Source organism: Colias eurytheme, chromosome 19 (assembly GCF_061535395.1).
Source record: "Colias eurytheme isolate Ceu_HAF_F1 chromosome 19, ilColEury1 Martin Lab GWU primary, whole genome shotgun sequence".
Lineage (NCBI taxonomy): Eukaryota > Metazoa > Arthropoda > Insecta > Lepidoptera > Pieridae > Colias > Colias eurytheme.
This window is the reverse complement of record NC_142998.1, coordinates 2685335-2829513: the sequence shown is the minus strand read 5'-3', so window position 1 is coordinate 2829513 and position 144179 is coordinate 2685335. Positions and strand designations below refer to the sequence as shown.

At 32.5% G+C, this 144179-nt stretch overlaps 4 protein-coding genes and 3 non-coding genes across 7 annotated transcripts; 5 read left to right on the top strand and 2 right to left on the bottom strand.

The window, feature by feature from the left end:
* Positions 1-28235: 28235 nt before the first annotated feature.
* LOC149900041 (uncharacterized) lies at positions 28236-29642 on the top strand. The gene has a single exon (XM_090113106.1). The coding sequence runs from the start codon at positions 28332-28334 to the stop codon at positions 29475-29477; it is 1146 nt and encodes a 381-aa protein (XP_089969232.1). The 5' UTR covers positions 28236-28331; the 3' UTR covers positions 29478-29642.
* Positions 29643-37291: 7649 nt separating this feature from the next.
* Positions 37292-38481, top strand: LOC149900040 (uncharacterized). The gene has a single exon (XM_090113160.1). It carries the CDS (start codon positions 37334-37336, stop codon positions 38207-38209), a length of 876 nt encoding a protein of 291 aa, XP_089969286.1. The 5' UTR covers positions 37292-37333; the 3' UTR covers positions 38210-38481.
* A 10051-nt stretch (positions 38482-48532) lies between these two features.
* On the bottom strand, positions 48533-48608 carry TRNAS-GGA (transfer RNA serine (anticodon GGA)). The gene has a single exon. It is a non-coding gene; the product is annotated as a tRNA-Ser (tRNA).
* A 973-nt stretch (positions 48609-49581) lies between these two features.
* Positions 49582-49657, top strand: TRNAS-GGA (transfer RNA serine (anticodon GGA)). Its single transcript has one exon. It is a non-coding gene; the product is annotated as a tRNA-Ser (tRNA).
* A 236-nt stretch (positions 49658-49893) lies between these two features.
* TRNAS-GGA (transfer RNA serine (anticodon GGA)) lies at positions 49894-49969 on the top strand. Its single transcript has one exon. It is a non-coding gene; the product is annotated as a tRNA-Ser (tRNA).
* A 2031-nt stretch (positions 49970-52000) lies between these two features.
* Positions 52001-119469, top strand: DIP-gamma (Dpr-interacting protein gamma). The gene is made up of 10 exons (XM_090113104.1): positions 52001-52098; positions 56439-56636; positions 79266-79390; positions 83303-83510; positions 100545-100718; positions 107164-107292; positions 111639-111777; positions 114720-114868; positions 118457-118510; positions 118862-119469. Exons 2-10 carry the CDS (start codon positions 56564-56566, stop codon positions 118957-118959), a joined length of 1149 nt encoding a protein of 382 aa, XP_089969230.1. The 5' UTR covers positions 52001-52098; positions 56439-56563; the 3' UTR covers positions 118960-119469.
* On the bottom strand, positions 94558-96088 carry LOC149900036 (uncharacterized). The gene has a single exon (XM_090113316.1). The coding sequence runs from the start codon at positions 95945-95947 to the stop codon at positions 94571-94573; it is 1377 nt and encodes a 458-aa protein (XP_089969442.1). The 5' UTR covers positions 95948-96088; the 3' UTR covers positions 94558-94570.
* Positions 119470-144179: the final 24710 nt, after the last annotated feature.

Genomic DNA, 144179 nt, shown 5'->3' with positions numbered 1-144179 from the left:
GTATTTATTTAAAAATTATATATACCTATGTATGTTTATCAGTCACCTGGTTTCCATAACACTATCTTAGTATGGAATCAGATCGTGCCGTGTGTGAAAATTGTCCTGAAATATTTATTTAAATAAATTGATTTATTTAAATATTTATGATGTTTGTAAAGTGTCTATAATATTAATATCTTCCATCAGTTGACACTTGGAATGGTGTTATATTTTTTAAGTTTAAGTTAAATTCAATATGGTACCTTAGAAAGCAAGATTTCATTATGTTTTTCAGTAATGAACTTTTTAACTTCTTTTTATTTAGTTTGCTGCTGCTGCTTTCTTAGTGTAACAGTTGTTAATGATATAGCTTAGTATGAAATTAAACTCAAGATTTGTTATTTGCTAGTATTAAAAAAACTTATTGGTTTAGCCGCTAGTTTAAAATTAAGTAAGAATTATTATATTTTAAAAGCAGAAGTTAGAACTATATTATGGTATTTACTTTGACATATCTAATTTAATATAAAATAGGTATTAATAAGTAGTTAGATGAATTATTGATATACCTACCTGAAAATTTTAAATACGTTCAATGTTCTTCCGATAGTCCATACAGAAAGAGATGAAAGGGCATCATCTTTAAAGGATATGTACCAGAGTACTGTTTTTAAATAATTATTTTTACGGATATGAAATTGTAGCGGTTTCAATATATTTTGAAATATAAACAATAAAAATTGGTCTTGATATGCGACCAAATTAAATATTACATGATGCTTTTCTCGTGGGAAATCAAGGTCGGGCGAAAAATCTGATGTTTTACGTTTTTTTTTTTATTGAAAAGTTTTTATTTTAATTAATTAATATTTTCCGAATCTGGTAAAACATGTCGCGACGGAATTGTGTTGAAAAAATGTGGTGAAAAAAAAAGACGGGTTGCACTCCGGGAGTGCCGGCAGAAGTGAAAACTTGATTATTAACGTTCAGCATGTTTGATATTTTGGAATGGTATCCGTCTTACGCATGGAATATAAGGGCTTTAAAAAAAAAAAAAAAAACATCCGTCTTACGCTTTTTCGATTCGATCAGGCCACGTGTCCTGACGCGAGTTTAAGATTTTATACCCAACGCCGCTAAAGAAGTTTTCACTTCAATATTTTGCTTTTTTGGGCTTCAATCTAATTTTTCAAGTTATCTCCGTCAATCGGTTCTATGTCTTATGGGGCTAACCTTTACCTAAGCAAAATAAAAATGTGTGCATGTACTAGTGTACACACGTAAGAAGTGAAACTTCTTTATGACCTTATTTTTCAAAAAATAATTTACTATACGCAACTTTACAGAAATACGTCGAATCACGCGTGGTAGGGATAAGAAAAAGATGGCGCGTAACGGAAAAATGTCACGCGTAACGAAAAAATGTTACACGTGAACAGAATAATAATAGATAATAATTTTAATTATTATGAATAACCTGCTATGTATTAAATCACTACACATGCAAAACATCACAATCATCATTCCCCCAGATTTCTAGCTCCACATGAAATACTATTAGGTATTTCTTGTGTATTATTTCTCATTGCAGACCAACAGTTTCCGAACGATAATATCTTGTAAATACAATTGCTACGGATCACGGCACGGTCATGAGAGTATTGATTTCCCTCTGATATTCAACTCCAATTTGTATGCACTAGACACAGTAATATTCAATTATCAATGTATTTTAGAGCACAATCCACGAACGTGAAACGTGCCCGAAAAATGTGAGAATTTGAATTCACTTAATTATACGCATTCGTTATTTGATGCAGTTGTAACGGTTTTCGAACATTCGCGATTGTTCTAGAACGTTTGTGTTTGAAAATGTTCATTATAGTTTGAATAAAAGTTAATGTAACGTCATAATGATAAAGGTGTATTATTTTTTAATTCATAAAGTTAATTAGTCTATTTAAACATTAAGTATAGTGTTCATTTTACTCTGAATCTAACAGTTAACAAAAAAACATTAAATGGCTCCTAACTCCCCTTTTAAACATGTTTAAAGACGAAATAATCTTAAAACCAATATCATTTAAAAATAAATGTTTCAAATACACAGAGGCATCAATTTGATACACAATTCGTCAAAGTTTATAAACAAGAATGTTGATGCCTTTCAAGCTTTGGCTTTGGGAATATGGCAACAGGCAGAATAATGTGTTAGATGCATGCGAATATGCTGCTGTTTCTAGTTATTCTATGAAAGCTTGTGGAATACTGTTCTTAATCAAACGATGCACAGAAGTGGAATACACTATTCACTTATTTAATATGCTATTCACAGTTTCTTACAATTTTTACAAGAGAAGTAAACAGAAAAAAGAAAGACGTATTTATAGAACCTAAACTCAACATATTAAGTATTTTAGATATAATATTTGCATTGACATCAGCTAATCCACATAAATTGCCAAGATGTAATGATATAGTAGAAGAAATGGTGTAAATTAATCGTCATAAATTTCATTACATAGTGACTTTGTTGGAATAGCCTTATAGAAAATATTATAATGATGAAGATTAACTTAGTTACAGCTCTACCTAAAAAGCTCTTACTAAAAAACTAACCCAATCTAACTTCCAATTAACACACATTACCCTTGCAATGGGTAACATTGTAACATTGGGAATTATCAAAGATCATCTATAGACAAAACATAGGTGCGGTTGTTTCACTTGTAATCGATAGAGACACACGGTCAAAGTGCGGTGTTGGTCGGTCAGAGCGAGTAATTACCGTGGCTTAGTGACCGCAGTGCAGGCTATAGTCGGTTAATGCTAATTTACTGATTTCATTAGATGATGTTATTCAAAGGATTTGGTTTTTTAAGATCTAGGTTTTTTTGTTTGTGGCAAATCGGACCATATCTTTAACTTTAAAGAATAGAAGTTACTTATTTTTTTTTCGAAAATTAGATCGTATTATAATGTGCTTTTACTTTTAACAAATGTTTACTATATTCCTCTTATTAGTAACCCATTGGCAAAAAAGTCTGGCATTAAATTTACCTTCTTAATAGTTATTCAAAGAAGCGTCCAGTATTGAAACTAGAAAACCAATGAAAATAATGCATATTTTATGAGTTCAAAATCATTTAAGTCTGATAAAATACCATTTAGTCTACATCCGTTATATACCTATTTGAGCAATGAAATTGGGGCTCAGAATTAAGCTGCCGATTTATGAGGTGGCCATTTGCAATCGTTCGGTTAAAATCAAAGACTGGATAAGTGGCTTAGCGTGATTGTAGTGTGATGTGTGAAATACAATTGATGTGCTTTAGAGGAATGTAACAATGATGTTTTAGGTATCTTATAATTTATAATGTTACTAGCTTTCCACCCGCAGCTTCGCCCGCGCAGTCAAAGAAAAACCTGCATAGTTCCCGTTCCCGTGGGATTTACGGGATAAAACCTATCCTATTTTCAGGGGTAAAAAGTATCCTATGTCCTTTCTCGGCTATCAAAATATCTCTATACCAAATTTCATACAAATTGGTTCAGTAGTTAAGGCGTGATTGAGTAACAGACAGACAGACAGAGTTACTTTCGCATTTATAATATTAATAGTATGGATAAAAGGGTTGTAATGTTGTTGTGTTATGTATAAAACATTTAAATCATGTTACTTATCATGCCATAATCATTTATATATTCTTTAAAATCGTTGAAAGACGAATGAAAGCTCGACTTGAGATGCATATAATATAATACCTATATTAGATGTAAACAATTGCAGAATGTAATAGGTAGATATTTACTTAGTATGGTGACAATGCAGGTCAATCATTTTTATGTAAACATACATTATTTAAGTAGTTACAAATTAGCATGTTTCATTAAATGACACATAATATTAGTTGGATGTTGAGAGCTCTATAAAACCAATAACCACGTATGCACTCAACATCGCAATTTATGAAACATTTCATCAATATAACAAGATTAATTACAGTGAAACCTGGCTAAGTGAGACATCAAGGGACCTGCAATGTCGTTTCACTTATAGAGGTATTCCACTTACCCAGTGTCTCACATATACAGATATAAATAAAATATATCTGTCTCATTTACAGAGGGTTCCATTAATAGGGGTGAGAATACAGGTTATTTCAGTTATACAGGTGCGATCATTAAAAAAAAACATCTAAAACTGAAGGTAATTGAAGCTCAAAATTTGTATTTATGTACTTGGAATTACGTGTGGAATTTGTGGGTAGAATAAGAATGAGTAAACAGACAATGCTATCTCAGTTACAGAGGTTTATGCATATAAAATTTACTCGCTGTCTCAGTTATAGAGGTAACTATGATGATAAATCGAAAGAACAAATCCCAGATATAGAGGTTTACCTGGTCCCACTAACAGAGGTAATTCAGTGCCAAAGTGTTGGGACCTCAGCATGAGTTTCAGTTATGGAGGTTTCTCACTTATCCAGGTCCCACTTAACCAAGTTTCACTGTATAATCTAATTGTAAACAAAAGTGCTTAACAATAACCGAATATTCTAAATTTTTCATCGTATTACCTAAACCCACAGTGTCAGCCGATTGGATATCTCAAAGCTGACATAAAAATTACGAGGGCAAACCCCGTGGCCTGTTATTAAATTTTATCATTTCACCAAAATATCTTTGTTAAACAGACCGTAAGAGAAGCGTTTCGTACTTTTTCATCTGGAATTTATTAGTGGGAGCGGGAACGAAAAATAACAGAAATAACTAAATTTTTAAACGTTTTCTGAGAGACGGTGACTTGAAGCTTGTGCATTTATCTGTTTGGTTCTTATCTGTTTAAATATCAATATATTTAATAGTATATTTTGTAAGGTGAGACTCTATGTAATTGATAGTTGATTGATCTTAAATCTATGCTTGTTTAAATATTTTGTATGGACCAAGTTATAGAAAAAGGTCAAATGTAATTCTTTTCTGCCTGATATCACCCTGGAAAAAAAATGTACAATTGTGGGATTTAGTAAATACAACATAGTCACTATAATATATAAATAATTTGAAGCTGCTTGTTTTTATTATAAAATTATAAACAAACAAAAGGCCAATTAAGATGTCCTTTTAATTGAGTTCACAACAAAGGGTAAAGTTTAGAAGTCGTGGAACATAAATTTTCTTTTACCTTGTATTAAAAATTAGTAGAAACAAGTCTGAAAAAATACAATTATCTAAGTACTAATAAAGTAAGGAATAAACCATTTATTTGTAACTGTTAAACTATGGAAGGTAACCGTTTTTTGTAAAAGATTTAGAGACACGTCCTGTATCCACGTGGTAATTTAACACTCAAAGCCAAAGGATTTACTGAAAAAATAAAGCTGAAAACACGCTTCGTTTCGCCGTATAAACTTTACCGATGTTGTGACATGTTAGGAAAAAGGTGAAGTCTTTTCTTTATACTGCTTGAATAAAGAGAGCTAATGGTGTAAGTTGGTCAGCACTAAACAAAAAATAGACCTATGTCACTTATTAAGTACTAGAAGAAATACTTTTCAACACATTTTATTTATATAGTTATGAGTAAGAGAGCACACAGTTGAAAACTGTTGGACATTAAAAAGGAAACTCAGTATCTGCCAAAGTTCAATAAAATTTTTTACTTTATCTTCCATTTCCCTTTATTCCTAGTACCATATTACATAAATCGAGTTATTATCTGGTCTAATTCCTAACCTAAATCCAGTAATGATCGTATGGAAGGTTATACCTAAACTAAAACCCACGCTAAAGGCTAACCAATTCACCACAACAATTTCCATCAAATGAACAAACCCTTTGAACTAGAGCCGTGATCGATAATCAGCTGTCGTCACCAGATCTTCTATCAATCATTCGTTTTTGTCACCCTTGTGTCTGACGCGTCTTACAGCATCTATAAGTAATATCTATTATGGGCCCTCTTCACAATAGGCAGCGTTGGGCGAGTAGAGACAATCGCGATAGTGTATAGGACTTAAATTGTAACAGCCGTCATTGTAGATGTTTATTCATAATCGCCGTGATGGCGGCCAAACATTCACGATCATTGTTGGGCCAACAGTGCCCATTGTAAAGAGGACCCATATATGTAGGTAATATCTATTAAGTTTATTTTGGTATCGAGAGGGATCTTATCTACTAATAACTCATAAGGAGAGATCGGGATATGATTTTCCTGGTTTATTTAATTATTTATTACCTATTACTACATAGTATAAAACAAAGTCACTTTCTCTGTCCCTGTGTCCCTATGTATGCTTAAATCTTTAAAACTTCGCAACGGATTTTGATGCGGTTTTTTAATAAGTAGAGTGATTCAAGAGGAAGGTTTTAGTATATAATTTATTATGTTTTAGACAAAGCGGGCGAAGCCGCGGGCGGAAAGCTAGCAGGGAATATAACGAAACTTTTATCAGTCTTTTAATAATAATGGGCGTAGGGATGTGACGACCCCATCGCCCACGGTTGGAATATCTATTGTCTACGTGACAATAGATATTCCACCCGTGCAATCAGTCAACCCGCAGGACACCTTGTGGCGGGGTGTCGGGGAGTAGCGACCCCGCGGGAACCGAGTGCTCCCGGGGGAGGCCCCTGTCTTCATCTCCGGCTTGCCTTCACCGGCCGGTCGGAGTGAAGCCTGACGAGGACAGGACCCCCACCTCTGGCTTGCCTTAACCGGCCGGCCAGAGTGGAGTCGCGAGAGCTTTTAGCTCGAAGGGTGGATGCGAAGCGTAAGTGGCGAGTGGGCACGTGATGCTGGACCCTCAGGGAGCGCGTGATCGTAGTTTAAAGTCCAGGGACGCCTCTCCACCCTTAGCTGCTCACAATATGTTGCCCCCTTGTCGCACTATTGCAGCGACTTATTTCGGGGGCCCATACAGTGAGAGGGCGAGTCACCACCTGCCAACAATTTTTTGCTATATCTTAGTAGAAAGGCAGGTGCCATAGTCTTCCATAGTCCTTAATTCCGGTCCATTAACATCCCATTCCATAGCCCAGTTTATTTTATTCCCTTATCTTGCTATAGTCCTACATCGGCCGCGGACTGCCTAGGGCTGTATCTCTATAGTGCAGTCATGGGCAGGCTGCGGCTGGTGTCCCACAACACATTAAAATTCTCGACAGGGCCTCTGCGTGTTGGATCCGTGTCCCCACGTAAGCCTTCCAAAGATCCGGGTACCGTCCTTCTGGTGGTACCCGAGTATTATGGAACAGAGAAACATAATAATAATAATTTATTTATTGATAAGACATCATAGGTCCATTTGTTAGTAATTTCTTAATTACTATGTTAGTACATTACATTAATTATTTATTTAAATATTATCATTTTACAATTTACCATTTATATAATGTCATTTTATTTTTATTGATATAGGATGTGTGTACTTGCTCGCAATGGTGCAAGTACACACAATCATATCTGTCTGCGATCATTTTTAGAGCAGTGTTGGTACTGCCCCGCACCCGGCGCACCAGAGATGTACATCTCTTCCGTATTATACTATAAAAGCAATCTACCCGAGCTTCAGCAAACATCCCTGATGCGCTACAGTGGCGAGGCAGCCCCATCAGTGCTCTGAATGCGTTGTTATATTGAATACGCAGAGCATTGTATGCCCGACGACCATAGTTATACCAGAGGCTGCACGTGTAGAAATTAGAGCAATATGCTCTGAATAGTGTTAATTTCACTTCAGTGGAACAACGAGCAAACCTCCTGGCCACCATGTTCGCACGGACCGACAACGCTCTACGCTCCCTCTCTATGTCAGCATTATCCTTCAAGTCGGATGTCAGTATATGGCCAAGATATTTATATTCATTGACTCTTTTTAAAACAAGCCCATTCAGGGTGATTGGAGGCATTGACCGGGGTGATTTCCGGCCTGCCTCGAAAACCATAACCTCACTTTTACATGCGTTATAGAGCAAGCCATGACCATCGGCATACCTTTCACATATAGTAATCAACTTACGGAGCCCACATGCTGACGCGCTCAATAAGACCATATCATCTGCATAGCTAATATTATTGACACAAGTGTCATCAATATGACACCCAATATGAGTGTTGCTAAGTTCAACAATAAGTGCATTAATGTACAAGTTAAAGAGTGTTGGAGAAGTCAACCCTCCTTGTCTTACCCCACATTCAAGTTTAAATGTGTCCGAATGAACACCAGCCCAACGAACTGTATTGGCCTGGTTACCATACCAAAACTGTAGAATCCTGATCAATTCAGGAGACACGTGGTAATCTCTAAGCTTCCTCCATAAGACCTCATATGACACCCGGTCAAATGCCTTGGACAGGTCCAGAAAGCAGGCATAGATTGGGGTTTGCTTTGATGTATAGTACCTGATGACATGTTTTAAGCACAGGACAGCATTTTCAGTGCCTAGTCCGGCTCGAAAACCGAACTGGTTATCATGTAGATTTATAGAGGTTTTTAAAAGCGGTTCAAGCATCCCATCAAAGACCTTGGCAATCACCGTAGCCAGTGAAATGGGTCGGTAATTGCCCTTGTCTGTGAGATCGCCGGTTTTATTTTTTACAATTGGTACAACTACTGTCTTCATCATGTCATAAGGCAGGTAAGAATGACTGATACATAAATTGAACAGTAAAGCAAGTACACGCGACATGTGGGGTCCAGCATAGCGCAGATGCTCGATGCTGAGACCATCATGACCAGGTGATTTCCCTCGAGTTACGCAGTTTATTCTATTTTGAATATCTTTATCAGTGAACCGAATAGTAATATCATCGGAGGTCTCAGCGTCCGGCACCTCTTCACATGAAGCCACTTGCAAAGGTTTTACAGAAAAATGACATTTAAAGATATGGGCAATTTCATGTGGATCACTACAACCTTCAATAGAAGCAGGAAGGCTTGGCTTTGCACTTAACTTATTTGTTGCCTTCCAAAAAAACTTAATAACCTTTTTGTTGAGGGTTTTATTGAAAAGAAAGATTTGAAAAATAAAATGTATAAATCGAGCCATAGTACTTTCGGAAAGGTAATATTTGTCTCATAGAGTAACTGGAACTAGCATCTAACCGCCAACGATGCATGAATTCTAAAAATTCGGTTAAATTTTTTCTCCTTGCTTATTTTTCCAAGCTCGCAAGCCACTCACTAGCTAAATAACGGAGTTAACTGCATCCAACTGCAAAAAACAACACCTAGTTATTCCCGTACATTTTGTAAGTTTAGCCAATATTTACCTTAATAACGTAACAAACCCTATGTCCCATTTAAAGGACGGCCAGTTTTCTAGAAAACCGACCCCAAATTAAAGTTAAACCCTTTAATTTTACGAGCTCAAACAGAAGCATAGTAAAGTTTCACCGGAGGCAAGCTAATGGCACATTATTTTACAAGAATTAACAGCCGGCCAGGTGAGAGACATCTTTATACCTGATTTTAAATTAGATTGAAATTTAAGTTCGCAGACTTTGAGAAGGCAAGATTTTTAATGGAGTAAGAAAGGTTGTGTTTATTGGAGTTTGAGTAGTTTCCGCAGGACATGCGCTTACTATAAAATATGTGCAAAAATATATGCTTCTCAGTTTTTTAGATGAATAATTATAGGTGTATAATAAAATATGCAGTTCTAAACAGCGGGAACCTTTAGGCTAACCTTAGGGCTAGTGCTCAAGGCAGCAAGTTTTTTAAGGACGACAAAAAACGTACTTATAGGATCTGATTTTAAGTTGCAGGTAATATTTATGTTTATTTCCATTTTTATCTGCATTAATTAAAACTGAATTGTAAAGTGCTCATCCTGGTCATAAACTCTACCAAATATAGAATACGTAAACCTCTGATATATTCACATTCCCGACTATTCCCACTAATGACGTCACTAGCCAGGTCCTTTAAAATTCTAAACGCGAAGTGGATACCGCAATAATGAAACCGGGCGTTATGACCGCGGAAAATTACATAATTTATGCGAATAATTAAAAAGTTATAGCTTACTGTTCATCTGCCAGCTTTATGTGCACTTCGCGGGGAATATGGTAAATAAAACATCTAGTGCTTTCATAAAGAGCTTATAGTCAAAGAATTTTATCTGCATCTTCGTATTAAACATGGTCGGTTTAATAAAACTGCTTTCTGGATATATGTCTTCCTTTATCTGTGGAGGTGATGTAATACTGTTGGCTCGCTCAGGTTTTCTTTATTGGAATTGTTATGGTATAATTTTAAGACATATTGGAATCTAAAAAGGAGATAATACTTGTATAAAACGTAAAATATAATTCAAATGGGTCTATGAAATAGCGGCAAAAAATAATCTCTCAATTTATTTTGATTTGAAAGAATTATTTTATGTCGTGCGTATATTTTCTTACAGGTTGACTTCAATTAAAATACAGTTTGCTGGTTACAGTCTCATGAAACTATGTACAGTATCAATACTAATTCTAAGTTGTATAACTTGTAACTTGTAAGTTGTATAACTTAGAATTAGTAAAATAGGATGATAGACAACCTCTCTATACAGAGGTTGTCTATCATCCTATTTTAATAATATTTAATGTAACGTCTGTACCATTTGCTAGTCAAATTATTTACTTTTACGCCAATAAACATTGTATACAAGTTCTAGATAATATCATCCGAGTAACATTTTAAAAAGTCAACGCGAATATTGTTTAAAATCTAAAATATTTTCCTTGACGTAAATAAACGCAAGGCTCTGACGGCGTGGAAATTTAATTATTCTCCAGCAAGGGCTGCTTTCTAATAAATGTTTAGGGAAAGTGTTTGCTTTGAAAAGTGATCAACATTGGGGGCATTACTTGTTTTATAAAGTGTACAAGTTATTGTACTTTTGTAGAGGCAATTATAAAAGCGAAGAAATAGCTGTCTGGGTGGGAGTGGTGTTTCAATTCAGCTTTCCTGATTAATTTTCTTTACAGGTACGACTTTGCTCTGATGCGTGTAGCTGGAGGATTTTAGGCTGTGAATTTCAGTGAAACCTAAGAAGAAGATCTCTAGAAGAACGACAACCATTAGTTTTCTTTAAAATGAAATAAATAATTAAACTTTGTGTGCTGTTTTATATTGCTATACCTATACACTGACTGTAATATCTTCACAGATAGTGAATGACTTGGGCTATTCAGCTTTTCACTACTGTGACCACTAACCACTTTATCTAAAGCATACTGTAATAAAAAAACATAGATGCACATTATTTGTGGAACACACAATAATAAATACGCATTACATATTAAAGACATATTATAGTTGTATTTATCTATTATAGGTGTACACAACATTCGCATTGCACATACAGTACGCAACTGCTATTAAAACACCACTAAAACAACATAAAAATATTGCTGCTGCTTTGGCACTAACGTAATATAATGGAAAGCGACCCAAGACACGTAAACAATAGAACGACTGCACCTCATTTCGAATTTCTTAACCCGTTTACACATAATCCAGAGTAAAATTCAGTGCAAAACAGTTGCACCGAAGTATGCGAGGAACGTGCCCCCGAAGAACAAAATAAATAGGGGTGGAACACAAACGAAACAACGTTGCAATGAATGATTTGTCTCGGAATATAAGGCTGTTTACACACGGTAGTGCAATTAGTTCTGTTTGTAATCCTCTTCAAGTGTACAGTTTTGATCAATGCTTTGCTATACTGTGGTGTGTTGCGCTACTGTGGTACATAGCCTTGGAATTGCTAGTTTAATTATGTTCAAGGTGTTTATGAAAGTGGTATTGAAATTTTTTATTCTAGTACATCGTTGTTAAAGTCCGTTTTTGAATGGATCCTTGTACAGTATTTGTTTTTTTTAATTATTGAAATGTGATGAAACATTGGTTTTCTTGCCAAAAGTCACTGTCGTCTTTTTGTTTTTTTATTCTGTGGTTTTCTTTTGATAATTTTTTAAGAAAAGATTAATTTATAAACAACCTTATCCATATTCAAAGCAACCGATAACGAGTTTACAGTAAACATAATTTTCAGTTCTAAAAATATCTAAATTCTACAGAATTTAATGTTCCACAACAGACAATTCTAAGTAAAATCCTACCATACTTTTTTCCACGTACAATTTTAAAACAATGCATCCTTAAAACTATTTAAAACAAGCATATCTCAATTCTCTTGAAAACGCGCAAATACAAACATCACGTAGTTAGTCATAATAAAATTTTATTAATCAGAGGTTTTATATTCGTCTCTGAAACACGTCTTGGTTCCCGGGAGATTTAATTCTCTTTCGCCCGGGGCAAGGAAAAAGCTGAAAAATATAAGAAGCTTATTCGCAGCAACGTTGGATTAGATTAAATTAAAAAACGAACGGAATATTCCTGCTAACTATTTGCATTTAACTGGCTTTCTATCGGTAACCAACAGATGTAGATGCGTCCGTGTTTTATCCACTTTATTTGGTGTGTGAAGAGGGAATTTGTAAGTTTGTTTGTGTACGAATAAAAGTAAAAAAAAAAAAATAAACTCTCATGTGTTTGATTTTCCGACTGTTTTACATTGAGAAATTAATGCGTTTTCGCATCGCTAGGTACATAGTATAAAACAAAGTCGCTTTCTCTGTCCCTATGTAGGTATGCTTAAAACTACGCAACGGGTTTTGATGCAGATTTTTTAATAGATAGAGTGTTTCAAGAAGAAGGTTTTAGTATATAAATTATTAGGTTTTAGACAAAGTGGGGCTTGCCGCGGGCGGAAAGCTAGTTAATGATAACATGAAATCGTCAGTATTTTCGTTGGAGGTATGATAACAAAAGATCTTTAATATTTCTCTGCTTTGCTATGTGATGTTCAGTAAGCGTGATATAGTATCGTTTCCGAATCCCTGGTTCTGTGGTTAGTTTAGGTTTGCATATTAATAATATACCTATATATGGACATGTACATTATATCGATGACGTCATACGTTCAATCCCAATGACGTCATACGTGCAATTGTAGACCTTTAGTTTTAGATTAAGTAAGCATGTAAAATTCAAATTCAATTTATTTTCAGACTAGCTGCTCCGCACGGTTTCACCCCCGTGGCTCCACCCCTGTTGGTCGTAGCGTGATGATATATAACTTATAACCTTCCTCGATAAATGGGATATCTAACACCGAAAGAACTATTCAAATCGGACCAGTAGGTCCCGAGATTAGCGCGTTCAAACAAACAAACTCTTCAGCTTTATAATATTAGTATAGTATAGATTATCAACACGACCACTCCTCAAAGAAATAAAATGTTCAGAGGAAAGATACAATGGATTAAACGCCTGAACCTATACATAATCCTACACACCTAGTAATAGTTTTATCTTCTCAATATAAATTATACCGACATTTCTATAAACCATCCGTATGTGTTCTCGTATAATAAAAACATGGCAATACTGAGACAGCTTTTCAATATTGTGGTCCCATTATTCAAGCAGAGCGGCGTCACATTGCGACATTATTTACTCCGTTTAAACACGACATAAAACACTGTATTTCTTTACAATGAAAATATTTTCGAATGTCATTAACACATGAAAAGCGTGTTAAGCTGAAAATAATGTAAATATATCAAACGCGCTCGAAACAATGTGTTTTAATTGAATTCGTAATACGTTTTTTGTAAGGAGACAGATGTTTGGTGTTTTGTAAATGTAACACATGTATGTTCGTAAATAAAATGAAAATGAATTACTGTGTATTTTTAGATTGACTTTAACTATAACCTTCAAAATCCAATTTTAAGCAGTAATCTCTGATTATAAACTAAGTTTGCAATTTTTTTATATGGAACACTTAAGCTACATGCTTTTTAGGAATCGTCCTATATAGTATATAACTATACCTACCCATTATTTTGTTAACGCATATGTATGAACCTACCCTTTAACCATTCATAAAAGCCACCCAGTTTGATATTTAGTTTTATAGCTAATCCATACTTAATATTATAAATGCGAAAGTAACTCTGTCTGTCTGTCTGTTACTCAATCACGCCTAAACTACTGAACCAATTTTCATGAAATTTGGTATGGAGATATTTTGATACCCGAGAAAGGACATAGGCTACTTTTTATCTCGGGAAAATGACGCAATCCCGGAAATCCCACGGGAACGGGAACTATGCGGGTTTTTCTTTAACTGCGCGGGCGAAGCCGCGGGCGGAAACCTAGTGCTTTATAAATACAGAAACCAATTCTCAAATTCTACCATTTTTATTGTATTACGAGTATCACCCATCGCACAACGATTTCGTCCACAAACAAAAACGAAATGTAGTGTAGCGAAAAGCTTAACATTTACAGAACTACAATGCCGCAGATATTGTAAATCAAGTGATACGGATTGACGATAACATTTCACAGCTGTGTATATGAACTAAACGCGACTGCGGTATTTCGACTATAAATTTTATTGTCCATCGCTGTAGCTATTCTCATAATTTAATGCCTCTCCAAAAGGACGATGTATGGCGCGTGATTAGGTTGGATATAGTGGTTTTTGTAATTCTTTACTGTTTTACGGACTGTGTTTGTATGCAGAATTTTTATGATGATGCTGTGGCTTTCGTTTAATCGTTTTAGCAAAATGCAGTACAAAAAGTTGGTAATAAATAATAGTTTCTCCATTTTCATTCACAGTGGCACAAGTCTTCTAGCAGATCAAGTTTTGCTGGCCAAATGCGCTGATGTTTCATGTCGTCGAACTTTGTGATGAACCGTATGTCTTACTAAAAACATAACATACATGGTAAAATAGCTGTAAAACTTAAAAAAAAATTATTAAATTCAATCTTTGTCAAGCTCTACCTTCACTACAATATAAAACTTGTTGATTATAGTACAATATAGATAAGTCTAAAATCTGCCCGTCCATCGTCATCATATGCCACTGATTTAATATGTCTTGCATTTTGCTAAGGTATGATCATAATATTGTGTTTAAAATTAAATTTTTTTCAAGACACAATAACTATTACACGGTATCCAAATGCCTTAGTATGTATAAGGTACATTTTATCACTTCACACACTACAATACAGTTCAATACGCACAAAAATTTACACACACACAAAATCTTTATTCCTCTACGTTTTCCAATAAATTAAACACAAAATCATTCGCCATTAAAACAAGATTGATTGGTACAAAGGTAAAAACAATAACACTAAACAGGGCCCTCGGGAAATCAGCGGTCGACGACAAATCTTTTGTAGCCCAATACCTTCCAATAAATATATTTCATTGCTTATGCTTTGATACTAAATAATGTAATTCGATGATATTGGTCCTTTGGATGTAGAATGATATTTAATTAGTGAGTACATAGATATAGATTGAACATTTATTTTGACCAACACTTATAATTGATAGGAAATATAAGTAATACATAGAAAAAGACTTTAACTGATTTTAAACGCGATTTATTTTTTAATTTCTAAATGTATAATACTCTCATAAAATCAAACAAGAAAATACTATATGAATAACACAAACATATTTCTTTTTGATTTTTTGAGTATTTTTTCGTACTCAGTATATGCAGAACTATAAGTATCTTAGAGCTTATTAGAACCATAGTGTGACCCTGTATAATCAATATAGAAAATATGGAAATATTAATTATAATATGGAGAAAGAAGAAAGTAACTTAATTATGCATATTATTTCATTCAATTAAATTATGTTTTTATATTAGTATAATAAATACCAATAGGTACTGTGTTATTTATTATCCTATCCTACTAATATTATAAATGCGAAAGTTTGTGAGGATGTGTGTGTGTGTTTGTTACTCTTTCACGCAAATACTACTGAACCGATTACAATGAAATTTAGCTCACATTTAGAGGGTAACTTGGATTAACACATTTGGTTTTATCCCGGAAATCCCACGAGAACGGGAACTATGCGGGTTATCCTTTGAAAACGCGGGCGAAGCCGCGGGCGGAAATCTAGTGTTCTCTGAAATACCAAGCTCCTCCAATATAGTAACATTAATTAATTGGAAATTTATAAAATGTTCTTATTATAAAGGAGAGCAAACTTATAGTTTTTATTTACAACGTTAATTATTAAAAGTTATGAAATGAAACCATGTGAAAGATTATGGGTCAACTATAATTAATTTATCTTGACCTTTTCAATAGATTTTATTAATTAAAACTATACTTCATTATTTATTGTAATAGATCTTTACAAAATGTTACGAAGCGTCGTGTAAATGACAAGAAAGCGAACATTAAACGATTTGAACGGAACATTTTGCCTTTTGACATTTTAATGCTTTGTTCTTGTATTTTGTGATAATTGGAAATTATCGTCTTGCGAATATCTCATAGAGTAGACTATTTGACCATCTGACTTTTGTTCATTAAATTATATTATTAAAACTATCCATATAAGATTTTTAATTCTGTGATCGAAAAATATGCCTACAACTAAGCAGTTATATAGAGTAAATACACGATATGTTAAATCTTAATTAAACAATGAACAATACAATTAAAAACTCAATTAAATACTATCATTAAACACAATATTAGGCATCAATTAGGTTAGGTAAAAGTTTAAACGTAACGCCAAAGATTATTCAGTATTAAATAGGCGAAGAACAATATTGACCTAAAACAATTATTATCAATATAAAGATACCTAACTAGTTCTTCTAAATTTTAGATAATATTCCGAGACATTTCACAGTCTCCAAAACCAAGCTAACAGAACTCATTGTAATTGCTAATTTACAAACTTTTCGATCTATGAAATTATAAGCCAGAATAACTTTAATGGAATATTTCATTTTCAAAGTCATATTTATTTAAATTTAACTGTTTAATTTGGTCCTTTAGGAAAATATCATAGAAGTAGTAATAACAAGTTTATGGCTATTTTTAGTATTTTTATTAATATAGATAATTTTGTTATAAGTATGTTATTTGTTGCAATATACTCCATATTAGTTGGGTGTATAGTGTATACTGTTGAAATTCATGGTTCAATAATGTATGGAATAATAATTATTACGAGAATATTAAAAAGAGTATATACTTATAAATAGCAGAGTAAACCCAAGCATTACTATAGTAAAAACTCAAAAAAACAAAAAAACTATGGATAAGCGACTTTCTACCAGTGTTTAAGTAAACCTCAGTTTTACATACCAAGAAATAAGAGAGCATTGACAGAAGTCCCCTTAAAAAGGGTTCATCCGAACATTGAAAAATATACCTTAAGCTCAAGAATTAGAGTTGAAAGTGCTAGTATAAGAGATGTTTTGAAAATACCGTTTCAGCCTGGCTTTGTAAGTTACTCCGGAATCAGCCTGAAACAAAACTCATGTAAATTTTAATGCAATTTACCTTTGCCTGATGTGCGTGCACTGAGAGTGTGGTCTTTAGATGTTTATTTTACTACGGATTATTAATTGTAGTTTTATTTCAGAACAAATACTATTTTTGTGCGTTAGGTATATATCTACTGTTTCCTTTATGAATAAATTTTATTTTGTGACTTATATACCAGATACATTTAATTATAATATTATATACTACTACATACATATACTACATAGATAGACAATTCTTTATTGAACACACACAATTAACATTTACATATAGAGGACAAACAGAGACAAGTATCTATGTACGCAAGCAGCCTTATCACTAGGTAGCGATCTCTTCCAGACTACCATTAATATTTACTAATGTAATAGACATTATATTTAGAAATTACAACCTTTTTAACGGTTTTTAAACATGATTTATTACTTAAATTACTTCTACCCGTGGTCGAGTCCATCAAGATGAATAATGTAATGAGTCTAGCGCCTTAATCGGTTACTTAAACTTTAATTTCCAAATGATACTCTTATTTAAGACTAATGAAAATTGTAATTACTTTACTTTAGATACAAATTTGAAGGAACTTTATTCAATTGGATAGAATCCTCTTTAAGTGTTAGTGAATATATTAGTTTAAGAAAAACGTTTTATTGATAAATTTATTTCTTTTTTGTTAAACGGAAAAATGGCGACTGACAATAATAAGTATTCCATATAGAATTGTAAATTGTTTCAATAAAAATTCAATGGAAATTGTAAACAAAACAGCCCTTCGCGGAATTCCAGATTAATATTTTATTTTATATAATTCTGTAGAGCAACAATTTCTTAGTAAATGTTTTTACTGCAACAAATTTATTTATACAAAGAATAAATAGAAAAATATTAAAACGAATAACCAAGCCCGTTATGATCCTGTCTTGAACAGTTTGATATTTATCAGCTTAGATAATATTAAAAGCTTTTTTTGGAGACCTATAAATAAGAGCACTATTACATTAACAAAAAAATGTGTGCGTGTACTAGTGTACACACGTAAGAAGTGAAACTTCTTTATGACCTTATTTTTAAAAAAATAATTTACTATATGCAACTTTACAGAAATACGTCGAATCACGCGTGGTAGGGATAAGAAAAAGATGGCGCGTAACGGAAAAATGTCACGCGTAACGAAAAAATGTTACACTAAATTTTTTTCCAACCCCGATAAAGAAGTTACTTCAAAAACTTACTTTCAAGTCTGGACTTCAGATATCGAAACGTCTTTATCCAAAATTACGTGTTGTGTGTACGTAGGAATGTAATATCAATTGTTTTTTGTTAATTATATAATAATCTTACCATATTTAATATAATCAACAAACAAAATACATAACACGCCATGCAAAGCATTTACATCTGTTTAACCATACCTATCATATCATTTATATTTCAAAATCTAAAAACACACAAAAAAGTACAAAAAATGTCTCATCTCCCAACACACAGTAGTTATACGGCAATTTTTGGATCCTTCAATCTCTCTGTATCGGATTTCCCGAACCCTCCTAAATCGCGAGAATGTATCGGTCCTTCATCAGCACTCCTAGGAAATCCGTTGGTAAGCTTTTTGGATACCTTTCACCTTAGCAAAGTGCACGCTTCTAGAAGAGATAAAATAACTCCTTTTTGTGTTGGTAAACGTGCGTAATACGTGTTTTGAGTTGGCATTTAAAAATTGATGTAATAAGTAAATTTATTCTTGGAAACGTTGATTTATAATTAATTAATTAATTGTGTACTCTTATTAATAATTATATGTGTACTATTCTATTTACCGGGAAGTTAAAAACAGTATACATTATACATCATATTATACAATTATGGACCTAATGTTCTTCCAGTCAATTTTGTGAAATTACACAGTGCAAAACATAGCAACTATCATAATATTATCAAAATAGGAAACGCATTCTCACATTCCATTTTATTTTAAATCTGTTCATGTTTTCAAAACTTATTGGGGAAGTAATCTCAATTAATTGTAGTAGTAACTCAATATGAACTGAAAACATTTCCTTCTAAATGAAATGTAGTTTCATCATGAAATAATTCCCACATTATTCCTTTCTATTATTGTATCACGTACTAAGCATAAATCTATACTAATGTTATAAAGCTTAAGAGTTTGTTTGTTTGTTTGAACGTGCTAATCTCGGGAACTACTGATTCCGATTTGAAAAATTATTTCGGTGTTAGATAGTCCATTTATCAAGGAAGTCTTATATATCATCTCGCTAAGACCAACAGGAGCGGAGAACTACGGGTGAAACCGCGGAGCACATCTGGAATAGATATAAAACAAAATAGCCTACTTACCACACTATCACAAAGCGTGAAATAGCTTAATCTTTTCCTTAACGCACTCTATTAGAACATAGTTAACAAACCGCCGCGCTCTTTCCGCGGTCAGCCTAATTGATTCCAAATACATCACGGATTTGGACTAATTTCGACTAATTCCGCTTTAAAGGTATTTTTGGATTAACAGCCCAATTTGTAAATACGAAGCGATTTTAGGAATTAACCAGATCGATTTGTCCGTGCTACGGATTAACGGGATCGAATGTTAAAGTAATAATGAATAATTATTTAATACATAATATAAATAAATAAATAAATATTTCGGGACAATTTTCACACACGGCATGATCTGATCCCATGCTAAGCTTTCGCTTGTGTTATGGAAACCAGATGGCTGATAAACATACATATATAATTTTAAATAAATACTTATATAGATAATTAACACCCAGACACAGAGCAAACATCTATGTTCATCACACAAATATTTGCCCAGGGTGGGAATCGAACCCACGACCAGTGGCTTGGAAGGTAGGGTCACTACCAACCAAGCCAACCGGTCAGTCAAAAATTAAAAATATTATAAAGTAAAATCAAATAGAACCTTAACAATTGCGATTGATTCAGAAAATTATTGTGCATAAAATATATGTAACAGCTTACCTAGGTAACCACCTAACATAGTATTCATAAACAATATCCTAAAGAAAATACATTAAAAATTTCCAAAATTAGGAACACAAACTCTTGTTCTTTAATTACGAAACTTCGAAAAAAACAGCAAATAATGTTTCATTAAAAACTTAGTGACTAAAAATGTCGGCCCATCTAATTCGGACGCTCAAACAAACTACCTAATTACGTGCTAAAATTAATTAATTGCACCGTTTAGCCCCAACAGTGTTTAATGTGAAAGGTTTTCTAGGTTAAGGCTAAATATACGAGAATTCCGCATTAATTATAACAAGATTGAGTGCTAAATTATGTAGTGAAAAAAATGGTTTGCTTTGAAATTCATTTGAAAGGATACGTTTAAATTGATGCTAATTATAGTCATCAGTAGCACATTCTATTTAAAACTGGAAGGCATAGAATGAATTAATATAATATTATACACCTAGCTTGCTAGTAATATCTATTATATTTTGATATTTGAGAGAAAAGTCTACGTGAACAAGGCTTATGGACTTTAGGTCAAGGTGACGTTAGGACTTTGGACGTTAGGTTCCAAAAAAAATGTATAAATAATAGACTGTATTAGGATATATCCTACCAAAATAGATGAACTATGCACCAAAAATAGATACTCAGGTACTATAATAACATACATAGTAATATGACAAATCTTTATATTTTTTTAAATAAAGAGCTGTTATACACCCTAAGTATACACAAAATATGTGTAAGTATTTCTGTTTTCTGTAATATCTGTTATGAGTAGGTATGTTGAAATAGAGATGTTTCTTCAGGTAAGGAAGTCCTTATAAAAATCAGAGCAAAGCCAGGTCAACTAGCTGGTAAGGCTATTAATTAAAAGGGATTTCCTGAGAACGGATTCCGCAAACGTGCAGTATTAATGCGATAGTCACTTAGGAGTTAAATGCGATCTAACTAACGTTTAACTTTTAGCTCTTCGAGTCAAAGGCACGTGGTCTTTTTATCTAATTCTTGATATAATCGTTTCTTTGAGATGGTTTATATGTCTGTATTTAATTTTTTTCATAATATTATGTGTAAGACCTAGATTATTTTTTATTGGGTTGTTACTTTTTTCTACTGGAAACTGACTAATGACGAATATAATTTACTTTTATTAAAAAATCATTATCGTTGATTATAAAAAGACTACGTGGTCTACGATCTAAGGTCTACGTGGCGTAGCACCACCGTAGCTTCCAAATGTATTACAAATTTCAGTGCTTATGTTTAACCGAATTTGTTAGAGACATGTGCAAAAGAACACTTGCAACAATATTACATACTATAGAATAAAAAAGCAGAAATAAACGGTAATACCCAAAAGTCCACACCCAAAACGAAAAAGTCGGTAATACCCAAAAACCATCACCAACAATTAAACAAGTTAAAAAGCAGAACCGCCGGGACATAAACGAACGGAGAAACTGTAAAAAATATCTGTTTTTAGTACAAGACTTAGTAATTTATCTCTGTTGCCTTTTTGTTTGTTCACATTTTTAATTAGTTTTGTTTTTCTCCGCGGGCCGTGAGATTTAGAAACGGAATTATTTTTTTATTTATATTGTGTATGCTCACTTGAATATGCAAATGATAGAAAATGGGCGTAAATGTGATCTGACGTTATTCATTTTGCCGCGCTTTTTGCGAGATTGATGAGTTTAATGAAATTTAATTAGAGTAAATTATACGGATAATTATATTTGTTATGATGATATGGAAATTTAAACAAGTATGTCATGACACATATTTTCGGGTATGTATAATTTATTATGTACTAGCTTCCGCCCGCGGCTTCGCCTGCGTAGTTTTTGATAAACGGTAACCTATGTTGTTTCTCAGGGTCTAAAGATTGTCTGTGCCAAATTTCATCAAAATCGGTTGAGAGGAGTAAGTGGGAAAGCGTAACAGACAGACAGACAGACAGACAGAGTTACTTTCGCATTTATCTTAATATATATAAATCTCGTGTTACAATGTTTGTCTTAAATGGACTCCTAAACCACTTAACCGATTATAATAAAATTCGCACACCATGTGCAGTTCGATCCAACTTGAGAGATAGGATAGTTTAAACATGTAGGTACCACGGGCGAAGCCGGGGCGGACCACTAGTAATATTATATGTAGTGATAATATTATATCAAAGAAAAGAACCAGACACAAGACACTATCCGTAACGTTACAGTCATTTGAATATTTTAATTAAAGCCAGAGCTAGATCAACTTTCGAGATGAAGTGAGGAAAAGTCATCAAGTTTCTGCTAGTGGAATGAAATAAAAAAACAACAATTCTGTATTATTGTAGCGCAGTTCTTTGCGATTAATGAGTGCCGCCTGAACAAATATTCGCTTTGGATGCAAAGTCTAAGCCAGACTGCCATACATTACATACATAAATCTTTTGAAGTGAAACTATTTAGGTGCGTTGAGAGTAAAATTGCAAGGTCGCGTCATGGCAATACCGTCACGTCATGGAGTAAGGCGACGATTTTGGTATCTTTTAATCTTGCCAAAAGTTTCACTTCTGACACGTGTGCTAGGCACACACGCTTTTTTATGTTTATAAGTTTTAAGCTTTACATAAATATTTCCTTTACTATCATTGGATAGTTAGGAAGATAAAAAATACTGAATTGCATTTGAAAATTTTTAGCAACCTTGTTTATGATAAATAATATTATAGAGATTAGAAATACTTTTATTTCTAAATTTGTTTTATTCACCATATCAAAAAGATCTGAGTTTTTTCTCTCGGTTGTGAAGGGTTATTATAGAAATAAAAACCTAATTTATTTCGAACATCATTTATTCATACACCACTTAACAGCAAGCGTAGTCACGGTCAATTGATAGATTTTTTCTGTATTATATTAATCGATGAAATCGATTTTCACACATTATGACTAACAAAATATAATATTTAACTACTGGATAATGCACATAATATAAATTCATCCACAGAATGATATTTTCGTTGCCAACCAATCACTATACCTACTATACCTATACAGTGACCCAGATTCTATTATTAAACAACAAACTACTCCAACCTCAATAGGTATCTGTAAAATTCTAGATACAATCCACTAAGGGCCGATTTTTCAATGCTTGGATAAAACTTATTCGTTCAATAATGTATAAAACTACCATTTTAAAAACGTATTCTAATTGCCCGTATTTGACAGTTTACGTGACATTTTAATATGATCGTGTAATACTTGATTGGACGGATAAGTTTTATCCAAGCATTGAAAAATCGGCCCTAAGATTTCTAAATATAAACTTCACGTTGAACTAAAAATAAGTTTCACTACTATAAGGTTTCGGTTTTCTTAAAGTTATAAATGAGAGGGAAATAGGTTTAATGTAATGCTATTTCTTATCTTAATTACTGCTGAAATATTTAATTATTTCAACAAAAATCTAGAGAAACAATGAACTGTAAGACATTATCTATGTTATCTTATATAATAACTAGCTTCCGCCCGTGGCTTCGCCCGCGTGGTGTTTTGATAAAAAGTAGCCTATGTTCTTTCTCAGGGTCTAAAGATTGTCTGTGCCAAATTTCATCGAAATCGGTTGAGAGGTTTAAGCGCGTCACACACGGTGAAGATACTATAATATTTCATCTTAAGATACTGATAGAAGACCCGAAATTTTGTGGGTCATTTGTAACAGGATGGCGGTTCTACAGGGGTATTAATACGCAATGACTACAAGAAAAATGATGGTCAGAACGCTGATACCGGATACCTTAAGATACTGTAATATAAAATATATCAGTATCTTAAGATAAAATATTATAGTATCTTCACCGTGTGTGACGCGCTTTAAGCGCGAAAGCGTAACAGACAGACAGGCAGAGTTACTTTCGCATTTATAATATTAGTAGGGATAAGATACGAACATACTGTATACTGAATATACATAGATACTTACTTATTTGTTAATTAAAAATATTAATAGTAATAATGCAATGTTATCGTCGACAAGCAGTTAGACAGTATCTTGAAATTCTGCAGTATTATTTTAAAAACGATACAACTATTAACAAATATACTAAAACAACAAGGCCCTACAAGGTCTTAGAAGTCAACATTAATAGTTCCCAGCCATTTCAACATTAGAAATGGAGCACAAAATCCGTCAGGAATCCAGTCTCCCCAAGGCGAGTGCTAGAAAATTATATATTAAATATAATATATAATATAATACTATATTATAAAGGCGAAAGTTTGTAAGGATGTATGGATGTTTGTTACTCTTTCACGTAAAAACTACTGAACCGATTACAATGAAATTTAGCACACATATAGAGGGTAACTTGGATTAACACATAGGATAGTTTTTATCCCGGAAATCCCACGGGAACGGGAACTATGCGGGTTTTCCTTTGCAAACGCGGGCGAAGCCGCGGGCGGAAATCTAGTTAAATTATAGTTTGGAATTCCCAGTTTCGCATTTTCCATATTGGAATGTCCACTAAATATCTTTCGTCGTTGATCCCCGAATATTTAGTTGGGATGCATTAAATTGCTGAATTGGCCAAATAGTTAACTATTTTGCATACTCTGTGCTATTGAAAGTTCTACCAATGTAGAAATATTATGACAGAATGTTCGCGAATGTTCTGGGTTTTTGCTGCTTTTAAATTGGTACTGGGTAATTAAAGGGTTGTAATAGATTAGGGTTAATTTTTTATCCTGTTATTGATATCATGTTCTTTTCAATGTAAACTATTATAATAATTATAGTGATATATTAAAGAATAACCCACCTAGATTACTCTTAATCTTTTCCTAAATAATATTATAAATGCACAGCACATGTGTTTGTGAGGATGGATGTATATGTGTGTGTGTATGTTTGTTACTCTTTCACGCAAATACTACTGAACTGATTACAATGAAACTTAGCACACATATAGAGGATAACTTGGATTAACACATAGGATAGGTTTTATCCCGGAAATCTCACGGGAACGCGAACTATGCGGGATTTTCTTTTAGAACGCGGGCGAAGCCACGGCCGGAAAGCTAGTATGTACATATTTTATAATTATATATCAGTCATAGTTATATTAGTAGGTAAATAATGACTTCAAATATAATATGCTAATGAATATTCGTTTGGTTGATTAGTTATTTATTTGTGTTAAAGATCAAAGACGAAGTAACTTGTGGATATGTTTATTTTAAATAAGTAAATTAATGGGCTACGGAAGCATCAGATTATAAACTATTGATTTAATTAATTAATTTTCTTATATCTACACTAATATTATAAAGAGGAAAACTTTGTTTGTTTGTTTGTTTGTTTGTTTGTTTGTTTGATTGTAATGAATAGGCTCATAAACTACTGGACCGATTTTAAAAATTCTTTCACCATTCGAAAGCTACATTATCCACGAGTAACATAGGCTAGGTTTTATCCCGGAAATCCCACGGGAACGGGAACTATGCGGGTTTTTCTTTGAAAACGCGGGCGAAGCCGCAGGCGGAAAGCTAGTAGTTTATAGATTTAAACATTACAGCAAAGATAAATATAAATTTAGTCTAATTATATTTTACTAATTTTCGCACACTTACATAATATCTACGAAAACTTTGATTATAATTATTTAGAACACAGTATATTTTATTACACATAAACAAGTAGTTTGACTTTCGTTCCAAATCAAAATTGTATCAAAATTGTAACGTAAAATTTAGAATTTTCAAAAACTGCTATGACATCATAAAGTCGAGATAACCCCCTTTCTGTGTCTGCAATATCATATAATGGTGCGTAATTTAGATTTTATTAAAATTTACGAACCGTGTTCCCATATCTTTTTATGGTTATGCTAATTCATTAAGACGCCATGTTTAAATTATATAACATCTTCCTTAATTATCATTGGAAATATATTTTAATGAAGGAATTAGTTTAATTATTAGTAACTCTTTGAATATGTGATTGTTATTATCTGCATATTTTATTATTTATTTATATTTAAAGGTAACTTATTTAGACTAGTCAGTCTAAATCCGCATATTGTAATAACAAAAAAAATGCAAACAAATAAAAATGGAATACATTGTCACCCTTCAGTTAGTGTTAATTTACAATGAAATCGCCCACTAAATATAGGTACCCTTATATAGCTGTAATCCAACTAAACAAAAAGTAGTATACTTTAAGAATCATTAATGAAATGTATTCAAACTTCTGCGTGATATGTAATTTCCTAATCATCTTTTTTCCTGCATTCAAAGCATGACGTCACGGCTACGTGCGAAATGACATTAGTCCGACGGTCAAACATTATACGTATGGGCGTATTCAGAAAGAAAGCTTGAAACTTATAAGCGCTTATCGGCGCTTGTCATGTTCATATATTTTCCTGTCATTTTCCTGTCAGTGCTGGTAACCCGCGCAGGAAAATATATGAACATGACAAGCGCCGATAAGCGCTTATAAGTTTCAAGCTTTCTTTCTGAATACGCCCTAACAATCGCAGCCTTATCTGGGAGGACCATATCTCACGTCAGTGCAACCGCCGCGAAGCATTTGTCACTACTCCTTTTTACGTTTCTAAACGACGTATAGTGTGAGAGCTACCGATAAGAATACTTTTTGTTATAATATTTATTTTATGAAAAAAAAATGAACACTCTTCTGCCAAGCCACGTAGATTAAGCTATTTCACGCAGTTATTACTTCGCGAGGCTGCTCGCTCTGTGTGGACCCGCATATTGGACATGCAAATGATTACGTCGAACTACAGCTTCCTAGAGCGCAGTGAACTGGTGGCAAAATCCACTGTTTTGTGCCGCTTTCAATGCCCGGTACTGAAACATTAAACTTATATTACGATACAATAATACTTCAATTTAGAATTCCATTCATGTACCAATTAAAACATTTTATTTAATACACAGCAATCTATGGAACAATACAAAATCTCGTAATATAACTTAAATTGAAATAATAGTCACTAGCTCTTAGACTGACACTACCGGAGTTGGTAGGTTTTTTGCCCTTTACGTAATGATTGGGGATTTAGGTAATATAGTTTCGGTTGTGAACGAAAACTTTCCTTATGGACGCATTTTTTACAATATCATGCAATTTATCTTCCTATATTAAAATAGGGTGATATATTATGTCGTGGATTTAAATGAGTTTATAGCGATTGATGAGTATTATTATGAAATATCATATGTATGCTAAATTGTAAAATAAATTGTATAAAATAAAATGTGTGTAGGTATTTATGGTATGGGTCGAGTATTTTGAACAGTTTTCAGCGTCGGTTATATGAAATTACATGGTAGTGTTATCCAAATTTAAAAAGCTCTGCTTCAATATCTATCCAATACTTTAAACATTAAAAGGGACTATACTCATCAACACTCATTATGGATAATGCACCTAAAGACCTATTTTACTTAAAAAAAATCCTTAAAAACATATGAGGTATCGAAACAAGCTTTTAGCTTTCCCAATAAAATGAAACTCACATACCAAGCTATGAATGCAGCAGATCGCACGATCATAAGAGGTTAATTAATAATATTTGCTACATCGTATTGAATAGATCTGTACTTTTCCTGCGGAAATTATTTTATAGTTACATCAGATTCATTAGATTATTTTAATGGAGTGAAGTGCATTTGAAAGTAAGGATAAAGGCTAACGTATAGGGAGAGAGGAAGGTTATTAAAAATTAAGTATGATTTCGCCAGGTTAACTAGTTCACATGAATTTGTACCGATAGGTAACTAATTCATCATACTTCATAACAGAACTCATACTTCAGAGTCTAGTGCAATGCGCGCTCCAAAGCGGACGCATTGCGCTGTGCAGAATATGCATAATAAATAATTAATATTTTTTATTATCGAAGTTTTCGCTCGTAACAATGAGCGCTACGCTTGTGCCTAATGAAGTCCTGGCATTCCTGCAGTATCAGCTGGATGTCATGGATGAAGTTAGCATAGAACAAATTTGCACGAGCAATTTTACGGAGGAAGAGATCCGTGACGCCAAATCACTTCTCTTTTCGGCATTGAATATGGCCGACAGGATGCCGTCTCGCAGGAGGGACGAGAAGGGAGAGAGAAGTCTACGGGACATCATCAAGGTGTTCAAGGAGACCGATCCGGACGACGTGCCGACTTTCGTGGCGAAGGATTTGCGTAAGCTGCCTCCCGTCACATTCGACCACGTCGACGTCACCCGCCTTCTTAAGGATATCACTTCTTTAAGGACGGCCCTAAAGGAGATGGAGTTCAAATTTGGAGCTTCCCAATCCAACATCAACGAGCTGCGTAATGAGGTCGTCGCCCTGCGCGATTCAATTTCATTATGTAGGTCAACGGAGGTTTCAAATGTGAACACACGTCGTGGAGCGCAACGTGAGACTTTTGAGTCAGCGAATTTGACGACGCCGCCGGCCGTCGACCGCGTCACGCCGCGCCCCGCCCGACCCGCGCCTCCCCCGGAGAGCCCGCCACGTGTAGCCAACCCGACACCGGCTGGCTACGCGGCCGCTGCCGCCAAGCCTCCCGTAAAGCGGCAAGATATCACCCGAGATGGAGATCCCGTTAAGCACAGGGACTCCCCGCGCCGTGCGGCACCCTTGTCGAGCGCGAATAGTCATCCACTCGATGAGGAAGGCTTTACAAAGGTAGAGAAAAGGAAGAAGAAAAAGAAGCCCTCCTCCAACAAGTGCGGTACCGCCCCGACCGGTAACAACCACCTGCTGCGGCCCGCCATACCGACGACGCAGCTGTACGTGTCCCGCCTGCACCACTCTACCCAAGCTTCTGATGTAGTGGAGTATGTGCGGGTGAAGACCAAGTTTATCGTGAGGGTCCAGCGCCTGGAGCCGCGCAACAATTTGAATTTTAATTCATTTGTTGTGCGTGTACCGAGCGAGCAGCTGTCGACCTTCATGAGCGAGGAGTTCTGGCCCCGTGGTGTTGTGTTCCGGCGGTTTCGCGGGCGGCTTCGCAACACCCAGCCAAAGCCCGTTCAGCGCAATATGACACCGCCAGTGCCGTGAATTGTGTATAGTGTAGTGCTTAATATATTCTTAGTTTTGTATTAATTTAGTTTAGTTTTAAATTATTATATGTATGTTAGTCTGTAAGGTATTTATAATATGGGTCTGTACAATTTATTGTCTGTTACCTGAAATAAATAAATAAATTAAAAAATAAATAAATTAAATTAAATTAAATTAAATAACATATTCTACGTAGTAATTTTATAAAAATGAACTACATCTGCCTACAATCAAACTTAAAACCAAATATTTAAAACTTTCATGTTTACCTACACGTACAGTCTAGATATACACATACTAGTTGTAATATACAAAATGTAACTACATATTTTTTCGAATATACACAGCTCTGCTTCAATATCTTTCCAATATTTTAACTTTTAACATGAAAAGGGACTAACTTTTAACATTATGGATAATGCACCTAAAGACCTATTTTACTAAAAAAACCCTTAAAAACATATGAGGTATCGAAACAAGCTTTCCCAATAAAATGAAACTCATATACCAAGCTTTGATAGCTTGGTATATGAGTTTTGAGCAGCAGATCGCACGATCACACTTCACTCAATATATCTATTTGAAGAGCATGGTGGTGAAACATTATAAAGAACTTGGACTTGAACTTTTTATAAAGAATTGAATCAAAATGTGGAAACCTAAACAAGATTATTTAACCAATCCAAAGTACTATTGCCTTTAATACTTTAGTCTAAGACAATCGAGCGGTTAATCAAAACACTTGTAAATGAACAGAACTTAGCAGAGATAATTAACATCTATCCGCCGAGTCAGCTCTAAAGCACTTATAAAACGTTATTAAATTACTTTAGATGATACTTTTTCTGAGTGCTTTTTGACTTTTCTATTCGAAAGCTTTAAACTAACTAATAACCAGTAGGGAAACTTCATACAACACGTTCGATATGGTTCACTCACACAAGCAAACGTGTTTACTAGAATCGTAAGGGTATTCTTATATCTGTCAATTGGCATAATACCCTTACGATTCTCGTAAACACGCTTGCTTGTGTGAGTGAGCCATTTCGAGCGTGTAGTATTAAGTTTCCCTACTGGTTGTATCTGTATATCGTGCTAATCATTTGAATAATAATTTAGTGAAGATAAAAGGATGGAGACGTTAGGTACCAGATGTCGAATTTGCACAGTTATTATAAGTTATAAATCGCTCTAGAAATTCGTGGACTGGTCCTCGTTTCGCTTCGTTAAACATATCTAGTATAAGCTTATCTTTCGTTATAACAAAGATAATATCATACAATAGTACAATAGTAACATATTATATAATTATTTAAACACAGAACGTATTAAATTTCAATAAATTGTGTGTACGTATTCTGTTTAGACTTTAGGCATAAAAACTTCGTCTTGTCTCTTCCAACCTGTCTACCTTATTTATGAATCGTATAATCGTATATTCTCTTCTATAAAAACACACAAAAATATTTTACATTTGTGATGATCGATTAATTACAATTAAATGTTATGTTACTCCATACATTGTCTAGTGTAAAGTGTTGTACCAGTCTATCAAATTGAACTTTATTTCTGTAACCAGTCTTTATGACAAAAACTAACGCAAACTAAACAAGAAAGTGTACTTTTAGCGTAAGTCTTACTTTGGCGTCATAGACAGCACAGCTGAGAGCACTTTTTATAACTCTGGATGAAGGTACAAATAAACACTCGAACTAATAATAAGTTTTGGAGTTATAAATAAAATATTTCTTGTATATTTAATGTACTCGTAATGGAAAAATACAGTAAGAAATAGCAGTATATTTTTATTCTTATAGTCTTATTATGGTATGCAAATTTAATTATTTATTGTTATATTCTAATTGTATATGCTACAGTCAAAACCCTGAACCAGTCAATATCCTTATTGACGGTTATTAAGGTTATTGACTAAGGGCGTCGGTTAATATCCTTATTGACTGATTTTATCTCACCGTTATTGACCGACACCCTTAGTCAATAAGGTTATTGACTAAGGGTGTCGGTCAATAACCTTATTAACTGATTTTGTCAGATAAAATCAGTCAAAAAGGATATTGACTGGTTCAGGGTTTTGACTGTAACATATACATATACATGGTACATAATAATTAATAATTAAAAACATCGTAAAAGCAGCCTATACAATCTATTATATCTATAAAAAGCATTTGAATGCTATAAAACTAAATATGAAAGCCTTTTTTATCTCCAACTTTCTGCAATCGATGAATTCCTTACGTTTGAGAGATGTTAAGAAAAAATTCACTGTAACATTTAAGATACCTATAACCGCTTATCAAAATCAATATTACTCCCAATACTAACGTATAACGGGGAAAATTAACGCTACAGTTTCAAAAGCCATCGCCTGAGAAATGAAGATATTATGTAGTATTTATGTAATCTGTTGAATGAACCGGTTTCGTATGAGTCTTCGTCTGAGTCAACATCTCTGTGTACGCAGCCGGTATGATTATAGAGGATTTGTGTTTTTATATAGCATTTTTTGTAGTTGAAAGTAGTAGTGGAGTAGTAATTGATAGAGTTTTTAGTAGTTGATATTCTTCTTTTGGTAGATATCTTTTTTGGTAGAAATTTTTTTGGATTATACTTAAAGAAGTTTAGTGGTTCTTTAGATAATTGCATATTTTTAGCTTGGTTTAAAATGTTTGTGTAACTTAAAAATGTATTGTAGAATGTATTGTAAACGATTAGCGATTTTCTTGAAAAATACATGCTTTAAGCTTGGTTAATCTCTTACGGTGCATTCACATTAAACGAACATAGAGCTAAAGCTAAGGCAGTAGCAAGAGCATTATTTCGTGATCTTCTAGTGTAAACTTTAAAGTTTAACTCGTATTCAGTGTTGTTCAGTATTAGAACATTGCATAGCATCTTTTAGAACGCGAACAACGAACTTTGTTTACACAAAAATAATTTGACAAAGAGGGGGAATGAGTATTGAGTATTCGCTTATTTGATGTGAATGCATCGTTAAAAGATTTTTTATGTAATGTCTGATAAATTTATTATAGGCAAAATAAATTCTCGTGTCAGTGTTTGTTAGCAAATTACTCGAAACGACATGACCGATTTCTTAAAACAATATAGATCGTAAACTACTGAATGATAGAATGAACTCTGCTGAGCAAACTACTTATATTATAATAACCAATAAATAGTTGTTGACGCATCTGAATAATATATTATGCTGAGTAATAGACAATTAGGAAACCGCACTGAGAATGGAATTAGGTTCTGTAATAACCCACAATATTAATGTGTATACATTGTCGAATTATAAATGTGTAATGGCGGTCTGTGCTGATTTATGTGTACTCGTATAAGCTGTGATATTTAGTGGATGTTAAATGTTTATGTGGTTTGTGCCTTTCAAATAGTTTTTGAAGTGACTTAGGCGCGTTGAGAGTAAAATTTTGTGTCATCGCAATACCATCACATCATGGAGTAAGGCGACGATTTTGGTATCTTTGTATCTTGCCAAAGAAGTTTCACTTCTGACACTCTTTTTTTATTGAATATAGCGTATAAAATATTCAATTGACTCAAATGAAGAACATTATTTTTTACGGATTTTATATCAAAAAGTGAAAGTAGAGCTAAAACAAAAAAATAGAGCAAAAATGATTCTTTATTTGTCAATCCTTTAGTCAAAATATTTTAAATCCTTAGTTCAATGTTCAAAAGACTAAGTTCTAAGATTTATATTTATAATTCTAAAATTATAGCTAGTTACTAAATAAACCGTGGTAATTAATTAACCAAATGCAACCAGAAAAAAACCAAATGATTTAGAAGAACGGGGCTGGCCTCTAAAAATAATATCATTTAAAATTCCGGTCTCGTTCTGTGGGCCAGACACGTTTTGCATTTTATTATTTAAACTGATTGAAATATATTTTAAATGAATTTTGCCGTCTACATTTAGTTTTTTCAATTATTATAATATTTACAACCAAATGCCAAAAAGCAGAATTACCTTTTAATTGAATATTAATAGTTTGATCGTTAATTACGTTTTTAAAGAAAATATCTTATCAAAAATAAGAAGAAAGTCCCTCGATGATAATCTGAAAGTAATAATAATATATTAAAACCCAGTTTTATGTTCACATTGTAAACAAAATACAAATGCATAATTAAGAGCGCCTTTTTATCGAAAGTGCTGTCTTTGGAGATGGTAATAATATTTTATTTGTAAATTTAAGAAACATTTTCTAAGTAATTTGAATTATAGTAAGTTAGCTGATGCCCGTGACTTCGCTATATGAAGACAAACACACTTTTGTCTAGTAGGAAGGATTAGGTAAGGATAGTATAGCAAGGAAAGTAAGGATTACAACAAATCAAGTTTAGTTTATCATTTACAGGCATTTTTTTATATTACATGCATACATATTATGTACAAAAGCATTACTCTCCTTCTTTACAGTCGGATCAAAAGAGTTGTCCATCGAAAAGTAATCAGCATTAAAGGGCCAGTCGTGTTTACATTATCAATAAAATATATTTACAGACGACACGACAAATCAGCTGTGACGTATCTACTGATTTCCCAGCGGATTTCTTCGATTGAAATTTGATGTTTGCTTAAAACTTTAGGGCCCTATTTGATGGTCACCCATATGCATTGCTTTGATGGATACATTTTTCACGTGTTTGAAATAATTGTTTTATTGAGTTGTTTAATAAAATGTTTTGTATTTGTCACGATATTTACTTTATTTATTTCCTGTCTCAATAGGAAAAATTAATGTAGTCTGTAATAGAAGAGAAATGAGATATCTAGTATATGTATCCACCTACTATTGCTATAAATGCGAGTTAGTAGTTTTTAACGTAAAATCCAATAAAAATGAAATTTGTACAGATATAGACTAGGTTTACAACGTAAAGCCACTGGATAAAGCTAGTATAAATACAAACAACTTTTTTCCCACCATTGATTAAACTTCATAGGGAAAAATACTATTTCCAAGTGATATTTGTAAAGCATTGGGAACGAATAATAAACTGAATAAATAAAAAGAAATGTCCCAGTAAGTAATCTTCAATCGAGAACTGACATGCTTGTATTTTCTATATAAAAGAAAATATATTATTTCTATAAATATTACTATGGCTCGGTCGAACGATGTTGTAAATAAGAAAAGGTATAAAAGATACAATTTATTACGAATATTGTTATTTTGTATTGAAAGTTCATGAGAGAAATAATGGATCCTATGATACGCATCTCATAAGTACCATGACACATACAAACGCACTTTGATTTAGTTTTAACACTGATTGCCGATTGGACATGCTTAAGTTATATTTTATATTTTCATCAAAAAGAAGAAGCAATATTAAACATATTGCTTCTTCTTTTTGATGAAATACAAAATGTTATAGCAAATTACTGTAAGAAATAAGTACATAAATATTAATAGAATGTTGTAGAGTTTAGTTTTAGATAAATAAATATAAATAAATATTTCAGGACAACTTTCACACACGGCACAATCCGATCCCATACTAAGCTTTCGCTTGTATTATGGAAACCAGATGGCTGATAAACATACATATACAATTCCTAAATAAATACTTATATAGATAATCAACACCCAGACACATAGCAAACATCTATGTTTATAACACAAACATTTGCCCCGGGTGGGAATCGAACCCACGACCTCTGGCTTGGAAGGCAGGGCCACTACCAACCAAGCCAACCGGTCAGTCACTATATTAGATTAAATCTATTTATAATTAAACTAAAATTTCCACAAACACCGGTAAAATATCGTTTCCGGACAAAGTTTGATGTTACTTATCATAATAATTGATAACGATTGTTTCTATTTCTAACCGTGAATAAATAATGTATTCATAGTTATTTGTACTATTTATATCAATTTTATGAATTACTAGCGGTCCGCCCCGGCTTCGCCCGTGGTACATATTTACGTTTTCTCTACATAAAAACCATCCTCGTACTTCAAGCAATATAATAAAAAAAGAATTATCGGAATCGGTTCAGCCGTTCTCGAGTTATGCGCTTACCAACACATTTAGCGATTCATTTTTATATATAAGAAGACTAGCGGTCCGCCCCGGCTTCGCCCGTGGTACATGTTTACGTTTTCTCTACATAAAAACCATCCTCGTATTTCAAGGAATATAATAAAAAAAGAATTTTTGAAATCGGTTCAGCCGTTCTCGAGTTATGCGCTTACCAACACATTTTGCGATTCATTTTTATATATAAGACTAGCGGTCCGCCCCGGCTTCGCCCGTGGTACATATTTACGTTTTCTCTACATAAAAACCATCCTCGTACTTCAAGGAATATAATAAAAAAAGAATTATCGAAATCGGTTCAGCCGTTCTCGAGTTATGCGCTTACCAACACATTTTGCGATTCATTTTTATATATAAGATTTATATGAATGTTAAAATTTATAAGACATAAATAATGACTTATAGTTGCACTAGCTTTCCACTCGAAGCTTCGTCCGCTTATTCTACATAAAAAATTCATACTAAAACCTTGCTTCGTCGAGAACCAATGTCTTTGTAGAACTAGGTAGATAATATAGGGACACACAGACAACAGCAAATTACTTTATTTTATAGTATGTAGTAATGGCTACCATATAATATTTACTTTTCATTTATAAAATAAATATTAATTTCGATACTTATAATTTCGGCAGAAGGAAATCAAGGCTTCCGTTGCAACATTTACAACACTACCCAAGATATAGATCAGTTATAAGAACCAAGGCTGTTCTCAAAGGCTATTATAACAGTACGTGTACATCCCTGTATATTACCAAGGAGGCCAAGACAAATGCATTCGTGTCGCTCGTTCGATGTAAGCAATGAGTTCTGCTAGATAAGGTACGGCACAGCCATTGCAAGTGTGCGACAGCTCGTTTTGTTACCCAAGATGGATGGGATGGAATTTTAAACACGCTTTTTAGCTGCGTCATTATTTGATTGTTGGTGTGTTGATTGAACGATCGTGGTAGGTAAATCTATATCTATAAATCGTTAAATATGTTGATAATCGCAAAACTTGGGAACGGCTGAACTGATTTTGTTAATTATTTTTAATAATATTAAAGTACTAGGATGTTTCATATGGAAAGAAAACTTAAACATGTATCACGGGCGAAGCCGGGGCCGACCGCTAGTAAACGTTAAAATTGTGGAGTTTGACGAAATAATAATGATTAGAGTAATAAAAGAGCTTAGGTATCATTGTTATTTAGATTTTACTCAATTGGTTTTTTCAGTTTTCGAATTCTGTTGAGAAGATTAAACATAATATTCAGGTAAGATAAACGATCCTTTCTTAGTATTCTCTTCTAGTAATTACTATCAGTTATCAGTTACTTCCTTGTTTGTATTTGCATTGGAGTTTCCTTCTAATGATTGGTTTAGTCCTGCTTTGATGTTGATATTGCATCATTTAAAAGTGGATATTATATCTACGTATTGTCAGTAAGCAATTATATTTGTTTTAGATTTAAACCTAGATCAAATAATGTCAAGCTGTTCTATAACAACATACAAATAATTAATACAACAATGACCAACATAATATCTTATATTGTTATCTATTTCCTCGATAAGAAATCCTTGTCCAGTCACAAAATGAAAGTAAACCTTCTTATCATTAAAATATGACGCAATTTCAAATGACGGCTTATCGATAAAAACCTATCAGTAGTCGATAAAGCTATGAAGCTATGTGAAGATAAAACATAGCACTGTATCTTTATACTTGTTGAATTGAACGCGTTTTATTTGTAACTGCAAAAATGACGAATCGATATTATTTCGAGAGAACAAAAGCATGGATGCTAAACAACAAAATAATCGTATTCCTAAGTTTGTTGTCCTTTTGTCTCTTCGTCTCAACCCTCGCGATGGCTGGACAAAGAAATCGGTTGAATAATGAGTTGAGTGATTTAAGAAATAGTTTAACAACAGTAAAACCTGCGCCTGATGAAAATGATAATGGCGCGGGTGGTGGTGACAATGGTGGAGATGGTGGTAATGATACTGGAAATGGTGATAATGCTGGAGGCGGTGGTACTGATACCGGAAATGGTGACAATGCTGGAGGCGAGGGTACAGATACCGGAAATGGTGACAATGCTGGAGGCGATGGCACTGATACCGGAAACGGTGACAATGCTGGAGGTGGTGGTATTGATACCGGAAACGGTGACAATGCTGGAGGCGATGATACTGATACCGGAAACGGTGACAATGCTGGAGGCGAGGGTACAGATACCGGAAATGGTGACAATGCTGGAGGCGGTGGTACTGATACCGGAAATGGAGACAATGGCAGTGACGCTGGGGCCGACGGAGGAAATAACAACAATGGCACAGACAATGGGAATAGTGCGGGTGAATCAAATGCCAATAACAATGTAGAAAATAAAAATGGTAATGCACTCAACATAGATGGTGAAAACAAGGAAACTGTTGATAGTCCTGTCGCTAATTTTAACGCAGCTATAGCAGAAGAATTGAATAATGAAGATGATGAAATTAGTGCTGTAGGTGCGAGTAATAGAGATTATGAAAACGATCTCAGTGCACAGTCTCGTATGACTGACAGTTTTGAAGAAAATTTTAGAGGGTTTGATAGTGTTTTGTTAGAGAAGTTAGGTATTGGATCATAAATTCAGTTAATTTTATTTATAGACTTAGAAAATTGTGCTTAAGATAAATTCGGATTGAAAAATCCGTTTGTGTGTTGATATTCAATATCAGTTTTAAAATTCTTTAAATATTATATACTTATTATATTTGGACCATAGTTTTCGTGTTTGTTTTGTAGAATTATCAAACAAGATTGTCAACAGGATTACAAATAACTTTTGATAAAGATTGTGTTCTAAATAAGTTTTTATATTTTTTACGTTTTATCTTATCCAAGAATAATTTGCATCGTGGCATTATATTTCAATAACTAAATACTATTTTTCTCTTGTCAAAATTCGTGCAGTAGAATTCCTTTTTAAATTACTTTATAATATTTTACAGTAAAAAACTTAATAATATTTTACAGTTAATTTTATTAAAGTCCATTTCTTTCATTGAACCTATTTCTATTTGTTGTGCAACGTCCAGTTTTTATCTAGGATTATCAAGTGCCTACGTCAAGTATTGAAACTATATATTTTATATAAATATATTATGTATTATTAATAAATTTGTAAGTATTACGTGATGTTACGATGATTATCTTCAGTACGAGTTTGTTTTTTATAGGGAAAACCCTCAAAATTTGCGTAAATTACTTTTTTATGTTGTCAGTTATGATTAAATCAATACTTTTATCGATACTGTTATCAGATAATATTAAAAGTGTCTGCCATCGACGTAGGTATAATTAAATTATAATAAATGTTTACTTTATAAATATTGTATATTCAATTGTTCTGCCTTACTCTTTCATTTAGGGGTATGAAAAATAGATGCTGGCCGTTTCTTAAAAATACCCGATATGCACAGAAAATTTCATGAGAAACGGTCCAGCCGCTTTGGAGGAGTATGGTAACTAGCATTGTGACACGGGAATTTTATATATTAGATTTGCGGATCATGTGGATAATATTATCGTATCGACCGTAGCTTCAGGGCCCGTAGACAAAGTAACAATTAAAAAACGATAACGAAGTTAGAAAAGGAAAAATGTATGGGATTGACATTAGATAGACCACGTGATCTAACGCGGCGTATGTCAATCCTATACCTACATTTTTGCCTTTTCTAACTTCGTTATCGTTTTTTAATTGTTACTTTGTCTAAGGCCCCAGGTCGGTGAAACATCCACTGTCCTCCAGATTTATAAGTTACAAGTAACCTTGAATATATAAGATTCGGGTAAAAAATAAACAATACTAAATTTATAAAAATCTTTATCTTTAATAATACCTATAATATGACGTCGTTGCCTATAATATACAATATTTTGAATTTATTATTCGTCACCCCACGATTTCATAATAGGCAGCAACGATAGAAAAATAATAGATAAACAACACTTGTAAGAAAAAGATAATCTTATCGACTGGTTTTTAAACCGAACTTCCCGGATATTCATAATTATAATTTATTATTTGATTTATTTTGTGTTTCCAATATTACTCAAATATTGAGGAATATTTTCCTGTTATAACTTCTTGTTCTTTTTTAATAATTTTCTTTTTCCAAAAGTTTTACATAAACATTAAACAATGTATAGAAATACAATTGATACTGTTTCATTATCATCAAATTTTCCATGTTGACAAATACTACAACTATCTACATATTTTTACTGTATCTATTCCCATTAACCAGTTAATCTTTTCTCAATTTCTCAAACAATACTCAACGCACTTTATTGATAAACATAAAATGATATTGTTTCAATAAGCAAAGCAGAATCGTATTATCCGTTCAGTTAACGAAGAACGCCCCCTAGCGGAAGCTATTGCATTAGAATTTAAATTGAACTCTTTATAAACATTTATAATTTGCATTAAGATACGCGTGGGTATTGCAACCCCTTTATTCAATGTTAAAATTCCGGCTTTAAGTATAAAGTTGGGAAAAGTTTTCTGCTTCAGTATTTTTAAGATTATAATCGTAGGACTCAAAAACTACTATTATAATATCTATACTATACTAGCACAAGAGTAGGCATTTTACGAGTTATAATTTACTATCAACCTACGGGCAAAAGCAATGATTTCTATAGCTTATGAGCTCTTCTACAGCAGTGCTAAGTTTTATCCAAATCGGTTTGATTATGAGATTTTTGCGGGAAAGTGTAACAAAGATCGAACCATACAAAGCTCTACACTAACATTAAAAGTTAAATCATATAATATATATTAGTGTGTATAATATATATTACCAGTTAAAGCGATCTCTGATTTCACATATTTTGTAATTTTAACTGACAGATAAACTATAATCACAGATATTAATATAATATTACACTAGTAATATAACAATAACAGAATATATCTTGAAGTTTTGGCTGGTTATGTCTCCTATAAAGTTTTAGTTGGTAAGAATTTCAGGCAATTAGAAACGGCTAAAACTTCTGAATATCTATCCCCTACGTATTTTATACACCACGGAGGCCAATTTACTTCTCTTCTATGAGACATAAACAAATTTATTTATTATCCTCGCCCGAGACTTCGTCATTGAATTATAGTTGTGTTTTATTTATTTTGTTTCCCTTCGAATTCAAATTTGACAAAATACAACAAACCTCCGTGTTAGTAAAAGAACCTTTTTTTGCTAGCGAGGAGGAAATCGTCTAAAAATACCCCATCTTTTGAGGGAATAGCAGAGCATTTGGCCAAACAGAGCGGTAAAATATCCTTAGCAATTAAATTTGGCGCTTGTAGACAGTGCTTGTGTACAGTATAGTATAATCGTAAGTGTAGACTTAGATACTTTTATCAAAATTCTGACTTAAAATATATGCTCATGCTGAAAATTATGCAAAACGCATACTTTAGAAAACATCATTATATTATAACATGGAAAAATCTTCCTTATAAATGTGAATTATCAAGATCCAATCAACTTTATCAAGCTTATCTTAAACTAGAGCGATACAATTTTTCCCCAACGCAGCCTTAACCAGTAGCGCGTCTTCTAATACGTTATAAATATTCATAGTCATAAGTAGCTTGCCTATTGAACGTTTAGAGTTAGCCAATATAAGTTGATCCGTTGGGAAGCCCACAAAACATCCTATTAGATCCAAATTAGCAAGACACCGCGGGGCGGGGAGGACAATCCTATACTGGTCGTCTACATATTACCCCGGGAATGGATTCCGATACACATTATAGGATATTTCAATACCGTATTTATATTTCCTTTGGGAACGACACGGTATTAAATCTCGGGCTGTGAGATTGTTTTGAGGGCGCCAACGTTTCCGCGCCTGTCAACAATTCCGTTGTAATCGTAAATATTTTATTTGGTTTGCACAACAGTAATATTTGATATGGATGTATTGGATTCGAGATTCGTCGCAGTTGCGCCTGAAAAATACCGTCATCGTATAAACATGGATTTCTATCTAAATATGAATAGGAAATGTACGTTGAAATATGAATTTGTTTTTATGATACTGAAATACGTTAACAATAAACTGTTTTCGCGAATTCGATAGAATTAAGTTATATTGGAAATTAATTCAAGCATGAATAGTTGTTATTTTGTTTGTATTTTGGGAATAGAACAACGTTAAATTTTTATCTATTTTCATCGTTTATTATTTATTTGTGTACATACCTACTAGCATAATATTTTACTTATAACCCCAAAGTTTCCTAAAGAAAATTCGTATTTTAAGCCAAAAATATCTGGGTTACGAAAAACTCACTTGCTCTCATTGATACCAATTTCGTAAGATCCTTATAAGTTTCTATAACAACATCGTGATCTCATTTTGGGTGCAAACGATATTACACTTTGCTCAGAAATTCTCATTATCCCTTATTAACTCATTCTACAGAAGACTTCAAGAAAACCGATTACATAATAACTACAGAGGCGTTTATATTATATAGAACCTATGTAAGGAAGTAAAAGATTTATATGAATATCTTTATTCTGTGGTTTCTCTCACGCACACGCAGTACATTAATAAAAATTATCGTGTTCTCTAATTTACAGTTTTATCCATCTCTGTACCGAAATTCATACATATCTGATTGGCTGTTAAAAATACGGCCACAAATTCTTACAAACTATCGTATTTTTATATTACTACCCAAGTGCTACAACTTTATCCCGCGGCTCCACCCTCGTTATACCTATTCAAATAAATAGTAACTCATGTACTAATAAATCTCTAAACCAAAATATTCCATTACAAGAAACATCCTCAAAAACTTTCGAATTAATAATAGTAGGTAGTAGGATAGGAAAATAGGACAGAAGATGATCACTAATAGCGAAAAGTAAAAAAGAAACTGCACCAGACTCCCAACCTCAGTGGGTAATGGAAAAAGTATGAAAGCACTGGATGAGGATAAAGCAAACAAAAATAAGGAACACTTAATTTGCCTTGCAAGTTTGCGCTATTTTAACGCGTAGCAAACGAAGGATTTTTTATAGGGGCAATTTTTCAATCTTTGGTTAAAACTTACCTTCAATTAAGTATCAGGTACACAATCACATCAAAAATAATTCATCTTGGTGTCTATCAGTGTCTAAATATATCTAAAGGATAATCTATAATATATCTAAAGGATAATTAAAATTTGGGCGATTTTCATGGAAGTTTTATTCTTTGCCATGATTCTCTTATAGATTTTCAACCTTTTTGGACCCGCCAGCTTTTACTTGTATTACCATAACATACATAAGTATGAGGTTCATAACATTACAGAAATGAGAAATGAATTAATTGATCAGGTATAAAATCTTCTCAATATAACATCAAGCTGGTAATGACCTGACTATAATGATAGCAGGAATGTAGTAGGCTTACCTAGGAGAGTACGGTTAATTTTCTTTAAGAATACCTCCACGTCCACGTCACATACCTTTAAAGGATATGTACATAAAGAGGTCCCCTGCGTCTATTTCACATCATTTAAAGTCCAGGAGAGGAAATCTCCAGTTTCTCTTGCAATTACATTATATTCGCTTACCGTATGCCATTTACCAACCGGCCTGGCTTACAAAGGCTTGTGGGAAAGCGAAATACATGTAACGAAAGCTCCTATGAAACTTGTTTTGACATAATAGCTGGAACTTCGGCAGTTAGCGCGCCTAGACATTTAGGAACGGTCCAAGTAACGAACTGATTCGATTCATTTTATAAAGGGAAATTAGTGTCGCAACTCTGAAGTTGATTTAAAATAAAATTAAAGGTACTTATCGAATTCAATTATAAGAAGAAACTTTACTTGTGAAATAAATTACATCTATATATTTTTCGTATTTATAGGCTTACTATGAAGCGACCATTTATTGTATTACGCTATTAAACCTATTCGATAAATGCTGGCGCAGTATTGACAGTGCTCTACAGAGCTATTTTCCAAATACTTACTATAAATAGTAAATAGCAAAAACCTACATACAGATACACACAGTGGTAGTCAACTCTGAATCATGCCAAGTCAACATCCCACTCAGAGCGAGCATGCTCATTAACATTGCGAAGCTGTTGCGTTATTTATAAGGCAGTCACAAAAACGCTATTCGCTCATAACTTACAGTAATAAATTTGGCCGTACCTGGCCACGTTTGGTGGATATAACGGGTTCTCCCCACTTAGAGTATGGTCTCGTCCTAATGACCAAAGTTCTGCCAACTTTACATATGCGTAATTACCCTTACATTTATGAGACAATATTGTTATGTGATGAACGTGACCGTTGTTCTTGTTTATCGGTTTTCATTGAGTATGTTGAATCACTAACAGTTTATTAAAAAAATGTTTTGTAAAATAATTAAAACGACATCAGTATACAATATTTGCTACAGAGGTTTCATACTAAAGATAATATTATGTTAAAAATAGTAAATTCAAAACCAATCTAAATGCACCATGTAAGATTAATGAGTTGTATTAATAGTTTTAATCTTTTTGTCTTTAATATTTATATTCGATCTATTTATAGATAGATAGATAAACAGTTTATTCCAAGAAAAATATTAGGTATTTAGAAACTGTAATAAACACACATATAGCAAGTCATCTTGATAAATATTAGTATGCTATGTGTGTGTGGATTAAACAAAATTAAATCTATAGAATATTACAATAACAAAATTATATTACAATAAAAAATAACAATTTTTAACAAACCTCTCTATCCTCGCAAAAATCGTTGTAATTATTCCTTGCAAAACACATAACTATCACATTTTTACATTCTATTTTATTTAAATTGCGAGGTAACGCGTTTGTGATAGTGCTCTGAAGATCAAGCAATTTCCTGAGCTTCCTGTTTTATATTCATATTACACTTAAAATATTATATTTTGAGCACCTGCAGTCTGCACACTAAAAATATTACGCAACACGTAGTTTTACATTAAAAATGCTAGCTTACCTATAGCTTTGTTTTTCAAACTTAATAAGAATTAAAATTAAGAGATCTTGGCTCTATATTCTACTCTAAACTTTTAAAATACCTTTTTTTACAAAGAGGCACTGAGACACAAAACTCGCAATTTAACTACTAATTTTTGTCTCCACCATCTACCATCTTGTATCATAGAAGGTTACCATTAACAGGCTTGCAATGATGAATGAAGATAACTTAAGAGGGTGACCCAAGACGGCCGAAGTGTCGTCCACAAATCAAACCGACCGCAGGACACTGGTCCAATCCCGTCATCTATTTTGCTGACCCTCCTATAGCTATTGAGAATCTCGATATGTCTTAGGAAGGAATACAGGTACTACAGGTAATGTAATGTAATATAAATGGTGAAGTTACTCTTTGGAACAATAAAGACGGTGTTAGTGTAATAATTATTACTCGTTATTTAATTATTGACCAACGTTTGAGCAAAGAGTCCCGTCATCTTATTTTTGACACGAGGGTCTCCAAATTAAATCAAAAGTATAGCTTACCTCCAATCGAAAAAAATATTTCTTATTAGCCATACTAATATTATAAATGCGAAAGTAATTCTGTCTGTCTGTCTGTTACTCAATCACGCCTAAACTACTGAACCAATTTGCATGAAATTTGGTATGGAGATATTTTGATACCCGAGAAAGGACATAGGCTACCTTTTATTGCGAAATATGTACCACGGGCGAAGCCGGGGCGGACCTCTAGTAATATTATAAAGCTGAAGAGATTGTTTGTTTGTTTGTTTGAAAGCGCTATAATAACAGGTCGGATTTGAAAAATTCATATAGGCTAGGTATTATCATCTTAACAAGACCAACATGATCGGAGAATTAATGCCGTTAAAAATACCGGTAAAACCGCCGGGCACAGCTAGTTGCACTATAAATGATCAATTTATAATATGATTTAATATATAACTCTGTTATTGTTTTGAAATAACAAACACATTTCAATTTTGCTTAGCCACAAACGTCTATATATAGAAAAATTGAATGCCGACATTCAATATGTTTATCCACTAATACATATAATATGAAAACCGTTTACGGCAACGAGTTAGTGATTGATAGTGTTATTGTTGACAGAAATTAAATGTATTACGATAAAATGGACGATATTTGTAACCGATCGCTCTACGGAAAAATTTCTATAATATTTTATGACCGATGCTAAGGCTCGTCTCGACAATAGGGTTTATACATCACTCGTGGTTTAATATTATTGATAGCGGTCTTTCTTGAGAATGAAAGAAATCTCTAGGAAAAATATTTAATTACAAAAAATGTTTTAAGGAAGTAATCTTAAAGATAAGCTAAGTTTACATGAGTTTATATAAGGTTTTGTGGCTTCAATAGATTTTAGAAGAGCTTTATGGATTGTCAAAAGCTCTCCAAGTTTTAAAGTTTAATATGGTAAACGAATAATGAAGAAACATACATATATCTTTTATATTCTGACGTTGTTGATGAATCATTACATAAACGTAAATAATTACCTAATATATCTAACTGAAAAATACGTAAAAACTTCAGCACAAAATTAATCAATTGATATACAAAAAATATTCAACACTTCGAAGTTAGAAAACACAAATTACGCTTTCAATATTTCACTCAACCAAGACATTGGAAGCAATACTTTCACTCATATAACTCATCGAACATTCTCGAAATTTCTATACAAAATATTCAAACTTATCCTGTTTATTATTCATAGTGTTGTTAAGTGATACTAATAAATTATAAGCTTCGTTTATGACTGTTTGTTCAAGTATCCCATTATATTCCCCTCTTTCCATTTATAATGTCAAACAAAAGTGATGAAATTCCCCTTATAAAATAATTAATCTCGAACGTCTATATCGTGGGCACATAAAAAATTCATTATTTTGTGCCGCTTTTATTGGCGACGATATAGCCGTAATTTCATAACAGTTATGTTGTTCAAACCCTATGTACTATACCTATATATATAACGTAGATTGTATTTTGCAGGGTTCCTTGGGTTTATGCATTGTTCTTCTGTAGACGACGTGACATGATGTTCTCTAAAAATAAATGCAGTTTTACATAGTATATTTTTCATCATCATCATCATCAGCCCATATACTTTCCCACTGCAGGTAAAGCATATACTCCCATAGGCGTCTCTTATTGTGGTATATATTAGTAGCATGTAGTATCTACATATTTATACTGTTTCTATATTTTGATGATATTGCATTATAAACTACTAGCTTTCCGCCCGTGGCTTCGCTCGCTTTGTCTAAAACATAATAAATTATATACTAAAACCTTCCTCTTGAATCACTTTATCTATTAAAAAAAACCGCATCAAAATCCGTTGCGTAGTTTTAAAGATTCAAGCATACATAGGGACATAGAAAGCGACTTTGTTTTATACTATGTAGCGATGATTTGTATAGTTTTCGAGTTATTTTCGTAGCTAGTTGTTTTACAATTGAGAAAATAAGTTAATTGGGTTGTTTTTGTTTTCTAATAGTTGATTCTTAAAACAATTAAACAGCTCATATAATAAATTTCTCGGCTATTAACGATTTCTAAGAAACCAAAGTCACATAAATTGTTTTCCCCGAATTCATTTGCGTGTTAACATTACAATATAAATATTATTATGAAATATATTATATATGTTGCAAATATAATTATTTTACCTTCGAAAGTTTTACTCGTATTTGAGCTAATTAAAAAGAAATATAGAAAAGACTGAATATAAAAATTAAATGGTCCTTATTTTAATGTGTAATTTTAAATGGAAATTTATAGGTGCAATTATATTACTTACATACATTTATTTTTGTAAAAAAATAAACAAATTCGGTGTACTAAAATTTTATATGAAAATGTTGTATAAAAAATCTACAGCAATTACGCAATTTTCTTTTAAAAAAATCAATTGTTTAACAAGTTAACACAAGATACAATCATACTAATACATACAAACAGACAATACATTAATGACTCACATTAATTTATTCTTATACGAACCATTAAATTTATAATAGCGTTAATTCTGTTCTTTTATAGCGTTGTTTGCGAAACTAATTGACAACAGTAATAAAATGTACGCACGGTATCATGAAACCATGTTCGTAATGAATAAATTTCCATTTAAAATCAGACTTTTAAAAGCCTATGTGAAATATGAATTTCATTAGTATTGCTTTATTACTTAACTCGTGGATTTTAAAATTGGCTAGTTGTTTTATTGAATTGTACACAAGGGAGTGGTATTCCGTATTTTATTGACTGACCGGTTGGCTTGGTTGGTTGGTAGTGCCCTGCCTTCCAAGCCAGAGGTCGTGGGTTCGATTCCCACCCGGGTCAAATACTTGTGTGATGAACATAGATGTTTGTTCTGTGTCTGGGTGTTAATTATCTTTGTAAGTATGTATTTAAAATTATATATGTATGTTTATCAGCCATCTGGTTTCCATAACACAAGCGAAAGCTTAGTATGGAATCAGATAATGCTGTGTGTGAAATTTGTCCTGAAATATTTATTATTATTATTGAAAATAATAATATAAATTAGTTAGTTTGATGAAGACTAGGTGGGTAGACTGTAACAATATCTGGGGCCGTATTAGTATCGCATATTACATGGCTGGTGATCAAAATATGAATTTGCCAATCAGTTCAATTCAAGGCGTAAACTGTCTGGAAATAAGAGGTCATAATAAGGACCCTGCGCTCCCATTTAAATGTCCTTTCAGGTTTTCCATTTTAATAACATCAAAAGCAAGATGATGTTATGATATTAAACTAATATTTGTATGCAAGAATAAACAGACATGCGTTTTAGTTATATTTTTATAATGACTCTAGATATAAATTTATAAAGAATAGAAAAAATTCGATCACGAGGCGGGACTCGAACCCGCATCCTTCGCGCCATTCCGGGGCGGATGCCTTACCAACTCAGCCACTCGTGACCCGCCAGAGCAATCGAATTTATTCTATTCTTTCAGTTTTTTTATGTGTCTGAAGGGACACACCGCGCGCCATCTATTGAGATGATTAACAACCATTTCAACCAATATGAAGCACTTTTCAGTGAATACAATATTGTAACGATGGAACACGACCTTTATTGTTGAAATTATATTTTTGGTTTTATGGCATTCAAATGCTTTATAAATATAAATTTATAAAGAATAGAAAAAATTCGATCACGAGGCGGGACTCGAACCCGCATCCTTCGCGCCATTCCGGGGCGGATGCCTTACCAACTCAGCCACTCGTGACCCGCCAGAGCAATCGAATTTATTCTATTCTTTCAGTTTTTTTATGTGTCTGAAGGGACACACCGCGCGCCATCTATTGAGATGATTAACAACCATTTCAACCAATATGAAGCACTTTTCAGTGAATACAATATTGTAACGATGGAACACGACCTTTATTGTTGAAATTATATTTTTGGTTTTATGGCATTCAAATGCTTTATAAATATAAATTTATAAAGAATAGAAAAAATTCAATCACGAGGCGGGACTCGAACCCGCATCCTTCGCGCCATTCCGGGGCGGATGCCTTACCAACTCAGCCACTCGTGACCCGCCAGAGCAATCGAATTTATTCTATTCTTTCAGTTTTTTTATGTGTCTGAAGGGACACACCGCGCGCCATCTATTGAGATGATTAACAACCATTTCAACCAATATGAAGCACTTTTCAGTGAATACAATATTGTAACGATGGAACACGCCATTTGAATGCCATAAAACCAAAAATATAATTTCAACAATAAAGGTCGTGTTCCATCGTTACAATATTGTATTCACTGAAAAGTGCTTCATATTGGTTGAAATGGTTGTTAATCATCTCAATAGATGGCGCGCGGTGTGTCCCTTCAGACACATAAAAAAACTGAAAGAATAGAATAAATTCGATTGCTCTGGCGGGTCACGAGTGGCTGAGTTGGTAAGGCATCCGCCCCGGAATGGCGCGAAGGATGCGGGTTCGAGTCCCGCCTCGTGATCGAATTTTTTCTATTCTTTATAAATTTATATTTATAAAGCATTTGAATGCCATAAAACCAAAAATATAATTTCAACAATAAAGGTCGTGTTCCATCGTTACAATATTGTATTCACTGAAAAGTGCTTCATATTGGTTGAAATGGTTGTTAATCATCTCAATAGATGGCGCGCGGTGTGTCCCTTCAGACACATAAAAAAACTGAAAGAATAGAATAAATTCGATTGCTCTGGCGGGTCACGAGTGGCTGAGTTGGTAAGGCATCCGCCCCGGAATGGCGCGAAGGATGCGGGTTCGAGTCCCGCCTCGTGATCGAATTTTTTCTATTCTTTATAAATTTATATTTATAAAGCATTTGAATGCCATAAAACCAAAAATATAATGACTCTAGATAGAATTACAACAAGATATTTCAATTTTATACATAACTATTTTATTGAATCATTATATGTTTGTTTATGACATAGGTTATTTCTAAAAGCTATTGAACTATTGCAAATTATTATTAGTACCTCGTAATAAATATAATAAATTAATGCATTTCCAAAGCCAAACTATACGAAACATGAATTTTATTCTTGTTTATTTTTACCACTATTGATATAAACATGACGAGCATCTTCCAAAGAGTCAAGTCACGGGTCTATGTATGTTCTATTAACACCATGTAAGGGCATCGATACAAAAACGTTGTATGGGATAACGATTATATTGTATATACATTAAACCGATTTCTTAAGAAACTTCTGTGGTTTCGTGTGATCGGAAGCCTTAAAATTGATGACGCTTAGCGGTGGAGGTGAACCTTTTTATAAGCGACTAGCTGCTCCGCGCGGTTTCACCCCCGTGGCTCTACTCCTGTTGGCCGTAGCGTGATGATATATAGCCTATAGCCTTCCTCGATAAATGAGCTATCTAACACCGAAAGAATTTTTCAAATCGGACCAGTAGTTCCCGAGATTAGCGCATTCAAACAAAAAAACAAACAAACTCTTCAGCTTTATAATATTAAGTATAGATTAATTAGTACCTTGAGATGTTTAGAAGTTGAATTAAATTTGATATTTATTTCAAGAGAATTTATAATTGTTAAGGATTTATAACACGTTCTGTTCTATATTTAATTAGAAAATTTTAATGTAGTTAAAAAAAAAGAAATATGTATGTATATGTATATAATATAATAAATATGCAATCAGGACCCTGTTTTAATTGCTTTGTAGACATTATATGTTTCTTTAATAATTATATATACATTGGTTTTATTATAATTGCAATGAATCTGGTATATGAATGAAGATCTTACTTCTTATTTGAGCATTTTTAAATTATGTATATTAGAGTTACAAATTCAGAAACGGTTCAGCAGAAAAAAAAAAATAAGCAAGGTATAGTCAAAGCTATATCCGTAAATATTACTTATACAAATTGATTATAACATGAATCTTACCGTTTTCATTATATCACTTACCTTCATAAAAAAAACAGTCATAAAAAATTGAAACACGTCATTAAAATGTTTGCAAGCCCTTCATAAGAGTAATAAGCGGCGGGAAAACACTTAGGTCGCCGTCGGCTTCTTCACAAGTAATCTTTTTATAACGTGTCATAACTTAAGAGGCTTAACTTAAATATACGAATTTTCTTTAACACCCCAAGTATTAACTTATAAACAAGGTCAAAACTATGATAAGCTTATAAGTATTGAAATTATGTAAAAACTTAGTAATATGCTGTAGTTAATGTTAACTCGGCATAAATTACTTTAATTTGGATAAAATATGAGAATACTTTTAATTTATAGAGCATATATTTAAATAATATCGTTCAATTATAGTCAGATGTGTGAAATATTATTCTTATACTAGTCTTTGTTCACATACGTGTATTATTTCACTACCTATTGGTGTACCTTCATAAATAAAATAAATAAAAAATAAATTAACTTTACAATACCATTATCTTACTGTATAATTTGTGAGAAAAATGAAACTGACGTAAGCAAGAATATTTTATCTCGATAAAGATCTCAACACTCAGCGTTCTCAAAAATTTGAAATGCAAAACTTCTTTCACGCTCAGACTCGAATAGGACATAATCACAAAACCTACAAGCTCTTAGAAAAATGTAAAAAATAACCATAGTCCTTTGACCATTACAAAATGTGACTTACAAAGGCTCCTTTCTTAAACAAACCACAGTGAGGAGCGACACTCGAATTCATGAAAAAGGCGCAGGGTTTAAGCGTTTGAGTACAAACCTTTTCATGCAACGCTTCGTAGCATAGTCGCTACTCGCTACGTAGCTGTGTGCTATGGTACGCTCAGTGTGCTACGAGTCGGGCTACGAGGCGGACGTGACGCGCTACGGTGTCGTAGACGTTTCGATGTTTGTGATTGAAAGATTAATTGTGAGTGTATAAAGGATTAACGATTGAACTGGTATACGGTTAGAATAATTACTATTTGCGTTTTATCCTACATTTCTTTTATGTTTGTGCAGATAAGTGTAATTGAAAGCATTTTTTATTTCCGTGATTTACATATTAAAGGGATTGTATTTCGGTTTTAATACAAAGGCTACACTTGAAATAATAAATATAAAATTATACAGATAACAGTGTACACAATTTACATCTTCATTGCATAACAAAAAGAAATATTCGTTAACAAATTCACAAAGACTACATACACTATACAAAAAAAAAAACATTTATTCTATGGTCCCTGAATACATAATCGTAAATAATTTTCTTAATTCCACTACAAGTTACACAAAGTTTATAATTACAATTTTGTTACATGTAAATTGACACGTGTAAACCCTTGCCTTTGTTTGTAATTAAATAACGTTGTAATTGTTTGACTAATTTTGTTTTCGAGTAAATTATTATTTGATTGGTTCAATCAAGATGTTTCGTAACAATAATATTAGAGTTTACAATGAGTCCTTCAGCAAAGAGGTTCGATCTAATTGTTTGCGATCAATTTGTCTGTGTTTCTAACAAAGGTTGGAGTTGAAACGATTCTTGTTTAAGACATATTTGATTGAATTCTGATCTTACTATTGTTCGTCAATTAAATAAATCACTTCTCAATTCTGTAGAGTCAATGTAGAGTAATATAATAATTAAAATTGATTTCTTGTCAAACGTTAAATATAATAATATAATTATTATTACTTATGAATATTTGAAACTAGACGTCATTTCTAAATAAGAAAATGATGATTAACATATATACAACTATTTATAAGAAAAAAAGACTGTTTAACGATGAAAAATTTAATCTCGTTGAACTCAATTTAAATTTATGACACTATTAAGTAAATAAATTTTAAGTTACCAATATAAATAAAACCAAAACATCTAGATATCGTGCATAATTATGTTTTTAATCTATTTCTCTCCCTTTTTTGAACAGCCCTTGACTACATTCTAGCTCTCAGGGGATATGTAAATGAGTATCAAGATTCTATTCTACGTTCATATTTCATGTAAGATGTTAAATTTTGTCAAAAATATAAGATGAGAAACAGTTTAAGATAAGACGAATATTATTTAGTAAAATAATCTGATCAGTGCAGATTACTTTAATTTTTGTTCGATCTTAAGAAGATTCTACGAGTAGGTAACTACTTTATAGTGATAGTTTATTTTAAAAAGATTTTTGCTGTTTTTTAAGATTTTAAATGCATCTAAAAATTGTCTATTTTCATAGTAGATACAACTTTTACTTAGGTAGGTACTTCAATTCAATAGTATTGAGTGAAATATTCATATATATTTAGCAAAATTACATTATGATTAATTAAAAACATCCCATTCACCATTTCTCACTGTATTCATCATTGCTCTTTTGAATGTAATAATAATCTTGTATTGTGTTTTAATTACATATACTAGTTTACATACACATAGGATAGTAATAAAACACAATAACTCGTAATAGAAAGCTTTCAAAGTTGAAATTTGACTGCATTTATAAACGGCCTTGTAACTCAATTTGATAATTGTGCACAGAGGTCAATGATCTGTACTTTACATTTTTATTTTTAGACTTCAATTGTCCGTATTTAAGCAAAAAGGAACCACCCAGCAAAAACGCACTTCTGAGATATCAAAGGATTTACAAAAACATTTGCAGCTCTGTCAGATGAAGTAAAATTAAAATTTATTTTATTTAAATTCATTGATAAATTACTTATTTAAGTATGTGTATATAAATTTGCACTGAATATTCTTAAACTTTCTAGATAATTAAGAAAATGTGCATGTGGTTCCTTTTAACATTTATCAATTGATAGGTTTTCTCTTATACAAAAAGGAACCACATCCCAGGGATTTAATGATATAAATGAAACTATGTATTTATAATATCGTAATTAAAGCTTTAATTAATAAAATATATAAAATAATACTTATATAGGACGTTTATTCGACGTTATCATCAAATTGGATTTCGAAATCCACCGTGTCTAGTCCATCTATGTGGTCTTCTATTGCATCATCACTAATGAGACCGTTATAAAAACTGTGCATCTTGTGGAATGAGATGTAATATGGACTGAATATCGCTAGAAGGTGAAGAAAGCTTCTCCAGAGGCAGCGACGTATAAGGTTCTTCGTTATCTTCTGTAATAAAAAGAAAAAAGCTTTAAATCAAAACAATAAAGCCGCGTGGCTTTTATACGTAGGTAGGTATATGGCGACAGCAAAATATTATTAGTTCTTATAAAGCCGTGTCTATGAATATGTTGTATGTACATGCGCCATGTACAAAAAACTGGCTAAGTGCGAGTCGGACTCGCGCAACGAAGAGTTCCGTACCATTATCTATAAAAACGGCAAAAAAATCACGGCTTATTGTATGGGAGCTTCTTAAATATTTATTAAGCTATTGCATTTGCTATTGCGTTTTTTAGTATTTGTTGTTACAGCGGCATCAGAAATACATCATATGAAATTTCGACTGTCTAACTGTCACGGTTCATGAGACACAGGGATAGACAGACGGACAGCGGAGTCTTAATAATAGGGTCTCGTTTTACCCTTTGGGTACGGAACCTTAAAAATCATACGCAACAGTGGCAAGCCTAGCAAAAAATTAAATAAACTTGTTAAGATTTTGAATTTCGCAGGCTAGGGCCTTGTTCCGGTCAAAACAGTAGCCGCGCGAGTTTTAAAATCAAACAAATAATTATATGCGCTGAATGATGTGGCTGAATGTACTGTACTGAATCTGAATCTAAACTTATTTTACCAAAATAGTAGGTAGGTACCTAGATCATCGACAGTTATTTATAAAACAGGGTTTAGACTTTAGTAGTTTCATCTCACAATGACAGATGAATCGTAACAAAATGACTCTTAATTCGACTCGCCGCGCCTTCGTGAACAACGACATTGTCGTTAAAATACGTAAATCCACAGAGGATTCCTCTTGTACTTACTTAATGAACTATCTTCTTAAAATCACACCACAATCGGGAATGAATCAAAAGTGGATAAAGCGTACCTGCATCTCAGATTCAATAAGTAGGTACTTAAATGCATTAAATAAAACTACTTACCCGTTGTATCTTCATTATTATCTTTGGTGTTCGTCTCCAATGCTTTTCTTACCCATTGCTTGCTTATTTATTTATTACTAAACATTTTCATATTTAATTTTAAAGGTAATTAACAAAAACAATAGAACTTACTTCGCGGAGGAAAAAAACACCGTCACGTATTCGAACTACTTCGCTGAATGTCACCTATATTGACAGATGTTCGACGTTTTACTTAAAAAATTGGAGTTTTGCACTTAAATAATGAAATACGTTGTTTAAAGATGAGAAGCATTGTAACAAGTCAAGGCATTTGGTTCCATATAGCGATGATGGGTTTCAGAATGTTTTACAATATTTATTTATGCATAATAGAACCGAATGCTTGTGGTTTTATTTTGCAATAAAAAATTACAATTAAATTATGTATTTATTTTACGCATAACCATACCACAGAAACCTGGTTCCATTTTGTGTATTAAAAATAATTGTTATTAATAGAAATATGTGTAATGTATAATGGTACCAAGTAGGTGTGGATCTGTTTTGTGTTAAATGACATGATAGTAATATCGTTTATTTGTTTGAACAAAGCAGTCCCGTGGTGCTGTGGTTCGGTTTTGCTTAATATGGTATTATTCGTTGTTGCTGGTGGTTCCTTTCTGCTTTTAGTATACCTTGTTTCCAACGTAAAAATCATGTGGATCTTGTTTGTATAAGAATTTAGACCACTTTTGAATGAGTATTCTTCAATAAAAGTAAAAAACGAAATTTGTCGAGTGGTTCCATTTTGCATAAATACGGACAATTACCGTAATTAAACCATTATTGAAGTGACTTATAAATTTATGTTTAGAATGGACTTCTAAAAAAGTAGGGGGTTCTCAATTCGACTGTATTTTTTGTTTTTTACCTCAGAACTTTTATCTGGGTGAACGGATTTTGAAAATTCTTTTTTATTATCCTAGTGCCACTCGTCTGGTCCCATTTAATTTTGATCTAGTTCTAACGTTTGAAAGGCAGTTGCGGTTTTTGATTCAAGAACTTAATAAATGCTGTCCTTCTTTTTTTCCGGGTTGCCTGGCAGAAATCGCTTATAGCGATAAACCACCCTCTGTACATGTCATTACTTGAATCTGTACTTTTCTATATAATATCATTATAAGTACTATATTGAGAGCAATAAGTAATTATTCTTCCATTCATTCAAATTAAAACGCTATAATTACAGTAAAAATACAAACAGTACACATACTATACAGTAAACCAGATGCAGTGTAGAAACAGTGAGTAACGAACTAGAGTGAGGTAGTGATAAAATGTACTGTTTGAGGTGACTTTACGAGAGTTTGCGGAATGAGGACGGAACGATCCTGCTTTTGGTCGATGCTGCAAGCGCTGGCTCTGTTGCCGACTATGGCTCTGAGAGGTAAGAAACATAAATATATAATAAATTATACATCGTACTAATATAATATATAATCCCCATAACATCATAGTATAAAGGTATTATCCATGTGTCCCTTTATTTACTAGCTTTAAAATATGAAACGGATTTTGATGACAGTTTTTTATTTGAGTCAAGCGAACGTGGGCGGAACCGCGGGTGGCAAGCTAGTTATATTAAAAACGCAAAAAATTGAGGTTATAGTTTATATTATAAACACAAAAATTGTGTGTTTGTTATGCTTTCACGCAAAAACCACTGAACGGATTTTGATGATACTTGGCACTGCCAAGTTGGCAGGGATGTAGCTTATGTACCAAATAAACACATTTGTTTATTTGGTAATATCAGGATATTGCCCGGTGCGAGTGAAATCACGGGGCACAGCTAGTAATTAATATTTGGGTATACAAGCTTTGGCGGCTTCTCACATGTTATCAAAGGAAATTCCCAGGGGAATAAGATGTTTCACCTTTGCTTTTGTACCGAAAAAAGCAGCCTATGTAATATGTATTTTGCGGTACTATATGAACTATCTCTACTCTAACTATATAATAAAAACCGGCCAAGTGCGAGTCGGGCTCGCGCACAAAGGGTTCCGTAGCAGCAAATATAATAAATTACAGTTAAATCAACCTATCTCAAAAACTATAAGAGATACTTTGATCAAACCAAAAATCGTTGAAAGAGTTAATTAGCATGCATCACCTCTATTTTTTTTAGAATTTTATACCCCGTAGTTATAAAAATAGAGGGGGGGGGACATACTTTTTACGACTTTGAGAGCTGATATCTCAAAAACCGTTCACTTTAAGAAAAATGTTTTTTAGAAAACTTTATATCATTTTAAAAGACCTTTCCATTGATACCCCACACGGGTATGTACATCGAAAAAAAAAATTTCATCCCTCAGTTACATGTATGGGGGGCCCCACCCCCAATTCTTTTTTTTACTATTTAGTGTCATATTTTTGTAGCGGTTCATACAACACATATTCCCATCAAATTTCATCACTGTAGTACTTATAGTTTCCGAGTAAATCGGCTGTGACAGACGGACAGACGGACAGACGGACAGACGGACATGACGAAACTATAAGGGTTCCGTTTTTGCCATTTTGGCTACGGAACCCTAAAAATCATATGATTAAAGAGCGCTATTATGACGTGAAAGACAAACAAATAAACACACTCACATTTTTGTGATATTAGTAAGGTTACTGTTGTGTGAGCCATAAAAAAAGTTCATGATAGATTTCTTATTTACGGGTAAATATTGCCATATGCAAATTTTTATCTTATTTTCTAAGCCCTAATCGGAATTTTTATAATTCATGTTGTTATGAATGTATTGTCTCCACTCGATACTCGAGCATCATAACAAATATTTGTTTTTAGACTGAAGTTAGAACGATGATAAAAATCTTGAAACAAAAATTTCTATTCTTGTTTTTATTTGACTTCTTAATCTTATTACCTTGGATATAGGTCTCACGATAGACATGCATTTTTACCTTAGGCATTTAGAAAATATGTTTTTCGAACTTTGTTTAAAAAAATAATATCTTTTATAGTTAAATCTATGTTTTGTAGAAGAGAAATCAGGTATATTGTACATAGAAAGAATTGCTATCTCTACATATTATATTATAAAACTTATTTTCAGATTTCCTAAGAAAATAATCTAAAATCAACACGGTCTATATGAACCTTTACCTCACGTAATAATACAATAATATTGTATTACATCATTACATACTTTGTTTATATATTTACTTTGTTTATCTATAACTAGTTACCTACATTACACAATTATTATGTACTTCAAACTGTTACAAAACATTAATAGGGGTGAACTATCATGAATTGGGTCAGAATCGCATTTGGGTAGTTACCATACACAAACCGCATATAAATTCAGCATTTACCACAATACTACAAAAGATTCGTGTAACTTATTATACCTTAATGAGTTCCCAATGACAAATTATATAAAAATATACATAATAATGTATTATTTTTATTGTTACAGATTTTTATTATTCATTTAAGGTTACTACCTCATCGTATCTTTATTACAAGCTCTGCCATGGCTTTACCCTCATTGCTCCGCTCCTATAGCCTAGAATATGTTAATCCAAGATTACCTATCTATAAGCGGTATTATATAGGCTATAACCTATAATATGTTAATCCAAGTTTCACTCTATGTATGTGACAAATTTCATGAAAATCGGTTCAGCCGTTTTTGTGTAAAAGAGTAACAAACATACTTAACTTTCGCATTTTTAATATTAGTATAATGACAAGCCACTTGATTCGGTTTCTCACGAGTCGACTCGGTATAAGAAATAGCTTTAAAAGTAGTACTAATGAAATTCTTTAAATATAAAGTCATGCTTATTTCATCACATTTTTCTTTTGCGGTACACAGAGAAAGTATTATTAGATAGAATATATTATTATGTCTATGTAATTATGTAAAACATCTATTTCAGGAAAGAAGCTTTCTCATTGATTGTGTAGGTATTGGTGAAAACATAGAGATTACCTATTACAAACAAATTATAATACAGATAATTAGAATCGTTTAATAAATAAATTTATCATTCAGTAATTAAAGCTTTTAGTTTCTTTATAAAAGGGATGCTTTTATCTCAAACAGAATCGAGATTTTACATAACAGAAATTGATCATAAGCCTATAATTATAATATTTTAAATACTTGCTATTAATATTATAATACTATAATATTCATCTTTTATAGTATGTGATATTTATAATTATCTATACCTATTTTACTATAAATAATGTTGAGTTTGTTTGTTTGAACGCGCTAATATCAGGAACTATTGGTCTGATTTAAAAAATTATTTCGATGTTAGATTGCCCATTTATCGAGGAAGGCTATAGGCTATATAATATCATCACTCTAAGACCACCAGGTGTGAAGCCGCGCGGGTAAAACCGCGGAGCACTGCTTGTCTTATATTATCAGCAAGCTTGGCTTCCTACAAAGTGACTGTGAAAGTTTAATTAAGTTTATATACAGAAAAAGAAATTAAATTAGATCAAAAAGTTTTTTATACGTTAAAATATCTATAGTGGGTGTCACTGTTTGATTCAGGATGACAAAAAAGATTTTATTTTTAGCACCTCTTCTAATTTCCTCTCAATACGGTATTTTCCGTCTTTATTTAGGCAGATCATTTTTCAATGAACCGTTAAGGACAGTACTTAATTATTGAAAAAGTTTTAATTAACATTGAGACAAAAGTAATTTGATAAACAAAAATCTATTATTTTTAGGTTTAAAGGTTGCTAAAATAAAAACTGCTACAAATGTAGCATTTCTACAATAGGTATCTACTATAATACATCAGTGTATAATCTTAAAAATTACTAACCGATTTGCAAAATTCTGGCATCAATATCAAAAATCAAAACATACTATACTATATTTAACAGATTATGCGAGCTGCATCTTTCAAATGTACATATACTGTGGTCTGTATATATGTATATAGAAAATATTTTTCACTATACGAAAGCCAAACATACAAACATACATCGAACCGAATCACTACCACAATTCTCTATATCGCATTTATTAATAAAAGCCACAGATATTCATGGATTTCACGGTCAGAATTCATGTAATCTATATATATATAAAACTCAAAGGTGACTGATATAGTGATCTATCAACGCACAGCCCAAACCACTGGACAGATCGGGCTGAAATTTGGCATGCAGGTAGATGTCATAACGTAGGCGTCCCCTAAGAAAGGATTTTAGAAAATTCATCCCCTAAAGGGGTAAAATAGGGAATGAAAACTTATACCATGAAAATTTATCTTTTCCACGCAAGCGAAGCTGCGGGCAACAGCTAGTAATTCAATATATACGACCCTTCGTAAATTATACAAACGCACACGACGGTTTACATGGTCATTAAATTTTAAAACATGTGTCATGTACGTTTAGTCAAGCAAATACGTATTCGTAGTTATTATTAAATATGTAACTCGATATTTGTTAATACGTTTCTAGCGTGTATTCGTTCCTGAAACAGACACATTGAAATAGTGAAGTCCTCACACAAACTATGTATTAAAAGTTTTCGTGTAACAGTTTAGATTTACAAGTAGTTTTGATTCTTTTTAACACATACTACAATTATAACTTGTTAGCTTTCCGTCTGTGGCTTCGCCCGCTTTGTTTAAAACGTAATAAATTATATACTAAAACCTTTCTCTTGAATAACTCTATCTATTAAAAAAACCGCATTAAAATCCTTAGCGTACCTAGTTTTTAAAGATTTTAGCATATTTTAAGCATAGGGACATAGTGACAGAGAAAGCTACTTTGTTTTATACACACGCGCATGCTACGAGCATTACAAGCCGCGCGCGGAGCGATCCGAAATTTGTCGGTTTTTCGACGAACACAAAGGGGCAAGGAACACGACTACGGGAGGTTCGTAGTGAATGCGCGTTATGAGCGCGCTATGCGTCCACACCAGCAGCGAACATGCAATGAAAGGCAGAATGTTACATTGCATGTTACGTTTCACCAGTCTGGACCCGGCATTAGAAGTGATACAAGTTTTTAGTTCTACATACTTATACTTGAATCTATTTCTCGACTTAACCCTTGTTGTAACTTGTAACATACAAAATTAAATTCAGCTCATTATGACCTTTAACTGCATGGTAATGTTAATTAAAATAACCCATTAAGAATAATGCGACCTGTGGTGAAGGCGTAATTATGGTTATAGATGCCATTACATGTCTATATGTATAGATATACCACTGTGATGTTAATGGCTACCCGGGGACTGTAAGGATGTTGTTGTATTTTCCTATATAATATAGGAATAATGCTTATTTATCTGCTAGCTTTCCGCCCACGGCTTCGTTTCAACGAATACTTAGAAATTATACTCTATAACATTCTTCATGAAACACTCTATCAATAAACAACCGCATCAAAATATTATGCAATTAAAAAGAAAATTTATATATCCTCATGTATGGATTGATGTCATCTACTATATAAAAATAAGTCGGGTTTTCCTTCTTGACGCTATAACTCCAGAACGCACGAACCGATTTCCACGGTTTTGCATTCGTTGGAAAGGTCTCGGGCTCCGTGAGGTTTATAGCAAAGAAAAGGTGTCTCTGGTGGCGAAACGGAGTTCGCCGGGTTTGCTAGTAAAGTCATAAATTTTATTATGTAGGTACAAAAATTGTAACAATATTAAACAGTTTTTACCAATTACATATTATGTAATCTTCTTATATATAAAAATGAATCGCAAAATGTGTTGGTTAGCGCATAACTCGAGAACGGCTGAACCGATTTCGATAATTCTTTTTTTATTATATTCCTTGAAGTACGAGGATGGTTTTAATGTAGAGAAAAGATGTGTTTTTTGTACCACGGGCGAAGCCGGGGCGGACCGCTAGTAGGTATTAAAATCCAAATGGTAACAGCTCTATACGTTCATACTCTATAATCTACAGTCTACACTAATATTAAAAAGAGAAAAGATTTGATTGTTTGAAATTAACGAGATCCGAAACTACTGCACCGATTTAAATCTACATTATCCCTGATGATATAATTTAGTATATTTGTTTAGCTTAACAAAGCGGGCGAAGCCGCGTGCGGGAAGCTAGTAATAAATAATAATATTATAATATAGTAACGCAAAAGAAAATAAATATCATACACGTCACACACATAATACTTAATACGATCCTCTTAAATTACTTCAAGGGCCGTCCTAGAATTTAGATCAGCGTTAACCAAGAACCTTTCTCACTATACTAAAATATATCGCACGCTGAGAACGAAAGTGACCTAACTCAAAATTTTGCAAAAATGAGTTATACTCATAAAATGACTCAGAATAAGGTATTCTATCATCTAATAAATCAAAAACTATCCTATGTCACCTAGAAACCGAAAAACACGTATGTTGCGTCTCTTTATAATTTGCGTATTTTAAACGTCCCTCCGCTAAAATAGTGACCGTTTTAGTATTATGTCGGCACGGTGATTCCATTTCTTAGTTTTAAAGTGATTTAATCCTGATTGCGGCGTTTATTTACCGAAAGGTAAGTAAATATTTTGTCAATGTTATAATCCTAACAAGACCGTTATTCGTATTAGGTCACTTTTGTACTAAAATGCAGTTTTTGAATTGTGACTTAAATCATATTAAGTCATTTTTGTATTATCAACTATTCTAAAGGTAACGACATATTTCTCGTTATGCCTGTACTTTATTAAATGCTTTCTTTGTTTAAGTGTATTATGTATAAATAGGCCGTTTTAATAATATTTTGATAAGTTAATTTTATGGCGTATTAAAGTTTATGTCGTTGTTTCAATATTAATTTGTTTAAATATTTATGTTTAGGTCATTATATGAAGAGATTAAAGATGATTTTATATTACAAATGGTTCAAGAAAATGAAAAAGAAAACGAAAAATTCATACCCAAAAAGTTATCATGAAATACAAGAGTTTCCTCGCTGAGTGATCATCATCATCTGAGGCTCTACAGCTGCTAGTGGGCCTTGGCCTGGTCCAGTATTTTCTTCCAGATCTCTCGGTCCTTTGTCTGAGTTCTCCAGATTTTCACAGCAATCATTAGATGCCATCCAACCATCGGAGCTTCGGCCCATCTGGTTTTCCATAGAGAAGACGCAGAGGTGCCTTCTTGTCGTCCATACGTGCCTCGTATCCGGCCTAGCGTAAACGGCCTAGTTTTATGGTCTATAAGACATTCGGCTCCTCGTACATTTCATAAAGCTCATGGTTATACCGCGTTCTCCAATGTCTATTTTCCAGCACAGCACCGAAAATCCGTCTAAGGATTTTTCGCTCGAACACCAGCAGGCAATCCTCATTTTTTTGCTCAGTACCCAACTTTCGGACCCGTATGTTAGTACTGGTCTTAGTAGGGTCTTTTATAGCAGTACCTTTATGTTTCGGGATAGCAGTTTCGATCAAAAATATCTTAGAAGGCCGAATCAGCCATAATTCGTTTACATATTTCTGCAGATATTTCGTTCTGGTTTGTTATTAATTATGCCAGGTACACAAAGTCACGTACAGCCACGAACTTGACTTGTAGACCGAGCTTTTGGGCAGTTTTGTCTATAGCAAGATATGCGTTAACAGCAGTAGAGGATCACTGCTGGTAGCGTCCTCCCGATCCAGGTCTATATCATCCGCGTATCTCAGTATTTGTATCTATTCGAAAAATAAAGTGCCCGATGTCTCAATTTCTGGAATCTCGGATGCATTTTTCTAAGGCTATTTTAATCAGAAGGCTGGAGAGCGCATCACCCTGCCTAAGGCCTTCCATTGCCCTAAAAGGTTGCAAGATACTGAATGGATCCGAACGACGCTTTTTTATTTTTTTAACGTCATTGCTGTAAGTGACACCAATTGTGGTGGAATGCCGATCTCAGTCAACGCTTGGTACAGGAAATTTCGGTGAACATTGTCGTATGCAGCCTTAAAATTCACGAAAGTAATATGGTGTGTTATGACATTGAACTCAAGTGTTTCAAAATCTGATCAGTAGTCGAACGGTTAGGGCCCCAAGCGTACTGGTAGTCGCCTAGTTTGTCTTCTGTGTATGGAGATATTCTATTGAAAAGGACATAGGCGAAGATTTTATATGCCGTGCTTAAAAGAGATATACCGTGATAATTCTGGCAATCAAATATGTCACCTTTCTTGTGCTGTACACACCGCTGTAATATATACCCTATGTTACTGCGATGTTCCACTCATCGGGCGTATTAGATTATATTAGAAAAACTTAACTATAATTTTTCTTATGTCATTGTTGTGGCAACCCTGTACTTAGTCTGTGGTTCATGTACCTATGCAATGTGTAAGGCAATGTGCTTTTAGAAAGAATAAAGAAAAGTTAACAGGGCGTCGTTTCAGACTTCCACACCTGGACTATCAGCTTATAAAATTTCTCCTTAAAGCTAGTTTCAGCATATTTAAGCAATTCCACAGAGATGTAATCAGTTCCTGGTGGCTTATGATTTTTGAGTTTCCTAATGGCCAATCTAACTTCGTCTATTTGTAGGCAGCGAGATATCTGGGATGTTAGTATAATTTTGTATGGCAGAAGGTGTTTCAGCAGTTTCTGTGCTATTTAGCAGCTCTTGGAAGTACTAATTCCATCTTTTAATAATATCGTTCTTACTATTTAGTAGCTCACCATCTTTACTTTTACAAGCTGAGGTTCTAGGTTTGAAATCTTTCCTACCTCTATTAGTTTGGCTGTAAAAGTTTCTCGAGTCCTTCGTTGAGAAACTTTTAGCAATCTCTTCAAGTTAGTTGACATCAACACATTTCTTCTTCTTTCTCTTGTGTAGTTATTTTTTTTCCTTCGTCGCGCTTTATGCTCTCTCTCGTCTGCAAGTGTAGGTCTGCTGTAACGATAGGTATGCTTCATTCTTTTCGTTAGTAACCTTTTGGCATTCGGCCACTTGTTTCTGCATCGTATCTCATTACCTAGATTTTCACTCGCAGCTGTTAGTAGAATTTTACTTAGTACTTTCCAGTATCTTACTTGCGTTTTGTTCGCTATTTATCTATCTGCTCTGAGCCAAAATTTTTAGATAAACTTTCACTTTAAGAGGTGCGAAATAAATCTATACTACATAGTATAAAACAAAGTCGCTTTTTCTGTTCCTATGTCCCTTTGTATGCTTAAATCTTTAAAACTACGGAACGGATTTTGATGCGGTTTTTTTAATTCATAGAGTGATTAAATAGGAAGGTTTTAGTGTATAATTTATTAGGTTTGAAACAAAGTAGGCGAAGCCGCGGGCGGTAAGCTAGTAATATTATAAAGAGGAAAGGTTTGTATGTATGTATGGTTTTCACGCATAAACTACTGAACCGATTTTGATGAAATTTGGCATAGATAATCTTTATACATTGAAAAAGAACATAGACTACCTTTTATTGCGAAATATGTACCACGGGTGGAGCCGGGGCGGACCGCTAGTTCCTAACTAAAACTGCACTTTTGTATTACTTTTTTTAATTAATTATACTGAAGTATAATTTTTTGTTGATTAATAATACCAATATTAGAGTTGATTGCCCATAGGTATTAAGTAAATAGTAAAAATGAGTCTTGAAACAAACAATAAATATAATTTCTTAGTTAACATTTGGTTTCATTAGACTACTTCCCATTAATATTTTAATACTAAGTTGACATAATTCAGGTTACGTCCAAATGCATGCATAGAACAAAAATACTAAAGTGACTCATTCCCAAACTAGTCAAAGATGATTTACAAGCTTTCAGTACTAAAGTGACGCAATATCTAATGGTAATTTTTAAAAAAAGATAAAAAATATTTAAATTTAATTTAATTTATTTTTTATGGATTGTATGGGTGGACAATATCCTCTAAAATGATATCAGACTTTAATATCTTATATAACTTTGCATGTGAACAAATTATGACATGATTTGTAAATAGTTCTGTAAATTACGAACACTTTTTTGATGATTCCCAAAAAACACGAATTTCGTATTAGGTCACTTTCGTTCTCAGCGTGCGATATCTTGAAAACTTTTCTATTGTATTGTTATTTCCATATTTCCATATCAAAAAGGGGATTGGGATACATTGAAAAACCGTGAATTTGACTCACAATAATCAGTCATTCATCTTGGAGCGCGATCTGAATTGCCTTTCTAGATATGATTGCTTTTATCGATATTATTTTTAAATGTTTCATCGATCTAATTTATGGAATTAAAAGCAATCTTGTTAAAAATTATAAAATGATAAACTGAACTTATTTCATAAAAGTCCTTTATAAAGCTGACGTATACATCAACTACATACGTAAGTATAATATGGACTATACTTTTAAAAATTGATCGCCAACGGTTATTTCATAAAAATCGATACGACAAATACATTTATATTTTTTCATACTAGCTACGACCAACAGGAGTGGAGCCACGGGGGTGAAACCGCGCAGAGCAGCTAGTATTACCTATAGATATAAATGAGTTACTGAGAAGCGATGATTGCCTCTTGGTAAAACAAAATATCGGAATCAGCGTTTATTACATTATAGAGAAGTCCTTCCAAAATAATGTTGTCAAGGATGTATCCGATCTGAAAATAGAAACAATTACCATTTAATTTTAAATACATAGTACATTTTACGCAATTACTGATAAGTATTATAATTACATAATACTGTGATAATTATAAATAGGATGTCAATGTAATACATAATTTATTCGAAGAATAATTTATTATAATTATTAAGGAATCATTTCAATTCACGTTTAACACAATTGTTAAAGCTTAATAATGGCATTAATAGATGTATTATTATAAATATACAGGGCAGAAATTAAACTAATTATGGGGAGACCGAGTCTCCCCGTGAATACGCTCGCTGGAAAGTGTGGGAAACGTCGCGTCGGGATAATAATATAATGACTAAATCGCGTTTAAAATCCAGTAAAATCTATAATTTCCAATTAATGTACTTGCGTGAAATCAAACACAACGAAAATAATAAATAGGATAGAGTCGAAAACAACATTATTTTAGTAAATACTCAAAATACCGTCATGTCTAGAACACAGATACATAATATTTTCAACTCTAACAATATCCAAAAATCAAAAGAACATTAGAATTGCAATAGTGACTTTAATACACCCTAGCGGCTATGAACTCAAGTGTGTAATACATTGGTGGCCCAGTAAGCCGCTATAATATGAACTTATGTTCAAAACTGTAAATGTAGACCCCACAAACGGTTAGACCCGATAAATGGAGCGAGCTTTGTAAATGATCCCGGAGATTTTGAGGTAGTGAAACATGTTATCGCTCGCTATTTCGCGTAGTTTTATAGGAAAGGAATATTTTGAATGTTTTTTGTTTTTATGCTGAACGTGGGTGAAAGAGTATGGCAATTTGTAAATTAATGTTTGAATATATTTTTGGTTCCGTCGTAAAAACTAGATACTAAGTGACGGAAAAATTCATAATTATTACATTACTTTTTTACGTAATAGAAGATTCTGGTTCTTAAAAGTCTTCTATCTAAATTGCCTTACCTTGAAAATTTATTAATAAATAATTCAATATTTAATATCTGCTCTCTTGTTTGAAATTACTGCACCAAAAATCGTCAGACAATTATTTATTGTGAAAGCCTGACTCACACATAAACCACACAATCCTGAAAGATTTATTATGCGAATTATCTCAAGAGTTGCTTCGAGTTCAGAAGTTTGTCATACTTTGAACAAAACTTCAAACAACGTAGCTCGATCCAATTCCTAATATAATAATATGTTAAAATATGAAAAAAAAAATGAAAATGAAAAATATATTTATTTCATACACTATCGTCTACATTACAAAGTCGTCACGACATTACAAAACGCTTTCTCTATCTTTAAAACTAAGCAACGGATTTTGATGCGGTTTTGAAATAGAGTAATTCAAGAGGAAGGTTTTAGTATATAATTAATTAGGATTTAGACAAAGCGGGTGAAGCCCGGGGCGGAAAGCTAGTATAGATAATTTTATCTTTTCTATATCGTCCTTATTCCATTTAAAATGATCATAACGTATAACAAATTTTCGCAAAATAAATACGAAGCATATAAATGTGGTTATTTTAATCCCTAACCCTTTAGCGCAATAAAAAATAATGGTGCGTCAATGTGATTAAGACCTCAAATCCCCATCTATATGGATAACATTTTCGTTTCCCAATGCGTGTTAACAAAATTCTGAAATTATTTTTTTTGTTTATTACGCGTGCGTAATAAAACTCGATACTATAAATTAAAGTCCTCCGCCGCGTCTGTCTGTCTGTTTGTTCGCGATACATTGAAAATGTACATAAAAATTAGTACACCGATTTTCATTCTGTTTTCACTAAAACCAATGGATAGCCTATATTAGAATAATAGTAGTATAATAATAATATTTCTGAGAATTGAACTTGACAATTTATACACAGGTCTTCTAGCGTCACCACTTTCCCACCCTGCTCAAAATATTATACCGGTTGAATTACCTAAAAACACCGTAAGCATGTAACTAATAAATGAAACGTTCCAAATCGATTCCATTTCAACTAGTGAAGGCATTAGCATTCGGTGACAGGTGCGAGTCGCTCCACGTCGATATTGCGTTTTTATCAAGGCTACGTTTAAATTATTGGGGAGATTTAAGGGGTCAGAGGTGCGAAAAGGTACTTTTTGGATGAGGTTGTTCTTTGGTGTGAATGTTGTAAATGGATGTGAAGAAATGATCTGATTATTGACGGTATAGGTTTATAAATTGATCAGTCTTTTAGATTTTATTTTATATCAATGTCAATATAGTAGTTCACACATAACATTTTTTACTGAAATCAAAACAAGGAGGAGGTTTTCAATTTCTCAACGTAAAGACTTTTATGTATATTTTTTTTTATACTTAGATAGGTGGACGTTTGACCCCAGTCCCACCTGATGGAAAGTGGTGACGAGATCTAAGGTGGTAAGTCACGCCCGCCTAGAAAGTGCCTGTTAATTTGTCTCTTGAAAATTCCCATGTTATACTTCTCTGGAAAGATGGACGCCGGCAGAGAATTCCACTCTTTGGCAGCTCGCATTAAGAAAGAAGACGCAAAGGCTGCTGTGCGTGCAGTCGGCATTTCTACCAGATAAGGGTGGTATCCCGCCGTACGTCCTTTGAAAAAAAGGCGAAGCTGGGATAAGGCCATGTAATTCAGTTGCACATTCCCCGAAATGGAGTCGATATAAAGTATTTTTTCATCAGAATGTAATTAAATTGATAAGTTAAGAAATATTAAAAAATGTCCTACAATCTGTACCTTTATAATATTATAACGCTTAAATGTAATAAAAGTATCGAGTTTTATTCAAATGTGCCTGTCAATCGTACAATAATATCAAACAGGCCTTTCCACGTAAACCTTAATATTCTCATATGACACAACTGTGACCCTACCCAAAGGGCTGTTCGGGAAAATATGGAAAAATAATGCAATTGTATTCAAGTGTTGGCAGCGATTATCACCCTTACTGTTCCTTTTGTCACCATATAAAGTTTTGTAGTATCTATAATAAAGAGTTTTCTAAATGTGCATCTGTTATTATCACTTTATTATGTATTTACTTATTGTGAAAACTTAAAAGAAACAGTCATTTGTAATGAATATAAATAGGTTGTGAATCAATCTTCATTTGTATGAAGATTTACGGTCAAGAGAAGAGTATGCGTAAATTTGCTTAAATCGAATTCTATATACCGAATGAAGTGTTGTCCGTTTTTCATTCCTAAACAATTTAAACCACTGTTTACTCGCTGATAATATCCCTGATTGCCTATGTAACAATTTTTCACGTAAACTTTCATACAACATACGTTAACTTAATTGAAGCTAAACGGAATCAGGGTAGGCATCAGGAACTAGGGTCTTATGTACATTTAACCCAGGTTATAAAAACCCTGTACCCATGAAACGTGATCACCTTACACCAGGCTGGCTAGAAAAGTTACGAAGTTAGTCGTTTGTTTGCAAGAATGCGCCGCTCGGTTCACGGCGTTCCTTTTATCCAATTACGGGATAGGAAAGGATTATAATTTTATCGGTATTTATTTGTGTAGGGTTTTATGGGGTTTTAAATTCAATGCATAATGTAATAGTATATGACATACAGTCGCTTTGACGATGATGATGATAACATCATTCATTGCTATACAAAGTATAAACTTTGTATAGCAATGAAGCACATCAAGATTAAGACAATGATACAAAATAACATCGAGAACAATATGTACAGATTTAACAAATATTATAACTACATACCTACATTTTATGTTTGTTTATAATATTATCTTCGAAATAGGAAACTTTACTTTTACATTGATCTTAAATCGTCGAATTAAATACCATCAAATAACATCGTCGAATGTTTACGGTATGAACAAATTGGTAAATGGGTCGCAGACGACCCAAAACAGTTTTATCTTCCGAAGCTTGCCCATAAACAAGAACAATATACGTATTATATTACACATACCCAGTTAAAAACTATCGCCTTCGAGCCTAGTTCAACCAAAATGCCATAAATTATAATTAAACTAGCTTTCCGCCCGCGGCTTCGCCCGCTTTGTCTAAAACATAATAAATTATATACTAAAACCTTCCTCTTGAATCACTCTATCTATTAAAAAAAACCGCATCAAAATCCGTAGCGTAGTTTTAAAGATTTGCATACATTTTTTATTATTTTAAGCATACATAGGGACATAGGGACAGAGAAAGCGACTTTGTTTTATACTATGTAGTGATAAATAAATCGTTTATTTTACGACCGTTATTTGTTACAAACATTTAATGACCATAGACCATTATAAACTGTTTTTCAGGAGTCATTATAATTAGAAACTTTTCTTAAATAAGATTTTCATTATATTCACTAGTGCGGCGTACCTCTCAGTAGTAGAAATTGTGACGAAAACTTTCATGATTATGTTAACTTGACCCATTTTCGAGACGTGCTTAAATTTTAAGCTGTCTGTCAGCTTACAGTTTGTTTAATTGAGTAAATATTTTGTGTCAAATGTTTCTGGTTAATGGTTTTGTATTTCTGATATAATACTAGCTTTCCGCCCGCGGCTTCGCCCCCGTTTTCAAAGAAAATCCTGTTCCCGTAGGATTTCTGGGATAAAACATGTCCTTTCTCGGGTATCGAAATATCTCTATACCAAATTTCATGCAAATTGGTTCAGTAGTTAAGGCGTGATTGAGTAACAGACAGACAGACAGAGTTACTTTTGCATTTATAATATTAGTATGGATTACAAAGAGCTTTCGATTGTTTGTTTGTTACGATTTAAAATAAACTAAATTAGAAACTGCTTATTCAACTGATTTAAAAATAATTCACAAAGCTACATCTTTACCTAGATACATAATGTGCTTTTTTAAAAGGTCAAACAACGCGAAGTTAGTAACAGCTCGTAATAATTATTGTTGAAATACGACATATCCAATAGGTAATGAAAATCAATTTAATTTGGGCAAATTTAAGACATAAATAGGGTGATAATATCAGACCCGCGTCTAAGAGATTAAAACTTCCCAATCTTATAACAGCACATTACTTAAAAGGTAAAAAGTTGATAAAGTTCACCTGACTACGAAATATTTTCGGTCTAAAAAGTATTTAATTATACCCTCTTCATATCGAAGTATTGACATAAGTATAACGTGGCAAAGCATAGATCCATTTTATATGTATAATATACTTCACTATCACTACATAGTATAAAACAAAGTCGCTTTTTCTGTCCCTATGTTCCTTTGAATGCTAAAATCTTTAAAACTACGGAACGGATTTTGATGCGGTTTTTTGTAATAGATAGAGTGATTCAAGAGGAAGGTTTTAGTATATAATTTATTAGGTTTTAGACAAAGCGGGCGAAGCCGCGGGCGGAAAGCTAGTATAGTATAAAACTAAAAAGTTTGTTTGGTTGGTTGAATTTCAGTAACTAAGGGTCCGATTTGATTCTTTTTTTTAAGTTAGGTAGTTTACCAATGAAGGATATCTGGCTATATTATATCGTCATGCTAAGACCAATAGAAGCGAAGCAAATCGTGTAAAACCGCGGCGCAGAGCTAGTTTCTTATAAATATTTAAAAAGTGAAGCTGGAACTGACTAACGTTCATAAATATCGCTAAAACCATAATTTTCCTTTTTGCCTAGCCGTTCGGTACTCACAGCAATTTAAAGGTTCACCACAGAGAGAGAAGAAACTAGAAAACGGAAAAATAAAAATTTACTTCAAATTCCAACGAGGACTTTTGAAGGCGATTTATATTTTTTATTCCATAATCATTTAGGGACTATAAATAAACAAATTTCTGAAGTACTGCGTTCTTGGACCTCTTAGAAGTTCTTGAAATAATGTTTTAAATAGCTCGTAAAATCGTGTAGGCGGAGCGGAGCGTATCCAGTTTTTTGTAATTCTTATATTTTACGAAATTACTCGAAAGATGAACGATATATCTAAAAGTTAGTGTTTTGGATGATCATGGGTGACTTTTATGGCTTATGTGGTTGGTTTTCTGGATTCATTTACATGTACGGTCGAAAGAAAGACTTTTTTTTGTTCACATAATTTTATGGTCATTTGTTTAATGTTCTGTTGGTTTTGTCCGGATACTTTAATCATGTTAAATCCAAATTTAATGCAAAGCAAAAACGTACTTTATTGTGATAAATGAAAATCCCTAATTGATTTTTATTAAAATTACGTTGTATTGAAGATTAGTAGAAATATATTATCTATATATATATATAAAACTCAAAGGTGACTGATATAGTGATCTATCAACGCACAGCCCAAACCACTGGACGTATCGGGCTGAAATTTGGCATTCAGGTAGATGTTAGGACGTAGGCATCCGCTAAGAAAGGATTTCCCGAAATTCTTGCGGGAACGAGGAAAAACGGGGATGCACGTACAAAGTCGTGGGCGGAAGCTAGTTATACATAATATTATAACGACACTCCAAAAATTTCATGAAAAAGTAACTTGTAGGTCAAAAAATTTCATGAAAGTAACTTTTCTCATAGTTTAGAACGTAGATATGCGATTACATTTAAAACGTATAAATAATAGAAATAAATACAGAAGATTGCGTATAATATTCGTCTTACACGCTTCATACATATTTCATTTGAAAAGCGACGCATTTTTACACATTTTCCCCAAAAGTCTAAACGGCTTGACGGATTACGATGATTGAGGTAGCGTCATATTTCTTTGAAATACTTGGGGGTTGTTATTCCACAAAAGATATATTTTCATCTTGATTCTAAATACTGAAATGTATCGATTTTTAACTTATTTGATATTTTATATTCATTTTTGTAAGGATGCGAATCTTATACTGTTTTTAAATAGCTTAATAGAAAACAATAATAATTCATTAGTTCGAATAAATAAATTTAGATAAATACAAAGTAATATACAAAGGACAAATATCAATTTTTGTTTGTTTGTTGCAGCTTTTCTGATAACTATTATTCTGGCTATTTTTTAAACTATTATTCTGGTCGAAGATGACACGTTCTAGAGAAATCAACAATCATTTATTGGTCTATTACAAAATTTCGTAAACATTACAGAGGATATTGTTATTTTATTTCAACGCGGGCAAAAACAAGGCACACAACTTGTCTATATTTCAAATACATTTCAACGTTGTACGCTTACCAAGTCAACAAACAAAACCAAAGCTGAATTAAGAGCCCATAATTTATAATTCTTGTCTCTCGAGTATCAATATCAAAGCCGAAACACAAAGCTGCCTGAAATAAGCATATTTCAATTTATAACTTCTAAATAGTCAAGTTCAACTTTGTTCTAACTTTGTAGCGGTAATAACAAAGGGGTTTGAGCGGAGTTTCGATTCCAAGTTCGCGATCTTAACTCTTAAGACCGAGTTATCAAAGTCTATTATTGATTAAACATAATGATATTATGGAACAATATTGGCTCTACGGTTAATGCAGTTTGTAGTTAGGTGTAGTCTGTCGGTGCATGCTTCGATACCTTGTTTTATGGTCTTGTGAATTGATGGATAGTTTACTGCGCGAATGATTTTGGGTGTGAAAATATTTATGACTTAGGTACTTTGCGAACTTGTCGTCAGCTCATGCGTCTCGTTTCTATGGCAAAGAAACAGGTTTCATAAAGGCTTGCACTAAAATACTTTTAAGAAAGATAAACTTGCAAAAGTTTCTTCTTATATGTAGAATTTGAGTAGGATACCTTAATATAATATTGTAAATTTAAGAAAGAACAAAATATATTTTAATTTAGTTTGTACTAAATAAAACTAAACTAAGACTATAAGACAAATGCACTCAATCTCAAAGCACGTATTTAATAAAATGGCTATTTATCAAACAAAACGTAACGTAACATTGTGATAACGTGTACATCTATACTTAATATTATAAAGCTGAAGAGTTTGTTTGTTTGAACGTGCTAATCTAAGGAACTACTGGGCCAATTTGAATAATTATTTCGGTGAGATAGCCTATTTATCGAGGAAGGCTATAAGGCTATATAATATCATCACGCTAAGACCAACAGGAGCGGAGCAATGCGGGTAAAACCGCGCAGCACTGCTAGTAATTTATAATACTTACATAAAATATGTCAGTACTTAACAACTATCAGATAATATCGTTCAAAAACTATAAGATTTAAAAGATTCGTATATAATACATGCCTCATTACAAAAAACCTACCCAATTATGTAAGATAAAATAATCAGATCGAAGACTTGTTAAACTCGAAAAAGCGTCTATAATAAAATTTATTTTCGTCTGAAGAATATACGGGATCTGATTTTTCGGTAAACCGAATATTGGTTTCTATTTCTGTCTTACAAAAACAAATTACGTTAATACGTAAAGCCATTGTATTTGCTAAATTCGATAAAAAGAAATCCTATCAAAATTGAATTTGTCGTTGAAGAGATTGTGATAGCCCATTAGGGATATATTTTAAGTTTTTATTATCTCGTTCATACTTGACAGATAATATTTAATATTTCAATACAATCGTCCTTTCAATAAGTGCTCTTCTGAATAATTTTATTCCGAATTTCAATACATTTGTTCGTAACAAAAAATACTTATGTTTTCAAATGGTTAATGTAAACCCTCTGAAAACATAGGCACATATTTTTTGTAAAGAAAAGAATAGATAAATTTAGAACTGATGTCACAGGCTACTAGTTATTCCATCTAACTGCATTCGTGTAGATAATGTCTAAATTGACTGACTGAAAGTTAAATAAACAATGTGTTCATGTATTCCAATTTACATTATAAATCTTATTCAACTTTAATAATACGAGTGAAACCACAGAACGCAAGCAGTACTTAAACAATCTAAAAATCAAATTATCACCTTTAATCAGTACATTCTTTCAATTTCCATTAAACACAATCTTGTTACTAGGTACCTACACATTATAATACTATCATACAACAGTGACCTTTAGTAAAGACCAATATAAAACCTTGATGTTGTATCAAAAGGTTGAACAGCCTTCAGCCATTCAAGTAAGATGGTACTTACTCAATCGCCCATGCAGAAAATTGTCGTACAAAATGAAATGTATTACAGATGTGGTCATGAGAAACTTCTTTATACCTACGCAACCTCACAGAGGCTTTTATACATATAAAACTTAAGAATTATTCTGTTTCTCTCTCTCTCCCACTTTTACTCTCGCCAGATTTGAAAACATTATTTACTTACTGTATTTCTAACTAATAATATTAGACTGAAAAGTTTGTTTGAACACGCTAACTACTGGATCAATTTCAAAAATTAGTTTTTTTATGTTTATATAATATTTAAGTACATAATATACATAGTACGCACTGAACCGAGCTAAAATTGAAATAAATTATATGTGAGACAGGAAATATGTAGTTTCCTGCCATTGAGATGTATGTACTACGTACTAGAGAGGCGATCGCTACTACACTCTCTTTACAACGAGCTAGAGTCAAAAGTCACGAGTCTCATTAGTCTGTGCCGGACTGTGCTCCCCGCTTGCCGCGTCAACACGTGTTATTGCTCTGTTCAAAATGCCTTCGTGTGTGCTAAGATATTGTTTTAACAGTTCCTATAATACAAACAAAGCCCGAGGAGTGACTTTTCACCAGTAAGTTTCCTTATTATGAGTAAGTCATGCATTTTACTAATATTGTTGTCATTTTGCGAAAAATCACCACGCGTTCTGCGTTTCGCGCCATTTTTCATAGACTAACAGCACAGACGTGACACTATCGATGAGTCTGTTAAAAAAATGCAACTGGATTTTTTAACTATGAATAATGAATATACAATATATACTAGGAAAGATTACCGTGGTGTAGTACCTAAATATTTATACTTTTACCCGACTACGCAAAGTGAAACGGTAGGTTATATTAAGTAATATTTATTTATTTACCTATTTTTTTATTAAAAAAAGGTTTATCAACAGTTGTTCCAATAGGATTCAGATCAGCCATCAACATTGAATCATCGTATCCATTTAATTAGGGCTATTATAAACCAATACTCCAAAATTCGATTACATCATGAAGCAAAAACTGATAAAACTATTGATTACTACACAAAACGACAAAAGCTTACTAAATTGATATTATTTAAAGGAAATTAAAATACATAGTTTAATATATTATCCTCTTTTTATTAATTCCCTAGTATCAGTACCACCAGATAATACCGAGTAAACCTAGATTGCACAATGTGTCGCATCTGCGCGCATTGCTTAATCTTTGAACTTGAAGCCACGCCTCGCTCGTTCCACACGTACCCCACCACATCGGCCGCGCGTAATGTTTTTGTTTGGAATAACAACTCTAGTACGTAGTACATATTATCTCAATGTTTCCTGCAGGTGAAATTTTGAAATCGATTCAAGTGTTTTTGTGAGATAAAATTACAAACACGTATCAAGTAGCTTAAAGTATAAAAAAAATACAATCAGCCATAATCCACGATCAATTCATGAATCTTTAACGCTTTGAAAGTGTGGTCAGACGTATTTCTGACGATAAAACAAAGGAAATCTCTTAACTATGCATTGTTCTATAAATTAGCTCACTTAATCTATGCTCAAAGAGACGGCGGCGCTGCGGCTTGCGGTCAAGATAGGTGCATTTACTTCTATTAGTTTTGGATGCGCTTTAGTTTGTTTGTTCTTTGGACGATGGTGGACGATGCATTTTGTATGAAGCATTGACATATTTTTCTTTATAAGCAGTTCCTTGGCAGCCGGCTATTACGACGATTACCACCGTTCTCTGTTTCATACTTGTTGTAGTGTACGTTACGGGCAATTTGATAATTCCGGGCTCTAATAATAATGGCCGGTCTGTATTCATAATGTCCTACTCATGGGCTATGTGATAAATAGCAATAGCACGACAATAGCATGATTAACCACTTTTCCAAAGCCCATCCTATTTTGGCCAAAGTAATATAATGCCGGGAATTATTAGTAATGGCCGGTCAAAGCGATAAATTAATCAGTTTGCCCTTCGCTCTTGGGCCCTATTAATAATGGCCGGTCCTTATTAATAAATCCCAGTTAATCACCTCACCCATAAAATATACATAGAATAAAAAATATATAATAAACTGATAAATCGTTTTGAAAAAATGGTTATCTTCCAATTCAATAAGTACCTACCTACCATATTCTTTCACTATTTTTATTAATATGAATGTTTTTTTTTTTCAATACAAAAATATTTCACACGCAACACAATTTCCTGTATTTGCTCAATAAAAATAAATGCGTGGTAGAAATAAATTTCTTCAATCTTATATTCAACGCAATATCCTTCCCATGGGAACCAAATTCCTAGTTGTTTTCAATCTTATTACATACACTCGATTCGGTTGAACTGAAATAAATAACAAATTTATCATTAAACTAGCGGTCCGCCCCGGCTTCGCCCGTGGTACATGTTTACGTTTTCTCTACATAAGAACCATCCACGTACTTCAAGGAATATAATAAAAAAAGAATTATAGAAATCGGTTCAGCCGTTCTCGAGTTATGCGCTTACCAACACATTTTGCGATTCATTTTTATATATAAGATTAATTGTTATATACAGGGTGTCCCACTTTTGGTATACTAAGCGTGAAGGGACTTTTAGTTAAGCATACACTGATCACGTAAAAAATACTTAAACAACAAAATTACGTCAAAAATATTTTGCAAAATTTTTCCTGAAAATCCATGTTTTCTTCTCTAGCTTCGCGCAGCCGGCATATACCGCTTCTCTAATTCGCATTTTGTCTATGAAAACATAATCTTAAACGATAGCTCACGTGCTGTCGGCAAAGTTGGGCGGGATGCTTGTTATAAGGTGTACAACATAGAGTTTTAAGAATTCATCTATTTGAAAAAAAAATGCGTCTAGAATTTTATAAGTATTTTTTACGTACTCAGCGTATGCAAAACTATAACTTCCTTTGAGCTTAGCATATCAACAGTGGGACACCCTGTATATATATATATATATATAAAACCTAGGTAAAACCTAGGGATATAGGTAGATAATTATTTAGATATCAAAATTAACATACACACAGAAGTATGTGCAAATGGCCTTATCGCTAGTTTACGTTCTCTTCCAGACTATCATACATACATAGACATAGTATCTACAGGGTTACTTGTAAAACACCAGCAACCTCGCAGAACAAGATAGCTGAAAATGAAAATGAAAATGAAAAATTTTCTTTATTAGTTTCAAAAAATCTAACATCATAAGTAACAACATTAATTGTTCTACGACTATTGGCATAATCGCAATAAATTATTTTTAAATGATTTTTTAAGCTTTTATTGTACTATCCTAACATTTGTAAGTCTATGTTCTATTCATTATCGAAATCTACATCTTTATGTCTTCTTTACAGATTCACACACAACAAAGAAGTTTTCCGAGGAGCCAGAGTTCGAGCGTCCGATCGGCAACCACACGTTCTTCCTGGGACGGGAGGCTGTGCTCGGCTGCTCTGTACTCAACCTGGGGAAACATAAAGTGAGTTTATTATATAAATAAATCGTTTATACACGGGGCGGCCGGATTAAATATTAGTTTGAATGTAATAAGAATGTACTACGATTCTACACATCTGCCTAATTGATAGACAGTTGATAACAAATCACAGCAAGTCACGACAAAAACAAACTGAGGGTAGTTGGGTCAAATGTTGTATAAACAACGTCTGAGCCCCTAGGAAGGCGGCAATTTATAGTATTCAACAGCTAAGCATGTTCTAACAGGAAATAGTAACAACTACATTGACAACTATTCATCCACAAAAATATTAAATCAAAAGTTACGTCTAACAATATACTATAATGACCCGGCCAGGCTCCTAATATAGTTATAAACTGTTTTAAGAGCCGGTGTTCACACTAAGTTATATTAAGACACTATTGCAATGACATAAACGCGAGTTCATTCAATTATAATGCTTTGTAGCAATGAGACTTTTTTTAAGAATATAAAAAAATCTTTCAGCAAAAAAATGCATGTTCGAATCCCGCCTCATGGTAATTTTTTTTCTATTCTTTAAAATATTATGAGTTAATTAATCCTCGTCAGTTGTATTATACCACAGACTAATAATAATATACTTGATTATACTATGATCTGTTAATTTAGTGTGAAGGGAGCTCTATTATACTCTGCAAATTGAGTCTAGTATGAAGGCAATCATTGCTCCACATGGTCCACCTACTTACTTCACAGTACTTACTAGTAAGTAGGTGGTCTAGTGTGACGATCTACTGATATTCTAACAAGTTTTTAATAACTCTACAAGGTGTTAAATGTAGTTTAGGCTTTTAAATTCCATTCATACTAATTAAACTACACAGTCATACTAATTAAACGTCTATTATAACTCACGGTATAGTGTGCTCTTATTGCACGCCTCATAAGCGAAGCGTTGAGGTGGGTACTGCTGTCACTTCGCGCAAAACATCTGATTTTTCAAACTTAAAATGTCTTTATGTATCATACATTGCACTTGTAAGATAATACATACACACACATATTAAGAAAAAACACTATTTTTAACATTCATGATATTTTTGATGTCATTTTTGTTATTTAAACTAGTTAAAAAACAGTTTAAAAAAGTTCTGTCTTGGACGTCCGTGTGTCTGTATGTGCGGAGGATTTTCTTGTTAACACGATAGCGACCGAAATACTTTACTAATCGAGTCTTTTTTTTTCTCTTACGCTTGAGTATGCTCAGGAATAGAACCCTTTAATTTTTCAAGGTCTGATTCGATGTGGTTTAATTGTTATTAAATAAACAAAAATAATAATTAAAAAATAATTATTAAAAAAAAATGAGGCGTGCACTTTTGGATTTTCCAAATTATTTAGTATATTATATTATTTCTTGTACAATACATATGTATTTTATTATTGTGTGAGACCTTAATTCAATCATTCACATAGATAAATAAATCTGCAAAAACACAACTGAATAATTATTTTATCTTACGCTAAAAGAAATAAGGCATGACTTTCGAATACTACAAGTCACAAATTTCCTAAGTTACTTGAAATCTTTATAAAATCTCATCCGAATCTAATATTATCTCATCCTTTTCGCTAGAACAAATCGAATAAGAACTTATTTGAAGTTTAAAGCGAAAGATTAAAAGGTACTTTATATTCTGTAGAAACATCATGAGAGTAGATTTCCAAGTTGGGCACTAAACTTTATAGAGTATAATTAAAGGTTGACTTTCACATTATATATTCATAATACACTTTTAATAGTCGGCGAAGTTTGGGACAATACTATTTTATAGCCTATTGTTGTTGGAATTAATAAACTGAAAGTTTTGGGTGAAAATGTGAATGTAATGAGATTTGTTTCATAGTTTAAGTGAAGGAAAACATAAAGCCTCTAATGGTCTAGGTTTCAGACATAAAATGTAATGGCCAAGCGCTTAGGACTAAAAAATGTTGCTACCTTTTCGTCTATTAAGAATAAGATCTAACATAAATTCTCAAAAGGGCTTGTGTTCCTGCTTTGGGATTAAATATGAACTAACGATAAAAAGAATAACCATATAGAAACGTTTAGATTACGTTGATTACGTTGATTACAGATACAGTCAACAAATCAAGTCGATTCTTTGTTTTAGCGTAGTCAGATGTCCTAAAATTATAAAGCTGAAGAGTTGAGTTGAGTTGAGCTTGTTTATTTGAACGCGCTTATCTCAATAATATAAATACTTGTAATATATAACTAAATATATAACTACTTGTCCGATTTGAAAAATACTTTCAGAGTTAGTAGCCTATTTATCGAGGAAGGCTATAGGCTATATATCTTCACGCTAAGACCAACAGGAGCTGAGCAATGTGGGTGAGACCGCGGAGCACTAGTCAGTGATATAAGTATAACAAAATACAGTCTACAAATAGATTCGGTACTTATTTTGGTCAACAATAATACCAATCCCATTACTCAACACGAACTAAACAAACTAAACTACAGGTATACAAACAATGCAGATTATTCGCTAGTGATACATCACGTGCGGTTTTATAATCCGAGAGGTGTTCGGACCATGTACCATGTGATATAATGAGAAATGTCGCTTTGCTGTCGCTTTACTAGTGGAAATAGTTTTAATTTCGTAATGATTTCTGATTCGTAGATTTAAAATATACCTTATTCTTACAGAAGCATGTGAGTTAGGGGTCAGATCGCGGTCTTAATGCTAGGTAGAAATCTCCTCAAGTATACCTTTAATACAACTATTAATTACACCTTTTCAATTAACACGTCACATATTGTAAATCTTCAAATATCTTGCTCTTATTTCTTCAACTAAATATTGTATTATCACAAAGTCACAAATGAGTTGAATTTTAATATCTATGAAAATGAATATTCTATCTCGAACATCGCACTGTCTTTTAAGCTTTCTTATCGAACTTAAGTTAATCCTAAGTATTAGCTCGATACGTCGTTTTAGTTCATTACTTGACAGTAAACAGTAGTTGGAGTATGCTTGTACGTAATAGTGTGGGAACAAACATTTGCGCCCCACATCGTCGGGCTATTACTGGTTTTGTATTTACTGTATATCTACAGGATAAACGTTTTATTCAGTTTTAAAGTTCTATTCATTTTCTACAAGCGGGAGCGTAATCAACGTTACAAAAATCTACTTTTGTGGTTATTTTTTAACCAATAAGCAGGCGTTGAGATGAAAATTTGTGATTGTGATGTTTTGTTTCATAAGAGCAGTATTATATTAATTATCTGTGCATAATAGAATCGACTCTCACATGCGCCCTACACGGAAAGCATTGAAACTTAAATTATACAAATTATATTTAAACCAGATGACATGTTTTTTATTAAATTTGGTTATAAATATGTGGGTTATATACTTAAAAAGTTAAGTCAATAATTATAATTACTATAAAATTATGTTACCTATGTAATTATGTATAGCCGCAGTAGGGAACATTTTCATTCTTTATTCGAACTGCTAGGGACTGGAACATGCTTCCTGAATCTGTGTACCCCGATGAGCACAATATGGAGGTCTTCAAGAGAGTTAACAGGTCCATTCTAGGGAAGCACGCTCCATCTTAGGCCACATCACAGCTTACCATCAGGCGAGGTCGTGGCCAAGCGCTCCCCTATTGCACTATAAAAAAAAAGACGTGTGGCACCATTGTGGCACTCGGGGACTGCCGCGGTAAAGCTATTGCATGCTATGACTTCAAGCCACACCTCCGTGCCCGTCGGAGTGGGGAGCGTGAGGTTTTTTCGTTACGGAATTTCTGGATTCGGTCCCCGCGCTCAAGGCTCGCGATAGAAGCTATGCAATAGCTTAAAAAACATACTAAAATAAGTGCAAGAAAACATACGTATTAACAAATAGCTATAATTGTTCACAGGTAGGATGGTTACGAGCAGAAGACCAAACGGTCCTCACGATGCACGAGCGAGCAGTCCTGGGATCTCGATATGCTGTAAGCCTCGACCCACCCCGGACCTGGCAGTTACGGATACGTCCATTGCGCGCTGAGGACCGAGGCTGCTACATGTGCCAGATTAACACGCAGCCTACTATGACGTGGCAGATCGGATGCATCGATGTATTTGGTATGTGTAAATCACTTGGTACGCGATGGTTATATTTTAGTGTTCAATAGTTAGCCTGAATATAAAAGAAATTACAAACATTTAAATGTACGATGCATTACTATGGAGATTGATTGTTCGATGCCTCTATTGAGATTAAAATTTCAATGTGCTGGGTCTTAAATAACGGAAAAAGGAATAAAATAAAAACTTTATTTATTTATATAAAATGAATATTTCAATTTTCAACAGTCATTAAACAGTGAAGTTTAACAAATATACATTTTGTAAAGGAAGCGTGGCTTTCTTCCAAGTATATTTAAATGATATTTAAGCCATTTAAAAATTAATACAGCACAAAAATATTAAAGTATATTTCCTTCGCTAATAAGCCTTCCTAGTAAAACCTATAAAACGCCACTCCGAGACAATAAGCTCAAAGTACTTTTTAGTTTTTCTTTGATTTCTTGAAGTAGTTTCTTAAACAATTCCCAGTAGATTTTCTTGTTTCATTTTACGTTCTTATACTTTCTGCTAACTTATATTAGTTCGGAAACAAAAACCAAACACTACTTTATAAGTTACGATGACTTAGTGAAAAATCGAAATGCTTTTGAAGATGAAATATTCGACGAATTTAATTTGTTACAAAATCGTAATATCGATAATTTTTTTATCTGTATAAACATTTGCCTTTATTAAAAACATGAATCTTTTAACATTTCATTTATTATAATATTATTATTTATTTATATTGTATTACATTATAATATTATAATAGCGCTATAAGTCCGTTCGCGTTAAGAAAATAGTGAGTCATCAGTGCAACTACAGGATGAGGGTCTATTCACAGTGGAGAAAAAGTACAAACATTTTTTTAAACATTAAATTATTATTAATGGAAAAAAAATGTCTTAAAATTACTTAAATCACTATTCAGTATCGCTAGATTCTTCAGTTACATTTATTATGAAATAATTTTGTTCTTTTTCGTTTTTTAGTTGCATTAAAATCACACAATTTAAAGTACTTATAAACATTGTAAATTATGCGTCTCTCTCCGCTATGGATTATTGATCCACTTTTATTCTTTCGAATTGGTGAAGTATTCATTTTCAAAATTTATTGTTGAACGAGTCACGCAAAATACACAACCGTTTTGTTCGAAGGTCAGATTTCAACTGGTCACTGTGAACTCGACTTTCTAATTTGGGGCGTGGCCAGGCCGGCGGACAACGATGACTCACTATTTTCTTAACGCGAACGGACTTATAGGTACGAAGTTTATATTCATTTTTCATTATTATTCAAGTCATTATTTAAGTTCATTTCAATTATAAATTATTAGCTTTCCGCCCGCGGCTTAAAGAAAAAACCCGCATAGTTCCCATTCCCGTGGGATTTCCGGGATAAAACCTATCCTATGTCCCGGGGTAAAAAGTAGCCTATGTCCTTTCTCGGGTATCAAAATATCTCTTATACCTTTCATGCAAATTGGTTCAGTAGTTAAGGCGTGAGACAGACAGAGTTACTTTCGCATTTATAATATTAGTATGGATTCTGGTAACCTAATACCACAGTATTACCATTATTTCCTACAGTAATGCGACGAATGTACTTGTGCAGAGAAACGGAGGGGAACTGGCGGGGGTCGGGCGACGCGGGCCGCGTAAAGCAAACACGCTTAGTTTGCTTTACCTAGCGCGAAAGGATGACGCAGTCGTATTTTTTGTGTAATAATTTTATTATACATAGGTACTTACATATTCTATTATGGCGCGCACAAACTGTTCGGTTTACGGATGTAAATCTACATTGAAATCCCAGAAGGAAACAATATTTCAGAAAGATTGTATTAATTGTATCTGTTGAATTAAAATCAAAGCTATGTATATGTTGTCCTCATTATTTTCTAATCAGATTGTACATCCCAATGCGAATGCATTACTTAGTTAAATGTTATAATATACAATTAAGAACATCCAAAAATAAAGTGTCCACGTAAATAATATTTAGCAGTGCAATATCTGTAATTATATATTTATGAACAAATAATTACATCAGATTTTATAATCGCAATTATTTTGAATGAACATATGAATAAAGATTTCATCATAATATTAATAATCACAATTGTTTTATTTCCCATTTGTTGCAACCCTAGCGTATTTTCGTGTGGCAGCGTTATTACCTACGCTGGCGGCGGCATCGCGCGACATCAAAGGCGATTCCTTACTGTAGGAAATAATGGTAATACTGTGCTAATACATTCAAAACGTACCAGTTATATTCAATAAATAAGCAGGTAAGTATAATAACATAATTTGTAGAATTCAAAGAAAATACAAAACAGGAATTACGGTATACATTGTAAACAAGGAAAACAAATTATCGTAACAAAATTTAAAATTCCAGCCTTTGGTAAATTATGGCTCATTAAAACAGGTTGAATTAAAGGTCTTCTTAAACTTATATATTCACCCTCCTGTGTTTATGTCCATAAATTATTTCTATGGGATTTTATGTGTGTGCAATTTCTTCATATTATGAGGTTTTAAAAAATGTAAATATTTTCTTTATAAATTAAGTTATTAAATTAATTAAATATTTTATATTTGATAAGAAACAGTGGCGTTACATATTTATTTGACAAAGAGTGAAACATAAACTCTGAAAACACAATGTGCGTTGATGACTTCCAAAAATGGTTCCTAGAAGTTCAGATATCTCGGCCGTCAGCGCTGACGGTACGCGTGCCGTCAATGTGAGACTAAATTCAGCCTAAAGAATCCGGAATCAGCTACATTCATCATCATCATCAGCCCATATACGTTCCCAATGCTGGGACACAGTACAATGCAGGTACAGGCTATACACCACGCTGGCCAAGTGCTGGTTGGCGGATGACACATGTCGTCGAACTTTTGGTTCTTGGACATGTCGGTTTCCTCACGATGTTTTTCTTACCGTTCGAGCAGTGGAGATGTTACAACATGCACATATAAATTGAAAAATCAATTTATTTCCTGCACGCTCACCTGGTCTCGAACCCCGGACTTATCGATTCGAAGTCCGAGGTCTCACCACTGAGCCACCACTTCTCTCATCAGGTATATTAGTTTTTTATAATTACCCGTACCATGCATATTATAATAATATTTTTTTCATAACGCTCATAAAATTATTTGAAAGTGCTGTAAAATAGTAGTTGAGCAAGCTATAATATTTCAACGGTCCTAAGTCATAATTAAATTTCTTGCGCATGTGTAAATTAACGTTATAAGCGAGTGCAATTTGAAACCGGATGGAATATAAGGTAAAGGCAACGGTTTTAAATAAAGTTAAGTAATAAAAATTGAAACAAAACGAAATAATACTGGAACTAGTGAATGTGTTTCTTTCAAACAAACTCAAACATTTATTTAATAAATTAGACTTCTTATATAGAAGCACTTTTGAATCGTCATATCTATGGAGAAGAACTGGCAGGAAACTTCATAGGCTCTAAAATATCTTATCTACATAATGCAGTTCCATCAAGAGGTAACAATACAAAGTATTAATTATGGTTTTAAAAATAAACATAAAAGAACAGTGTAACCTTTTAAGCCGTTGAATCGATCGGTGACTCAGGTTGGCACGCAACAGATTTTTGCATCGATTCCCTTTTACCTTAGGGCTAAGCGGATTGCGGTTTTTCTTTTTATATTTAATCGAATTATGGATTGAAGTATTGGAAATATATCTCATTTTCTAATAATGATGTATTGGTTTAAATCTATAAGATACATAGTAATAGGACCTGCTGCATATATTTATGCTGAAGAATCATACTTAATACTTTAGGCAACTTAAAACAAAAGCAAATAAAAAAAAAATTATTATTGTTTTATTATAGTTTATAATATCTGTGGTTCTATAGTGCATGGTATAAAAAACGGAAGTCTAATATAAAAATAACACTCAAGTATATTCTGACCTACTTTTTCCTTTGTGTAAAATTGCACTTCATCGATTGAAACATAATGCCATCTATTGAAAATATAATTTAACCAATTACCCACATAATTTTCTATTTAATCGATACTGTACGGACGGTGTGGCTTTCTGTCTTATGAAAATTATGTCTTCGTGATAACGTTATTACAATTTCCTAACATTAACGTACATTTTATTGTACAGTTAAGGTCTAGACGTCGGTATGTTTTATAAATATGACAGTAGATGGATAAGATGATTGTAGGCTAGAATAAAACAAAGTAATATCATAAGCGAAGTCCCGTGTTCCCTTGTGTAGTAGCATTATAAATCAATTTCACTGATTGATGATGTACCTACGGTAGGTAGTTACCCTACCAAAGATATTTTTTGTGTTAGTCTCTATGGAAATCAAACCCAAAACCTATTCTACGCAATAGTTAATCACATGTTTGTAAAAAACAAATAAGGAATAAATTTATAAAACAAACACAATTATAAACAGTCCCTACAAAGATACCAAAAACAGCGATCCTTCCGGGTAAATGTCCCTAATTCCGACCATATTCACAACCACATTCAAGTCGCAACAAACAAAACTGTCACACAAAGCTCGTTCGCTCGAAACGAATTTGATTATTCCCTCCCAAAGACGAAAAATACAAAACTATCGAAACGTATTAAACCGACATTTCGGGATACATTCTCGGATAAAAATAAAGTTTGACAATGCCTCGGCTTAGATGAAACAGGTCGAGTTTAGCAATATTGTCACATTTGCATGCGGCGCTCGCTATTTCTTATTCAATTCAACTTGTTCTTTACTTTATTGGAGCGGGTGTCACAGAATCGAAAGAATTATTATTTTTGATGAAATCTTTTGCGTAGTTTCCGCATTATAAGCGTTGTGTTTGTGGGATGATTATTCTGTATTTACCCTATGCACAATTTTATATTATGTTTTAACGTATTCAATTTTTAAATGTTATCTTTTACAACGTCATTAATAAAACATGCTATTCAAACGAAGTAAATATTTGAAAAGAGGAAATTAACTCTAATGTTCGGACGTTTTATATCCCTAAAGAATAATTAAAACAGACAAGCCTTTTGTGTGTTGACGATCTCATTTTAATATTCTCTACATTTCCTGGTACATTCAGTGTAAAGATAAAATTTCGTTATAAATTAATAAAAGGTACATTATAGATACATATTGAATTATTCGAAAGGTCCCCATTATGTGTTGTAAATTAAATTCTTAGTATTTACGTAGTATTTACGAAAACTCAATCAAAAATTATATCATCAGAAAATTTTATTTGTTTGTTACCAAAGACCGATTTTATAAATTCTTGTATACTTACTCAGTTACGCAGTAACATAGGCAATATTATATATAGGTAGGTAATATTCTTGTTTTCTGAGTCAAAACGGGCGAAGCCGGGACAAGTTATAGGATGGATAGGACGAATATTGATTTTAATTATTGAAAAATATAATAATTATGAAGTCTTTTAATGAATCTTATATAGTTATTTCAAAATAATAACATTGTTTAATAGTTATTTTGAACTCGAAGTACGGTTAACTCTTACTCAAAGTAATAATTGAGCTTTGAAGTTCACTCCTTTCTAGTACGAGGTAGGTTAATAGTTTCACTGTTTCAAATATTATACTTGTGTTGTCATTTAATAATGTACTCTAATGCGTTTATATAAGATTCATTATTAGATTCGATAAGTTGGTTTAATTGACAATGTTTTAATTAATTTTATTTACGGAATTAGGGTACATTGAGAGTACAAACTGATTATAATTAATAATGTAACGTATTAATTATTATGAGCAAAATCTATGAGAGTTTGCTTGAACACGCTAATTTCAGAAATCACAGGTCCGATTTTAAGAATTATTTCACTGTTAGACCATTAATAATTATCGTAGAAGGCTATATAATAGGTCATATATCATCACGCTAAGACCAGTAGGAGCTGAGAAATATTGTATTATAATAATGCCTTATTTACCGATTTAATATTTAAATGAAATATATCGTTCAAGATAAAAATAAACTAGTATTATACATAATACGCACAATATATAGCGAATAAGCCCTTGTTATCTGCTTAATATTTTATTTTTACTAGCAGCCACCCACGCGTTTTGTTAGATAAAAATTTTGATGATTTATTTATATATCCAAACCCAGTACCTATTTATACCTCTTAAATATATTATTTCGAAAATTCGAATTATAATTCGAAAAAACACTTATGTAAAGAGCAACAAACATCCAACCATCCACACTTACATACTTATGTTATTAAAAACAATATCATAAGCGTATTATTAAAAAGTTTGTATGTATTACTTCAAATCCGTTAAGTAATTTTGACGTGAAAGAGTTACAAACATACGTAATATGTTACCATACCATACAATCATTTGAGTTAATATAATATAATAAGTATGACAATAAAAACACCTATCAAACGTATCTATGAACTTCCACAAAACATTGAAGTACAAAACTATTTCCCCACATAAAAACATGAACTGAAAGTTGTGTATTACGTACAACGTTCAGTTTTTCACATCACATACAAGCGTAGAGAACAATAAAGATATTCCATCAGACTGACATCGAGCTAACATATTGCAATGAAATTTTTCAAACGACGCTTTCTTCAAAGCAAAATAAAATTTCAACATTATCTCTCGGAAGTTTTGAAGGCTGACGAGGAGTGATAAATCATGTGTTGAATTGGTTGCTAAAATTACGGTAACATAGCATTATATTTTTATAAATATATTCTATTACATAATTACATACTCATTTATTTTCCTCGTCTTTACTTGGTTGCCTGGTAGAGATCGCTGCCAGCGATAAGGCCGCCTACTGTACGTTGTTACATTATATTGTTAAGTTTGTAAAATGTGTTCTTTATGGTGTACCTACAATAAAGTATTTTTCATTCATTCATTTTATTCATTCATTCATTCATTAATTAATTCATTCATAATAACAATATTATGCAGATATATTTTACGTTTTATTAAAGGTATATGTTTTAATTATTTTTACACGCTTTATATTAGCTTCACCTGTATGTTTGTAACCGACTTCTTTGGGCGCGATTTTGACCCACTTTAAACGGCCAGATTTCGTTCAAACTTTGTAGATTTATTGAGGACCGATGACAATACACTAATTTGATAAAATTTTCTATTTTTTAGTTCGGTTTTCTATAAAAAGCGTGTTTTTAGTTTTTTTTAACCATTATTATTTTTTTTTTTATTATCTTTATTTTATAAAAGGGGATTTGTTCATAAACTGAACATGTCATCCCCATAGGGACATCTTAACTATTTTAATTCTAAGGTACAAACTAAAAAATATCTATGGTCTACGACTAATTCCTTTAAGTACAAAACTATACAACTTTCTAGTAATATGAGAGGTAGGACTTGATAACAAGAAATTTATCAGTCCCACCTCTCGCAAATTGTATATACCATTTACAGATGTAAATGAATATCGCTCCGCTTCATTCCGAACACATTCCACCAAAATATGATACACATCCTCAATCATGTCACACTCAGAACATCTAGGAGTCGGAACTTTCTTCATAAGGTATGCAAAACTGTTCAGTGGGATGTGTCCAGAACGGAGACGGAACGCCGTAACTAGTTCGGCTCGGTTGAATTTTGCTCCAGCAAACCATGGTGAGCGAGTAAGATCGGGTTGTATAGTTTTGTACCATATTCCTTTACACAGTGACCGCTCATCAAAATACAATTTCCAAATGTTAATACAATATTTTTTGAGTAAATGCAACATATCTGAGCATGTTGGTGAACATTCAAATAGTGGCCCATCCCATGCTGCTTCATTAGCAAGTCGATCAGCTACCTCATTACCAAATAATCCAACGTGGGATGGGATCCACTGTAATTTAATATTTTTATTACAAGCCAAAATCTTACATATAACTTTCAGAATTGTATAAGCGATAGGTAGACCTTCAAAATTATTTGTACAGCTAATCAAGTGCTGTAAGGCACTTCTAGAATCGGTCAAGATCACATAAAAACCGGAGTCAAATGAATCTACATACGATACAGCTTCTGCTATAGCTATTAATTCTGAATACATAATAGAAACCTTTGCTGTTACTCTAAGTTTAACAGAACAATTGGCTTGAGGATCGTAAACAGCTAAACCTGACCTATCAACCATCTTACAACCATCCGTGTATATTTTATAAAAATTACTATAGTATTTACTTAGATGCTTTTCACAAATTGATTTTAAAAACAAACTGTTCATAGATTTTTTGGATACTAAAAAATCATCAATATCACAAGAAATTACGTTTGACAAATCCACATTGCTGACCCATGTATTGAGCGAAAACATTCCTAGATTAGTTCGTTTGTAAAAGTTCGTCGTTTTGAATTCATTATGTATCGTTATTAGAATAGGTTTATTCTTCCGTCTCCAATATGCATTATTACATAACCTACCCAAATTATCTAAAACTTTCATTAATTTGCTATTTGAAAAGGATGCTGATTTAAACCAAAATTTTCCCCCCAAATAAAGTCTACGCACATTTAAGGGTTGAATATGTAATTCACTCTCCATAACGTGTATGGGTGTACTCTTGATAAAACCTCCAATAACCCGCATATAAGCATTCTGTACTTTGTCTAATTTGGATAAATGTGTTTTGCAGCTATTACCGTAAAGAAAACTACCATAATCCAATCTACTACGCACCATCGCAATATATAAGCGCCGTAGGTGACTGGGATGTACGCCCCAACCAGGTCCTACCAAAACTTTGAATACATTCAGCATTTTTAAAACTTTATCCTTAAGATGATTTATGTGCTTCCCCCACCGCAACGAACTATCCAACCATAACCCCAGGTACTTTATGCTATCTACCACCTCTAAGGGAGAATTGTTAACCGATAAACAAAACGATTCACGCACATATCCGTTTCGAAACAAACAGACTTTACTTTTACTCGGAGAGATTTCTAATCCCAGTCTGAACAGCATCTCAGAAAAATCATTCACAGCACTTTGTAATAGTCTACTACCTCTTTCTATATTACTGTCAGCTACATACAAAATGAAATCATCGGCGTATTGGGATATGAAAACGTTTTTAATATTTTTACAAATGTTCATTGTAGCCAAGTTGAAAAGAATAGGTGAAAAAGGATCACCTTGGGCTAGCCCCCGACTGGTCATTCTACTTATTGAAGTATTATTAATGTTTATAGTTATAATTCTGTCCCTTAAAAAATTAAATAAGTAGCAACACATTTTCGATCCCACTCCTAAATTATCTAAATGCCTCAACATAACATCTATATCAACATTATTATAAGCGTCTTCAATATCTAGGAAGCACGATAACATCAAAAGTCTTTCTGAAAATGAACCTTGTATTCTCGAAACCAGTAACGATAGATTATCCAAGGAAGACCTACATTTCCTGAAACCGGTAGTATCTTGAGAAAGAAAACTGTTTTTTTCAATAAACCACTCTAATCTCTTTATTAGAATGCCATGAAAAACTTTACAAATGCAGGAAATCATTGAAATCGGCCTTAAGGATGAACCAGATTGGGAGGCAGCACTAGGTTTTGGAATCGGTATAATATTAATATTTTTCCATTGACTAGGCACAACACCGTGCATGAGAATACTATTAAACAATGAAATTAAAATAATCTTACCATTTCTTGGAAGATACTTGATCATCGAATAAGAAATGTTGTCACTACCAGGACATGTGTCTTTGTGTCGAATACAACTCTCTAACTCATTCAAACAAATCGGTGCTTCCAACTTTTCATTATTTGACACAAAATATATTTTATCAGGACAAACATAATCAGGACTCAACTTTTCTAATAATTTAACGGCCTTCTCTTCTTCTACATGAAATTCTGAGTTTTTGAGGCCCTTGAGCCACCTCATCTTGCGCCACATGTCACTTTGGCTAATTGTTTCATCCAATGAACTACAAAACTTGTACCATGCTTCACTTCTGGCTTGGCGTAAAGCTCTTTGAGAAAGCCGAATTTTGTCTTGTAATACGTCTAAATTTCGTGGAGAAGGGTTACGTCTGAATATTTTTAAAGCTAATCGACGTTCTGCAACTAACTTAGAAAGTAGAGAAGTCCAATAAGGTTTTGGGGTAAACTTATTACTAGGGTTGGGGTTCACTTTAATGTACGGAATATTGGAATCAGCTGCGAAATTTAAAAAATTTATAAAAAGGTCATAAGATTTTTGAATATCCTCTGTTATATTGAAATCATCAAACAAGCTTTGTAACAAAATTTTGTAACCGTGCCAATCTGCTTTTTTATAATTTCGTCTGCGTATTATGTTTCGTTTTTCTTTAAATTCAGAGGAAATTTTTATCATGACATGATCACTGCCTAACGTCTCATTCAAAGTAGTCCAATTAAACTGTAATGCAAGATCCGATGTTATTAATGAGATATCTGGAGCTGATTCCCTAAGCACACCGTTCGTGAACGAAATACGCGTTGGACGGCCATCATTTAATGTTAATAGCGAGTGATCCATAAGTGAGTCAAAGATTTGTGTACCTCTTTGGTCAGTTTTCACTGACCAATTAGAATGATGTCCATTGAAATCCCCGAGAACAAGCGCCTTTCTACTCATTCGAGAAAAAATGATGTCCCAATCTAATTGACATGTTCGAACGGAGGGCGGGCAATACAACGACAAAATATAATCTATATTACAATTAACTAGTTTGACACAAATTGTTTCTATAGCTGAATTGTTACCCTGCACATGAAGCATACTGCATTTAATAGATTGATGAATAAATATAGCTACACCACCATACGAATCGGCCCTATCTTGACGGAAAACAGCATAGTTCTTTACCTTCAAAAGTGAACCCGGCTCCAACCAAGTCTCACATAGGGCAGCAATGTGGATCTTTTCCCGTAGTAAAATATTTTCGAAATCTAATAGCTTAGGTCTAACGCTCTGAGAGTTCCATTGTAGTATGTTCAACCGCACAAATTTGTTTTCATTCACTATTGAGGAGGTCCATTAATATCTTCGCACAGGGCCAATCAGAAACGTACTCGGCAAGGACTAACACAACCCATTCAATACACCGCTTTAGAATACTGAACATTTTAGTTTGTATAGATACACCTTTTAAAAACAAAATATTCTTTAACCGTGATAATAACTCACTAAACTTAACATCTTTCTCTTTTTGACCTCCCTCAGTTGTATTTTCTTCGACGTTACGTCCATAGGAATCCATTTTGTTTAAAGTATCAGTCAGATAATCATCACTATCTGTTGAAGCTTTAGACACCCTGGAGTTTGGTAATTTTGTCTTCTTGATCCCTGCATTCTTATTTGGTTTTCTGTTAACGACGTTTGCATATGTTAATTGCTCACCAGATGGCTGTGGAAACAAACTGTCCTCATCAATTATGTCTAGTGGCGAAAAGTAATTTATATCAGCTATGCTGGGTTCTGGCCTTCTGGGTGATTCGCTTGGCACGTAGATCGTCAGTGCCCTTTTATATGTGCAATTATACTCAGCCATTATTTCTCTTAGCTTTTTTTCTTTCAAGAAAGCAGGACACGTTTTGGCTAGGGACATGTGTTGACCTCGGCAATTAACGCAGTAAAAGGATTTCGCTTCACAATTTGCGTGGTTTTTACCGCACTTCGGGCAAACTATCTTCAATGACGGACATCTTTTTGTAAAATGTCCCAATTTCCAACAACGAGAACATTGGGAAACAGGGAATATGTATGGATCTACCTGTATCTTAAGGCTGTCGACTAAAACATACGAAGGTAAGTAACTACCTTTAAAACAAATTCGAATACACTCGCTGCTTGACCAACCCTCCTTTTCAGAACTATTGCGACGTTTCAGGCGATATAAACTAACAATTTCACCGGGTTCCGGGCAGACAATGTTATTAAGAATTTCTTCGTCCGTCATTTCTATCTCGACATTTCTAATGACACCATAAGAAAAGTTTTTCTCCATCGGTCTCTGAATACGCCAACCCTTTTCCAAGAAAGCTTTACAATTTATCAACCTCTCGGCAGTTAATTCATTCATCATTTCCAAACGTAATTTGTATGGATTGATATATTTTATTCTTTCTATGTCGGTTATGCTATTCTCTTTAAGTAATTTTGCGATTGTAAACTGTTTTGGTATTTTTTCTTGACTTGTGATGTATATTTCAATTTTTTCATGTTGTTTTAACTTCTTGTCTTTTTTACCTACCACAGACCATTCCTTGTCATCGTCCTCTTCTCTTTCCCTTTTTTCAGCTCTCAATATCTCTTCATTTTCCACGTCCACAGTAACCTCCACATTCTGCATTAAAATCTCCTCACTCATAGCACTACTGCATCGCGACATTGTAAGCTATTAATTATAAGATATGCGCAAACGCATTAGTTTCATCCTTCGGCATATAGCCGCTAGGTATAGAACCCAACGGCAATCGTACCGAGCGAGCGTGAATTACAATGGTTAGAAACACGTAAACAAGTATGACTAATAATTATTATCTTCGCATACAGCTACCTCGTACGGATACCGACACGAGACTGAACCATTATTATTTTAATATCTGAATTAAATGTAAATTATAGCATATAACGCTACGTACGAATTAGCAGGTTTTTATGATATATTTAAATACTTTTAATCAATTACTTGTTTATTCATTTTGGTTAGAAAGTTTTTTAAAAATACAAAAGGTATGGAATCTGGAATTTTCTATTTAATTGTGAAAAGAATAATATCACGAGCCGCAGTATTCCACCTAATAATTATATTTTAACACTTTGATAGTAAGTCTAATTAATCAAAATAGTAGGGGAGCCCAAGAGGGGATTTTGGGATTTACTCGAGCGCGTCAGATTACTATAAGGGACGGTACCTTAGCTATTCATTAGTACCTCTAGTCAATATGAGCAGTTATGGTTGGTGGGTGCGCTCAGGGGCCCCGCTGGAAAATTTGAATAATCCATAATTCCCTAAGGTTGAGCTCGAATCGTCAGATTAGCGAAATGGGGACTTCTTATATTGTAATTAACCCCCCCATATATTAATCTGACGCGCTCGAATAATATTACTTTAATTTTTTACCCTTTCTTCATAGCGATTAAATCGCCACTTAAATCGTCAGATTAACGTATACTTTTTTTCAGTGACGTCCTGGAGCATGCAAAATATCAATATCTAACGCGCTGGAGTATTTCCAAGCCAATTTTTTTCTTTTTTAAATTAAAAAAAATTAAAAAACCCTTCTCCACCGCTAAAAGTGAAAACATTATAGGACCTTTTTTTCTCGCTATGGTCTAATCTACCAATTCTAATAGGTTCCCGTGACGCTCGAGTAAATCCACATTTAGCATCCTGGGCTCCCCTACTAAAACAAGTACCTAGGTATATCAACGGTAATACAAATTATGTTTATATTTTCGCCAAATAACATTATAATTTACAGTTAGTAGTAAGTGTATAAACTAAAAATATAAGTTAAAAACTGTTAAATAAGCTATCAGTGACTTACAAATAATACATGTCTATCGACGTCATTATTGGCATTGATTTCTTGTTACCAAAACATGTCTCCGTTTAATTAATCGAACTATACCGCTTTACATATAATTACAGTTTCTCTACGTGGCAAAACCAAAAACCCTAATAAGTACCCTCTATAAAATTATACAGCCACACTTCCTTCCGAGCGATATTGCTCAAATTTGATTGAGGTAAACACTTCATTTAGTTATAAAACGCGACACTATCTTTATGGCGCGTGGAACGGAATTTGACCCTTATTGTTTTATAGCGTAATAATACCAATCGGGCTTAGGCGTGTCAAGTATTAGGGCCACGCACACATAGGTAGTTCGTTACATGTATACGTTGTGCGAAGGCTGTGTGCATGTGTTGGTTGCCACCCTTTGTATAAAGAATTCATTTTCGAAGTAACATTGCCTGCCGATTTATGGAGCTGCAGTACTTTCATATGTTAAAACGTGATAGTAATCCTACTTTTATAAACGTGAAATTATATAGAATTAATGTGTACGTTCAATGATTTGATTTAATTTAAAAACTTACTGTCCACCTTGATTAACAGAATTAAATAATAACATTTTTATGTTTTACGATTTAGGGCTGATTTTTCAATCCTTGGTTAAAACTTGACGAATAAGTTATACAACTACCACTTTAAAAACGTATTCTAATTGCCCGTATTTGACATTTTACGTGACATTTTAATATTATCGTGTAATAACTTTATGGGACGGATAAGTTTTAACCAAGCATTGAAAAATCGGCCCTTAAAGGGATAAACTTTAAAGTAATTATGCGATTTTGTCATTATTTATAACCAAAAACAAAACATATTCATATGACTTTTTATCAACACTATATTATATTAATTCGGTTAATCGAACTAGGTACGAATTTAAATGCCAAAGGCTTTCCTAGGTAGCTACTAAACCTACACATGCATATGAAAACTTATGCAAATAATTGTAGTTTCTAAAATGAATTTATATTACAACTAAACTCACCTCCATTCAAAATTATTATGTTACACATTCCTTCCTTTATCCATTATCTTAGTTACGAGCTACGCTTTCGAATGGCCGAGCAAAATTAGCGAAATTATTACAGTTACTCTGAAACTTCACAATTAACACAGCCAACAAACTAAAACAAACAATCAAACGAAGTTTTTGCGTCACAAATTACCTTTTCTCATTACTGCCATGCATTTTAAGCGTGATGTATTTTTGAGGTTAGGTTAGGTATAACCTCAAAAGCGCGCCAACTTTTGCAATTTACTTTTATTTGTGTCCACAATTTGCATGCGCGGGAACTGTCGCGATTCCTTTTCCAATTTCGAACTTATTCCATATTCGAAGCTACTCCGTGAATCGTGACTCGATTAGTTTTTTAGCGCTTTTCTTTCGGCCAGTGGTGCGTGTTTTGGATGAAAATAAGATTTGCTTAATAATGCGTTTCAGATGAATTTTTTCTGGAGAAATATTCAACGTTACTTTACATGAAATCTAAGTTTTTTTAATCGTCACTAATAATCTACGCTAATAATTGATAGTTAGTGTTTTTATTGCCAGATATAAGATTTTTTTTTATAGCTCGGTGTTGAATTTAAAAAATGTACTTTTTATTACAAAATCCGATACATTTTATCGGTGGAATGCTTAACGGTTCTAAAATGGAACTGTCAAAAGCCGCTTAAAAGAATAACCATTGTCATATCGAAGGACGTTCGAGTGGCATTTTGGAAAACTAAAATCCCTGAAATAGACATTCTAAATTCAAATACGTTCGGTAAACAAATTGTGTCGTGTCAATAAAGTGTCGTAACGGCTTAATTTATTTTTCCTATATGGATAAATCCGGTATGATTGATGTTTCAATATTAGCATGAATAAAGCTTGCTCTTTGCTCGTATTTAAGTGCTTTTAAATGGGATTTTGATAAATACAATAATTGCAAATGCAAACATACAAAAAAATGTAAAACCTTTTTTTATTTGGATGATCTCAGATAATCTTGCAATAATCTGAGTGAATAAATGGAAACAATAATTAAAAACCATTTATCAATATAATTACGAAACTATTTTTCTGTTTTAAAGTGGTTGCATTCTATAAATTTTAATTTGGAATATAATGAAATTTTCGAGGCGGAAATGTTTTAATTATTTATATTTTACATTATTATAACGAAACTTTTGACACGTTTTGTTGCGTAATCCTCTTCACCATTAACTTTAAAAATGTGTAAAAATAATTTAAGTTGGATATGCGTGGTGTACACTGTACAATGTACATAATATTATTATTATGTCAATCACGTAGGTACCTATAATAAGTATAGGTAAATTCACATCATTTAATGTTAATTTGTAGATTAATAAAGCGATAATTTATTGACTTACACAATTTTAAAACAATAAAATAAAAAAAAAACTTTACCATAAAATTTTTAGTTCAATAAGCTTCTCACAGCCCTCGTCGCAGGACAAAGCTAGTTACGCGAAATTATATGCAAAGCCGTTGAACAATTTCTACGAAACTTTTTTCACTCCCAGCTCGGGAAAGTGAAATTTTCACAATAAAGCCGTGATTTATATCGTCTTACGGAATAACATGGAATCTTTTTGTTGTTTTAAATGTCTTGCCCGGTATGCCATTTGCATTGAACGCTTTTTTACGCGTGCTCTCGACTCGCCTCGACTCGCTTGTTGAAATAAATCTGTAGTCCTTTTCATAGGAAATTATGCTTTGAATAAAACACTTTCTTATTTGTAGTAAAAAATTATAATGCGCATTTTATTTAAAGCTATAATATCAATGAACGCATTTTTTATACTAGATACGTTAGAACTCTTTATTTTTATTGAAAAATAATGTGTATTTTATTTTATTATAGGTTACAAAATTATTTATGTGAACGCGTCTTTATAACATTTCATTTTTTTAACAATCCTCCTTAGATACTGGCCGTTTATAAAAAAAAAGAATAAGCAGAAAAAGAATCATTAAAAAAAAAGTCCTATCATGTTCGAAATTTGAAAAGAAGCGCGCTCGTCGTTTGTGATTTATAACATAAAGACTAGATACAATTTATACAAAGGTAGACCGTAAAATATATTTTTTAAAGGTTATGAGTTCAATTTACGTTTTGTATTTATTTATTGGACTGTATTGGAGAAAATATTATTTTAATTTTCTGTTTGTAATTACGGACGAGGCTTAACTAATATTGAAAAAGTGAGCGTTTAGCTTTTATATTGAAATTTAATTAGTGTTTTAATACGTATAAAATGTTTTATAAGACAAACATTTTAAATAATACGACATTTAACATCCAATTAGAATATTTGAAACGACACGATCAACCGATATTAAATTTTAAATTAATAACCTAAAAATAAATTGCTTTTCTTTGTCCGCAGTACCTCCAGACATAATGAGTGACGATACCTCTGGGGACGTATCAGTCCAGGAGTTGGAGAATGCAACCCTCACCTGCAAGGCCACTGGACATCCTCCTCCGAAGATCACGTGGAGGAGGGAGGACCATGAACCCATATTGTTGAAGAAACCCATGTCCAGGGAGTTTGAAAAAGGTAACTTTTATTTATTTTAATTGAAAAGGTCTTCCTTTCTTTTAGTTGCTCGATCTGATATAAATTATACCTACTCAGTTCTTACTAGGTGAAAACGTAGCTTTTTTGGATTGCCCATTTTTTCAATTATAACTCAGTAGGTAGGTACATATATACAATATGTTTTCAGACTTGATTTATGTAGACCTTAGATAATATTTACTTGAATTTGTAGACATCTTGAGAATGTTTGAAAAAAAATATACTTACTACTTACACCATTATTTTCTACAGCGACTATACATCACGTCGAAAGAATCAGTACATTACAAAAAAATAGAAAAAGTACCTTGTTACATCATCTATTAGGCTTGTTAATCCTTCGTGCCATGAATAGTTTCATACTAAAAATAAAGGCACAGAAACTAATGGAAGACAACTCATAAATGACACAACTCACGAAGCTTTCAGTCGAGTTTTGTTTTCACTTATAACAGTTAAAGTGCCTTAACTATATAGACATTCTTGAACTTATAGTTTAATTATGTTAACGATTTTAGCCTTAAAATTCGTATTCAATTATAAATAGAAAATAAAAATTTGTTAAAAAAATATGAAATCTATACCTACTTAATGTTATAAAGCTGAAGAGTTTATTATTTTGTTTGTTTGAACTCGTTAATCTCAGGATCTACTGGTCCGATTTGAAGAATTCTTTCGGTGCTAGATAGCCCATTTATCGGGGCTGTAAAATATTATCACGCTAAGACCAACAGGAGCGGAGCACTGCGGGTAAAACCAGTTGCACAGCTATACTATAGTAGAAAATAAAGCTCTTTGTTAAAAATAACATACGAGATATCTAGGTAGTACTATATTAATATTTCTCTATAAAAAAATAAACTAAATATCGTATTAATAAAAGGTATTCCATTTAAAATGAACAAGTATAATCAAAATGAAACGCACGAATAGATTTCAATTAGCGAGCATTAGGCAATATAGATTAACAAAGTATTGTTGTTCATACAATGCAACAATAAAACGATTCCCGATAAAGCGACGCTTAAAATCTTTTTATTACATTCGGTAATGACAAAGAAAAAGTTCCACGTTTACAATATGAACTCCCGGATAATTTCCATACGGGGTGGATAAAATAAAATTTTATTAGCTCGAGTTGTCAAAGAATCTGAAAGTTTAGTCGGGGGTAAATGTTTCTGCAGTCACAGAGGCTAAATCAGCGTTCATAAGGAAGGTAATATTCGATTATCTGTCTGTGTAAAGTTTCATACAGAGTTGGGAAGCGATTTATAGCTTGGAAATGTAAGGCTTCGATTTCACAATTGGTTTTGTGTTTGTGTTGAGTGAAGTCTCGTTTACAGATAAGGAATTATTAGTTTTACGACTTTTGCATTATTATACATATTTAATGAAGAAGACTATGCTACAATAAACAATTAAATTTTATTTAAAGTCGTAACACATTTATTTTTTAATTAACCTCTAACTAAATTCTATTCCAGAGCTATTATAAAAATGTTTATTAGGTACACTACACTAAAAATTGTTACGGCTGTAAAAGCTATGTTTTAACGTACAATAAATGTAATTAGTTACCATTTCCTTTAGCTATTATATAGACCTAAATATTCTCAGGAACTTTTTTATTATAACTGCGATTTAGTACACGTAGATAAGGCCTAACTAAAACCACTTTCCTACTGGATCTAAATAATTCTAAAATTGTTTTGGGTAAAAATAATCAACAATCTTTTCAACAAACCAACTTTATATTATTTTTTACTATCGATAACCAAAGTACCCACGTGATACGCAATATTTTTCCTCGAACGTCCAAATAAATTGTCAACTTTTAAATTGTCTTTTTTCAAAATAAAGCTATTTATTTTTCATTTTCACGTTTTGGTTCTACAGCTTGTTGAGTACAAGCCCGAGATTCTATTTAAATCATACAATATAATGTAATTAATAAATCACTTCACACTCTTTCATTTCTACTTAAAAAATTACAAGAATTAACATACTTTAATTATTATTTATGACACAGTATAAAAACGTGCTTAAGCGTTTTATTAATCTAGTTCAATGTACACGCACCCTCACAAAGCTACGTCACGTCACGTTATTATTTTACAACGTGAAATTTCTTTACGTGACTGCATTATGCTAGAACTTTCTAAATGGTTCTTTCATATTGTGGATGATCCTGAATGGTATTGTAATGTGATGTCGTTAACTTTATGGACATCTTTGGGGTTGAGATTTTGCTATATTGTGAAGCTTAGTTGTGAAGTTAGTCGGCTTAATAGTTAATCTGTTGATTTGTTTCTCGAGAAGCAAAGATTCTGATAAAACTATATTTATGTGGTAGTAGTTAATTAATTTGCATTTAAATAACATGTAATTTGTTTCTATATTGATTGTTGACAGAACCCCTCTTAATAGATAAGGATTTAAAAAAAATGTACATGGTGTGGCAATGAATGGATAACTGGAGATAGAGTACCTACGTTGTGACGTTGTTCCATTATCCATATTTCTCTCTCTTTCTATTTCGAACGGATTGTCGAATAATCCTTATCGAGTTAATTTCACTACAATTATTAACACATGAAGTATAGTGAGTAAACTTTTATATAGGTATAAAAGTATTTTTATCCCATTGCCATACCAAAATAAATCACTTTCCTACTAAAAGCTCTATTAAAAGCACTAAAACTTAAAGAGGAATCCGAGATAAAATCAGGATCAAAGTGCAAATCCAGAATTTTCACTCGATTAAAACAACGTAGAAGCAGGTAATAGATCTAACTTTCTCACCGAATGAACTTCTAAATTCCTTTACTAACGCAAATATATTTTCTTCTTTTTTTATGTGTTTGGAAAAGTATTTATTCCTCCCTTTAATACATACACTATACAGTTAAAATCATCTTATTATACTTTTGTAATATTTCTCCCATTTCTTTTTACACCTATTTTGACGGTTATCATTTATGTGACTATAAAATTCCTTAGTTATAAACGGTTATTCTTTAATTTAAAATATAGTGATATTTAAAAGGAAAAGCCATTTTAACCACTATCAAAATTTTAGCAAACATTATAAGTACTTTATATTAGTAAAAAATTATAGCAACGCAAAGAAATCATGTATTTGATAAATTATGTGGGAATTTTACGACATAATTTATCAAATACATTACATTTGAAAATTCCCATAGAAACTCTTAAAATTTACACCATTCAATCCCTTAAAACCCCAGGTTACTTATGTAAAGATCTCATGTGTGAAAATGTTCAGATATATAATATAACGCTAAGCCCCATCTTGAGAAGTCGCAGGTGCGTTCATAAATTGCTAGCGAAGGAAGTTTTTACACTTATTCCTACTAAAGTTCAATATTTTAAGTTGGTTAATTCGTTGTTTTGTTAAATGGTGTAAAAAGGCAAGATTATCGTTGCAAAAATGTTTCATACCAAGATACAAGGAATCAGATGAAGCTGAATTTAAGCATTTTTAATTTAAAAATCGACTGAAAAAATGAAATATGAAAATGAAATATTATTTATTTCAGCAAAAACACAGTAGGTAACAAAACCAATTTAACAATACATATAAGAATTTGCTGTTGCTTATGCTACACAATTTTTGACTATTTATTATTTATTTTAAATATTTACAATAATTGGTAAAAAACGTATCAGTAAAAAGACAGAAATAAATGACTACCTAACATCTACATAAGAAACAACATTACACATTTATCATTACATTCTCATTTCAATTTCATTCCCTCATTCCGCTTCAATCTGTTCAATACGTATTATTCAAGAACTCACCAATTAATTGCATGTTAGAGTTAACAAACACATCACTTTCCTCACAAGCAATACAAATGATAGTTTATTTATTCGAGTGTGAATAAAATCCACTCTCTATTTTAATCAAAAAGTCGCCATCATTCGCTCCACCTGCTCTTTAAATTGAACTTTTATCTTGAAATAGAAAAATAGATTGATGTGACATCGAATTAATGCAATGGTAAAGTGAATGCTATTTACTTGTGTAAAGGTTAAATTGAAGCATTGATAGCAATTCATTCATATACACATAAAAGATTTGAAAAATGACACAGTTATTTTAGTTTTAACGATTTTGGGAACGTGCTTTTATTCTAAATATTTAAGGACTTTGAAACGTATAGAAATAAATAGGTAAGGTTAATTGGTACGTTACATATAAATCTATAATACTTCATCATCCATATTATAAAGCTGAAGAGTTTGTTTGATTGTTTGTTGAAAAATTATTTCGATGTTATATAGCCCATTTATCGAGGAAGGTTATCCAAACTAATATTATAAATGCGAAAGTATACGTACTGTTACTCAATCACGCCTTAACTACTGAACCAATTTTCATGAAATTTGGTATGGAGATATTTTGATACCCGAGAAAGGACATAGGCTACTTCTTATCCCGGAAATCCCACGGGAACGGGAACTATGCGGGTTTTTCTTCGACTGCGCGGGCGAAGCCGCGGGCGGAAACCTAGTAGGCTATATATTATCATCACGCTAAGACCAACAGGAACGGAGCAATGCGGGTAAAACCGCAGGGCACAGCTGGTACAAAATAATCCTTGCCATATTAGATTAATTAGTGAACATTTCAAATACTAAATCAATTATAAATGTATCGATAAACCCGAAATATACCGATAACCACAATAGAGGTCTAATTAATTAATTCAATGCATATTTTATGAATTATAAACCAACATGAGTAGTGTCGAATTATTGTACGTGAGCTTAAAAAATGTAATAACATAATATTATGTAACTGGAATTAGGTCAGTATTTAACGGTGAATTTACATCAATCGAGCGAATGCTCATTCTAACCCTACTGTGTCAAATTCTTTTAATGTAAACAGGCGTTTAGCATTCTTTCGTTGTTCTTAATGCGTTCGAAAAGATTCTATGCAATGTTCCAATACTGAACAACACTGAATACGAGTTTTCGTTCACAAAAAGATCACGAAAAAATGCTCTTGATCTAGCTTTATGTTCGTTTGATGTACATGTACGGTACATTAAAACCCATTGATTTAATATTACTACAAGTAAATACTAAGTAATGTAGATTACGTTCAATTAGTAGTAGTTAACAAGGAATTAAATGTGTGGGTAGGTCGGAAAATTGTAGCCATAATAACAGATTAGAATCGTATCGTGTTTTTAAGTATTTATAAATCTTTTTCGTACATATCTTAGTTCGTGATATCAACCTGTTACATCTATGATTTGGGTCACGGAATTCACAGCTTTTATTTAATTATTTTTGTTCCTGTTAAAAATATGTTTTGCACGCCTCATAAGCGAAGCGTTGAGGTGGGTACTAATGTCACTTCGCGCAAAACATCTGATTTTTCAAACTTAAAATGTCTTTATGTATCATACATTGCACTTGTAAGATAATACATACACACACATATTAAGAAAAAACACTATTTTTAACGTTCATGATATTTTTGATGTCATTTTTGTTATTTAAACTAGTTAAAAAACAGTTTAAAAAAGTTCTGTCTTGGACGTCCGTGTGTCTGTATGTGCGGATCCTTTTTCTTGTTAACACGATAGCGACCGAAATACTTTACTAATCGAGTCTTTTTTTTTCTCTTACGCTTGAGTATGCTCAGGAATAGAACCCTTTCATTTTTTAGGGTCTGATTCGATGTGGTTTAATTGTTATTAAATAAACAAAAATAATAATTAATAAATATTTATTAAAAAAAAATTATGAGGCGTGCACTTTTGGATTTTCCAAATTATTTTAATATAATATAATATGAGCAATTTTTTAATATAATATAATATGAGATGTCTGTTTTTTCTTCAATTAGTGTACTCTAAGGCCTTTTCTATGTTCTCAAATTGGAATGTAGTAAAAGAAGTATGTATATAGTGTATATCTACCGACACATTTAGATCGGTCACTTTAGGGAAAGTCTGCATCTAGATGGCAACGAGTTCTACTTTAGACGGTGGCTTCACTCGCGTGCTACTACTCGTCTACTACTGTCTCTATACTAAATTTCATATCAGATTAGCTACTTTTCCGTAAAATAGAAATAAAGATAGTATGTATGAATTCTTACTAACTTTCACGTTATATTATACTAGCTTTACACCCGCGGCTTCGCCCGTTTTGTCTAAAACCTATTAATTTATACACTAAAACGTTCCTCTTGAATCACTCTATCTATTAAAAAACGCTTCAAAATCCGTTGCGTAGTTTGAAAGATTTAAGCATACATAGGGATATAGGGACAGAGAAAGCGACTTTGTTTTATACTATGTAGTGAAGAGGGATATTGTGTTGTGATTGATGTCCAAAATTAATAAGAACATGTAATATACCTAGAATTATTTTTCAGTGGAAAGCTACGTCGGCTCTTCGATGCCGCTCTGGCGGGTCGACCGCCGGCAAATGGGCGCGTTCCTCTGCATAGCGTCCAACGACGTGCCACCAGCTGTGAGCAAGCGGATCACGCTTAATGTTAATTGTAAGTATTCTTTAACCTACTTTATAACTTACTCGAAAATAACTAAGTAGTAGTTAACTTTTTTTATTCCAATTTTGTTTAATTATTCAGAACAATAAATGTAAAATAGCACGATCTACGTCCCAATAGAGAATTGGTTAATACATATATTTTATGTATTAAAATAACATTGATCCTAATTTAATTGCTAATGCACGAAATACAATTTAATTAATGGTTGAAATGAGTATTTAAAACCTTTCGTAATGATACAAAGATCTGTAGTAAAATTATATAGTTAATATTTTGGCACAGTACAATATAGGTACTATAAATAACAAAAAACGTTAAAAACTAATTAGACAAAGCAATCAAAAGCAGGGCAGCAATCAGGAAATAAATTTCACACAAATCAACATTTTCACTCAAACATTATTCCCAAATAAACTCTCTTTAATATCCTGAAAGCGAAATCCTGGAAATGGTTGAAATAGTTTTGCTCGGTCATTAAATTGGAAAGTGGTTAGTTCGCTCGATTCAGAAATTAATCATACGCGGAAAGTTCCACAGAGGTTCACCGCAATGCTATCCACACAAAACTGGAGTTAAACATTTTTTTTATTTATAGTCTGTGCCAAAATATTAAAGGCCTGGATATTCAGTTTCATGTGTGTTTCCTGCGTTCTAGCACTCGGTATATTCCAGTTTTTTCAATCGTCAAAAAGATATCGCATAAAATTAATACATTTTTCATTCATAACGTGGAAAGTGTTTATTGGTTTTTTATTGATTGAAATAATATAAAGCAAAAACAAAAGTTTAACATGACAAATCTCTGTTTCTGTTTAATAAAAAAACATAGTTTGAATATGACGATTTCCTCTTATATTATTATGAGTTACGTTCTCCATAATTAAAATTCATAAAGATTTCCCAAATTTTCAAAATGTCTTAATTATTATAATTAATTGACAATATTTAAATCCATCTACAAGGAAATACGCGTACATTCATCAATTATAATTAACTTAATTGTCTTAAATTAGTTTTTATTATTGATTGAAACCTACATTCTAAAACATCTAAATTTTCCTTCATTCCACGGACCTTTCATGTTTTTCAAAATTGAAAATATCAAAACCTACAAGGAACAAACATACATTCTATCAATTACAATTCTTTATATCTAGAATGTTCCTTCAACCGCTCCACCGTCATGTATATCAATGAAGCGGCATTTCACGTAGAAAAAAATGGCCAGACCACCTGACGTATGTACAAAGTGAATCCTGCCAATACTTCGAGGGCTAACGAATAACATTATAATCCACTGAGCTTCACTGTCACGCCCTTGGATCGAAGCCAGGATTCACTATCGAGTATATTATGCAATTTTCAGTAAACAACGCAGAGTGAATTTGGTTGCTGATGTTTGATTTAACGTATAAATTGCGTGAAACTATCGGAAGGAATAACCTAAATATTGATAAATGACATGATATTAATAATTCAGACTTTATAAATAGTATTCATTTGTATAAGTAAGTTTCAAAGGCCCTTACACGTCTTATTAATGAACTGAATCATACTAATTCTAAAATAGAGAAACACGTAATAGTTTATGTGGTTGTACAAAAGTCTATGATAGCCACTCTAAGATTGATATTTTCAGAACTTTTTTATCATTTTAGAGACAGAGACGCTAAAAACATATCCAGAAGTAGTAAAACTGGGTACACATGTTTTTAATAATACAAAGTTTATGGTCCGGGAGCCAGCAACAGATTTTATGACCAAGTTCCTCTCAAGCGGTAATTAGTAAAATGCATCAAAGTATAGTATTATGAAGCCTCGTGAACGTCAGCTGGAGCTCGGTTGGGGGGAAGAGCGGTTGTAGCCTCCCGTATCAGCTGACGGTTTTTCCACCAAGATACAGCCAGCTGACATATATATTTATCCACAGTTACATACAAGCTACCATCAGGTAAATTTTTGTTTGAGAGGAAATAACGGAAAATAAATTTTTCTTTAAATTTAACTTTCATGTTCGAGACACCAGCTGACGTATAATACACCATGTTGTAACCAGCTGACTATTTTTTTTCGTTGAGATATTGGGTTAGCTACAATTTGACAAATTTTTAGCTGAGAGGAAATGAATGAATGAATGTATTTTTTTTTCCTATGTGCGTGGGAGGCTACAACCGCTCACCCCCCCAACCGAGCGCCAGCTGACGTTCACGAGGCTTTATAATACTATACTCTCATGCGTCTGACGAATTATCTCTTGAGAGGAAATAGTTAACCAAATTTGCACCTGGCTCCCTAACCATTAAAGACATTCTTGAAATAAGATTCGTTCTGGTCACAAGAGAGATGCACTACAATATAACGAATACAATACGTCGAAACGACTAAAGCAATTGCATTTCCGAGCACTTGGAAAGGTTTTCTAATATTCCTGGAGTAATATAGCGTACCTTGAGGCAAAATATTGTTACTTTTAACAATGTTTGATTTCGAAATTATATAGAATCAGCTCAGCCAATTTAAAATACAATTTATGAATAAGTTCACATAAAACGGGATGTTGTGTTGTTAGATTTGTAAATCAAAGGATGTATATGGATGAAAATATCACAGAAGTTTTTATATGATAAAAGCTTCTTAATTTCAGAAAAAAAATTGGTTGTTGTCGTGCTGATTCGTAGAATTAGTAAAAAATAGATAAAATATGGAAGTTGTAGCTCAGGAACTAAGAGGTAAAAGAAAATAAACTGAACTCATTTCGTATTGCACACCTTAATTTCCAAACTCCCATCTCCCACATTACGAAGCTTTTTATATCTATAAATAAATACTCTGTCAATTCAGGTCCAAAGATTCTTAAAATACCCGAATAAATTTGTTTAACAAAACAATACGTGGGTAGTTCGAAAAATAATTGTCTCCCAAATCTACTTGCACGTCAAGCTCAGTCAGAAGCAATTCGACGTCCTCGCAATAATCTGAAGACTCCACATGCTATTTCGTAGTGAAAAATGTAGGTAGCTCTGGCTGGCTGCCAATTGGGCCGCGATCTAGTGTAGTGTGGGCGAGCGGTAGCGAAGCGGGAAGCGGTTATAATAGCATTATTGTATTAGATCAATAATACATGTCGTAAGAAATTTTAAGGAAAAAAAATCAATAATAAAGCGGCATAACAGCATTTTTAATTATACATATTTTTATTAATTTCTACATTTAAAAATAACAGGACAATCATTTATTTCTCATTTCTTTTCACATTATAATTTTACAAATCAAAGTGACCCAGGCTTCTAAGATAGTAAGAACTGTTTTTCAGGAGCCTGTGTCTTCCATTTACAATGTAGGTACACTCTTTAAGGCTAATTTTTTCGTAACGAATATGTTTCACTTGCTATTCTAAATGGTATTTTGCAACAATCATTTTTGTTAAATTAAATTAAATATTGCACCATGAACCTAGTAGGTATTTACTACTTATAGGGCCATGTTAAATGTTTTGGGACCTTAATAAATTATCGCTATATTAATACTATTATCAATATCAACTTCTTCTATATTAAAGATCCTATAATATATTTAATATAATAATAAAATATTTTCCGCTGTCGCTTGTCCCTCCATGAACATAGCTTGACATGGCTGCATCAGTCACAATGCACGATGCACTTGGGATAAAGAGCGTTCTATAACTGGGAATTATTGCGCCATACAGTACACACGCGTCAAATAAATCTCTGATAAGGTGTGCTTATGGACGCATATTTATTTGTTCATTTGATATTGGTCAATGGATTTTTTGCGTGGTAAATTATTGTTGCGAGTGTAGGTTGGAGTTTTTATTTAATTGTTAAGTTATAATATTGTGTATTTTATTTCGTAATAGAAGTTAGTAAAACTTAATGAACCATTCAAATATATACGCCTAAGCCTAGCCATTTATTCACGATACAGATGTTTTATCGTTACCACGCGTCCAAATAGCGAAATCGTCCTTTCAAAATTCAAAGAACACATTTCAGTAATCTCCTGCCTATCCTCATGCATTTTTTTTCAATAAATAATATTTTTTATTTGTTAATATATACACATAAATAAATTAATTTGTTTTCCACATACTTGGAAACACACAGTTTTTTTTATGAAAAAAAAAATGCACTAGGCGGTTCCACACATACCAAGCTTCTTTGCGTAGCAATTGCTACGCGAGGCTGCTCGCTCCGTGTTGAGCCGCCTGAACTTAAATATGTATTTTTCTATTAAAATATTTGTTTCCTAATTTATAATAAAAAATATGTTTTTCTATACTTATTTCCTAATATAATATAATTTCCCACCAGTCGCGCCAACAGTAAAGGTCCCCAACCAGCTTCTGGGCGCTCCTCTCGGCACAGACGTCAAACTGAAGTGCTATGTGGAAGCGTATCCTAATACCATCAACTATTGGATCAAGAATAGAGGCGAGATGTTGTTGGATGGGTAAGTTTTATAATTAAGGTAGTATATTAGTATAATAAGATTAATTAAATAGTATGAGTAGAGTTTAGATATAAAAGTGTGAAAATAAATAAAAAATACATACTTAAATACCGAATACAACATGTTTTGTTTGAAAGTGTTTAAATATGCAGTTCCATAAGAACGTTACCTGTAGGCGTTACAATTAAAACGTATAATTAATACTCTATTTGGTATACATGTGGGGGACGTTAAGAGGAAATTTTTGAGACCAAAATAATATATGCTAAGATGCTATAAAGTATAAGTAATTTATTTACACTGTCGACGTATAAAAAGATTATTTCTAACTTAGTTTGTTATTGATAAATTTAAAAATGATATTGTATCGATGTTGAAAATTCTTAAAAGACTACGAGACGTATTAGTTTTACTAACGTACTATGTTATAGTTCTTTATGTATATCGTGGATTTATAATGTAATATGTGAACTAAATAACTACATAATTATGCTTTTCTTCAAAAGAAAATTTGCAAAATTCAATAAGATGACTCATTATTACTCTTGTTATGCTGGCAGCACAATAAAGTTTTTAAAATTAATAAATAAAATTATTCCCAACCTACACTAAAATCATATTTCCTTCTACTGTTTATTTTTAGCACTTCCCCCAATTACTTTAAAGATAGTCGAATTCTCGAAGTTCCCAACAAAACAAAGTTACATACAAATAGACATTGTTTAGCGAATTTCTAAAGCAGAATGAAGTACAAACTCGGTTATTACGAATCATTAAGAATGAAACGGTACTTTGTACTTTGTATACAATGACGAACATACATATACCAATATATATAACAAAGTGTGGGAGTTTTAATTGAATTTGTTTGAGTAAGAAACGTTGTTTACAAATTTAGCACTCTATTCTGAAATGTTATCATTAAATCTAATGACACAATATTAGACCAACATTAAAGTAATAATTTAAGGTCTTTTAACGGATTCTAAACGCGTTTTATATATTAGTAGTTCTCGGCTCTGTTAAAGATTAAACAAATATAGAATATAGGCTATATTTCCCAAAAATAATGTAGCTTTTTGTAATCGAGAGAATTTCCAAAGTGATACAGTAGTGTAGTTTCAGACTTAATTAAATAAAAACAAAAAATCCTCTTTCCTCTTTATATTATTACAAAAGATTATTTTTAACCGATTTAACCCTTAGCAGGTATCGTGGGTCAAATTTGACCCAGAAGCGAACATTTTCGGTTATAATCCTTTTAATATTTATGCAACGACTGTGCGCTTCTACGTATTCTCAGTACGTCACTAGCTGCGGCGGGGGGTGGAAGTGCAGCGCTGGGACTATCTAAGGAGTGGAGGTAAGTAGCTGTCTGGGTCACGTTTGACCCACGACACCAAATAAGTAACTTTTTTCACTGAGTGTAATTACGTACTTTTTTTGTTTTAGTGTTTATTTGTACTATAATGGCGGCTTTCTGAACGACAGACAAATCGAGGAGTTGATATAGACGACTTAAGTGATGATTTGGAATCGGAAAATGAAAGGACACCAAATATAACCCAACTTTGTGACGACGAAATCATCGACGACGATCGAGACAGTCCCTAACCTGTTAGTTGCTCAGAAGACTGTATTGTGACTTGTATTTTGGAGTAAATTCTGACGACAGTGAAAACGAAGAGGAGAATACGAGAATAAGAGAAAATACGAGAGATGAGAGCGAAGAAGATGGTCAGTCAGAAGTCATTTTGGTTTTGGTTGTCATTTTTTTTATTTTATGCTGATCTCAGAAGTAATTTATTTTTTTGTTATTATAAAGATATAAGAAGTGCCATAAATATCTTTTACTTAAATTTTTTCTTACATTTCTATTTTTTTTTATGTTTTAAGTTCACACTAACCAAAAAGTGCCAAAAAATAAGGTTATTTACAAATGCGTGTAAAACATAATATTTTTTTTATATTCTAAAATTAAACAAAGTTAATTTTGTAAAAAAATATTTGTTTATTTCATAACTAACCATATTTTATACAAATTATAAAAAATCAACGTTCTACAACAGATTGTTTGGTATGGGTAAAATTTGACCCACGATACCGGTAGTGTTGCCAAAAAAGGCGATACCAGCTAAGGGTTAAAACCCGATTACGCTCGTGCCTAAGTACAAGTTAAGTATAAACTGTAACATTTACAAACAAAGAAATAAATGGTTAACAATTTATAGAGATATCAGTAAGACTAAGTACTTTTCGTGAATATAGTCTTATCTAAGCCCTTGCGTGCTGTAAGGGATCACACGCCCACGGCCTAGTTAATCTTTATACTATTAACACGCTTCTGTACATATATAAATAACTTTACCGTATGGTATGTGTAGAAAATATAAGTTATTAGAAAAAAGAAAAAAAATGGTGATGAAACAACTACTAAGTAATACAACTACAAAACTAGTTAGTTCAAAATATAGATATTATGTGTAATTAGAAAATAAAAACAAATATAAAATAGACGATGGAACTATTACTAGTAAGAGAGAAGTTCAGAGAGAAATGTTTGAGTAACTTTGAATAATAAGTGTTCTATCGACCATCAGTCATAAACATAATTATAATGATATTGATCGCATTTTTAATCCTTCAAAAACTTTTTCGTCGTGTTTCGTACGACAGTACTTATAATATGGAAATAGATGTCCGTGGAAACTAATTTCACTAGGAATTCTTATTTCACTATTCTGTTTTGTAGTGCGAAAGGAATGGTAGATAATAATATATCAATATCAATGCGCTATCCCTAAAATACTTACGACTAACGTGTCACAAGGTATTTTTTTATAATTGGTGTATGTAACCGTTTCTTTTATAAATATAACTAGATAAATTTTAATATCCATAATATTAAAATTTACCTAGTCTCATAAAACTCTATTTTTCAGGCCAAAATACACAATCAGAGAAGAGAAATCCTCATACAAGGTATCTATGTGGCTCACAATTCGTCAGTTTTCCAAAAACGACATCGGCACTTACAACTGTGTGAGCACTAACTCGCTTGGCAAGAGTGAAGGCACACTTAGGTTGTATGGTAAGTTATTATTATTAGTATTATATTTACTGATAAAAATGTGTTTTTAATTCTGTAATGTAAGATCACAATATTTTGTTGTTATAATAAAACAGTGATTCGTCAGTTGGACAAAAAATAACAATTAAATGCCATTGAGATAATATTACTACGTATGGAAGAGACACCACGAACAAAATCTGTGCGCCATTCTTTTGCTCTAACTAAGTTTTAAAAATTATTATCTAGTTAGGTACTTACCGATGAAAGTTATTCCTTTGCACTTTTCCGTATTATTTGTGCAATATCGTAACACACACGAAGGCATATTTGATGCGTTTCACTTTAAAACCATTAAAAAAAAACCGCTCAACATACGCCATATGGCGTACATAAGTGAACATAAGTGATGTAGGCGGTGTCGTCTCCATATGTATATCTCAATGTTAAATGCAAAGCTATCTAGTTACTAATGATTTAATGAAACTAATGATAAATTATAGAAATAAAACAAATTAAACACATAGTTGTATATCACAATTTTATTAATATTTTGGTTTCTTAGCACAATTTATAATTATAAGTTAGCTCTTTATTTTTCGTTTCGATCAGAACTATTACATTATCTAAAATTATGAATCATGGAGAGAATTCTCATTGTATAAAGTACTAGCATTCCGCCTGCGGCTTCGCCCGCGTTTTCAAAAAAAAACCCGCATAGTTCCCGTTCCCGTGGGATTTCCGGGATAAAACCTAGCCTATGTCACTCAGAAATGATGTAGCTTTCCAACAGTGAAAGAATTTTTCAAATCTGCCAAGTAGTTTCGGAGCCTATTCAATTCATACAAACAAACAAACAAACAAAAAATCAAACCTTTCCTCTTTATAATATTTGTATAGATAAACTATCAATGTTCCAAAATTCACATACAAATATCATCCATCTATACATAGTAATCAACTATACATAGAACTTTACAAATAATTCCAGGGGTTCGACCCTATAGATAAACACAATTTATATCGAAGTGAATTATCCCCCGAGGCGCAATCATGCTTTATGAAGCTGTATCACTGTAGCTTAACAAAGAATTATATCCCTTTTACATTAATTTCTAATCAGACATTTATAGGCGATTGGTTGTTCTGTATAGCTTATCTGCAAGATATGACAAATAATATGTTAAAATATAGGTCAAAAAGTGTTAAAAAGGCTATCAGAGACGTTACTGGCGATGAATTTTACTTGCACTATTTAAGTTTGAAATTTTGATTTAGTTAATTTGTTCTAATTTAGTTAATTCCAATTAAAAATAGCCTAAATAATTTCTAAAATTCCAGAGGACACTAATAATATTACATGTTCATGTATTTAAAACATGTATATTTATCGTACAAGCAAATAAATATGTGTGTAAATGTGTCTATTTTACATTATTTGCAATGTATTGTTATATGTAATTGTAATTATAGTAATTTATTTTGCGCTATCCCACGACCTTCTTACATTTCCTTTCCTACCAGGTTGCCTGGTAGAGATTGCTGTTCAGCAATAAGGCCGCCTTTTGTACAAATGATGCCTTTGTAATTTTGTTCTTTTTTTTTCTGCTTTGTCCTTTCATGTTTGTACAATGAAGTATTATAAATAAATAAATAAATAAATAAATAAATACTTCATCGTGTACCTACGTACATATTAAAATTTATAATTGATAATAATCTACCCCTACCGTACGTGTATAATATCATACCATACATACCCGAAGTATTTAGAAATCGCTGAAAAAAGTAATATATGAACCGTGAAAATATTAGACCCATTTATTTGGCAGATGTGAAAAAATGTTATCTCCAAAATTATTTTAAATTTTGTCGCCATATTTTATGAGTAAAATTGTTCGTTCAGTATTTGAAAGTAAATTGTTTTACGCTCGGAAACAATTTATTATTTTGGTCAGTTGAATTTTAACTTTTAGTCTAATAATATATTTTCGTTATCAAAGGGGCATATTAAATACAACTGTGCATATTATAGTGTTATAACAATCTATATCTGCATTAAATTTACAAAATATACGTTCCTCAAGTAGGTAGGTACTTTGAATTCAAGCTGAACCTTTCGATAGGTTTGAAACTAAGTTGTGATAAATTAAACTAAGGAGAAAAACATATATAAATTTAACACTTTTTGGCTTTATTTTTTAGATATTAACTGACAAATAAGCTAAAGAGAATATATCCAGAACTGATGAAAGGGTCTATAAATATGTTTAAACTCTATACACTCTACAGGCTACAGTATAAATATTACAATTTAACTTATACTTAATTATAAATATCAACAACAACATACACCCTCCGAGAAATAAATAAATCAAAACAAAATCTCACCACGACTGTACATCAATAAAACCAAGTACACTCAGACTCAATATAGGTATAGACACAAAATAGAGGTATCATTTCGTGCAAAAATCGTTTGCAATTCGCGCAGTATCTTCATTTAGTTCCGTTTAGTCTGGCAGCATGCCCACTATCTTATTGTTATTTCGACTTAATTCTTTCGAGCACCATGTGTTCGGTAAAAGCTTTATATAGCTAGTTATAGTGAAATTCGTTTTAATTTAAAACTAAGTTTGATGCTAGGGATTTGTGTGTATCTGTTTGTCTGACCTCTGGGCATACATTTGTAGTATTTATAATAAATATAATATATTTTATATTATCTACATACTCAATACTCAGAAGGTACAAATTACAATACCTTTTTAAACTCGTTAAACATTATAATATCTCAATACAAATAAAAACATTAAACATTTATAAGCTCGTATAGCTGAGTTTTATTTATATTTAAAATGTAGAAATATTAGAATTAAAAAATACGTTAGATAATAAATACCTTTTTTCAAGTTAATCTAGGCTTGTGTTTAGTATTATATATTTTTGTATTTTATGTTCTAAGTTAAACTATTGCATACCTTATATTTATAAAACTATATCTAATATTTTCGGACCAAAAGAATAATGATATGTGAGCCCCGTGAGGGCAACTCCTCACAATATTACGAGATTACGTGGCGAGACTTGCAATGGTCACACTTGGAATTATTTTAAAGATCTCAGTTAGAACTATCTTTATTTTATTTTAAAAACTATCATTTTTCAACGCAGCAGCAATGAAACTAAATTATTTAGGACACATGCTGGTAATGTCTCTAGTAGGCTATTTAACACATTTTGACGTTTATTTTTATCAATTGTTTGTTATTTTAACTAATAGATAAGCTATCCAGAAGCTGTGAGATCAAGCCAAAAAACTAATATAATTTCAAACTCTTGGTAGAAGGATTAGATTTTATTCATCTTATCTAAAATGTTGTTAACATAATTATTTCTAAATTTTTCTTTATTTTATGTCTATTTTTAAACTCCCTACATTTTAATATCGACTTCAACCACCAAGCCACTATGTATCCAACATAAAAGATAACTTCAAACGTCGACATAACATTATAACATAACATAAAACACATTTCCTCAATAAAAATAAAATGTATAAGATTTTTCATACTCGACGGCATTTTTAATCCGGCTTCGTCATTTCAGAAATTAAACTCAACTCACCGGAGGACTTCAGCAATCAAATAAGCGTGGCTGGAGGTTTGTAGATATTTCTCTTTTTCATAAACTTCATTTTATTTTTGTTTGAAACGAGGTTTATAACCTCTTTGGTGGAGTTTGGAATATATAGTCTGTAAAGTATAAATTTCTATTTTATTCCCGCCAATTTTGGATGACTATTTTTTATAGCAGTAATTTTAATAGGTAACTTTTTCTACTCGTGCCTGCATGAAAAATTATCTTATCAAATTGTAAAGTGTTTTCAATAAATATTATGCAATTGAATTGGGAGTTCTTCCAAATCCCTAATTATTTATAAGAATTTTATTTCTACCAAATTATTCTTACAGATGTAATATCATAATTAAAATTGATTTATTTTTCACACAGGTCTCACCGAAGCCGCCAAAGCGAATTCACAAGAAACATTACACATAGAAAGGACATTGTTAATAATAATAAGTTGTGTATATTTGTACTTATGGTAGGCATGTGATGTGTACATAGTCGCGAGATTTATGCTTTAAAGTAATTCGATTACATGTTTCAATTCTGTAAATATTAATATAAGGTTATAATTTTGTGTTAAACATCATTGTTATTTAGAGTACGTACTTAATGTGGCATGGTTTGCAGATAAATATAAAAACTTTTTGGAATAGAACTCTATTTTTATTTTACTGGCTGGTTGTAAAAAAAAATAGGAACGAAAGCAATTGGCGCTCATTTTGAAAATCGAACGCGTCTGAGCGCGATTATTGGAATGTACAGATACAATATTCTTGTATACTCTGTGATAGTTACATTTTATTTGAATTGTCTTTACTGTAATATATTTTTGATGTAATCGAAACTCGTTGTAATCTGCGAAGCCACGTTAGTATGAACGAATTTAAAAATTTAAGCTCGTGTAATGGAAGTTTCGCTTAGAACCGCCAAAATATGTTTACATTTAATTGTAAACTCATCGCTCGATTATAAGACTGTTTACAACAAATAAACTGAAATTATAATTATAACAACTTGTTTTATTTGAAATTCCAATTATTACTGAAGAATTGAAAGCAGATGAATTTTACAGCTTAGAGAACTTATTAAATTATAACTTATATTTTTATTTCCTCCTGAATTTCAACAAATTCTAAATATCTCTATATGAATTTAATTACCTTCCAAGTAAAGCCATGATTACAGTCCAGTCAATAACTCGCCCCTTTTAAATTTTATTATGAGACTTTAATTTAAAAATTCATATTTCATTTGTAAAATGATACGCAAAATGAGAATTTATATCAATTCAATACGTCGCGAGTATATCCCCTATACAATATTATATTATTAAATTTCACGAATGCAGATATTCAAAGGCAAACTTTCATATTGCAGGGTTTTAAAAGACGCATCTTGGTATAGATTCTTATTATGTTGATAATATGACTTTCAACATTTCAATATATTTTAATATCATTTCATATTAGTAAAATCGGAGAAAATTAAAATAAATTACAAGTCTTTATAGGCCAATTATTCCATCCTATCATCATGTATTCCATCCCTTTCTTTTATTAATTTCAATGATCAATTATTTACCTTCAAAATTTTCTCTACATCTATTGGAATCTGGGGTTATTATGCAATCTATACACGAAATTAACTTTAGTTCTTCCAACAACATACTACAAACAAAAACTGAAACCGGTATGCGAATAAATAACAGTTACAATACCGATACCATTCGTTACCGGTACCGTTGCATCGGATTAATGCAAGCTAACATAAACAGAACACATAAACTATGCAACGTTTGCTTCATAACTAAACATAGTATTAATGCATCCATTTCTAATGACCCCTGGTACTGAGTTTTGGTCATTAAATATTAACAACTAGGTAACTGTTTTCATCCAGTTGGTCTAGTACTTGAGTATTAGCGTGGTTCTCGTTTGCTTCTGATGCTTCTATCTAAATGTATCTCTCATAGGATTTACCTATCTACTATATTATAAGTTTTTCCTTATCTATATAAATTGGTTAATAAGAAATAATCATTAAGAAAAGAAGTTATAGAAATAGACATACTACTTAATAGAAGATTTTACTAGGTTGTTATAAAAGATAATTTTGAGCCGACTGTTTCGCTTATCCATTTTCTTCACTAACAAGATAGCAATCAGCACTGCCTGAAAAACAGTTAACAAACTTTATAAATAAATGTAGTAACCATCGTACTAAAGACTCTATCTTTGTAGGTACTATGACATACCTACCTACTTCTATACTGGTCCGTATCCTTTTTCATACCTTCCTAGTCTTTTCCTTTATTACTCTCGTCAATGTTTTCTTTATGCCATACCTTTTACAATTGGCAATTCATCTACAAGCAACCATAGTCCTCCGCAAATTTTCATAGCCGGTGGTAGCGCATACCATCAGGATGACTTGTGGTAGGTGTAATATTTTTATTATTAGCTCATTTGGAGACAAAAAAAGGAAACTTTACGGAGCTGAAACTTATATTATACCCTGTATATTAAAGAAAAAAAATGTGTGCGTGTACTAGTGTACACACGTAAGAAGTGAAACTTCTTTATGACCTTATTTTTCAAAAAATAATTTACTATATGCAACTTTACAGAAATACGTCGAATCACGCGTGGCGGGGATAAGAAAAAGATGGCGCGTAACGGAAAAATGTCACGCGTAACGAAAAAATGTTACACTAAAATTTTTTCCAACCCCGATAAAGAAGTTTCACTTCACTTCAATAATAATATTTGTACAAAAGCTTTTGCCATTTAACGTCACTCAATATATACTGAAATATATGCATAATTTGTACACTCGAATGTTCCGAAAACGTGTTAATATGAAGTGGTGCTTTGTTTCAGAACTGTTCAAATAAAATAATATAATTGTAGTAACTCAATAGCCTTGCTGTTCGCTAGTCGCGCTAAATAAATCATTTGTTCATTTAATTATGTCGAATCTAGGTTGAATGGAATATAGTAAAATGGACGACCATGTTATTTTTATAACACTTAAATTCAAAACATGTTTCGGTATGGACAAAGTTGAATGTGATTTTGTGAACTGTTAAGTACTGACGTAAAATATTACACTGTTAAAAAATAAATTTTGCTAGCACAAAAATTACGGTTTGAAGTGAAATGAAGTAGTTCACCTTTTAAATGATCAAAATCTTATAATATTTTCTTAATTTTTTAAACGAAACACTATCTTTTCATAATATTGTTCTTCGCTATTCCTTTACTTGTATTATATCGTTTCTTCCATAAAAATACCTCATTTTTGTTCAGTAAGGATTATCCATACTAATATTATAAATGCGAAAGTAACTCTGTCTGTCTGTCTGTTACTCAATCACGCCTTAACTACTGAACCAATTTGCAAGAAATTTTGGTATAGAGATATTTTGATACCCGAGAAAAGACAAAGGATAGGTTTTATCCCGGAAATCCTACGGGAACGGGTTTTTCTTTGAAAACGCGGGCGAAGCCGCGGGCGGAAAGCTAGTAGCCTATACATGCGTTTTCAATAAAAGTTTTAACATATAACTAATATGCAATCAAATGGACTGGGTATACAATATCAACATAACATTTTAAATTAAAATATAGTGCAATAATAACTTTTTCCAATAACAAACTTTTAATATAAACTCTTGGAATTCTATTGTTATATTATACACGTGTTTTGCAATATTGCAGTTATTTTCAGAATCGTATATCGATTGTACAAGTGTAATATGATACAAATAAATAATATATATATTATCAAAGCATTTTCCAAGAATGTACAATTTATAAAGGATAAAATTAACTCGTTTTAACGAATTTTTAAAAGCTTTTGACATAATTTCAATACTTACAAGTACGTAATAACTACATAATATGAGAACATAAGTAGGTAATAAATGAATATGATCCATACTAATATTATAAATGCGAAAGTAACTCTGTCTGTCTGTCTGTCAATCACGCCTAAACTACTAAACCAATTTTCATGAAATTTGGTATGGATATATTTTGACTTTTATCCTGGGAAAATGACGCAATCCCGGAAATCCCACGGGAACTATGCGGGTTTTTCTTTGACTGCGCGGGCGAAGCCGCGGGCGGAAACCTAGTTAATAATAATAATATTTATCATGATACGGATGAATCTTTCCAGCTATAAAAATTACTAGAAAGTAATAGAAAGATCTAGAAGACGCTACAAAAAGAAGAAAAAACCCGATTTCTTTTGTTAAGCTCCTTCAATTCCTTGTGAGAACATGAGCACTAATTTTGGTGAATACTAATGAGCTACATAAGAGGTAAGTTCTTACAAAGCGAATAAGTCCTAGAGATGAGGTAACGTATCTAACGGATAAGGATAAGGGACTTCTTTATAGAGAATTGTTTGTGTATGTGGATGATTATATTATTAAAATAGATGTAGGTCATGGTTAGATCTTTTGACAAACATTTTTTATGACAAAATTGATACATGAGATAGATACATATATTTTGTCTTCTAATTTAAAGTAATCTATATGATAAACGTTTCCATTTTTTTAAATATATTTTCTTTGGTTGCTTGGCAAAGATGGCTTAAGCGTTAAGGAGACTAACATTACACTTTTATTACTAAATGTTTTCTTATGTGATAGGTATTGCTTATTTATCTTTGTGTTTCACTTTATAACCGTAATTAACAAACGAAAATCAGGTACAGTATGTATGATTAATTTTAGCCATAGGTAATTGTTAATTAGGTATAAAAGTAATGAACCTCATACCATGGAAACAGCAAGTTTACATGCAATGAGCTTACGTGGTATTAAAATAAACGCCGCCATTTTGAAGTAAAATGACTAATATTCCCTAGACATGAAACTTAATTAGGGTAATGTAAAAACTCAACAGATTTCATATTCTGCTTCTTTTTATTTCTTAAATTGTCGATGCATTGTTATAGAACAAATTTTCTCTAGGTATGTCTATTTTTCAGTGTGTAGGTATATTTTTTTCGCAAAATCAACGTATCTGCATATAATTGGTACATTATTACATGCATAGATAGTTTAGTTAGGATATACACATGTGATAAACAGATTCTTTTATTTTTATTCGAAAACAGGTATTTATCCAATACATAAATGAGGCTCTACCTACATATTATTTTCAGAAATACTATCTTTAGTAACTACGCTAAGCCCTATAAAATACCTATTTTTTTTAATATTGAACCGATATGGTAGGTAAACTATCAACTTGTATTTTTTTTCTTTATAAAAAGTAATTTCAGGTAATTATTTATACCAGTTTAAACTCATTAAAGTTTCGTCTACAAAGCAATGAAACTCGAACGTTTTCACTTGAAACTGCAGTAGTTTATACATAACAATTTGACGTAAAACAGTGGTGTCAAGGTTTCAACGGAACGGAGTTATTAGTAAAGACCATGTTTGCTTTTGACAGGTGATTGTGGGGCATGTAGAAGTTGCAGTGTTTTGGAGTACTTTGTATAAGAAGAAAGACTTAAAGCCGACTCACGTACGTACGCAGGGGCAATATTGGAACAATCTCGGTTGGTCGGTGGTCGGAGCAATTTCAGTTCTCTAAATTGCTCCTTGCCATTAAGGGTGCAATTCCAACATTGCCCCTGCTGCAGGTATGTGAGTAGCCCGCATAAGAATTATGACATTAAACACCCTAGACTTGCAGATGTTTTTAAAGGAAGATACATCATTTCTAGTGTTGTCTATTTATTATATAGAAGAATAGGAAGTACCGTGTTAAAATTAAAATGCAAAAATTTGTAAATTAAAATATAGATACAAACTGCCAGGAGTAGGTGCCAGGTAGGTAGGAACTAATTACCCTAAAAATTATGTAAAATGCAACTACGATACATCTCACTAGGGTCTTCATCATTACAATGTATTATTTTATACTACTAGTGGTCCGCCCCGGCTTCGCCCGTGGTACATGTTTACGTTTTCTCTCCATAAGAACCATCCTTGTACCTAGGTACTTCAAGGAAATTATAAAAGAAAAAAAATAGCGAAATCAGTTCAGCCGTTTTCGAGTTATGTGTTTACCCAACACATTTTGCGATTCATTTTTATATTATTCATTATAAATAGAATTCGCACAAAACAAAGGACAAATTGTTCACCATAATACAAAAATACCAACATGCATTTAAAAGAAGCGCATTGTAGAAGTACCGAGGGATTAACGAGCGAAGACTTCATCAAAGACAGTATAATTACATTTTACTTGATGCTTGTTTGCAGAATTTTTATAAGAATTTCACGTAGGTACATTTCAAGAATTAACTTGTGTTGTATATTTGTTTTTTAAATGACTATTCCGTATGCGTTTTTGAGTTATTTTTTATTGTGTTTGAGTGCTGATATTTACTTTATTTAGTTGATTCAAAGTAAAGGTATGAAAATTCAGGATTTTAACATATAGCATAGTAATATGTACATAATATAAAATTGTTGTGCCTATGGATGCCTTAATTCATTACATCACTTAGCCATCGTCAGTACATGATCATCCTGCTAAACATTTAAAATTTCAGACATTATAATAGGACTACGCTATTTGAATGAGGTAACGAATCTTAATCGATGTCTGTGAAACTACCTGAATCTAATTATCCTCGAAGAAAGCAAATAATCACATAACAGTATCGACTGTCCATGAACACAACAAAATTCTACACTATAGTCAAAGATATTAATTATTAACAGACTTCACATTGTAAAATGTAGCGCGCCTTTTCAAAAACCAGTGCAATACACAATTAAGAAAATTTCTACACTATAAATCAAACATTAATCAATTAAAATAATCCAATAACATACGAATAAGGTAAATACCAACAGAATTAACACAGTTCGTTCAAAAATGGGTTAAACACATATATAACGTAGCACGTAATAATTGCATTAGCAACTGAAACCAGATTCATTCTGTATTTTTGTTACAATAAAGTTAATATTCATTTTGGAGGTAAATGCAGCTTTTCCCTATCTCACTGAATATTAGATATCTCGTTAGTTTTACACGGTAGCCTTGTTTACTGATATAAATTATATGAAACTAGAGGTCCGCCCCGGCTTCTCCCGTGGTACATATTTCGCAATAAAAGGTAGCCTATGTCCTTTCTCGGGTATCAAAATATCTCCATAGCAAATTTGCTGCAAATTGGTTCATTAGTTTAGGCGTGATTGAGTAACAGACAGACAGACAGAGTTACTTTCGCATTTATAATATTAGTATGGATTTTTGCTAAGTATAATTTATTTGTAGGTTAGAGAAGAGATGTTTATTTATTATTTGTAAGCACAATAGCTAATTGTTTTAGCTATCATTTCCACATGGCTTCGCTTGAGTGCACATCACTTTGTCACGTGACTTGCATCATATTTAACTTGCAAGTATTGTTTTCATGAAAATGTAGCCCATTTCCTTTTCTCAAGTCTATCTCTATTACAAATTCCATCAAAATTGGTTCAGTGATTTAGATGTGAAAACGTAAAAGATAGGGCTTCGAATTCATAAAATTAGTGGGGATTAGGAAAAAGTTATCTAAATACAGACAATTATAAAACAGAGGCTTTGCCAATTATGAAATAGGAACTTATTATTTTCTAGGAAAATCACTTTATGTGTGTCAACTAATTTAAATACGTAATGTGATTTATAGCTTAGAAATGATCGACGACTGTGAGTTTAGCTGCCACATGCGATCAGTTACTGGGAATTATTATTGTAGACTAGGAGCTTGTGAATAATTTTATAACTGTAATTATAAGAGTTTATGTGCATGTAGTTGGAACTTATATTCAATTAACTGCATGAAGATTTAGATTTACCTGAATTAATAACGATTTATCATCATCATAAGTTCTCAAGATTACAATTAGGTTAAAACTTAAACAGTATTTATAATGTGTGACTAAAACGTACGAAAAAACTTGTCGATGAGTCTTACTAATTAAATATAAAAGTGATAGTCAGTTTCCTTATATTATGAAACCATTAACCAGATATCCATAACTTTAAGAAATTATTAATAGTTTGAATATGATTAATTGCATATCGCGACATGAAAATTGTTATAAAAGATGCACGCAGCTGTCATGCAACGTGAATTGCAAGCAACCATGGCTTTAGGCTAGTAAATAATAACACAAATATAACTCAGTTTCCTTTAATTATTACCATTAATAATTCGCTCTTAGGGCCGATTTTTCAATGCTTGGATAAAACTTATTCGTCGAATCTCAATACTATTATAAAGGCGAAAGTTTGTATGGATGTATGGATGTATGGATGTGTGGATGTATGGATGTATGGATGTTTGTTACTCTTTCACGTAAAAACTACTGAACCGATTACAATGAAATTTAGCACACATATAGAGGGTAACTTGGATTAACACATAGGATAGTTTTTATCCCGGAAATCCCATCCCCGGGAACTATGCGGGTTTTCCTTTGAAAACGCGGGCGAAGCCGCGGGCGGAAATCTAGTAATGTATAAAACTACCATTTTAAAAACGTATTCTAATTGCCCGTATTTGACAGTTTACGTGACATTTTAATATTATCGTGTAATACTTTATTGGACGGATAAGTTTTATCCAAGCATTGAAAAATCAGCCCTTAGTCAAATTAAAATTGCGTGTAATATGCTTGGTTTTATTTCTTGCATAAAGCGCTATATCTCATTACGTATTAATGGAAAATAGTTGGTTCCGAAGGAAAAAGTTAAAAGCCTTTTATTAATCTAGCGAATAGGGAAAATGCTAATGTTTTGGGTTTTTAAGGTAAGCAAGTTAGTTGCGGCTTTCGTTAAAAGTAGATTAATATAATGAAGAATAATGTAGAGGAAATTATAATGAGCAAAAATAAATGGAGTGTGTGCTACGTACACAGTGAACAGTCTCTTTTGTATTTTTATTAATATAATATATACTAGCTTCCAGCCCATGGCTTCAACCACGTATTTATAAGAACTTCTCATGAGTATGATATATTTTACCGCGGCAAAAAGTAGCCTATATCAGTCTCTTGCCTTTTGACTATCTTCAGGCACCAAAATCATAAATTCCCTCTGTAGCGACGTGAAGAAAGACAAACAAGGAAACAAAGACACTTTCACTTCTATAAATAAATATAGGGGACCCAGAAGTTATTTCAAATACAAAGTCAAACGAAGCCCTTAAACCACAACACACAAAATATTAAAAATAGTATTTTACAAGTTAACATGAATAGAAGTTTTTACAATCACCGTTCCGGCTGCGTTTGACGTCCGCTCGACATGAACTAGAGGTCAACGACATTTAACCTAATAGATAACCTTTCTATAAATGAAATTAATTTGTATTTGTATTTGAATATAATTGTTAGATGGATATTTCAGTTTTGTAGAGTAGGTAAAATTCTGTAATAAAAATAGTATACCGGTCTTTGAATAAAAATTATCACTAATACATATAATATAAGGTATTGTGTCCATTATATCGTCAAACTTGTGTATATTCGAATAATTTTAAAGCGGTCCTCTAGTTAATTATAGTTACTGATTAATATTTAATTTTTTATAAATAATAAAGACATTTGAAAATTGTTGAAATAATTGTAAGTTGAGCTGAAATAAACATTGAAGGGTTTAATTTTTAAAGACTCGGAGTTAAAAGAATATAAATTGAATCATCATTAATTGAACTAGAGTAAAATAAACTAAATTTTCCTCAATTTAATATAAAATTAAACACAAAACAACGGTTTAAAGTAATTTAATACTTTGATATTTTTGGCGAACCTTTGTTAGATGTTAATGGGGTTTAATAATGTTCGTCCCTAAATGGGGCATGGGCCATCACGGTGGCCACTTAACAGCCCAAACGAGGCACAGGAGGGACATTATCTTATACAGATCGTTACACTGCGCTCAAGTGTTAATATATATGTATTGTAATTAATTTATGTTAATTTGAATCCTGTGTCCATAGGCTGTAAACGCGAATGTAACTCTATATGTGTTTCTTATGGTTTTAAGCCAAACCGCGGTATGAATTAGGAAGCAGTGTTGTGTCTCAACTTAAAATTCATTAATTATTCAATTAGACTTCTTCTAGAAGTACTTTTGTGACGTCAATATGTTACCATTTACGACTAGTTCGGAAAGCAGTTCTACAAAGAAGAGCCGGCAAGAAACTGTCGTTACGCTTTAAAAATCATGCCATGAAAGAACTGTCCTATGGTTCTTTAAGGACACCGTATACCGTATAGTACTCATTAACATCAACAATAATATATTCATTAATAGACTCCTTAGACTAAAACATATATAATGTAGGTTTTACTGCAATGCTACCAAATATGCTCTCAGCATACGTAAACATATTATACAATTCCCTAAAGTGTAAGTAATATATCCAAATCTTACTCAGACAACAAACTATTTAAGCAGAACTCAACGGATATCATGGGACATCGTGTCCCGGAAATTGCATGCTTCTGCAATACCCGGGAACGCTCAGCTTCATATCATTACAGCTTATAGCATTTTTCCGTATCATTTGTTGAGTCTAATCAACGGATGTGTCGCTCTAGTGTTATTAACTTCGCTTATTACAAGGTTGTGTCTAAGGCTCTGTAGATTTACGAACATTAGTTTAGAAATCATTGTTTTATTGTGCATTTATATCAAACGAACTTAGAGCTAGAGCTAAAGCAAGAGCATTCTAATTCGTGTTATTTTAGTGTAAACGAAAAATCGTATTCAATGTTTTACAGTATTAGTACATTGTATAGAATCTTTTCAAACAAAGTAATATGTAAAAGTATTTGGTATTTTATATAAAACAACTTGTCTTGACTCTACCTGAGATAAAATAGAAGATTGTTGAGGATAAAACTTCAATACAATATAGTCTGTCACATTCATTGTTAAATCTATTGTCAAAATCGGTTAAGCAGTTTTTAAGTTTTAACAAGTGCAGCACAAATAAAGTAATTCTTCTTGATAATATTATAATGGCACGCGGTTACACTCGCGTGAAAAATAATTGTGATGAAAACTCTATATAATCCGAATCAATATGATCTAATATAGATTGAAACTATTTCTTTGCCAAAATCTATCGAGATACTGTCACAATGTTTGTTTGAAAGAGCAGCAAACATCCATCCAAACTTATACTTTTACTAGCTGTTGCCCGCAGCTTCGCCTGCGTGGAAAAGATAAATTTTCATGGTACAAACTTTCATTCCCCATTTGATCCCCTTGGGGGATGAATTTTCGAAAATTCTTTCTTAGGGGACGCCTACTTTATGACATCTACCTGCATGCCAAATTTCAGCCCGATACGTCCAGTGGTTTGGGCTGTGCGTTGATAGATCACTATATCAGTCACCTTTGAGTTTTATATATATAGATTACTTAGTCACATATAACTCGTATATTTTTATTTTCACTAACAATAAGTAAGTAGTTGTATACTTTTATTTGTAACTTTACCCTTCAGCCAATCCAAAAGATATTTATCATGTCACCAATACAACCTTTGGACGTTTAAAATACAGTTAGAAGTTATAATGTGATTCAAGAACAGCAGTTAAAGTCGAAAGTACTATTAACATATATTTTTCCCGTCCAACTCCTTCCTGAATTTAGTTTGTAAGCGAATTGTTCAACCCTCAATAGAGATGATTATCCAGTGCGAGTAAGTGTGTGTATTATTATTAACTTGTTGCTAGTAAATTATGAAGAAGCTAAATAGTACAAAGTGATGTATGTTTCCAATTTCCATTTCTTATTTCATGTGGAATTATAAAGGTAGAGCAGATAGAGTAGCAGAATTATTTGTTATTGCAATAAATCATTATAATATTGTGTTCTACTAACTTGAGTTAGTCGACTTGAGTCGACACGTGAAAACAATCGTTTTCAAGCTCGATAGTTTCCATAAATATTATGAGTGCAGTTTTATTTTCCTATTAGCTTATGTTTTAATGTTGTATTTCATTTTAAATGTATGTGTACCTTTGCAAATACAAATGTAAATTGATAAATAATTTCTTTCTTTCAATACCAGTTAAATCTAACCAATTATAAAAAGTATAACGTTAACTAGTATATCATAACTTTCAAATAGTCAACTTTTCCTTGTATAATATATGAATTTGACTATTTACGTTCTACTACCCCGTCAAAGAATATAGCTTAGCAATCGCTTCGCTCGCACTGTGTACTCCTCAACCCAAAGGTAACGACTGATCCTCAAAGTCGCGGGTTCGGTTCCGCTCCGCTGCACGGCGGTCCTTTAACAAGTGAACATAAATCTCCGCCAGACAAGTTGTAAGCTTTTAGAAAAGTATTAGCCTCCGTGGCGAAGTAAAAACTGTCTTCCAACTTGAGTTCAACCATTTATTGCAAATCTATCGGGAGAAGGGAATTGGATGCGTATTTTATATGGCCGTTGTTTTTAGTTCAAGGTTATGTTTATGAAGATGTATTGAAAGAGTGTGTTAGAATAAATAAATTTTTGTCTATTATTATTTGTAAGTTGAAGCGCTAAATTTTTTTTATAGTCAAAGCTTGAAAATCTACTCAATAAAATTACTATGTGGAAATTTTTAGCATAATATGAATAAGTATCTATGTGATTTGAATACAATAATTTCTAAATACGAATATTCATTTATGTTGATTTTTATCATAAACCGTACGTACCTCTTCCGTAAATACTCTGATGCCAAATATAAGTAGGTATATCTACGTATTTATAATACTCAATTTACTCACTAAATAGGAAGAAACGAAATAGTAAAAACTCAATACTATACTCTATGTATGAAAGACAATAAGCTTATGAAAAGAGGCTCAAAGAATATAACATCATGTAATCGGCTATGAGGAAAAATACAGTAATTTCTCGACGAAGTAAGCCGGCTAATAATTTAGAATTATGGCCTTAATTAGCCGAAAAATCACTGTTCTTCTTGTTTATGGCTTTTATGCGAAATGTTGTTCCCGCTTAAGAAGTTTGTAATGCGTTTTTACGTGATTGTTTTATTTGTTTTTTAATCTTTAATAAATGTTCTGTATGTATGATATTGTGAGTGTTACAGTATAAGTTGGAAACAGATACCCGAAGATGTTAATTTTCTTCATTCATCTTCCTGTCTTTGTAAATAATAAGTTTCCGTTAAATATATTATTTCATGTTTTCGCAACTATACTATGAAATTATTATATACCGGGTTTAATGTTTTAAGTTAATTCGATCAACAGTTTCGGTTTTTGTTTAACATCCATTTTTTAAAACATTTTACGTTTAAAGTACTTAGGAGGGACCTACGTAAAGAAGCAGTTAATACCAATGCAATTACGTTAATTTAGTTATTATTATAAATAAACGTATAAAATCCATATTGACTACAGTTCGATACTGTCCGTTGCATTAACCAACTATTATCTGTGTGAAATATGCTCTCCGCATATATCATCCATTTTGAATACATTTGCATATCGACTCGTACATCATGCGTTATATGGTTTGAATTATCGGTTTAACTGTCTTATTTATGTTTTAGGGGATAATTTCTAATCTCTAATACATATTTTTACCATTTTACGAAATACTCGTGCAACTCGTGTACCTATATTTTTGAAATGTATTTTTTGTTAGTTTAAATATATGCTGGTTTTTCTTTGAAAACGCGGGCGAAGCCGCGGGCGGAAAGCTAGTTACCCATATTGCTACACTTCACAAAAGAAATAAATTCCAAAGCTTGCACACATTTCGCTTTCCTAAAATAAATTATCCGAAAACGCTTTATTATTGTGAATTAGTATGACAGATTGGTACCTAGAATGCCAAACACAAAAATTTGAGCAACAAAAATTAATAAAAGCTAGCGCAAAGTACACATTTCACTGCCAATATCACTCATGCTGATTATACAGGATATCCCCACTAAACAGTTTATTTGTGATATATTCATACTTCGTATCAAAGGAAATAATTAATGTTCCACTCTGTTATTCCGAACTATCATTTATCACTCCTAATTCTGATACCGTATTATTTTGATATCGCGAACTGTGAACTGTGAATACAAATTAGAATGAATCGCTCTTGTACAGGTTGCTTGAAAATGTTCGAAAACATGCAATTATTTCATTTAACAAGTATTGTATGAGGCCTTGTTTAGGGTTGTCACTAATTTTTGAAGTGAAACTTCTTTATCGGGGTTGGAAAAAAATTTAGTGTAACATTTTTCCGTTACGCGCCATCTTTTTTTTATCCCTACCACGCGTGATTCGATGTACATATTTCTAAGTAAAGCTGCATATAGTAAATTATTTTTTGAAAAATAAGGTCATAAAGAAGTTTCACTTCTTACGTGTGTACACTAGTACACGCACACATTTTTTTTATTGTATTAGTTATTATGAGATACCAATTTTAGCTAATCATCATAATTATCTCATTGGCAATTTAAGTATAGATTAATGAGAATCAATCGGTCTATTAAGGCCTTAAGAAAATAAGAGTATTTTACGCATATTTTTTCGAGACAAAACAGTCACAAAATTCGAAATTTTTACCTATATTATTATTAATGAACGTCTAGGTTAATCTAAACATCTATTCAGTGGAATAATATTATTATACACAAAATATTTATCTTAAAAAGTATATTAAGTAAATCCTGGCCAGCGCCACTTAGAATCGTGATTAAAAGATATCTCCCTATTACCGAAGCCCCAGGCCTTAATAGACGTCTTTAAAAGTAACCTAACGAGACTTAATTATGTACTGAAGCACGCTTTGCTCTGCTAAATGGATTTTACTATGAGAAGATGGGTTATAGGGAAATAGTAAGGGGTTTTAGTCGGAAATAAGTAGTCTGGGTACCATTTGGTAGTAAGCATATTTTGTAGTTATTTGAAGAAAAATTGTTTTTGTGCTGTGTTTGATTAAATCGGAAAGATATCGATTTACGTGATGGATGTATTTTTGGTTAATTTATTAATTTACGACTCTATGTTTTCCTAAATTAACAAAAGATTACTTCGAAAGCTACTAGATATTATTATGTACCTTAATATTCTACCTTCTCGCTGCTCTTCATACGATTCCTGCGCTGCATACCTTCATTTACATAAATTTTAATCTAATTACTTACCACCCATACCTATGAATCATACGACATCAGTTAACATCGCGTAACCCATAAAAGCCAGCATAAAACACGAGTGAAGCAGAGCATGCATACATCAGGTGTTTGGAGAATCTTAATCCGTAAGTATATTCGTGAATTATGACGTCATACGTCACAGACCACTGTCTTACGAGATACGGTTTAGGGCAATTTCTCCGGGCCAACTTATTACATGTTTTTTAACTCGGATAAAATGTAATTCTGAAAGTAATGGAGTGCGGAAACGCGCCGTTTGTTATGTTTAAAAAATTGGTTGGGTTATACTCGGGGCTTTAATTTCCGCATGGGATTTGTTACCAAATTGTTTTAATAAATTATGTATATTATTATGTGTTGAGTACATAATATAACAGCTTGTTAAAACTTTACGAGAAAGTACATGTACTTTTTATTTGGTCGGTTTATAGCACTTTTATAAATTTAGTTTGAAAATTTACTACATTTCAGTGCACCTGTGAGAGTCGCTTTAAATTTGAAATATTTATATTTAAGTTTTCGTAAAATAGTAAGCGCCTATTAACGTGTCTTTGACCTTCTGTAACTGAGCGTGAAATAGAGTCATGTATGAAATCCAACCTTAAATTTAACGTGACTTAACAGCGGTATAAAGTTTGGAAAAATTTAATGTAAAGAGCGAAATATTTTTTTTAATCAGACCAAAAATTATCTGTGAAGGTTATTTTCATGCATGTAAGTTTTGATATTCAGATTTTAATTCAGACTTGATGGAACTGCATTAAAATACAGGCATTATGTTGACTTTTTCTGGCGCTTAATACTTTTGGATTTCATTAGAAACATTTTGAAACCGATTACAAAAATTGTTAGTCTCTATCGTATTAAATTCAACAAAAACACAGAACCTAATTTCAACTAATTGCATCCAATACAAATGATTTAGCCCAGCTGGCGTTTTAAAAATACAATCTAAAAGCTAATAGTTTCTTAAGTTTAAAACTTTAGTGGGAATGCTCAGAGATTTCACATAAATCTCGCTTCCAAACCGTGACGAATTACCCTCAGCCACGCTTGCTCGACGCGAAACTTACTTAAAATATATTATGCATTAGTTTTACATTTAGAGTCAAGAATTGTGGTCAAAACACGAGCATTAAAATGTATTGGTAATATAGTTTTGAATATAGTCATTATATATTATTTTTTATACCTTCCATTAAGGTCCTAATTCAAAATATGAAAATTATACTACTAAAAATATCACACGAATATATCGACATTTTCTACTCTTGAAATATTTCTTATTTCGGTGATCTCTGTTTCATAATTAGATACAAAAATTATCTGGATAAAACATATGATTTAATTGTATATTACAAAGAGTTTCAATATATTTTTTTATTCATTTCATTCTTTGTTTTCAATACAAAGTAGATACTTAATTCCTAGAATAAAGGTTTATCCTTTACCGAGACTTAGAAAAGCGAAGTCCCGTGTTTGCAAATGGTAGAAGAAAATTACATTTAACATTCTAAATAAATACAATTTTCTTACCAGGAATCATATCCTAATCCTAAATTTACTTTTTCATTACGAATAAGATGTTTATTACAAAAAAAAAATCACTATATAGGTTCTAAAAAGTCACCGTCACTGTCTGTTCGTCCCTATGTATGTTAAAATCATTAAAACTGCTCTGTCAAGCAGAGAAAAAAATTCATGAATTTTTTTCAAAAGACAGGTTGGTTCTTGAGGAATGTTTTAGTAAGTATGTAATTTTTATTTGCGATTGCTATGTTGTCTACAAAGCAGGCGAAGCCGCGGGCAGGAAAGTTAGTGACTAATAAATAAAATCGGTCGAGCCTTGTGATTCATATTACCTACTAATTGAAATTTAGTACTTTATTTTTAGACTATACGACCGCCTACACTAATAAAACTAATCAACAAAAGAGTCAAGAAGTATTAAACCTTGTTATTTGATGTAAAATAAATGTTTTGTAATTTAATGCCTAATAAAACAGATTAACTTTAGATTAACTTTAAGTTTGATGTCTGACTACATACATTATTAACTGAATATAAATAAATATCAACTATTAAACGACGGTTACTCTATCATGTAATTGCGTAAGAATTTCCATTCCTTTTGTTGATTTTTATTTTGTAAAATGTGCCCCTTTTGACCGCATTTATTATAGGAATATATCGCTTATGTGTCTTAGTGAAAGCATAACAAATTTAACCACAATTTCAATATATTTATGTAAGTACATATTTATGCAAACAATAATATATAGAGTTCTACAATAAAGGAATTTTAATTGATATTCCAGTGTTTTACGGACCCAAAGAATCAATAACAAAACAATATCAAGAGTCAAAGGGACCCATGTAACTTCTATATCAACCAGAAATTATTCACAAAATAAAACTCGACATAGTTCATCATAATATCTAGCAATAATTAAAAATAAGAACAAGAAAATAGCCCGCCAACCATTCTATAATTATCATTCCAAATAAAGAAGAAATAAACACACCATTCGCCTTTACAAGTTTTGAAACCCATTCCGCGTTCAAAGAAAATAAAAACAACATAACATTGCTTAAACGTACATAAATAGACATAAAAATCTTCATGCAGAGTTATTAAACAAAGTCGCTATGTATCATAATACAGGGCCATTTAAATCTATAGAAGATACGGTACAACGTGAAAATATTGCTATGTTCGGGTAATTTATTTGATTCATGGGCTATTACCCCAGTTATTGGAGTTTTGAAAAAAGCAACACTCCTCCGGACAAAGGTATGTCAGTTATTATGAGGGGAATCATTTTGGTGCTATCAGAAAATTGAGTATAAATTTTACTGTTGAATACAATAGTTTCTAGGTAGATCTTGTGAGATTGATGTGTGGTTATACATATTCTAGATGTACCTATAAAATTAATTGCTAATAAGCAAATTGAATCTATACTAATAATAATATTATAAAGCTGAAGAGCTTGTTTGTTTGTTAGAACGCGCTAATCTCAGGAACAACTGGTCCGATTTGAAAAATTCTTTCCGTGATAGATAGTCCATTTATCGTGGTGGAACCTAGTTTATAATAACAATTCTAATATATATTGTAAGAAATGTTATTTTATCTCAAATCTCTCCTAAATATGGTCGGCATAAATATACCATGCAAATATCCCTTTAAGTGCCATTATTTCTAATAGAAGCTGCAAAATATAACCTTTATACTGGAATGTCTCCATCACATCGTTGGTAACGTAATAAATATTTTATATTACAATCGGCCGCTACATGGGAAAACCAATAATAAGATTGAGTTTATTTGCGGGTGTTTCTCGTATTTAATATTTATAAAGGTTTGCTTTATGCTTTGTTTTGTCACGATGTTAACGGTCTAAGAGAGGGGATTGTGCAATTTGGGGTGAGAAATAAATCAATTTTTAATTATGTATTAATTAAATTGTATTTTAGAACGAATAAGACTCTAGCATCTTGCATATGCTTAAAGCATTGATAAAATGTAATTTCACAAAGAGTTATACATAACTAATGTGTTTGTAACATACCAGTTTCGCAAAACTCTAAAACTTAACAAATTCTATGTCTACCTTCATCAAGAACCACTTGATTTCGAACTTCCCAAAAAAAGGCCGCGTAACAAGGAAGCGTAGCACAGGCGTAGCGCAGGCGTAGGCAGGCGTAGCACAGGCGTAGCACAGACGTAGCACAGGCGTAGCACAGGCGTAGCACAGGCGTATCACAGGCGTAGCACAGGCGTAGCACAGGTGTAGCACAGGCGTAGCACAGGCATAGCACAGGCGTAGCACAGGCGTAGCACAGGCGTAGCACAGGCGTAGCACAGGCGTAGCACAGACGTAGCACAGGCGTAGCACAGGCGTAGCACAGGCGTAGCACAGGCGTAGCACAGGCGTAGCACAGGCGTAGCACAGGCGTAGCACAGGCGTAGCACAGGCGTAGCACAGGCGTAGCACAGGCGTAGCACAGGCGTAGCACAGGCGTAGCACAGGCGTAGCACAGGCGTAGCACAGGCGTAGCACAGGCGTAGCACAAGCGTAGCACTTTGTTAAAACAAAGTACTACGCGTGTGCTACGCCACGCAATACACTAGCTTTCCGCCCGCAGCTTCTAAAATAAAATAAAATAAAAAAAATAAAAAGCGTATAAAGAAAAATCCGCATAGGCTGCCTTTGGATTTCCGAGATAAAACCTGTCCTTTCTTAGGTCTCGAGCTATCTCTGTACCAAATATTATGAAGATAAGAGAATATCGAAAAAGAGACATCGTTACTTTCACTTTTATAATATTAGTTTGTATTTAGTTATCAATAATTATTGATATTCCATCAATCATTAAGGATTAGAAGCACGAATCAAACCAAGGTAAAGGCAAAGGTATATAGGGCACGGAAATGAGATGTCACGCCGAAATGCCGCAGTGATTGAGGGACTTCCCCGCTGTGATTGGTCCTCAAGTTGTTACGGGATATTACTTGTGTATCTGTGTCTGCTGGTTGGACTTTTAAAATATGCTATAGGTCTTGAAAGAGACCTTATATGAAAGCGTAATGAATTGTACTGATTTTTTAAAAGAGCTATTAAAAATCGCAAAATGAGGAAATATGCAGGTAAACAGAAGCGAAAGAATTTGAAACTCTTTTCTTGTCCTATTGTTATTTTAGATAAGAATATTAAAATAATAATATTATGCGACTATTTAAAACTAGAGTTTTTAATAGTAGACATTACCCTTCATAAATTAAAAACATGTTAAATATGAACTTTACTTTTTTAGTGTGATAAATAACGATATGTATTTCATTTCTATTAATCTTTGCAATCTTAATTTTTCGTATAACCATAATTAAAAACTTAATTTAACACAGCTGGCTACCCGATATTAAAACGCATTTCAAACGAAAAGAGAAAGAATTAAACTCCAATAAAAATCCATAAAGTATTAATGAAAATACTTTTAAAGTGAGACAATAAAATTTAGCAAGCTAGCGGTGAGTGGCTTAAACGAAAACTTATTTCATTACTCGCGACTTAACTTCAGTTTAAAGCTTAGTATATGAGTACAAGCGACTTAGTAAACCATTGATTAACTTTTTGGCTAATTAAAATGTGGAATTTTAGTTGTTGATAGATAGTTAATAGAACATTTTGGAATATAGCGAGGAAAATAGAAATATGAGAGTCTTGTTGTGGGTTCATAGTACATTTGATTCAGTGAAAGTAAGTCAACTTTTAAAATAATGCAAGTGAGTCAATCTTCTTATCTTTGTAATCAACCTAACAACGTGATTACAGTCACAGTCATTACAGTACACCTATATACTGTGTTTTACGTCCTAACAAGTAAGACTGAAGCACATATATTTCTTTAACATACAAGGATAACAAATAAGCACTAAATATTGAGCATACTTAAATATAAGAAAGAACAATTACTGACGATCCTTGGATTGTCAGCTACTTACCACATCCAATTTTTTCAGTTATTTATGATTAGTAGGTACAAGTAATCTCTATTTGTCCGCCGTTGACCCCAAAATCCTTTCAAACCGTCTCAGGCCGGCATCTATTTGCCCATAAACAAAATCAGCAAACAACGCCCAAAAGGCACCCTAAATTCCGAACAAACGCAAATATTTTTACAAATTTACAGTCCACAGTCTACAAACATTCACGGGCTTAATGGCGGAAAGTTTTTAAGGCGAAATTTGTAAGACGCTCAGCTATTTTTCAATTTCATCCCGGAATCTCCTCTGTTAAGTGACGATTACCGAACGGTAAACTTTTATTTGCTTAGTGTTGTATTTTAACTTTTTTCAATCGTTCGTAAACGATTTATATCGTTTAAAAGTTTTTGAATCGTGTACGGTACGTTTATTTTCTATTCTGGGTATAAATGTTTGTTTGGATTTTGTTTATTGATATGGTATATAATATAATAGGTATTCGTTACATTTTGTTTTATCTATTTTTTTAGTCAAATATAAAACATATGTTTGATTTATACATACTGATTGATTGATATTCTATTGATAACTTATTTAGTGAAGCGGGTAAACAAATTCTATAAATTTATGTAAAGTAGCTTCTGTGTACTTAAATTATAATTTCAGAACTAGAAAATTTAAGACGTTGAAGACAGATTTAAATTCAATTTATAAGTTTAATTTATTTGCAATAAAATTTAATAACTATAGTTATAAAAGAGAAAAAGATATTTCTATAACTAAAACTCTCGTGTGTTTATATAATAAATTATGATGAAGGTATTGTTTTCTTTCGTATGCCTTACATATTATAAACAATTTTTACGTCTCATAGTCGCCTTCGTCATAAAAACTGTTATCCTGCCTATAAAATGATTACCTATCGTTCAAATATAAATAAATGCTCTAAGAATAAAGCGGATCAATTCCTTTATAGTGTGTTAAATTTTTATGATTACAAAATAGATGTGTAAAGGAGTGGTGAATTTTACTGGTTGTAAATTTAAATTTATGATCCACAGACGGACCGTCTTCACGCTCTATCGATTGTCCATAAACTTTAAAAGATTCAGACTTATTGTGTCCGTTTTATTGGTGGCGGATACAGTGTTTGGTCATAGCTTATTCAGTATACTGTTATATGAAACTAATTCATAGTTATGTTTGACATTACATACAAAGTTAGCGTTAGCGTTAGCGACAAGACAAGCGTTATTGACGCTTATCTTAATGAACTTGATTATTTACGTTAATATAGTTCATGTGTGATTATGAAAAGATTAGGTATGTTGTTACTTATTACATAATAATATAGTATATTGCTATTTGCTTAGGTATACCACAACTTGACGACGCGGTTGGCGCAGTGGTAAAGTAACTGCCTACTGAGCCGACGGTCCCGGGTTCGATCCCCGGTCAGGGCAAATATTTGTGTGATGAACTCAATTATTTGTTCTTGGGTCTGGGTGTTATTATCTATATATGTATTTATTAAATATTATATTTATCGTCGCCTAGTACCCACAACACAAGCCTTAATTGAGCTTACTGTGGGACTAGGTTGATTTGTGTAATAATGTCCTATAATATTTATTTATTTATTTATTTATTTAACTTATATTATAAATATGTACAATAATATTCCAGTTATACATTATACATAAATAAAAATATTACTTTTCACGCAAGCATCACCGCGGGCAGAACAACTACGCAATAACAACGAAATCTCATTTCGAATTACTCTCCTATCAAATAACAAGAGATCATGACAAAATACAGCAATATTTTTACCTCCAATAATCCTCATTATATTGAGTGGACAAAAATCGGATGAACATGGGGAAATTTATTTGCAATCAACTTAGTACATAAAATATTAAAACGGTCCCGGTAATCGGATTGTCCGTACAATACTTAATTAATTATTTATTGACTGTAATGAAGTGTTCTGTTAAAAATACGATTGCTTAGGTTAATTGGTATATTCCGATAGTGTTTTATTTAAGACTAATTGGTATTTCAAAGAGAAGATTTTCATTTCAATCTAATTGGTTTCTATTAGAAGGTAGGAGGTTCACATGCCAATTACTTTAAGCTTAGAATCAATTGAAATCAATTGTCACCCTTTAAATCTATCTCGAAAATTGTAATTCATATGATTTTTTTTCATCTTCGTCATTTATATGTACTTATTAAAATCTGTTCTATAAAATACTAGTATTAAATATGTAGATAGGGCTGAAAATCAGCATTTGTCTTTTTATAAAGTTATCATTTGCATAAAAACACTTATCATACAAATAAATACAACTTCAAAAACTATAAAAAGCATCAATAAACTTCCAAAACACAGCACTTATAACACATTCACATGAAATTGAAGTTTTGATAAACCTAAAACAATGGAATACAAACTATTTTACAGACAGTTATTCGAACAGGAGGAAACTTTCAGAAACTTTAGCAAGAAACTTGGAGAATATTGTCTTGATTCAAACATTTTGTTTTAGAGACATGTTTAAACTTCTTTGTGATGAAACGACTGGCTGATCACGAAGTTTATGTATTATTTAACTCGTTTGATGTATATTTCATTCCTTTAAGGGGATTTTATTTTAATAAATTATTTGGAAGTTAATGTACCTATTTCAGTTTATTTCAGCAGTTATTCAATACTATCTGTGCCCCGAAGTTTCACCCTCATAAATCTGTGCCTCCAGTGAATAAGGGAGTAAGACGAGTTATTCCCTTTGGATTTTATTGCACCATTGGATTCAGCTCGTCAAAATACACAACATATCAAAAGGTCATATCTCTAGCTGCGTCCTAACCCATTTTTTCGAATGACCCAAACGGTATAAGTAGGGTGTGAATAACGGTATAAGTTACCTTATCCATCATTTTAGGCAATCGCAAAGGAACTATTCGTCTCGAGTCAAAAGTACCCACGAACACAAAGACGTATGTGTAGTTATACTTTTTGAATAAAGACTTAATTCATTTTGTTCCATCAGTCCTAACACTATTTTAGTATAAACGCATTTGTGTCATTTTTCTAACATGAGCATAAAGGAACAACTCTTTTAGTGTCATTGGTTCAAGTGACGACATGAGACAGTTTGGCATTAATGCCGTGTTGCTATTGGTCTATTATTTTGAATACTGCACGGAAACAACACACACTATTCCTTATTATTTTTAAATCGTTTTTTCAATAAATCTGCAACAACAAATCTTTATATTTTTTAAAAAAGGTATATATCAGTTAACTTGGGATACTAATATATTTCTATGGAAATTAACTATTTTTTGCAATAGATATTAAAAATACAGTTACTTAACACATTTTGTGCATTTAATGATATTATACTCTTTGTTTATATAAATACAGAACGATAGTTGAATCATCTAAAAAAAGCCAACAAAAATGTTAAACTTATATTTTCTTCTTATAATTGGGTAAGTTTTTAAAAAATAACTAAGTAGTTTCTAATCTTTTTTTAAAAAAATTATCTAACTACAATAATCAAGACAATAATACTATAGTCTATAATAGTCGCTTAAAAAAAAGTATTTATAACCAGTCTTGACAATTATGAATATTGTTTTCTCCGCATATAGCGTTTTAGCCACTGTGCTTTGGTAATTTGCCTTTTTTATAGGAAAAAAATCCGCAATATCGATACTTCTTTGGTCCTGCATTTTCGTAAACATTTTATGGATACTCTGGTACCACATATTTTGAAAAAATTGGACTATTGTCACGTAGAGTCTCTTCAAAGTGCGTGCCACAAGTCGTATTTGCATCCAAGGTACCTTCAAATCTGTGCTTAATTTTTTCATAAAATCTTTGCGGCTCATTGTTTTTTCTTTATTTATCTACATTATTTTTATATTATATGATATAGAAATTGTTAAAATTCTATATCATGCCGTAAAATATCGCCACTGACCACCTATAACTTTTCCTGTATTAACTGAACATACAGGAATATGGTTTTCGGGCTTCTCTTATCTCTTTATAGTGCTTGTATCCTCAATGTATACCACCATGACATTGTGGCGTTGCCACTTTTATTATCTATATTTTATTATCTGTGGCGTTTCGAAACGGAACGCACTTGATCGAATTTTAAATTGATTCGACGATTAATTTTCACTAGGACAATAGTTAATTTGCAAAACGCAATACGCAGTTGATACCAATACTCAATGATTGTCTCCTGCTAACCTGTACAGACTATAAACATTGTATAGCATTAACAACATAGTACTGTATTATTGAAAGATAGATCAAAGGTTTATTTTACAATCTACGACTTTCATTATACATGGGTAACAAAACCCCATAACATATTCGGTTTTACTCCGGACAACATCTTCTGCAGCCACCCAATCCCCTTGCTTGAAGTCCAAATCCAGCGGAGGACAATAATCGTCATTTACTAAAATTGAAGGTTCTTCGTCCTTAGTATAAAAGTTGTCTGGATCCCATTTTATACTCAATCTATAGTATAATACTATGGATATCATGTGAAACGTGACTTGGAAAAAAATTATTCAAATAAATCACAAAATAAAAATTTGAAACAATCTTAAAAGTTACGAAAAGCCCAATTATACGTCAAAATGACGCACAACATCATCTTTACAACAAAATGGTGGAATTTACCGGGATGAGTCAACTATGTACTGCTAGGTCTCGACGGCTAATAAGTTGGTTCTGGATTTTGCAGCGATTCGATGGTAAATATAGAAGAGTTCATACGTCAAATTTACGTAGATTGGACTTCTAGGGTTAAATGCATAAATACCTAAATGTTGTTTTGTTTTTATTATCTAATAACGATAAAAAAACCCGTTGATTTCATTCGTTTTTCAAGCTACGTGCATAGTTTTTCCACTAAAATGCCTCAATTGAGTCATAAAGT

Bases quoted from the DNA above. Each gene is read 5' to 3' on its own strand.
- DIP-gamma (XM_090113104.1), top strand. From the start codon at position 56,564: ATGAGGACGGAACGATCCTGCTTTTGGTCGATGCTGCAAGCGCTGGCT. The intron at 83,511-100,544 runs GTATGTGTAAAT...CTTTGTCCGCAG, and splicing joins CGGATGCATCGATGTATTTG to TACCTCCAGACATAATGAGT. The intron at 100,719-107,163 runs GTAACTTTTATT...ATTATTTTTCAG, and splicing joins GTCCAGGGAGTTTGAAAAAG to TGGAAAGCTACGTCGGCTCT.
- LOC149900036 (XM_090113316.1), bottom strand. From the start codon at position 95,947: ATGTCGCGATGCAGTAGTGCTATGAGTGAGGAGATTTTAATGCAGAAT.
- LOC149900040 (XM_090113160.1), top strand. From the start codon at position 37,334: ATGACGAATCGATATTATTTCGAGAGAACAAAAGCATGGATGCTAAAC.
- LOC149900041 (XM_090113106.1), top strand. From the start codon at position 28,332: ATGAGCGCTACGCTTGTGCCTAATGAAGTCCTGGCATTCCTGCAGTAT.